Below are 144,179 nucleotides of genomic sequence, written 5' to 3'. Positions count from 1 at the left end.
TTGGCTCCAAGGCCACAGTCCGCAATATGACTGACATTTGTTCTTTATGATATTTATAATTGAATAGTATTTTGCCTGATGAATATTGGACACAATGGTCTTCAGTATTTTGTAACTTATAAGCTGTATCAGCTCATTTTGGATTTGCTGTCCAAGGTAATGTGTGCAAGTGCTTTTGTCCTTGACTCTCGACAGATGATTTTCCATCACAGGATCAAACAGTGCAAGAAGCTCGACTTCCTTGAGAAAGTTGCCATTGTTTGCTTCTTGGAGACAATCTGAGGAGCCCCTAAAAGCAAGATTTCGGGATGCTAAAGATATTGTGATGCTGACTAATCGTGTGAGGACATCATGCCACCTTTTTTTTCTGCCTCTAAGAGAGTTAATTCTTGATGGTCTATTGTCTTCTTGTTCTTTAGACGCATCTCAAGTTCCCTCCATTTCAACATGGATTGTGTGTGGTCTAAGGCAGTGCTGTCCAACTGGCGGCCCGCGGGCCGCATGCGGCCCGCGACCCCCCTCTGTGTGGCCCCCCACCTGTCTGGCTGCTTTGATGGCTTACTCTTGTGTAAGCTTTAAATGGTATCAGTACTGTGATTAACTGCCCCCCTGCATGGTTCTCACCTCAGATTCAGGCTGTAATCAGGCTGTATTGTTTAAATATGTAAAACCTGTGTTTTTCACACCTTTTAGTTTCTGTATTGTTCACCCCCTGCAGTGTTCACACCTCTGGCTCAGGCTGTAATCACCCCCATTGTTCCCCTGTTCACACCTCAGGAGCAGTAGAAACCCACAAATAATCCCTGCACACTGCAAAAAGAACATATACTGAGGTGGTACTTCAATTAAAAAGTTTTTTAATATATAGTTATTTTGCAGACTGTAGGAGCAGTGCCAGCATTGTGTCACTGTAGGCTGCCTGTGTGTGCCATACACACAGGCATCATAGGGCAAGCAGAGTATGGCACACACAGGCAGGGTAGGGAAGGCAGAGTATGGCACACACAGGCAGAGTATGGCACACACAGGCCAAGTATGGCACAAACCAGCCAAGTATGGCAAACACAGTGAGAGTATGGCACACGCAGGCAGGGTAATAAAGGCAGAGTATGGCACACACAGGCAGGGTAGGGCAGGCAGAGTATGGCACACACAGGCCAAGTATGGCACAAACCAGCCAAGAATGGCAAACACAGTGAGAGTATGGCACATGCAGGCAGGGTAATGAAGGCAGAGTATGGCACACACAGGCAGGGTATGGCACACACAGGCAGGGTATGGCACACACAGGCCAAGTATGGCACAAACCAGCCAAGAATGGCACACACAGTGAAAGTATGGCACACAGACAGGGTAGGGAAGGCAGAGTATGGCACACACAGGCAGGGTAGGGAAGGCGAGTATGGCACACACAGGCAGGGTAGGGCAGGCAGAGTATGGCACACACAGGCAGGGTAGGGCAGGCAGAGTATGGCAGGTTTTTGCTGTACTACAACCATTAATATGGGTATGGTCATGTGATAACATGGGTGTGGTTTCAAGTAGGTGCGGTTTCAAAAAGGGGAGTGGTCAAAACGGGCTTCCATTATCGGCCCTCCACCACGTAGGTCGGAAAAATTCCGGCCCTCGGTACAACAGAAGTTGGACAGCACTGGTCTAAGGCATTGTCGTGACTCCTGAGGCTCTTGCTGATGTTGGACCAGTCACTAAAACCCTCCCTTGACAGGTTTGTGTCTTTGGTACTGAAGAGTTTACAAGCAAAACAAAAACACACAGTTTTTCTGCTTTGAATAAATAAGCCAACTTCTTAACAACTTCTCTCCATTTGCGAGTATGCGATAGCATTGCAAACTATTAAAACCTCATCCATCTTTGTCTTTGGGGAAAGAAAAATCAGATTCTACTTTAAATGGTCCTCTCTGTACAATTTCAAGGCGATCAGAATCTGTTAGACGAGACGGCCAGGATCAACTTGCAGAGCACTCACAGAGGACACCACATCAGTTTCTACTTCTTTAATGAGTGACGGTTTCTCTATGATTATAGAACTACTCCCAGACTGTAGGTTGTCACCAGTTGTGACCACTGCATCTGTACCTTCATAGCTGGTTGATGGACTGGCTTCAGTGCTACACCCTGCATCAGTGACTGTGCAGCTGCTAAGTCCCTCTGGATCAGTGCTTGATGGTACCACTTTATCCTCTTTCATAAACAAATTTCAGCATTGACCCTGCATTAAATGAAGCATAAGATATTATTGAAGAATTACTGAGCGCACTTTTAAATAAACAGTTATTTTTGGTCAAAAAAGTAAATAAAGAGCGAAATGGAGCTATTTTCAATTATATAATTATTTAAGTAAAGAGAAGTTGTGCCCAGTAGAGTATTTTAATACTACCTGGGAAAATGTATTGGAGAAGCAGATAGTTAAATTGCTTTCGACAATGTACGGAATACTTTGTAATAATGGCAATGTAACCCTAAAATATTTCGAGGAATGGGAACAGGAGTTGAAAGTGGTTATTGTAATAACCTTTAATAAGACAAAAGATTGTACAAAATATTCATAAAGCATCGAGAGCCTCTAGAGTGAAAGAAATGCAATATAAACTTATTACAAGATGGTACTATGTACCAGAAAAGTTGCACTCAATGTTCCCAGCTTCCTCTAAACTATGTTGGAGATGTAATAGGGACATAGGTTCTTTTACACATCTCTGGTTTACGTGCCAAAATATACAGCATTATTGGTCTGAAATATGTACTACTATTCGTAACATAACCGGGATTAATATTTCTAATGCTGATCCGACACATCTATTATTTTATTATGATAAAAAAAATAACTGTATGGTAACAGATAAGTTAACTTTACATTTGATGAATGCGGCCAAAGCCCTTATTCCTAGAGCTTGGAAAAATGTTAATCCTCCTACTTATACAGAATGGTTGAATTTGGTAGAAGAAACTCGAAAATTAGAGGAAATAACATATTTATTGCAAAATGAGATGGGGCAATATCGAACAGTGTGGTTACCCTGGTTAGAACTAAATAAATTAGACTGTTAACTAGTTTATTAGCTAAGGGTTTAATTGAAGTAAGGTGTCTTTTTTGTAAAGGATTAATAAGCATTTAGAATTAACTTGTTGTAAGCTCTTGACTAATTAAGTTGTTTTTTTTGTGTGTGTCTATTGTTGAATAGTGCGTTGTCCCTTTCCCCTTTATCCCAATTTTTCTTTTTCTTTCTGTATCTTTGCTTTTCTGTAACTATATTGGAAATTAATAAAAAGAGATTTAAAAAAAAAAAAAAAAAAAAAGCGAAATAGCAAGATTGGTGTAATAAAACAGTTTTTGTGTTTTAATATAATGCATTTTAAGTAATTTTGTTTATTTAGATCTGCTTGTATTCATATTAAGAAAGATGCGTTAGTCGTGAAATTATTACCGACATTAACGTCGACAGAATAAAATAAAGTTTCACAGGATTATGAACGTACCTGAAAGTGATGCACAGGCTTTATCTTGGGCTTTTTTTTTTTCTTTCGTTTCTTGGCACCGGACTGTTGATGTCTCTTTCCAGGACCAGGCATATTGTTCAATTATTATCATTTTTGGCCAAATAGTAGGGATGCACCGATTCCACTTTTTTGGGTTCAGCCGAACCCCCGAATCCACCCTGAAGGATTCTGTCGAATCCCGAACCGAATCCTATTGAGTAGATAGTAAAAAAGTGCCTCCATACACAGTGCCCCAATTGCCCCCATAGACAGAAGCCCCACACACAGTGCCCCAATTGCCCTTAGACAGTGCCCCCAATAGAAAGTGCCCCCATACACAGAGCCCCAATTGCCCCCATAAACAGTGCCCCAATAGAAAGTGCCCCCATACACAGTGCCCCAATTGCCCCCATAAACAGTGCCCCCAATAGAAAGTGCCCCCATACACAGTGCCCCAATTGCCCCCATACACAGTGCCCCCCATAGACAGTAGCCCCCACACACAGTGCCCCCATTTGCCTCATACACAGTACCCCCCATAGACAGTAGCCCCCACACACAGTGCCCCCAATTGCCCCCATAGAAAGTACCCCCAATTGCCCCCATAAACAGTGCCCCCAATTGCCCCCATAAACAGTGCCCCAATTGCCCCCATAAACAGTAGCCCCATAGACAGTAGCCCCCACACACAGTGCCCCCAATTGCCCCCATAGACAGTAGCCCCCACACACAGTGCCCCCAATTGCCTCATACACAGTACCCCCCCATAGACAGTAGCCCCCACACACAGTGCACCCAATTGCCTCATTCAAAGTACCCCCCCATAGACAGTAGCCCCCACACAGTGCCCCCAATTGCCCCCATAAACAGTGCCCTCCATAGACAGTAGCCCCCACACACATTGCCCCCATAGAAAGTGCCCCCAATTGCCCCCATAGAAAGTACCCCCAATTGCCCCCATAAACAGTGCCCCCAATTACCCCCATAAACAGTACCCCCCATAGACACTAGCCCCCACACAAAGCCCCCAATTGCCTCATACACAGTACCCCCCATAGACAGTAGACCCCACACACAGTGCCCCCATAGAAAGTACCCCCAATTGCCCCATAAACAGTGCCCCCAATTGCCCCCATAAACAGTACCCCCATAGACAGTAGCCCCCACACACAGTGCCCCCAATTGCCTCATACACAGTACCCCCCATAGACAGTAGCCCCCACACACAGTGCCCCCATACAAAGTACCCCCAATTGCCCCCATAAACAGTGCCCCCAAAAACAAGTACCCCCCATTGCCTCATACACAGTACCCCCCATAGACAGTAGCCAGCCCGCACACACAAAGCCCCCAATTGCCCCCACAGAAAGTACCCCCAACAGACCAGTGATCGTCGGCGGCTCCTTCTCTCTTATGCCGCGGCAACAGGCACTACTATAAGGTTGCGCCTCGTCGCTGACGTGTGACGTCATACGCACGGGCACAACCTTATAAAAGGGCCTGTTGCCGCGGCATTAGAGAGAAGGAGCCGCTGGCGAAGACTTGCTTGGTATGTTGTTGCGCAGAGTGCGCACTCTGCGTAGGGAGCGGCGGTACTGGGTGCCCCCCTGGGAGTTGGTGCCCTACGCAGAGTGCGTACTCTGCGTATAGGGAGCGGCAGTACTGATGGGGATCATTAACTGCTCTCCCATCCCATTCCAGTATTGCAACAGACACGAGAGAGCTTACGTTGGTGGACAGTCAATCACCACTTTAGCGAGGGGCTGCAGTTGGTCCCACCCCCACTGGCAAGTGGTAACAACAGACACCAGCCTGTATGGCTGGGGAGCAGTCCTCAGGGAACGCACAATACAGGGCCCTTGGCCCCAGAAGAGTCGAGACTACCAATCAACATCCTTGAGATTCGGGCCATCACTCTAGTCCTCCAGGCTTGGACCCACCTTCTCCAATCCCAACCGGTCTGGATCCAATCCGACAATGCGATGGCAGTCGCATATGTAAACAAACAAGGTGGAACCCGAAGCATCGGAGCGATGGCAGAAGTGTCACAGATAACTGCTTCAGAGGAACAATATGTACCGGCAATTTCAGCAGTATACATACCAGGCATGCAGAATTGGGGGACCGACTACCTCAGCCGTTAGTCCATAAACCCAGCCGTGTTGTCTCTCCACCCAACCATATTCAACCAGCTTGTAACAAGGTGGGGCCCCCCATATATCGACATGCTGGCATCCAGACGCAATTTCAAAGTACCAACCTACTGTGCCAGGTCGAGGGATCCTGGAGCTGCCTTCACGGATGCCCTAGAAATTCCCTGGAATTTTCACAAAGTTTACGCCTTTCCACCATTGTCTATACTGCCGCGGGTGATCTGGAAGATCAAGTACGAAGGGACCACCACCATCCTCATTGCTCCGGATTGGCCAAACAGGGTTTGGTACATAGACCTCCTAAACATGTCAATCGCCAGACCATGGCGACTCCTGTTACGACCAGACCTTCTCATTCAAGGTCCGACCAGACACCCTAACCTAACCTTACAGAAACCCTGCACCGCCATGGGACCTCACCTTGGTCCTTTTGGCCCTCCAGAATCCACCCTTTGAGCCACTTCCCACAATGCAGCCTCAAGTGGCTCTCTCTCAAGGTGAGGTTTCTCATTGCCATCACCTCAGCAAAGAGAGTGTCCAAAATTGCATCCTTCTCTTCTATGAGCCCATGGCTTACTATGCATCGAGACAAGGTGGTCCTTCGAACCCCACCTGGATTCCTACCAAAAGTAGTTTCTGACTACCACATTAACCAGGAGGTTATCCTTCCTTCCTTCTGCCCGAAGCCTGCAAACGACAAAGAAAAATCACTTCACACTTTGGACGTTGTTCGAGCTATCACAATCTATTTAAAGAGGTCTGCCAGCTTCAGGCGGTTTGAGACCCTCCTAGTTTCCTTTTCCACGGCCAGGAAGGGGCTACTTATAAGCAATGTATCAGTGTTTGCTGATGACACAAAACTCTGCAGACCAGTCAGTTCTATCCAGGATGTGGCATCCTTGCAGCAGGATCTTGAACAACTGGCAATCTGGGCAACAAAATGGCAGATGAGATTTAGGGGCTGATTTACTTACCCACGAACGGGTCGAAATGAGTCCGATTGCGTTTTTTTCGTAATGATCGGTATTTTGCGATTTTTTCGTATGTTTTGCGATTTTTTCGGATTCTTTACGAATTTTTCGTTACCAATACGATTTTTGCGTAAAAACGCGAGTTTTTTGTATCCATTACGAAAGTTGCGTAAAAAGTTGCGCATTTTTCGTAGCGTTAAAACTTACGCGAAAAGTTGCACGTTTTTCGTAGCGTTAAAACTTACGTGAAACTTTGCGCCTTTTAAGTTTTAACGCTACGAAAAATGCGCAACTTTTCGCGTAAGTTTTAACGCTACGAAAAAAGCGCAACTTTTTACGCAACTTTCGTAATGGATACGAAAAACTCGCGTTTTTACGCAAAAATCGTATTGGTAACGAAAAATTCGTAAAGAAGCCGAAAAAATCGCAAAACATACGAAAAAATCGCAAAATGTTCGTTTTCAAGTCGGAACTTTTCCAATTCGGGTCGGATTCGTGGGTTAGTAAATCAGCCCCTTAATGTGGATAAATGTAAAGTCATGCACCTGGGATGTAAAAATATGCAAGCCACTTATACCCTTAATGGGACTGCACTAGGCAAATCCATAATGGAGAAGGACCTTGGAGTCCTTGTAGATAATAAACTTGGCTTTAGCAAGCAATGCCAGGCAGCAGCTGCAAGGGCAAACAAGATTTTGAGCTGTATTAAAAGGGGTATAGATTTACAGGAGGAGGGTGTTATTCTTCATCTTTACAGAGCACTGGCAAGGCCCCATCTAGAATATACTGTTCAGTTTTGGGCTCCAGTGCTTAAACGGGACTTTATTGAATTAGAGAGGGTCCAGAGAGGGGCAACTAAGTTGGTAAAGTGTAAGGAAAGTCTCAGTTATGAAGAAAGATTGGCCAAGTTGGGTCTTTATACACTGGAGAACAGGTGCTTAAGAGGTGACATGATAACTATGTATAAATATATAAGGGGATCATATAATAACCTCTCTAATGCTTTATTTACTAGTAAGTCCTTCCAACGGACACAAGGGCACCTACTCCGTTTCGGAAATGATTTTTTTACTGTGCGAGCTGTGAAGTTGTGGAATTCCCTCCCTGAATCATTTGTGCTGGCTGATACATTATATAGCTTTAAGAAGGGGTTGGATGGCTTCTTAGAAAGTGAGGGAATACAGGGTTATGGAAGATAGCTCTTAGTACAAGTTGATCCAGGGACTGGTCCGATTGCCATCTTGGAGTCAGGAAGGAATTTTTTTCCCCTCTGCAGCAAATTAGAGAGGCTTCAGATAGGGTTTTATTGCCTTCCTCTGGATCAACTAGAAGTTAGGCAGGTTATATATAGGCATTATGGTTGAAGGTGATGGACCTACGTCTTTTCTATAGCCAGATGGCTTGTCTCTAAGATCAATGAAGCCTATGACCAGATGCATCAGCAGAGGCCTTTTTCTGTACGAGCACATGCCACACAAGCTCAGAGCACCTCATGGGCTCTTCATAACTTAGCCTCTTCTGAGCAGATTTGCAGAGCAGCCACCTGGTCCTCATTTCATACGTATATGAATTTTACAATTTACATGTTTTTGCTTCCGCACCTGCAGTTTTTGGTCAGAAGGTTTTGCAAGCAGCTGTTGCATAGTGCCAGATGGCCACTATGGATGACTTCTGTTCCCACCCTACAAAGCGACAGCTTTTGGATGTCCCCAACATCTGCACTGACACGAGGGCCGACTAGAAAAAAGGGGATTTTAGACTTAATGGAAAATGCCTTTCTAGTAGGCCAAACTGTCAGTGCAGTACGTCCCACCCAGGCTGTTTTCAGTATGAGGTTGGGTTTCACTCTTTCTCACTATCCATTTCAACTTTGTCTCTTACTTTTCCTTCTACTCTGCTGTCTCAACCTATCTGAGCTTTACAATGAACTGGGTAGTAGAGGTGGAGCCACCCCATATATATCCGGAAGGAGGAGTCAAGAGCTTTATTCTTCTGTCCTGCCTCCAGAGGTGAAGGATGACTTAACCCTAACGTCTGCACTGACTTTCCAGTAAGTCTAAATTCCCCTTATAATGATGGTAAAGGCATCACCTTAACAGACTGTATAAATAGAACCACTGGCACTCCAGTGGAGCTTGCTCTGGTGTTAGGTGCTCTATAAGTGATTGCTCTTTAAGTGGGTGCTCTGTAAGTGGAGTTATAATCACAGGAGTTACAAACTAAAGGAGTTAAAACAAGGCAAAAAAAAAATTTTTGTATTTATTTTAAAGCCTTTTTAACCAATTTTTGTTTAACTGTTTCTGTAACTGGGAGAATGAGTGGCAGCAACATTGAAGGTATGACACAGTGCACAGCCTGCCGCATGTATGCAGTTGTGGAACAACAGTTCCAAAGTGCATACCTCTGTTGTGGATGTGAGCGAGTTGCCACTTTAGAGGCTCGCGTTAGAGCTCTAGAGGAACAAGTTGCAACACTGCATTCTATTGACAATCTTGAAAGAAGTCTCTTGAACAAGAACTAGCGGGGTCAGATAGTATGGGGGGAAAGGATGATAGGGCAGTAAGCTGGGTGACAGTTAGAAAATCGAGTGTGGGGAAAAGGGAGGCTGCTCCAGGGTTTGCGCATCCCAACAGATTTGCCAGATTGTGTGAAGAAGATGGGAGTGTGAACTCTGGACTGGCGGTTCTAGATGAGGCTGATCTCTCTAACAGCCGGGAGACCAGTTTCTCTAGTAGTGGTGGGGAGGAGAGCAGAGCTAGGCCTAAACAGATGGTGGTTATAGGGGATTCGATCATTAGGAAAGTGGACAGGGTAATCTGTCGAGCGGATCGCTTCAACCGGACAGTTTGCTGTCTTCCTGGTGCCAGGGTTCGGCATGTGGTTGATCGGGTCGACACATTATTGGGAGGGGCTGGGCATGACCCGGCTGTCTTGGTACATATTGGTACTAACGACAAAATGAACGGTAGGTGGGGGACCTTAAAGAGTGAGTTCAGGGATCTAGGCTCTAAAATTAAGCAAAGGTCCTCCAATGTCATTTTTTCGGAAATTTTGCCGGTGCCGCGTGCTAGTTTAGGGAGACAGCGGGAGCTTAGGGAGCTAAATGCGTGGCTAAAGTCTTGGTGTAGGAAGGAAGGGTTTGGGTTCCTAGAGCACTGGGCTGACTTTTCTTTGGGGTACAATCTATACAGCCCTGACAGATTGCACCTCAATGGAAGGGGGTCTACTGTGCTAGGGGAGAGAATGGTTAAGAGGCTGGAGGAGTGTTTAAACTAGACAAGGGGGGTTGGTAAGCTAGATTCTTATGGGAGAGCTAGTGTAGATGGGGCAGTGGGACCAGTAAAGGGTTGTGGGGGAGGAGTGAGGGGGGCATATAGTTTATCAGATAAGGAGCTTCCATTGTTACAAGGGAAACAGACTTATTTTCACCTTAGCTCTAACTGTCCTTTAGCTAATGTAAGCATCAGAGGAAGAAGTAGTAATCTCCGCTGCATGCTGGCTAATGCGCGTAGCTTGTCGGGTAAATTAGGGGAGCTGCAGGCTATTGCATGTATTGAAAATTATGATTTAATTGGTATCACTGAGACCTGGTGGGATGAAAAATGCGACTGGGCTGTGAATTTAAATGGGTATACGCTTTTTAGGAGGGACAGAGTGATTAAAAAGGGTGGAGGGGTTTGTCTTTATGTAAAGTCAGATTTAAAGCCATGTAATAAAGACATTACCAATGAAAATGTTGAATCTCTTTGGGTAGAAATTTTAGTAGGGCTGAAGGTCACAAAGAAAATGATCATTGGTGTATGCTATAAACCACCCCGTATAGATGAGGGGGATGAGTCCCAGCTACTTTTGCAAATGGAGGAGGCTTCAAAATTGGGTCAAGTTGTTATTATGGGGGACTTTAATTATCCGGACATTGACTGGAGTAATGGGGTGGCTAAGTCAGAAAAAGCTAGTAGGTTTGTAAACATGCTAAATGACAACTTTTTATTTCAGGTGGTTCAAGAACCTACTAGGAATGATTCTATTTTGGACCTGGTAATATCTAATAATACTGAACTTATCTCTAACATTTGTGTGGGTGAGCATTTGGGGAACAGTGATCACAACATGGTCTCCTTTGAGATAATGCTGCAGAGACAGCTCTATAAGGGACTTACTAAAATGCTCAATTTTAGATGTGCAGACTTTGCCAGTATAAGGGCATCTCTGCAATGTGTCAACTGGGAAAGGCTTTTCATGGGGTTAGACACAGAAGGAAAATGGAACATCTTTAAAACATTGCTTTGCAGGTATACACAACAGTATATTCCCCTTGTAAGCAAGGAGAGGCATCGCAAAGCAAAACCTTTATGGCTGAATAAAAGAGTTAGGGTCGAGGTTGGTAATAAAAAACGTGCTTTTAAAGCATTCAAGTTAGCTGGGACAGCGGAAACTTTCATCAGGTACAAGGAAGCAAATAAAGCATGCAAAAAAGCTATCAGGCAAGCTAAAATAGAGATGGAAAGGGATATTGCAGCTAGGAGTAAAAAGAATCCAAAATTATTTTTTAATTATGTGAATAGTAAAAAAATGAAGCAAGAAGGGGTGGGAACTTTATTATCACGGGGGGGGGGTACATTGGTTGATGAGAACGGGGAAAAAGCAGAAATTTTGAACTCTTATTTTTCATCTGTCTATACATCTGAGGAGCCACCTAATGAAGGCTTCCCTTTTAATATACCCAGTGCTAGTAATTTAGCTACTGACGCGTGGGTCACTCAGGAGGAAATTCAAAAGAGACTTGAACATGTAAAGGTAAACAAAGGTCCAGGGCTGGATGGGATTTATCCCAGGGTATTAATTGAGCTGAGCGCTGTGATTGCCAAGCCTCTTCACATCATTTTTCAGGATTCGTTGAGGTTTGGCATGGTGCCGAGAGACTGGCAAATTGCCATTATTTAAAAAGGGATCTCGTTCTCAGCCTGAAAACTATAGGCCTGTTAGTCTGACATCAGTAGTAGGAAAGCTTCTGGAAGGGGTAATAACGGATAGGATAGTTGAATACATTGCAGTTCACAATACTATTAGTTTGTGCCAGCATGGTTTTATGCGTAACAGATCTTGCCAGACTAATTTAGTTGCCTTTTATGAGGAGGTGAGCAGGAACCTTGATGCTGGAATGGCAGTTGATGTCATCTACTTAGATTTTGCTAAAGCGTTTGATACTGTACCTCACAGAAGGTTAATGATCAAATTGAGGAATATTGGCCTAGAACATAATATTTGTAATTGGATAGAGAACTGGCTGAAGGATAGAGTACAAAGAGTGGTGGTAAATGGAACATTTTCTAATTGGGCCAGTGTGGTTAGTGGAGTACCGCAGGGGTCAGTCCTTGGTCCTTTGCTTTTTAACTTGTTTATTAATGACCTGGAGGTGGGCATAGAGAGTACTGTTTCTATTTTTGCTGATGACACTAAATTGTGCAAAACTATAAGTTCCATGCAGGATGCTGCCGCTTTGCAGAGCGATTTGAGAAAATTGGAAAACTGGGCAGCAAACTGGAAAATGAGGTTCAATGTTGACAAGTGCAAAGTTATGCACTTTGGTAGAAATAATATAAACGCGAACTATCTACTGAATGGTAGTGTGTTGGGGGCATCCTTAATGGAGAAGGATCTAGAGGTTTTTGTAGATCACAAGTTGTCTAATTCCAGGCAGTGTCATTCTGTGGCTACTACAGCAAATAAAGTGCTGTCTTGTATAAAAAAAGGGCATTGACTCAAGGGATGAGAACATATTTTTGCCGCTTTATAGGTCCCTGGTAAGGCCTCACCTTGAGTATGCGGTGCAGTTTTGGGCTCCAGTCCTTAAGAAGGAAATTAATGAGCTGGAGAGAGTGCAGAGACGTGCAACTAAACTGGTAAAGGGGATGGAAGAGGTTAGACTGTCGAGGTTGGGGTTGTTTTCTCTGGAAAAGAGGCGCTTGTGAGGGGACATGATTACTCTGTACAAGTACATTAGAGGGGATTATAGGCAGTTGGGGGATGTTCTTTTTTCCCATAAAAACAATCAGCGCACCAGAGGTCACCCCTATAGATTAGAGGAACAGAGCTTCCATTTGAAGCAGCGTAGGTGGTTTTTCACGGTGAGGGCAGTGAGGCTGTGGAATGCCCTTCCTAGTGATGTGGTAATGGCAGACTCTCTTAATGCCTTTAAGAGGGGCCTGGATGAGTTTTTGAACAAGCAGAATATCCAAGGCTATTGTGATACTAATATCTACAGTTAGTATTACTGGTTGTATATATAGTTTATGTATGTGAGTGTATAGATTGGTTAGTATAGGTTGTGTGCTGGGTTTACTCGGATGGGTTGAACTTGATGGACAATGGTCTTTTTTCAACCCTATGTAACTATGTAACTATGCTGGGAGCAGTAGCCCAGCAAAATCAGGGTTGTATTCTAAAAGCAATACTGCACAAAATAACTTTTCCTAAACTTTTCTCGAAATCTACAGAGCCAGCAGCTGCAATAAAATGCAAAAATCCTCCAATAAGAAACCCTGCTGATCTGTGTAACTCTGGCTTCCTGTTCTTTGTTCATGCAACTGGAGTTGGGGCTTTAAATACAGTTTCCCAGCATAGAACAAATCTATCCTTTGTCTGATTCCAGTGACATATAATGAAGAAAAAGGGACTAAGTTTTACCTGCAACTTTCTTGCTTTCAAGGTTAAAACCCCCATATGGTTGCCCTTTTATTGGCTCCACTGGGATCACCTGACTGGGTGAGTGCAGAGGATCTCTTGTTGTTGTTTCTATGTATTTTGTGGTCACAACCTCATTGCACCCCCGCCTAATGGTTTAAAATTTAGTGGTTGAGCACAACTTTCCCTTTTTTTGCTATAGCTTATACAGGAGCAGTGGCCAGCTCCTTGTTGTAGCTCCCACCCTTCCCAGCTGCAGTCAGGTGATCCCAGTGGAGTATACAGGGAGGAGCACACCCTATACAAGTCCATATGCCCTTGGTGCAGGTCAAAAACAAAAATATAATAGAAAGAGTGCCGCACACATAGGGACTTGATACAAGTCCCTATGTGTGCGGCCGGCACTCTTCCTATTTATATATATATATATATATATATATATATATATATATATATATATATATATATATATATATATATATATATATATATATATATATATATATATATATATATATATATATATATATATATATATATATATATATATATATATATATATATATTATATATATATATATATATATATATATATATATATATATATATATATATATATATATATATATATATATATATATATATATATATATATATATATATAGGATCTCAAAATAAGGAGTCACTGGCACTCACGTGAAAATTCTCAAAAAGATGCCTGGGTGCAGCAATCAAAACCAGGGGAACATCGATGAAAAGGAAGCCGCTCTCACAGGACTTATATTCAAAAAAGTATGTAGTTTATTCAACTGGTGAACTGACGTTTCGGCTGAACCTCAACCTTTCTCAAAGTTGCCAAACAGAGTGATAGCAAACCATAAATACCCCCAGTGGCGGGAAAATACAAGAACAGAGGATGTGTAAGTGACGTCACACTGACAAATATCCCAAAACTTACATAGATAGAGAAATACTCATAAAATAGCCTAGGCGTTATTAATAAAAACACATAAGTACAATCCATCTCAATAAAAAATAAAAAATAAAAATTTTCACGTGGGTAATTGTAAAACCCGATCCTTGCCGGTGCACTCTGTTCTTTTCCCTGTTTGATTTATTTATGCTTATGTTCGTTTTTTATTTTTTATTTTTTATTGAGATGGATTGTACTTATGTGTTTGGCAACTTTGAGAAAGGCTGAGGTTCAGCCGAAACGTCAGTTCACCAGTTGAATAAACTACATACTTTTTTGAATATAAGTCCTGTGAGAGCGGCTTCCTTTTCATCGATATATATATATATATATAGCAGTAATCAGTGGATTAAGCAGTAATCAGTAGGGCTTTATGAAGGCCATAGGTCATGTCACACAAATTGAATTGATTTTTATGATGATGCCAGTAAGAAGCTGGGCAGTTGGGGTTCAGTAGATGTGATCTATTTGGGTTTTGCCAAAGCGTTTGATACAGTGCCCCAGAAATGACTGCTTTCTAAACTAAGGTTTGTTGGTTTCAGCTAAGTAGTTTACACATGGAGAGAAAACTGGCTACATACAGGATCAGGTACAGATGGTGGTTGTTAATGGTACATTCTCTACTTAGAGTAAGGTTCTTAGTGTTTCTCAAGTTTTTGTGTTGGGTCCACTTTTATTTAACTTGTTCATAAATGACTTAGAGGAAGGTGTTGTAAGTAATTTATCAGTGTTTGCAGATGACACAAAGCTCTGCAGGCCAGTTAATGCAGGATGTGGCATCTTTGAAGCAGGATCTTGACAAACTAGAAATCTGGGCAGCTAAGTGGCAGATGAAATGTAATATTGATAAATGTAAGGTCATGCACCTGGAATGAAAAATATGCAAGCCGCATATCCCCCAATAGGGGCTGCGCTAGGAAAATCCATAATGGAGAAGGACCTTGGAGTCCTTGTAGATAATAAACTTAGCTGTAGCAAGCAATGCCAGGCAGCAGCTGCTAGGACAAACTAGAAAGGGAAGTTTGAAAACAAACTTCATGTTGGGTTGGAAAACGTGAAGTCACTGAATAAAATCTGCACCCACTTTTTCTAACATTGGACCACAGTTATATGTTAAAAACCACTGTGCAAAGTTTGGGGACCCTGGTTTTAATAGTGTCTGAATGGCAGCAATTTAAATTTGCCCACTGAAAGTCAACGAGTGACATCTGATTGGCGGTTGGTGGCTCTGCCCCCTTTTTCTAACCTGGAACTGCAGTTACCCAGTGACTAACTCTGCAAAGTTTAGGGACCCTAGGATTAATAATTAAAGAATGGCAGCAGTTTCAATTTAAACCAACAAAAGTCAATAGGTAAATTGTGGTTGGTGGGTGTGCCCACTTTTTCTAACCTTAAGTCGAAGTCACCCAGTGAGTGGGCACCCTGGCATAAATAGTGTGAGAATGACAGCATTTTAAATTTAAACCAATAAAACTCAATGGATGAAATCTGATTGGCTGTTAGTGGCCCAACCCACTTTTCCTATTTTTTAACTGCAGTCCCCAAGTAACTAACTTTGCAAAGTTTGGGGACTCAGGCATCGTTAGACTGACAGCATTTTACACTTCACCAATGAAAATAAATAGGTGAAATGTGATTGACTCCACCTACTTTTTTCTAACTTTGAACAGCAAATACCCAGTGACTAACTCTGAAAAGTTTAACGACCCTGGAATTAATACTTGAATAATGGCATCAGTTTAAATATAAAACAATGAAATTTAATGTGTGGAAAGGGATTGGCTGTTGGTAGCTCCACCCATTTGTTCTAATCCTGAATATTTAGTCACCCAGTGACTGACTGTGCAAAGTTTGGGAACCCTGACATAAAAAGTGAGAAAGGTAGCATTTTAAATTTAAACCAAAAAAATTCAATAGGTGAAACCTGATTGGCTGTTGGTGGCTCCACCCACTTTTTAAAACCTAAAAATGCAGTCCCCTAGTGACCCTAGTGTTAATACAGTGAGAATGGCAGCAGGCTGAATTTCCCCATTGAAAAGTTAAAATTTGCTGTTGGTGGCTCCACCCACTTATTCTAACTAATTCTAACCACAGTTACCTGGTGACTAGCTCTGAAAAGTTTGGGGACCTTAGTATTAATATTTAAAGAATGGTAGCAGTTTAAATTTAAACATATGAAGTCTATAGGTGAAATCTGATTGGTTGTTGTTGGCCCCACCCACTTTTCTAAACTTGGAACATAGTAACTCAGTGACAAGCTGTGCAAAGTTTGGAGACTCTGATATTAAACGTGAGAATTGCAGCAGTTAAAATTTCCACACCAAAAACAATGAAAGAAATGTGATTGGCTTTTGGCGGCCTGCCCACTTTTTCTAACCTTGAGTATGTAGTCATCCAGTGACTGACTGTGCAAAGTTTGGGAACCCTGGCATCAAACCAATAAATTTCAATAGGTGAAATCTGATTGGCTGTTGGTGGCTCCGCCCACTTTGGGTCATCCAACAAATGTCGTTGTTTCATTCGGGGTGGCCCCATTATTATGTTATTCAAGTTGATCTAGTTGATCCAGAGGAAGGAAAAAAAACCCATCTGAAGCCTCTCAAATTTGCTGCAGAGGGGAAAAGATGGCAATCGACCCAGTCCCTGGATCAACTTGTACTAAGTGCTATCTCCCATAACCCTGTATTCCCTCACTTGCTAAGAATCCATCCTGCCCCTTCTTAAAACTTTAAATATTCGGAAAGGTTTTTTTTTTTACTGTGAGAGCTGTGAAGTTGTGGAATTCCCTCCCTGAGTCGTACTATAGTACGACTCAGGGAGGGAATTCCACAACTTCACAGCTCTCACAGTAAAAAAAAAAACCTTTCCGAATATTTAAACGGAATCTCCCTTCTTCTAAACAGAGTGGGTGCCCTCGTGTCCGTTGGTAAATAAAACATTAGAGAGGTTATTATATTATCCCCTTATATATTTATACATAGTTATCATGTCACCTCATAAGCGCCTCTTCTCCAGTGTAAACAGACCCAACTTGGCCAGTCTTTCTTCATAACTGAGACTTTCCTTACACTTTACCAACTTAGTTGCCCTTCTCTGGACCCTCTCTAATTCAATAATGTTCCGTTTGAGCACTGGAGAGCAAAAGTGAACAGCATATTCTAGATGGAGCCTTACCAGAGCTCTGTAAAGGGGAAGAATAACACCCTCCTCCTGTGAATCTATACCCCTTTTAATACAGCTCAAAACCTTGTTTGCCCTTGTGGCTGCTGCCTGGCATTGCTTGCTACAGCCAAGTTTATTATCTACATGGACTCCAAGGTCCTTCTCCATTATGGATTTGCCTAGTGCAGTCCCATTCAGGGTATAAGTGCAGGGCCGCCATCAGGGGGGCACAAGGGGGACTGTTGTCCCGGGCCTGGACGACATCTTCGCTATAAAGGGGGTCCGGCCGTGATACAGTTTTTTTTAGCTCGGGCCCCCTTTAAAGAACTCCGGGCCCTGTTATTGGTGGCCAGCGGGAAATTTGATTGGTTGCGCCCCTTGCGTTGGTATGCGGAAGAGGAAGTTTTAGTACATCTGCCTTTCCTGTATCCGCTGTAACCATATTGTTACTATAACTCAATGGGGCCACACCCTCAACCTGCATCTTTTTACTATTAATATACTGCTCATTTTCTATCTTCTATCCTCATTTTCTGGTAAGGCCCCATCTAGAATATGCCGTGCAGTTTTGGTCTCCAGTGCTTAATTATTGCGTTAGTGAGGGGCCAGAGAAGGGCAACTAAGATCGTAAAGGGCATGGAAAGTCTCCGTTATGAAGAAAGAGTGGCCAAGTTGGTATTGTTTACACTGGAGAACAGGTGCTTAAGGGGTGATTATGCTAACTATGTTTAAATATACAGTTGTATATTTACAACTGGCTGTTCAAAAATAAAATGCAAGGTCAAACATTTACTGTATAAACTGAAAAATGTTTCAATATTTTGCTTTCCTTTGAATCACTGAGCTAACTACAGCAGTTCTCAGAAACGGTTATACATCTGTGTTGCATGGAGTCGACCAACTTCTGGCACCAGTGAACAGGTATTACAGCCCAATATAATTAGACTATATTCCACAATTCTGCATTTCTTGGTTTTGTCTCAGAAAGAGAATTTGGATCAAGGTCACATATCTTGTTAGTCTGGAATCAAGATGTTGCTCATTTACTGGTGTGATTGGGGTCATTGTCTTGTTGAAACACCCATTTCAAGGGTGTTTCCTCTTTAGCATAAGGCAGTATGACCACTTAAAGTATTTTGATGTATTCAAACTGATCCATGATCCCTGGTATGCGATAAATAGGCCCAATACCATAGTATAAAAAAACATCTGTATATGATGCTTGCACCACCATGCTTCACTGTCTTCACAGTGTACTGTGACTTGAATTCAGTGTTTGAGTTACACTCTTATTCTAAGGTGCACTTTAAGCCTTCTTTTTTCAATTACCGCATTAGTATGTTATGACATGCACATATAATTCCTTGAAAAGCCTCGAAAAGCAGAGCTCTGTAGTAGTAGACCATGCCTCTGCTCCAAACCAGTCACTTCCTGTGTTAGAGCTAAACTGCATGGGAGATTTTGTAGGATGGTGTTGGATTGACAGATTGCATCCTATAAGTCAGATGCAATTGCATCGGCCAAAACATAATGGGACTGATAGAAAAATCCGATATTTAAATTACATGGGAGATTTGCCATCCAAAGCGACAGGCCGGAAAGGAACCCTGCATGACACATTTGCCAAAATAAAAACTATTTACTTTTTTGGCTAATTAAAATACATTTTTGGATGCAAACACAGGAACAAAACACACCAACTTTATATGATTCAACATACATTACAAGCTGGGAGGGGGTCAGATTTTGTAAAATCCCCCAAAATCCTGTGCTGTTGCATGACCCACAAAATCTTATCAAAATTTGTGTAGTTTAGGCTAATGCGACACAACGTGTATGATGTATACTTTCGGCAAAGCGTTTTTCGGCTTGCCTTTTCTTTTAACCCTGATGCTTCCTTTGTTTCTTTGAGTAAACTGTCAAAGCCTTTCTGCTCATGCCATTTACAGAAGCTAAAGCTTTTTCCTGAAGCTAAAGTTCTGTTTTTGTAAGCGATAGTAGTTTGAGGTTTTTATTGTAGACGGCAACATCTGAATTTTGTATAAAAGTTTTGGAAAAACAAATATTTTCACAAAATATATCCGGCCAAGGAAATAAATGTTGATTTTTCCCACTTTTTCATATGTTGCTCAATTGCATCTATTGTTTGACATATATAGTTACATAGGGTTGAAAGAGTCCATCAAATTCAACCCATCCAAGTAAACCCAGCACACACAACCCACACCTACCAATCTATACACTCGCATACATAAACTATATATACAACCACTAATACTAACTGTAGATATTAGTATCACAATAGCCTTGGATATTCTGATTGTTCAAGAACTCATCCAGGCCCCTCTTAACTGTTTTACTGCCAACGACATATGGGATACGTTGTGGCAGTAAAAGGGCTTAAATGCCAACGACGTGTCCCATACGTCGTTGGCATTTAAGGGCTGTGCCGCCGCTGCAGAGAGCTTCTATCCATGACAGCCCCCCATGGTAATGTGCCAGGGGGGCTGTCATGAGGGTCCTGCGAGATGATCGCTCGCAGGACCCTCCAGGAAGCAGCAGACGCGATCGCATTGCACTTACACACACATTTATACACACTTACATACATTTACACACACTTACAGCACACATTTTAGCAGGTTTTTTTTGTTTGTTTGTTTGTTTTTTTCATTTTTCACACTTTTATACACTTATTTACACTCATATACACACTTACAAACTATCACACAACTTTTACACATGTACACACATGTATACACAAACACTTTAGGTTTTTTTTTTTTGTTTTGTTTTTCATTTTACCACTTTTAGTTTCTTTTACCTAAAAACTGTTTTGACAGCGTGACTATTGGATCAGATATTCTGACCACTAATTACACTGTCATGTGACTTATTTTGTTGTTTCACTGATTTGCACAATTTTTGTGGTTTTATCGCATTTTATCCCTGTATAAGTGTTCCTAATCTGTTTTTAGCGTAGCTTTGCCAGGTGTAACTTTGGTGTACAAAAATAACTTTGCCTATTTTGAATTCATCAGAATGTGTACTTTCCACAAATATATGGTTTTCTGGGGGTCTGTGTATAGTTGGGGGGGGGTTACTGCACATAATACGCTGTCAGGGGGCTCTGTGTGCAAAAGCTGAGTTGGCAGGCGAGAAATCCATATGCGCTATTTTTAATTTTGGGTTCAGTACATACCGCAGACTTTGGTATATCTATGCATATTGGGTATCAAACTGTTCAGTAGACCTTAGGTGTTTCTATTTGGGGTGATTTGCCTTTGTACGCAAGAAATTGTGTGAGATAAATGTGGCAAATTGCAACATTTTTAGGCGATTTTCTGAAATGTCATAAAAACCAATAACTTTAGGAAAGCTTTGCAGATTGGTACTTTGGTGTAGAAAGGACTCTTTACCCTTGTTGGATTTGTCAGAATGTGTACTTTCCAAAAATATATGGTTTTGTGGGGGTCTCTGTATAGTTGGGGGAAGTTTCGGCACATAATATACTGACAGGGGGTTCTGTGTGCAAAAGCTGAGCTGGCAGGTGAGAAATCCTTATGCGCTATTTTCATTTTGGGGTCAGTACATACTTGGGTATATCTATGCATATTGGGCATCAAACTGTTCAGTAGACCATAGGTGTTCCTATTTGGGTTGATTTGCCTTTATCTGATCTTTATCAAGAAATTGTGAGAGATAAATGCGGCAAATTGCAACATTTTTATGCGATTTTCTAAATGTCATATAAATCTGCAAACTTAGGAAAGCTTTACAGCTTGGTACTTTGGAGCAAAAAGAAATGTTTACCCATTATAGATTCGGGGGGATGTGTACTTTCCAAAAATATATGGCTTTCTGGAGTGACTGTACTTTTTTTTGTAGCATTATCCCACATAAAGGATGTAAATGTGTTGATTTTGCAGGAGCTGAAATGATACATCATATAGGGGTATGTTCCCATTGGGGCCCCTACATGCCACATACTTAGGTCAACCTATACATATTGGGCATCAAACTGTTCAGTGGACCCTTGGGGTTCAAATTTAGGGTGTTTTATCTTGGTACCTAACACTATGTGGGAGATAAGATGCTGTGAAGTGGAAGCTTTGAGGGGATTTTTGGAAATGTCATCAAAATTGCTAACTTTAGAAAAGCTGTGTGGCTTGGTACTTTGGAGTAGAAAGACATGGGTACCCATTTTAGATTCAGGGGAATGTGTACTTTCCAAAAATATATGACTTTCTGGGGTGAGCATACTTTTTACTAGTTTTATCCCTCATAAATGATGTAAATGTGTTGATTTTGCTGGAGCTGAAATAACAGAAATGATTGATCATATGGGGGTATGTTCACATTGGGGCCTCTACATGCCACATACTTAGGTAAAATATTGGGCATCAAACTGTTCAGTGGACCCCTGGCGTTCATATTTAGGGTGTTTTATTTGGTTACTTTATGACCTGTAGGAGATAAGATACTATAGACTGAAAGCTTTGAAGCAATTTTTAAAAAAAAAAATCACAAATTTTGATAAAAACCAATAACTTTAGGAAAGCATTGCGACTTGATAGTTTGGAGTAGACAGACAGTTGTGCCTATTCTGTATTCCCCAGTATTCTTTCCAAAAATGTACAATTTTCTGGGATAAACCTTCTGTTAGTGGAATTTTTGGCCTTGAAATCTAAAGTATGCTGCTTTCTGGAGCAGTCCTTTGGAAATTTGGTAGTGTACTGCTGGGAGTTTTTGACCAATACAAGTGACAAATCTCCATAAAACTATATATATTTGGTATTGGCACGTTCAGGAGACATGGGACTTTCCAAATCAGGTGTATATTCGTGCATAAAATAATTTTTGTTTCTAGTATGTGTGTTTATATTATGGAAAATTTGATTTTTTTTTTTGCATTTTTAGACATTTAGAAGCCTATATCTTGTTACAGAATTGGAATTACACAAAAATTCTACCATATTTTGAAAGCTTAGGTTGTTCTGAAAAAAACGATATATATTGTTTTCCTGGGTAAACTAAAAGTCCCCCCGAGGAAAGGCCCCTAAAGTAAAACAGTGCAAAATGTTAAAAAACTGTCTGCCAATACAAGTTCCGCTTTGACCAACACAGCTGGCAGTAAAAGGGTTAAAGGCATTAACAGAATCTGCCATTACCACATCTCGACAGTCTAACCTCATAGTTTAACATCCCCTTAACCAGTTTAGTTGCACGTCTCTGCACTCTCTCCAGCTAATTAATATCCTTCTTAAGGATTGGAGCCCAAAACTGCACTGCATATTCAAGGTGAGGCCTTACCAAGGACCTATAAAGGGGCAAAATTATGTTCTCATCCCTTGAGTCAATGCCCTTTTTTATACAAGACAGCACTTTATTTGCTTTAGTAGCCACAGAATGACACTGCCTGGAATTAGACAACTTGTTATCTACGAAAACCCCTAGATCCTTCTCCATTAACGATACCCCCAGCAAACTACCATTCAGTAGATAGTTTGCGTTTATATTATTTCTACCAAAGTGCATAACTTTGCACTTATCAACATTGAACCTCATTTTCCAGTTTGCTGCCCAGTTTTCCAATTTTTTCAAATCGCTCTGCAAAGCGGCAGCATCCTGCATGGAACTTATAATTTTACACAATTTAGTGTCATTAGCAAAAATATAAACAGTACTGTCTATGCCCACCTCCAGGTCATTAATAAACAAGTTAAAAAGCAAAGGACCAAGGACTGACCCCTGCGGTACTCCACTAACCACACTGGTCCAATTAGAAAATGTTCCATTTACCACCACTCTTTGTAATCTATGCTTCAGCCAGTTCTCTATCCAATTACAAATATTATGTTCTAGGCCAATATTCCTCAATTTGATCATTAACCTTCTGTGAGGTACTGTATCAAAAGCTTTAACAAAGTCCAAGTAGATGACATCAACTGCCATTCTAGCATCGAGGTTCCTGCTCACCTCCTCATAAAAGGCGACTAAATTAGTCTGGCAAGATCTGTTACGCATAAAACCATGCTGGCACAAACTTATAGTATTGTGAACTGCAATGTATTCAAGTACCCTATCTGTTATTACCCCTTCCAAAAGTTTTCCTTCTACTGATGTCAGATTAACAGGCCTATAGTTTTCAGGCTAAGAACGGGATCCCTTTTTAAATAACAGCACCACATTAGCAATTCGCCAGTCTCTCGGCACCATGCAAGGCCTCAACGAATCCTGAAAAATTACGTTAAGAGGCTTGGCAATCACAGCGCTTAGCTCATTTAATACCCTGGGATGAATTCCATCCGGTCCTGGACCTTTGTTTACCTTTACATGTTCAAGTCTCTTTTGAATTTCCTCCCGAGTGACCCATGCGTCAGTAGCTAAATTACTAGAACTGGGCATATTAAAAGGGAAGCCTTCATTAGCTGGCTCCTCAGATGTATAGACAGATGAAAAATAATTGTTCAAAATTTCTGCTTTTTCCCCGTTCTCATTAACCAACTTACCGTATATATTCGAGTATAAGCTGATCCGAATATAAGCCGAGGTACCTAATTTTACCTAAGAAAACTGAAAAAACGTATTGACTCGAGTATAAGCATAGGGTGGGAAATGCAGCTGCTACTAAGTTTTTTTTAGCTATCAGGCAAGTTTGGGAAGGCTAAGGAAATCAGGAAATACCTGATGCCCACCACAGTCTGCTTCCCATTGACTTCAGAACTGTTCAACTTGACTTCAGAGCTGTGTAACTAAAACTCCTTGTTAGATTTCTGTCGTGTGCGCTCCCAACTTAGAAAGGCACACATGCGAGCGAGCACACACTTGCATGTGTGAACATAGAAAAGGCACAACTTAGAAAAGGCACAACATAAAAAAGGCAGACATGCAAGCTGTGTAACTAAAACTCCTTGTTAGACTTCTGCCGTGTGCGCTCCCAACTTAGAAAGGCACACATGCGAGCGAGCACACGCACCTGTGGTGGGCATCGGGCATCAGGTGGGCACAAGGCACTTACATCAATTACAGACACATCTAATCCAGGACAGAGCTGTACTTACCAGCATTGGTAGAAACCACCTGTTGGGATAACTCCTTGGAAATAAACACCTGGCTCGCAACCACCCCCACCCGGCGCCGTGCGCTCATAGCTATGCGTGCTCCCTTGTCCGTGTGCATATATATGAGCACACGCCGACGGGGGGAGGGGGGGCGGTGCGAGCGTGCCTGCATTTGGGAGCGCACGACCGTACGCTCACAGGGGTGGGGGGTGGGTTGCAATGAATAAATGACATCGTCAGTACCGTATATACGCGAGTATAAGCAGAGACTGATACTCGGCTTATACTCGAGTATCTACGGTACCCCCCCCATGATAATAAGGTTCCCACCCCTTCTTGCTTCATTTTTTTACTATTCACTTAATTAAAAAATAATTTTGGATTCCTTTTACTCCTAGCTGCAATATCCCTTTCCATCTCTATTTTAGCTTGCCTGATAGCTTTTTTGCTTCCTTGTACCTGATGAAAGTTTCTGCTGTCCCAGAATGCTTTAAAAGCACGTTTTTCTTACCAACCTCAACACTAACACTTTTATTCAGCCATAAAGGTTTTTCTTTGCGATGCCTCTCCTTGCTTACAAGGGGAATATACTGTTGTGTATACCTGCAAAGCAATGTTTTAAAGATGTTCCATTTTCCTTCTGTGTCTAACCCTATGAAAACCCTTTCCCATTTGACACATTGCAGAGATGCCCTTATACTGGCAAAGTCTGCAACGTCTAAAATCGAGCGTTTTAGTTACTCCCTTATAGAGCTGTCTCTGCAGCATTATCTCAAAGGAGACCATGTTGTGATCACTGTTCCTCAAATGCTCACCCACACAAATGTTAGAGATGAGTTCAGTATTATTAGATATTACCAGATCCAAAATAGTCATTCCTAGAAGGTTCTTGAACCGTCTGAAATAAAAAGTTGTTTAGGGAATATATATTTTTATTGTATTTTGATTTTCTTTATTGTAGTTTTATTCCCAGATATGTTATGTTGCTCTATTGAACGGAAATGTTAAGGGCCATGTTCTAGTGTCCACATCATGGAGCCCTAGGGCTTCAGATTTCTTATTGTGTATCTTGTTGTTAACCCAGGGAGACTTGCTTGAGTTATATCTCTATTAAATAGAATATGCGTGTATTTTATATATACATTGTAACTTGTGTATTTAAGGATGTTGAGTAATTTTCATATTAGCTACAATCAGGTTACAACAGATGCAAGCTTCAAACACATCCTATCTAGCACATCCTATCTAGCTGAGTCTCCTCCCCTTTGACCAAGAGTGGTTGGAAATTCAATCCTCTTTGTCTCCAGCTGCATTTTCCCAACTTCCATTGTCCAACCTGCTTCAGGAATCTATGGCCAACTCCCTAAAGTTAACTTAATGGTCATTGACCAATCAGAACTTGCCACATCAACTATGACCAATCTCTAGGTTAATAGCATGGGTTAAGTTTTAGTAGTGTGTTCCTGGAGTGAGGACACAGATGCCTGACTCAATGGAAGGATGAGTATAAGGGAGGCAGTGGGATTCTATGTAACATATACACCTTTAGAATTATCTTTATATCCAGGAATATTCATGTACATGTGTATATAAGAATAAATATACATATTTACATAAATATATCCTTTGGCAACAGAATGACAACCACTAGTGGACATAAGACAGACAAGGGCTGATCCACTAAGGTGCGCTATTTATAGCGTGCGTTAAAAATGTTATCGCGTCTAAATTTTCGCGACTTAATGCACGATTCACTATCAGCATACTTGCGTTAATTTACGCGCGATATTGCATGCGTTATTTAACTCGCGAAGCTGCTTATAAATAGTAACTGCTAGTGATGAGCGAATCTGTTCCATTTATCTTTAGCGAAAAATTAGCAAAGTCGTGTGGCCAAAAAAATTGCTGCCCACGACTATTTATATTTGGCTACAATTGAAGAAATGTTTCGCCAGGCATGGATTCGCGGCAAATTTTTGGACGTGCAGCAAATTTTTCCGCGGCAAATTTTTTCATGCGTTTTGCCATTGGCGGATTGTTTTGCGAAACGCATGGAAAAATTCACCGCACGTCCAAAAATTTGCCGCAAATCCATGCCTGGCGAAACATTTCATCAATTGTAGCCACATATAAATAGTCGTGTGAATAAACGCACACCATGTTAGCCATACATGCCAATATGTTCGTAAAATTACTGTATTAAAAATTACCATTTCCCTGCAAACTGGAGGCTGTGTCACTCTAGGGCAGGGGTAGGGAACCTATGGCTCGGGAGCCATATGTGGCTCTTTTGATGGCTGCATCTGGCTCACTGCCAAATCTTTAATAAAAAGATAGAAGACGTGTTCTAAGCCTTGGAACACGCAGGGGCGCTTCTGCCATTAGGCGAGTTGAGAAACTCGCCTCAGGCGGCAGAAGCGCCCCAGTTACTAGGGGCGGCAAAAAGCCGCTCCTGGTAACTTTAAGAGCCGAATTTCCATTTTTTAAACCGGAAATTCGGCTGTTCTAGTGCAGAGAGTGCAATTGCGCTCTCTGCACTAGCGATCTCACCGCCCCCGGACCCGCTCCTGTGCTCAGAAGGTAAGCGCTGGGGAGCGGGGGGGGCGGCATCCAGGAGCCGCCTCAGGCGGCGATATGTCCAGAATCGCCCGAGAACACATCTTCTATCCACCGAGCGCAGGCCATGCCCTCCTCTGCATCCGGCATCCTTGGCACCCACCCTACCTTGCCATAATCTCAAATTTTACTATATTTTGCCTTGGGTCTGTGCTAAAGAATAGTTATTAGAACATGGATGACTTGTATTGCAGTGAGGATAAACAGTCTTTGAAGACTTTGTTACTTGTAGCAAATAATATTGGTAAATTAAAGCCTGAAGTACATATCACTTTCAATGCAGTTACTGTCCTGCAGAGATGCAAATTGCTTGGAGTTACAAACCCCACTGACCAGGTGAAAGTTTTACTTTTGACAATAGAAATGTCCACATGGCAGTGCTTATCAGACAGTATTAAAGAAGGCAAAGGAAATTATGATGAAACAGTGGATGAATTACTTAAAATATTACATCCATTTGATATAGGCTTTATGGCTGCATACAAAACAAAGCAGAGACAAAATGAGAATCCATTGGGTTTTGCTAACAAGTTACCACATTAGTAAAGGCAGAACTGGAAACAGAGATGACTCTGAATACAAGAATTTGTTAATTTACAATGCTCATCCAAAAATTAAGGCAAAATGTGGATTTTTAATAGACCCCCAAACACATGCTTATGATGAGATTATTGTATTAATGCAACGGTGTTTCAATGTTTTACAGAAACGTAAGCCTTTAAGATCAAGAAATGGAGGTGTAAATAAACTAGGTGTAACTGGAAATTCCTTCCGTGTAAACCCTTGTATCTCTGTTATAAACAAAGAAAGGAGTAATTACAATGACAATACCCAAAGTAAGGTTTCACTTTAGGGGCCTTTCCTCGGGGGGACTTTTAGTTTACCCAGGAAAACAATATATCGTTTTTTTCAGAACAACCTAAGCTTTCAAAATATGGTAGAATTTTTGTGTAATTCCAATTCTGTAACAAGATATAGGCTTCTAAATGTCTAAAAATGCAAAAAAAAAATTTCATTTTCAAATTTTCCATAATATAAACACACATACTAGAAACAAAAATTATTTTATGCGCGAATATACACCTGATTTGGAAAGTCCCATGTCTCCTGAACGTGCCAATACTAAATATATATAGTTTTATGGAGATTTCTCACTTGTATAGGTCAAAAACTCCCAGCAGTACACTACCAAATTTCCAAAGCACTGCTCCAGAAAGCTGCATACTTTAGATTTCAAGGCCAAAAATTCCACTAACAGAAGGTTTATCCCAGAAAAGTGTACATTTTTGGAAAGAACGGATAATGGGGAATACAGAGTATGCACAACTGTCTGTCTACTCCAAACTATCAAGTTGCAATGCTTTCCTAAAGTTATTGGTTTTGATCAAAATTTGTGATTTTTTTTAAAAATCGCTTCAAGCTTACAGTCTATAGTATCTTATCTCATAAGACATAAAGTAACCAAATAAAACACCCTAAATATGAACCCCAGGGGTCCACTGAACAGTTTGATGCCCAATATGTATAGGTTTACTTAAGTATGTGGCATGTAGGGGCCCCAATGTGAACATACCCCCATATGATTAATCATTTCTGTTATTTCAGCTCCAGCAAAATCAACACATTTACATCATTTATGTGGGATAAAGCTACTAAAAAGTACGCTCACCCCAGAAAGTCATATATTTTTGGAAAGTACACATTCCCCCGAATCTAAAATGGGTACCCATGTCTTTCTACTCCAAAGTACCAAGCCACACAGCTTTTATAAAGTTAGCAAAATTTTGATGAATTTCCAAAAATCCCCTCAAAGCTTCCACTTTGCAGCATCTTATCTCCCACATAGTGTTAGGTACCAAGATAAAACACCCTAAATTTGAATGCCAGGGGTCCACTGAACAGTTTGATGCCCAATATGTATAGGTTTAGCTAAGTATGTGGCATGTAGGGGCCCCAATGGGAACATACCCCCATATGATCTATCATTTCAGCTCCTGCAAAATCAACACATTTACATCCTTTATGTGGGATAATGCTACAAAAAAAGTACACTCACCCCAGAAAGCCATATATTTTTGGAAAGTACACATCCCCCCGAATCTATAATGGGTAAACATTTCTTTTTGCTCCAAAGTACCAAGCTGTAAAGCTTTCCTAAGTTTGAAGATTTATATGACATTTAGAAAATCGCATAAAAATGTTGCAATTTGCCGCATTTATATCTCACAATTTCTTGATAAAGATCAGATAAAGGCAAATCACCCCAAATAGGAACACCTAAGGTCTACTCAACAGTTTGACGCCCAATATGCATAGATATACCAAAGTCTGCGGTATGTACTGACCCCAAAATGAAAATAGCGCATAAGGATTTCTCGCCTGCCAACTCAGCTTTTGCACACAGAGACCCCTGACAGAGTATTATGTGCAGTAACCCCCCCTAACTATACACAGACCCCCAGAAAACCATATATTTGTGGAAAGTACACATTCTGATGAATTCAAAATAGGTAAAGTTATTTTTGTACAACAAAGTTACACCTGGCAAAGCTATGCTAAAAACAGATTAGGAACACTTATACAGGGATAAAATGCGATAAAACCACAAAAATTGTGCAAATCAGTGAAACAACAAAATAAGTCACATGACAGTGTAATTAGTGGTCAGAATATCTGATCCAATAGTCACGCTGTCAAAATAAACAGTTTTTAGGTAAAAGAAACTAAAAACAAAGTGGTAAAATGAAAAAAAAAAAAAAAACAAAACAAAAAAACCCCAAATGTTTGTGTATACATGTGTGTACATGTGTAAAAGTTGTGTGACAGTGTGTAAGTGTGTATATGAGTGTAAATAAGTGTATAAAAGTGTGAAAAATGAAGAAGAAAAAAAAAACTGCTAAATTGTGTGCTGTAAGTGTGTGTAAATGTATGTAAGTGTGTATAAATGTATGTAAGTGTGTGTGTAAATGCAAAAGTGTAAGTGTGTAAATGCAAAAAACAAACAAACACCTTACCTGTCCTGAAGACCCGATAGCCTCCTCCTCCAGACTGCAGTGGGCCGGCGCTAGGGGGGGAAGCAGGAAGCAGCAGACGTGATGCGATCGCGTCTGCTGCTTCCTGGAGGGTCCTGCGACACGGTCGTGTTGCAGGACCCACATGACAGCCCCCCTGGCTCGTTGCCCGGGGGGCTGTCATCTCTAGAAACTCTCTGCCGCGGCGGCACATGCCGTATGGAACACGTCATTGGCATTTAAGCCCTTTTACTGCCACGACATATCCCATACGTCGTTGGCAGTAAAAGAGTTAAAAGGTGCGTTCGGAGGGGGGATTGAACAATCATAATTTTTTTATTAGGATTTGAGTAGCTTATATGTAAATAAATAAGATGGCATGTTAAAAAAAAAACTTTTATTCACTGTCAGTGTCACTTTAAGGAAATCTTGTGACCTGAGAGATAGGTTTCTGAGAAGAGGTTATAACATTAAAGATTTGGGGACAGCATTTCAGTCTGCCCTGAAAAAAAGTAGAGCTGAGCTTCTAAAGGACACAGGAAGTAAGAAATCCGGAAAAAAAAGTAAGTTGGATGCACCCAAGTTTATTACTGCATATAGTTGTCAGTTTAATGATATTAAACAGATAATTAAGAAATGTATTCCGGTCCTGTGTGGCGATATCAAGATTAGGGAAATTTAAGAAAACGGTTGTCGCTTTGTGGTTGTCTTTGTCTCTTGGTAATATTCTGGCACTGAGTGAATATAAATCTATAAAACAAAGAAAAACATGGTTAGATTTGGTGGGTTATTATGCATGCGGGTCGCGGCATTGTATGACCTGTACACATATACGAGTGTCCAAGACTTTTCAAAGTAGTAGAACGGAAAAAGAATACAAAATGAAAAAGTTTATAAATAGTAAGGCGTAATTTATCTATTAACTTGTATGCAGTGTGGTGTGCAATATGTGGGCTGCACAATGTGACCCCTAAAGCATCGAATGCACTAACATTTGAATCAAATAATGAATAAAATTGATGCTACAACGGTGTCGAGACACTTTAATATTTGTAGAGCAGGCAATATTTCTAAGTTGCAGATTTAAGGAATCAATAAAGTTGTGGCACAAGTTCGTGGGGGTAATGAGTTGGAAATGTTATTAAAAATGGAAGTTAGGTGGATATATCTACTGGATACTAGGCTGCCGAATGGGCTAAATGTTAAATGGGATGTGAGTTGTTTTGTTTAGAGATTGTAAAAATAATTTAATGATCTTAATTTTTTAAATAATTTCAGTTGGTCTTATTTAATTTATTGAATGAATAAATATATTTATGTGTAATTGTTAACTTATTGTTTTATTAGGTTAATATTTATGAGATTTAGCAATGAACAATATAATTTATAAACTAGACTAGTGAAATTGAAACCGACTAATCAGAAAAGTAAGAGTTAATTTAGAAAAGGGCGGTGACAGACTTTGTAATGTCAGATCCTTCAGTATTTTAAATTGTGTGATTATGTGTTTGGCAATATACCTATGACTGTGTTGAAAGACACAAAACGCATCAGGACAATTGTGAATAAAGCTATTTCTTAAATCACCTTCACCCGTGTCTGGAGTGCGTGCCCATCAAGAAATTGTGCTTGAGAGACCTAAGTGTGCCAGAAGCTGGTGAGCTGGTATCCCAGGATGGGAGAGACAGCAGGGCTGAGCGAGTAGCCCAAAGTGTTCACAAGTGTGAGAGTCACCGTGGATGTGTGAAAGCCATTGGGGATGGTGAAAAGCCCCGGGAAAAAGGTTCCAGTGTAAAAGATACCCTGGAAAATGAGAGCCCTGAAGCAGGGACAATTCATAACCATGTTTAATGAATGGTTTATGAACTGACTTATGTTTATGTTAGGAGCAATTTACCCCAAATAAACTTTTATTTTTAAGGAAAAAACGTGATGTCACATGTCGTGGTGTCTCTGTCTCTTAAGCTAATTCCCCCAAAAATTATGTGTACAGGCAGTCAGCATGTCACATAATATAAATATATTTATTTATATATATATATATATATATATATCCTTGGAGTATCTGCCAAATTTAATTATTCACAGAAAATACTTCATGACTGGCACACCCTGTAAAAGTTATCACAAATTTATTGTGAACACATTGCACAAAAAATAAATGTGTTTTTACAGGGTGTGCCAGTCGTGAAGTATTTTATGTATATAATTTATTCTATACCATATTTTCTTTCTACCCAAAAAGATGTGGGAGACATTGGGTGATTTATGAAAATTTAAACTGGGGTGTTGTGTGAATATGATGGTGAGTTTGAATTGTTAGCTAAGGATAAGTTAATAAAACACTTCTGACCAATAATTAGAAAATGTGGTAACATGTAAAATTGTTCATACATTTAACTCTGTGTGATGAAAATTGAGTGTTAAAAAAATCTTCCCCATGGTTCTGTATATTTAAATTTTCAGATAATGTCAAAGTTTATGATAAAGACATGTTTGGGCAAAAACCTGTTGAAAGATAACTTATCTGTGATAGTAGGATTTAGAACTATAACAAGATACGGTATATGTTTGGCCTTGCAATCTATACATATTGTTGGGGTGGTTTGAAGTCAGAAATCTCCACATATAAAACATGTTTCATTCTTCTAAAATAATCTGAGTACATCATATGCCTAAAAAGTAGTGTTTAAGGCTGATTTATTGAGAAAGGGCCGGTGGAACTCCGCACACTGCACTGCAGTATAGGAACCAATTAGCAGCTTGGCTGACCTGATAGGGAACACTTGTCTTTGCTTGTATGGCTGCAGAGCTGTTATTGGATACCCCTTTCTACTGTGCTTCTGGTAGAAACTGTTAGGATACACCCACCCCTCATTTGAAACACTGACACGGACCTCAGAGGATCTATAGGGAGCTCTAATAAAAGGGGCCATTTTTACAAACAGTATTAATTTTTAGAACGAAGTAAAACCAGTACAATATATTATTCATAATTGCTTACAAGGTTAGAGATTTTTTAGTTTATCCTATATGTCACTCTTAAAGTGATACTGATACCAAAAAATGTCATGACCTATAGGTCATGTAGACTGTTTTTTCCTAAAAGCCCTGTTTCTCTACATAAATCCTACTGAAGATCCTGAACCTGACTGTCTGGCAACCCGACTGTAGCTTCTCAATCTGTCAAAAGGACTACGTCATAAACTGGGAGGATTCAGCTTGCCGTTTGGTTCAAGGAGCTCCCCCTCCCTACCTCGCATAGTATCGCATGGTATTATGAACTAGATAGCAGGCAGGCTTGATCTTTCCACTGCCTGCCTACTTCAAAAGGCTGTGCCCCCTTTCTGCTCTTCCCAAAAAAATTAAATAGCAGGCCAGCTTAAGCTTTCCCGTGCCTGCCTGCTTCTAAGGGCTCTCCCTCCCCATTACACATAGACAATGGAGCTAAGCTTATGTCACACACCGGCTGAAAGCAAAAGGGGCGTTGCAGGTTTGTGATTGGGCATATCTATTCACTTGGGAGGCATTTAAATTAAAACCCGGAAGAGGGGAACAAACATGGCTGCTCTGTGGATCTGTAATTTTTGCTACCATTGCAGATTTAGTTTATAGGGATTTAAAGCTGATACAAATTAAAACACAACAGGAGGTGTAAAGAAATTTTTTAAGTGGCTGTCAGTATCACTTTAATAAATCAATAAGCCATAAAAAAATCATTATTTCAATAAAGGATTGCTGTGATGGTACCTGTACCCTCGCCTTTATTATATACTGTATATACATACATATAACTTACTACTGTGTTAATATTTAAATTTATATGAAGACTGAATTTCACATACATTAAATTTAAACACTAGAGATTGGCAGTTCCAGTCATATAACCGAACATGCAAATTATTAGCCTGTTTAGGTATACAAATGGTAGGCATATTAGCTACTACAGACAGGTTATTGTCAAGGCTCTAAACCTGCAAAATTAAGGTACATTATATTCATTAGAACAATAAATCCAATAAAAAAACATTTTAACTACTATTCGATTTAGATTTTAAAGTCTCTAACTAACATTGTTTTTAAAATTGGTTAAGAACACAAATTAGGATTTTAGAAAGTATATTATTTAAAAATGAAACTGTGTAATACAATCAAATGAATAAGAATGCTTATGAACCATCCCTGCAGTTGGCCTACTTTGGCCTTTTTTTTTCTCAGTTACTTTTTCAATAAAAATTGTGGTTGACATTTTTACCCATTTGAGCTTGAGACCACAGTCTACAGGCAGCTACATGCTTCTGCAGGTGGACAAAAGCAAACAGTATGGCATGTGTGACTATGGCCTAAGACAGGGCTGTCCAACTGGTGGCCCGCGACCCCCCCTCTGTGTGGCCCCCCACCTGTCTGGCTCCTTTGATGGCTTACCTTTGTGTAAGCTTTAAATGGTATCAGTACTGAGATTAACTGGCCCCCTGCATTGCTCACACCTCAGATTCAGGCTGTAATCCCCCTGTATTGTTTAATCATGTAATCCACTGTACTGTTCACACCTTTTAATGCCTTCATTGTTTTCCTCCTCACCCACTTTGTTCACCTGTTCACACCTCAGACATTGCCTCTGACACATCCAGCATTGTGTCTCTGTATGCTTGCTGCCTGTGTGTGCCATAGGGCAGCATAGTGTGACACATAGGCAGGGGAGGGCAGGAATAGTATGACACACATAGGCAGGGGAGGGCAGGAATAGTGTGGCACACACAGGCAGGGTAGGGCAAGCAGTACTCTGCCTGCTCTATGCCTCCCCTATGCTGCCCGTGTGTGCCATACTCTGCCTGCTCTATGCCTCCCCTATGCTGCCTGTGTGTGCCATACTCTGCCTCCCCTATGCTGCCTGTGTGTGCCATACTCTGCCTTCCCTTTGCTGCCTGTGTGTGCCATACTCTGCCTTTTCGTATGTTGCATGTGTGTGCCATACTCTGCCTTCCCTATGCTGCCTGTGTGTGCCATACTCTGTCTTTTGGTATGTTGCCCGTGTGTGCCATACTCTGCCTGCCCTATGCTGCCCGTGTGCCATACTCTGCCTTTTCTTATGTTGCCTGTGTGTGCCTTACTCTCCCTGCCCTATGCTGCCTGTGGGAGGTGAACCTGGCAGGGGTTTGTTCTGGGAGTTTGTTAGCATTTGGAATTAGTCATTATATGGTCCCTAAGGTGTGTAATTATATTCTGGTGGTTGCTGTTGCTGCTGATTTAAGAGTATGTCTTAATATGACATGATATAATTCTTTCACATATGAATGAAGGGTGATATCCCTTCAGTGAGCACCAACCATTGGGTTTTTGCTGTGTTGCCACCATTAATGTGGGGATGGTCTTAAAGTGGACCTGTCACCCAGACATAAAAACTTGTATAATAAAAGTCCTTTTCAAATTAAACATGAAACCCAAATTCATTTTTATATTAACACATCCAAACCATTTATAAAGGCATTTAAAAATTCCAGCTGTCAGTCATATATTGCCTGCCCCGCCCCTATGCCTTAGGCATAGAGGCGGGGCAGACAATAACTTTAGCTTTCTGTTCCGCACTACCTAGATGTCACTGCACTTTCCCCCTCCCTCCTCATCATCTAATTCATTGCTGTCCAACTGGCGGCCCGCGGCCCGCGACCCCCCTCTGTGTGGCCCCCCCACCTGTCTGGCTGCTTTCATAACTTACCTTTGTGTAAGCTTTAAATGGTATCAGTACTGGACCCCTGCATTGTTAACACCTCAGATTCAGGCTGTATTGTTTAAAAATGTAATCTCCTGTGTTGTTCACACCTTTTAATCCCTACATTGTTCATCCCCTGCATTGTTCACACCTCAGGCTGTAATCACCCACATTGTTCACCTGTTCACACCTCAGAGTGTAGGAGCAGTAGAAACCCAAAAATAAACCCTGCACACTATAAAAAGAACATATACTAAGGTGGTACTGCAATTAAAAAGTTTTTTTTAATATATAGCTATTGTGCAGACTGTAGGAGCGGTGGCAGCATTGTGTCACTGTAGGCTGCCTGTGTGTGCCACACTCTGCCTGCCCTATGCTGCCTGTGCGTGCCATACACACAGGCAGGGTAGGGAAGGCAGAGTATGGCACACAAAGGCAGGGTAGGGAAGGAAGAGTATGGCACACAAAGGCAGGGTAGGGAAGGCAGAGTGTGGCGCACACAGGCAGGGTAGGGGAGGCAGAGTGTGGCGCACACAGGCAGGGTAGGGAAGGCAGAGTATGGCAAACACAGGCAGCATAGGGCAGGCAGAGTATGGCACACACAGGCAGGGTAGGGAAGGCAGAGTATGGCACACACAGGCAGGGTAGGGAAGGCAGAGTATGGCACACACAGGCAGGGTAGGGAAGGCAGAGTATGGCAGGTTTTTGCTGTACTACCACCATTAATATGGCTATGGTCATGTGATAACATGGGTGTGGTTTCAAGTGGGTGTGGTTTTAAAAGGGGGAGTGGTCAAAACTAGCTTCCATTATCGGCCCTCCACCACGGAGGCCGGAAAAATTCGGCCCTCAGTGCCACAGAAGTTGGACAGCACTGATCTAATTGTTTAGCCAGTGCATGGGCCTGTACATCTGGTCCTCCATTTAGCATGTACACAAGATTTTGGCAGGATACAAAGCTTGCCTTCATAACAGTGTCCACAAAATGGTGCCTGCCTGCTTGCTTTGATTGAGTGAGTAATTCCAAGACGGTAGGAAACAAGATTTTTATTATTTATATAGCGTAAGTAACATTTATTTTGCTTAACTAACAATATAGAAAATAATTTGGAGTTATGTCTTGGGGTGACAGGTCCCCTTTAAAAGCTCTTGTGGTAACACGGGTGTAGTTTAAAAAAGGGAAGTGGTCAAAAATGGCTTCCATTATCGGCCCTCCACCATGTAAGCCAGAAAAATTCCGGCCCTCGGTACCACAGAAGTTGGAAAGCACTGGCCTAAGAGATGTTTTTGGAGGTTTAGGCACTTCTAGAAATAATCAATAAATCTCTGTAAAGAGATTTGCAGACTGTCAGCAATTTAAAACAATATATAAAAATTATTGAATCTTCACCATGTTTAACAATGCAGAAAGTTTGTAAATAATGTTTTTTCCTTAGGAAAACCTACATCACATATGAAGGGAAATTGTTTTTTTAGCTGTGTTTAGTGTTTCCTTTTACAGCGTCAAGTCATTTTGTTGAAAGAGAATATGAATTTAACAATAGTACAAAATACAATGCCAAGATAAACAAAACTTGAGGAATAAAAGTCATCGTCATAGTTGTGTGAGATCAACAGAAGATTTCAGCCATACTTACATTAAGGAGATCCAGAACATAAAAAAAGCATAATGGTTGATGAAATGTCAACTTACTTTTGAGGTGAACCTCCATAATAAACTTTGGACTTTACTTGTGATATCTGTTCCCAAAAATTACATTTTTCCCAGGTGCTTATTGTATAAGATAAGCTCTCTTTGCTTACCTATTTGTAAATATCAACAGTCAGTATCAGAATTCCAAAATAGGTAATGTAGTCAGAATATTTTTACATATACCCATAATGTTAAAAGGTTCTTTAAAGTGATACTGACACCAAAAAAATTCTTTTAAAAATTCTTTTAAAAAAAAAAATTTAAAAATTAAAAATTAAAAAAGTCCTGTTTCTCTACATAAATCCTACTGAAGATCCTGAACCTGACTGTCTGGCAACCCGACTGTACCTTCCCAATCTGTCAAAAGGACTACGTCATAAACAGGGAGGGATTCAGCTTGCCGTTTGCTTCAAAGAGTTCCTCCTCCCTCCCTTGCATAGCATCGCATGGTGTTGTGAACTAGATAGCAGGCAGGCTTGATCTTTCCATTGCCTGCCTACTTCAAAGGGCTGTGCCCCCTCTCTGCTCTTCCCATGAAGAATAGCAGGCTAGTTTAAGCTCTCCAGTGCCTGTCTGCTCTCCCCCCCCCCCCCCCCCCCCCCCCCCCCAATACACATAGAAAACGGAGCTGAGCTTGTCACACACCAGCAGAAAGCAGAAGGGGAACAAACATGGCTGCTCCGTGTGTCTGTAATTCATGCTACCATAATTATGAAGTGAAAAATCTTTGCAGATTTAGTTTAGAAGGAATTTAAAGCTGATACAAATTAAAACACAACAGCAGATGTAAAAAAAAAATGTTTTAACTGGCTGTCAGTATCACTTTAAAAGAATACTGTCATGGGAAAATATGTATTTTTTTTTTTAGCTTCAGTTAATAGTGTTTCTCCAGAAGAATTCTGCAAACAGATTTTTTTTTTTTAAATTTAATCTTGAAATTTTACATAGGGTTAGCCATAATCTTCATTTCCCAGGGTGCCACAGCCATGTGGCTTGTGGTCTGATAAACTTCTGTCACACTTTACTGCTGAGCTGCAAGTTGGAGTAAAATTACCCCCCTCCCAGCAGCCAATCAGCAGAACAACAGGAAAATAGTAAGATAGCAGCTCCCAGTAGATATCAGAATAGCACACAACAGTAAGAAATCAAAGTCCAGCTTGTGACTCCTATAGTTACATGAGAGTAGAGATGTAGCGAACTGTTCGCCGGAGAACTAATTCGCACAAAAATCGGGTGTTCGCAAGTTCGCGAACTTTTAGCGAAGTTCACAATTTTGGGTTCGCCTTAGCTGGAGCCAAATTATGACCTCTCACCCCAGAGCCAGCAGATACATGGCAGCCAATCAGGCAGCTCTCCCTCCTGGACCACCCCCGGACCACTCCCTTCCATATATAAACCGAAGCCCAGCAGCCATTTTACATTCTGCCTGTGTGTGCTTGATGAGTTAGCATAGGGAGAGAGCTGTGCAGGGGTTTGAGGGACAGTTTAGGTAGCTTTGCTGACTAGTAATCTACTTTCTACTGCTCTGTATGTAGCTGCTGGGGGCAGCTGATCTCATCTGCTGTAACCCAATAGTCCTTGTAAGGACTGCTTTTATTTTCTGATTACTGTTACTCTTCTTTTCATTGTGTACTGCAGCTCCGTCTGTGTGTGTTGGAGACAGGTGTGCTGCTCATAGTAGTGCACTAAGCACCAACCACACATTCACATCATTTTTTTTTATTTGTGTTTTTTTACTTTGCTACTGTAATTTATGTAGATGCCAGACGTTATAAAGCAGTTTATTACACAAGTTTAGAAATGTAGTGTGATTTCTGCCCTTTCCAGCAAAAAACGCAACACTGTGTCAACAACGTATTTTTCAGAGAAATTTTTGCCCTTGATCCCCCTCCTGCATGCACCTGCCCAGGTCGTGGCACCCTTTAAACAACTTTAAAATCAGTTTTCTGGCCAGAAATGGCTTTTCTTGGTTTTAAAGTTCGCCTTCCCATTGAAGTCTATGGGGTTCGCAAAGTTCGCAAAAGTTCGCACTTTTTGGCGGAAGTTCGCAAACGGGTTCGCGAACTTTTTTTGTGAGGTTCGCTACATCTCTACATGAGAGTAGGCTACCTGAAAGCAGTTCTAATGTGTAGCCCTGGCTCTTTCAAAAGCTCAGCCTATACACCAATATTACAACTTATAAAATGCATTTGTTGGTTCAAGAATAAAATTTTGAATGGTAGAGTGAAATTTGCTATGGAAACAGTATAATTTAAAAAAAAAAAAAATTATACCATAAAAGTCACGACAATATCCCTTTAAAGGAGAAGGAAAGGCATTTTGGCATTTTACTGCCAACTGATTAGGCACATTAGTGCAAGCTAGAATGTTATTTTTATTCTGCAGAAAGCTTTACCATACCTGAGTAAAGAGCCCTAGAAGCTCCCTCTGTTTAAGATAGCAGCTGCCATTTTAGCTTGGTCTCTTCCCTACTGCAGCTCTAGCTGTTGGTAGTAGCTCAGATCACACATGGGACAAGGAGGATGGACCCATAATATCAAATAAATCAGACAACAAAGTAAAGAGCTGGAGGTAAAAAAAGGCCGCAGCTTTATTCAAAATAGAAAATAACCTGTTATCAAACATTAAAATCATAGTGATTAACAAAATTAATCTTAAGCTTGAAATGCTTTGAGCTCCCGCCGTAACTGCCAGGAACCAATTAATATATTTTGTTACTTATCATTAAGCAAAAGTCATTTTTCTTTTACTTTCCTCCAAAGCCAAATCTGGAGTCCTCTAATCCAGATTTGGCCCCACTCCACTTCATTAGGGCTGTTTCAATCACATTTTGCCACCCTAAATTAATAATATCATTGCCTATGTCGGATAAATGCAAACGGTCTTCTTTATAAAAAAAGGCTTTTTTTACCCATCTTTTGATCTTGAGATCACAACATGCCTGTATGAAATGATACCTTTCAGTTTACAAAATTTGGAAATTGCTACATTTACCTTCTTGCGTACTCTCTCAAGTGGCTTGCAAATCTCATCTTCAAGCCATATGAGCCTCGGTACAATTTCAGACCACACAAATATGGTCTTTTTGAAATTAAAGCTAAGGTGTACTAAAACAGCGAAAAAACAAATACTGTATATACTCGAGTCGGGTGCCATGGGTCCCTCCAGACAAAAATCTAAACACAGACAATTCATATTGCGAGTAATAAATATTATAGAGGGCCTCAAGTAATTTACCAAAAATACTCATAGTGATGGGTTTTCTTTTATCCTGTCTGTCAACTGGTGATTAAAATCCCTTTAATAGCTGCTTTATTACTGCAAATTTACCAAAATCAACTCCGTTGAATAATTTATTACTAGAAACTAAGAAACTAGTGGCTGCTAAATGCTTTTTAACAGATGAAAAAGAAGAACCTTGTCCAAAACACTCAAAGATGAATAAAATCAATAAATCCAGTTTAGCCCTGAGACCTTGATGATTTGCTTGGAAAGCCTATAAAGCCAAGCTATTGATGTAATATGACCAAGTCTTATGTGCCACTGATTTGGAAATGATAGAAATTGCGCTTAAATTTGATCCCATAATTGCACTGGAAAAGGTTGAGGATATGATTCTGCCTGAGGAGCCAATTGCCTGAAGTGAGAAATCTGCAAACGTGAAAGAGCATCCGCTATATCAGTGCTGTCCAACTTCTGTGGTACCGAGGGCCGATAATGGAAGCCAGTTTTGACCACTCCCCTTTTTAAACCACACCCACTTGAAACCACACCCATGTTATCACATGACCATACACAATGGTACAGCAAAAGCCTGCCATACTCTGCCTTCCCTACCCTGCCTGTGTGTGCCAAACTCTGCGTTCCCTACCCTGCCTGTGTGCCATACTCTGCCTGTGTGTGCCATACTCTGCCTCCCCTACCCTGCCTGTGTGTGCCATACTCTGCCTGCCCTATGCTCCCTGTGTGTGCCATACTCTACCTGCCTCATGCTGCCTGTGTGTGCAATACTCTCTCTGCCCTATATTGCCTGTGTGTGCCATACTCTGCCTGCCCTATGCTGCCTGTGTGTGCCATACTCAGCCTGCCCTACCCTGCCTGTATGTGCCATACTCTGCCTGCCCTTCCCTGCCCAGTGATGGCACACACAGGCAGCATACAGTGACACAATGCGGGCACTGGTCCTACAGTCTGCACAATAACTATATATTAAAAGAAACTTTTTAATTGCAGTACCACCTCAGTATATATTCTTTTTGTAGTGTGCAGGGTTTATTTGTGGGTTTCTACTGCTCTGAAGTGTGAATAGGTGAACAATGTGGGTGATTACAGCCTGAGCCTGAGGTGTGAACAATGCAGTGGTTGAACAATGCAGGGATTAAAAGGTGTAAACATCATAGGGGATTACATTTTTAAACAATACAGGGGGATTAGAGCCTGAATCTGAGGTGTGAACCATGCAAGGGGGGGCAGTTAATCACAGTACTGATACTATTTAAAGCGAGTAAGCCATCAAAGCAGCTAGACAGGTGAGGGGCCACAGAGAGGGGGGTCGTGGGCTGCCAGTTGGACAGCACCGCGCTATAGTATTCATATGACCTGGCAGATGCTTAGCTTTTAACCATATTTTATATTGCAAAGCCTTAAGGACAATTTGACAAAATATACAGATTACAGGAGCATTTTACTGGATGAGTATTTATTACTTGAACTACTCCTAGGTTGTCACATAACAATAAAATTCCTTTTACCAGACAACTGGCTCATATTTCCAAGGCAACAAGTACAGGAAAAATATCCTACAGGACCATGTTTTTGCCAGCCTCTTACTATCTATCAGGCCATTCACCAACACACCATTGACTGCTATAAAAAGCCCCAAAACTTACAGATGAAGCCGCATCAGTTGAGAGCTGCAGAGCTTTATTATCCAAAAATTGGTCCTGAATACAGTTTCTACTACTGAATCCTTCCAAAAACTGATCCCAAGTCAATAAATCCTCTTTCACTTCCCTGGTTATCCTGATATGCCATTTTGGGTTTTTAATGCCAACTGTTAATTTCTTTCTGAATTTTTTCTTGAACTAAATTTGGGTTCTCATAAACAGATTTAGAATTATTACAAACATAAGATATTTCTGGATGGGTTGATGAAGGAATGACAAATCCATTCCTAAAACCTTCAAACAGCAACTGAGCCATCTGTTGTTTTGGATAAATTTTTAGGAAAGGCACCATTTCTTCCAATTTCACTTGTGTTTTCACCCTTTGTACCACTATCTTTTGTGGCAACTTTACTTTCTGTGGGCAGGAAACGCTTGATACATTTAAATGCTGGGTGTTGGCTTGGGCAAATGCTGCATTCATCCTTGTATCTGCAATTCTCACAAAATCAACACATATTTTCATTATATGCCCAACAGCAGTTTTGCTTGCCAGGTGTTTGAGTCTTAGCAGGCCCATTATACTGGGGCTTTGGTACCAACATTTCCAGCCAAAGATCTATATTCTTTCTGCCCCATATTAATGCTTTTGTTACTGACATTTTCTGTCTAAACCTGTCATCATATATGTACCAGGCTATGTCTCCATAACTCCTATATGCTTTTAATTTGATGTCTAGGTGTTTAAACAACTCTCGTGACAAATGTGGGTGTTCTGCTGAAATTATATTTGCGTAAATACAAAAGGCTTGCAGCCAGTTATAAAAATGTGCGAGCTACGGGCCTGCATCTATCCTCCTCATTATCACCTTTTTTTATGATTTTTTAGAAATTCCCTGCTAGAAGGTAAAAGTCATAATAAATCCACATACTCTCCCCTGACTATCTTTTCTTTTACATAGGGTGATAAATGCAGACCCAATGAAGTTGTTTGACACATTAAGGATTCTCTAAATTAAAGTTCACTGACACCTACACTTGAATGCCTTAAAGCTGCATCAGGTGTCACAGGAAATTTTACAGAAATAGAGTCTTTTAAACTAGGCATAAATTGGCATAATTTACCCAGCTCCTTGATAATCTGAGTCCTGCTGACCAGTAGAAGGTCTAGTTGAGGCTGATTGTTGCAGTTCAGCACTGAGTTGTTTCAGTGCCTGAGCAGAAGTCAAAGGAGTCTCGCAGCAATGTACCTGTGAAGAGAGAAGAGACAGAGGAAGAAGCATTTTGAAGTGTTGGAGCAGGATTTCCAGCAGCTGTAGTTTGTGAAGAGGTGCCTGGGAGTCTGTTCAGAAGGAGAAGTGGATGACCACAGGCACTACAGTGCATTCTTCCTATCAGTAGATGGTGCTGTTGCAGCACTACGAGTCCTGGTGCTAGTCTTTACACCCTGTTCCAAATTATTATGCAAATTATTTTTAAGTGTCACAAAGGTTTTCAATTAAACTCATGGATGGCATTGTGTCTCAGGGCTCTTTGGATCACTGAAATCAATTTTAGACACCTGTGCTAATTAGTTTACCAGGTGTGCCCATTTAAAGGATAAACTACTTATGAAGGACATTCCACATTATTAAAGGAACAGTAACACCAAAAAATGAAAGTTTATAAAAGTAATTACAATATAATGTACTGTTGCCCTGCAGTGCTACAACTGGTGTGTTTGCCTCAGAAAGACTACTATAGTTTATATAAGTAAGCTGCTGTGTAGCCATGGGGGCAGCCATTCAAAGGAGAAAAGGCACAGGTTACTTAGCAGATAACAGATAAACCACCATTATATGGGGTTTATCTACTAGTTATCTGCTATGTAACCTGTGCCTTTTCTCCTTTTTTCCAGCTTGAATGGCTGCCCCCATGGCTACACAGCAGCTTATTTATATAGTAGCTTTTCTGTAGCAAAAACACCATTTTTTTGCAGAGCAACAGCACATTATATTTTAATAACTTTAAAAACTTAAATTTTTTGATGTTACTGTTCCTTTAAGCAGACCACAGTTAGCAAACAATATGGGGAAGAAAAAGGATCTCTCTGCTGCCGAAACGAGTGAAATAGTTCAATGCCTTGGTCAAGGTTTGAAAACATTAGATATTTCACGAAAACGTAAGCGTGATCATCGCACTATTAAGATATTTGTAGCCGAAACCCATTAAAGTGATACTGACACGAAAAAACAACTTTTTAAAATATAAATCTACATAAAAAGTTGCCTATAGGTCGTGTTGATAATTTTTTACTGATAGGGCTGCTTTTGTAAGTAATTGTTACTTGAAATCCCAAAACCTGACTGTTTTGCCAGCCTGACTGTCCCTTCTCAGCCTGTCAGTTATAGCTTCTAATGCTAACGGCCTCCTGCTGGACAAATATGGCCGCCCCCTCATAGAAGAACATGGGGGATCAGAAAGGGAATGTAAAAGCTTGGCCAAATACTTTTATGGGCAAATTATAAATAGCATGCAAAGACAATGTTATGACAGATGTAAAAATAATTTCATTTCTGGTGTCAGTATCTCTTTAAAAAAACTTCCATAAAAGAGAAGGGAGGTCCAGTTGAACCGAATCCACCAAAAACACTCTTGGGGGCCACTGCAGGTTTACACGTGTCTAACCACACCACAACGGCCAGCCTTATATATACCTCTATTTCCTTTAATAAGTGACTCACCCATACCAATTTTTACAGCAGGAGATCTGTGTTTCCCAACGACTAGCTGGCTAACTTTATTCACCTGAAAAATAGAGTAGACAATATATAATTGAACCTACAGGAAACAGAGTAAACTGTATTGTTCATTCATACCTCTGGGCATGACACATTGTAGGCGCCTTATCCACCTAGCCTCTCTTTGTAATAGCAGCTTCTTCCAATCCCCGCCCCTTACAGGTTTTTGTACCAGCTCTAAAGGTGGCCACACACGAAAGATCGTCAGATCCGCCACTAACCTTCAGGGCTGAAACAGGCAGATAAGGAGGTAGAAACAATAGGATTTCTACCTCCTTCTGCCGATTCAGCGCTGAAGGCAGATTTTGGTCAGACACCTTCTATGGCACCCGATCAAAATCTTTTAACCGGCCCGATCGGCGAGTCGACCGATATCAGCAGCTTCCTGCGATATCGGTCGACTCGCCGACTTGCCATACACGCACCGAATATCGTACGAAACGAGGTTTCACTTTCCATTTTAACTGACAGGCACTGTGCTTATTAACAATAAAGTGTCATGACACAGATGTATCTGTGTAAGAATCCTTCTTAAAATTCCGAATATAGTTCTTATGTTCTTTTATACGCGTATTAACCGGACGGAAAGTTTTTCCCACATATAGCAATCCACACAGGCATTTAATACATATATCACAAACTTGCTCTTACAAGTGGCATATGCTTTTAAAGGGATTTCCACCCCACTTAGTGGATGGTGTATGTTAGGTCCCTTAATAATGAAACTGCAACAGTTGCATTCCATACATGGAAAAGTGCCTATCTTAGGTTTGCCTTCAAACAATTTCTTTGTACCAAATGATTGTGTTGGACATAAAATGTCCTCAAGAGAAGAATCTCTTTTATAAGCAAACCTAGGGAGCTTGCTGAATAAACTACCATGTTTGGTATCTGATTGCAAAATGGGCCAGTACTTTCTGATAACATTTTCTATTTTCTGGCTTCTCTTTTACGGAACTGGTTTTAATGGGTTTCTAAGGACATTGGATCAACACTTATGGATTTACTATTTGGACTGTATGCTTTATTCACTTTGCATCTGCTTTTGATCATCTTATATATTATTGTTTTAACAAATCTATGCACATTGTGGCATTATCTATGCTTAATCACTGCACTATCACTTTAATGTTAATTTATAATGAAAGATTACCTTGCTTAACTGTAGCACTTTTTCACAAGGTATATTATATAATGACCCATTACTTATGTTTAACTATTGTACTACCACTTTAAGGAGTTTCCTGAAATGCTGTGTGCTTGGTGGGTCATAGGTCAGTTTGGCTTTAAATGAGAACACATGGTTATGGTCTTTGTACACTTGATAAAGGGTATTGACCCGAAACATGTTGTGTTACCACTACCCATAATAAATGTTTTGCTGCTCCTGTTCTTCTCTTCCTCTTGGACCCTTACTGGAGTTTCTTCTGGAGCTTCAGAACTTGCAGCCTCTTCAGATGTGTCTGAACGTTCCTCTCTTTCCTTCTGTATCAAAAGGAAGGCTTTTCTGATGGACTCTGGATTTGCTTGAAGTTGAATCCATTTAAGCGTTTGCTCAGCAGACATCTCTTTTGCAGGGACACCTTTTTCCAGCCGTGACATGTTGCTGCTGAGGTGCCTCAAAGCCAGCTCAGTCCAGGTAATTACTGCACCTGTGCAGCTGTATTTAAACCCTAATACTGCATGACTCATGCTGCACCAAAATCCCACCAATTATATGCCAGTATACATTAAACTTATATACTATAAGTGAACAAATACATTTAATCTTAAACATGCCATCCCCTGTCCGATGTGCAGCTGATGCCAATTTTGTCCCTCAGCTGCCATTCTGATGGGAGGGGGAGCAGGAGAAGGAAGAGAGGAGAGAGCTGCACAGACTCTGGCCCCAGGAATTAAGGATTTTTCTGAGAAAGGAAGTCTTGATACTGAAGAACATATTTACATAAAAGAAGACAAGAAATCCTGTGTTTCTTTTGATAAAGAACAGTGCAGTGTTTCTGTGTGTGCTTATGGCTGTATTTACATAGACCTTTCTGATAAAGCTTAGTTGTTACCTTTCCTTCTCCTTTAATAGATATCTGCTAACTGTATCGACATAATAAGGTGTTCTCAAAAAACATAGGGGAAATGTGGAACTTTATGGACATGTGTTTCCTAACTCAACCACCAAGTAACTGTACTTAGCCCATTTCAAGAAGCATTATTCAAAACATTGTACCACAATAAAATGTTAATTAGAAAATGTCTAAACAAATTAATTTGTGGTTGAGACATCAGCACAAGAAGGTCTTATAAAGGATACAGTCCTCTATATATAATACAAGAAAATTGCTTAGGGTCAATAACCCTTAGCAACCAATAAGACATTTGCTTTTAAAAAAATGACTGATGCTTCCTGTGGATTGGTTACTATAGATCAGTGATCCCCAAACCAGTGGCTTGTGAGTAACATGTTGCTTCCAACCCCTTTGATGTTGTTCCAAGTAGCCTCAAAGTAGGTGCCTATTTCTGGCTTAGAGGCAAGTTTTGGAAGTATAGATACATATTTTTACTCTAAGAAAAGCCTCCTGCAGGCATGTAGTCCACATGGGGCTACCAAATAGCAAATCACAGTCCTTATCTGGCATCTCCGAAGAACTTTTTTCATGCTTGTCTGGCTTACCAACACTTTTTACATCTGAGTGTGGTTCACGAGTAAAAAGGTTGGGGATCCCTGCTATAGATGATCCATGACCACATGGTCATGGATCATCTATAGCAGGGATCCCCAACCTTTTTACTCGTGAACCACACTCAGATGTAAACAACCCCAATAATATCTTAAAACTGGATACTACAATTCATTTTTTTCAATTGATTTCTATTTACCTATTTTAGGCGATTAGACTAGTTATATGTCTGTGTTCTAAACAATTAAATATCTATTTATCCTTAGGGTTTGTTTAAATGTGATCTCGATATAATTCTACATATATTACATGTTTGAGAAGTATGGTTATACCCAAACAAATGATTACATTTTATTCTGTCCGGAATTCTGTATCAGGGAAATACCAGTATAGCATTCCACCTAAATAAAATAAAATTACAGCGATAGTTGAAACTTATGTCTAAAAAAAGTGATGATCTATATCCACTTACAAATAATGATAATTTTTTTTCTGGACAATAAAAACCTATACTAAATATAGATTTGAAAATCTACAATTTTTACACTCTAGATAAAATTCTTTTTATGAGACTTTAGGCAACAATCTTTGCTCATTACACTGACGCAAAGAAATTTGCCAACTACACCTACTGCACCTCACATTAGCTTTATTTTCATTTTGCTTTTACATCACAGCTGCATTAAAAAAAGGAATACAAGTCCTCTTATGACTTCATGTAGCATATTATCCCAAAGCATAATAAATTTTGAATCAAAGTATAATCAGAGACGTATACTGACACGATTTCCTGCACCTGTTAAATCCTTAAATTTAGTGGTGCGATTGTATTAATGTGCATGTATTACAAGGAAAAAAAATGTACAAATCAACCCCCCCCCTCAAAAAAAACATATTTTAGAAAAACAATCACCTTGGAGTTGTGTGACCAATATAAAGGCACTTGGTGTGCAGCCTTGATTTTTACAGTTTCAGAATTTTAGATTTATAAAATCCTTAATTTTCAGCAAAAAGGTATATTATCATAGATTCAATATGAAAGGCAAAGTAACACAGGAAGATAGCAATTTGTAGCAATTTTTATTGCAGGGAAAATAATCTATCAACACCAATAACTTAAAAAGTCTTCTCTAGAAAGCATTTATACTTTCAGCCACCCGTATTGCATTTGGAGGAAATTGCTCAACCTCTTGCCTTAATTAAAATCAAAAGAAACTAAACAATGTTTCAGTTTGTTGCCATAATGACTGTATATACAATCTTTGCAAAGCACTCCTTAAAGGAGAAGGAAAGGTAAAAACTAAGTAAGCTTTATCAGAAAGGTCTATGTAAATACAGACATAGGCACTCAAAGAAGCTAGTCCTCTATCAAAAGAAACACAGATTTCTTGTCTTCTTTTGTGTACACATGTACTTCGATATTGGACTTCCTCTCTGAGAAAAATCCTCCTCTCTCCCATTTCCTGCTCCCCCCTCCCATATGAATTCACTCCCCCACCCATCAGAATGTGTGATCTGAGCTACCAGCCCCTAAAGCTGCAACATAGAAGCTATGGAGACCAAGCTAAAAGAGAGGGAGCTTCGAGAGCTGTTTACTCAGGTATGGTAAACATGGAAAAATGGTGATGAATGAAATTTTTCAGCAGGCATGGATTTGCTGCAAATTTCCGTTCACCACTGGCGGATTGTTTCGTGAAAGAGGTGAAAAAATTTGGCTCTGGAATAATTTGTCACGCATCAAAAAAGTTGTGGTCTCGTCAAAATCAGTGCGGTTGTGTCAAAAAAATATCCGCTGACTTAATGCTGAACCAAAACGGGACAGATTCGCTCATCACTAATGGTAAAGCTTTCTGCAGAATAAATATATCAATCTAGATTGCACTAATGTGACTAATCTATTGGGAATAAAATGCCTTTCCTTCTCCTTTAAGGCCTTTATACAGCTTGTGGAGTATGTACATTTTTGGAGATTAGCCATGTGATCCTCTTCCTTTACAAAATAATGTGGGAGTCCTAGGAGTCTTCAGCAGTGCCATGTGAAGGCAGCCAAGCTTGTAACATTCAGGTTACAACTGAAATCACTGTACGGAACAATTTAATGCAATCCTATAAAAAAAAAATGAAGAGAATCAGGGGCAGATTTTTCAAGAGAAATCTATATTTATATGAACCCATTCAGGAGTTAATTTTTCCTTTGTTTAATTCGTAAACCAACATGTTAGCTTTTGGAAAAAGATGAAAATACTAAAACATAATTGTCTGTAACAGTTGAGGTGACCTACTAAATTACTACGTGGCTAGAGAAGCCAGAAAATATAATCTATGCTTTATTATCAGAATGTTACACCTTTCCACTGCAAACCCAATTTCTAAATCAGTTAATGCTTTATAAATAAGACAAAATGGTTTAGGGCCTTTGGCCTCATATTAAAATAAATACCATAAAATACCTTATAGAGACGTTTCTTATACACTTACCTTTTACCTGAGGATCATGTAAACATTGTTGTGGAAGGGTAAAATAACTGAGCTGTACAAAAGTGGTGTCATTCTACAACAACATTTAAACAATCTCCTGACTGGTGACTTAGTGGTCACTTGACTTGGTGAGTTTCAGTGCTTTTTTAATTACAAATCACACAATTTCTTTTTAAGATTAATAAAGGGATAACGTTTATCCACATATTACCCAACCGATGTACAAAACAAATACATAAAACCCAACATTTGGACTGATATACATAAAAAATAATAATAAAAGTGAACTTGATGTCAGTAAAATAAGTGTTAAAAAAACAAAACTCAGAAAAATTTACAGTTTGTGAGTGTACAGCTTATTTTAACATAAGCAGGACTCTTGCAGAAGAAGGCTGGATGCACATTCATTTTCTTTCTTTAATACTACTAAAGAGCCAAATAACATTGTTACCGATACCAGCTCCTCCAATGTCCCAAAAACATTTTTACCCCAGTTTTCTTTTCAGTTTCTATATGTTCCTACAAAGTAACCATTGCCAGTGTTTGGGCCTACTGACTGTTCAACACATTAGCAGATGTTTATAAAACCTGCTCACAATGAAGTTCTAAGAATTAAACTTTCTTGCCAACATCAGTCAGGGTGAGTTAGGAAAAGGCCTGTTAAATGATGCTACTGGCCACTCCTTGGTGATTGTCTGCAATTTCCTTTCCCAATACATTTTCTTTTTATTCAGGATCTCCATCTTTATCCGATGTTCCTCCTCAGCCATCTCACACTCTCTCTCAATCTGCTGTACCTTTGCCACATGCACTTCATTCATTTGGATCAACTGCAGCTGAAGGATAGACATCTGCTGGTGGTGTTGCTCTTCATGCATCTTTGTAAAAATGCCATTTTGTGATGGCTTGCGGCCATAGGTCCTGTTAGCAGATATTTTGGAGGATGGGAATAAAGGTGTAGAATGAAGAGAGCTTTCAGAACTGTGCATGTTGACTATAGAATTTTGATCTTCATATACATCTCTTTCAGGAACAACAAAGGATTCTTGAAGCAAAAGAAAACAATTTTTTTACAAACAGCAAAACACAAATTATCTACTAATTTTCTATTTTACCATTGTTTAAAATTTAAATAATAAAAACAAAAAAAATCATGCACCCCGCCCCCCCATATCCCAGCACAAACTAATGCTTTATTGTAGACTCCCTAACCTAAGACGCCCTCTACAAGAATGCTTGTTCACAATAGAAAATTAGCCTTACTAAAAACTTATAGTTATATTGTCATTTATGTCATTCAGTAACTACTAAAGCAAATAAAGTGCTCTCTTGCATAAAAAAGGGCATTGACTCACGGGATGAAAACATAAAAGGTGAGGAGACCCTCACCTTGAGTATGCAATGCAGTTTTGGGCTCCAGTCCTTAAAAAGGATATAATAAGCTGGAGAGTGCGGAGACAGGGAACTAAACTGGTAAAGGAGTTGGAAGATTTAAACTATGAGGTCAGACTTTCAAGGTTGGGGTTGCTTTCTCTAGAAAAGGCACTTGCAAGGGGACATGGTTAGTCTTTACAAATACATTAGGTTACAGACATATAGGGGATGTTCTTTTTCCCCATAAAAAGGATTAGCGCAACAGAGGCCACCCCTTTAGATTAGAGCAGTGATACCCAACCAGTGGCTCGTGAGCAACATGTTGCTCACCAACCCCTTGGATGTTGCTCTCAGTGCCCCCACACCAGGTGGTTATTTTTGAATTGCTTTGGTTGAATAAAAACAAGATATACTACCAAACAAAGCCTCCTGTAAGCAGACAGTGTGCATAGAGCAAAGGCGGATTTTCAATAAGGCTAGGGGAGGCTAAGCCTCCCCAAACCTGCTTTGGCACCTTAAAAAAAAAAAAAGACAAAAAAAACCCTGGCTCCGTTTCTGCACTTTCCTGCAAATCTTCTCCGGGTTCTGCAGAAATCAGCTGTGCTCTGATTGGATCTTTCTTCTTGTGGATTCTCCAATCAGAGCACAGCTTTCTTGACAGGCAGTAAAATTGACCAATCAAGGCACAGATGCAGACAGGGATCAGGAGATTTTGCAAACTGGAGGCAGTGCAGAATTGAAGACTAAAAAAAGAAGAATCTGCAGGCTGTAAACTTTACCCAAGAACCAACTTTGAACTTTTGCTGCAGTTTTCATCCCACAGGTACTATACACAAGTACTATATTGTATATGTTCTAAAGACTGACCCACTAGCTGAAATTAAATTGTTTTTTGTCACCTGACATCTATAATATCCCTATCCCCTACCCTAACAGATGGAGGGTAAGTTAACTTTTCCCCCTGACAAAGCTTATTGTGCTTTTATATATTTGTTATGGTTTTTTGCACTTTTTATTTTTCTTTTACTTTTGTCATTGTTTTTTCATTTCTAGTTAGTTACAGTGGAGCCAATGTTGTGTGTCCGTGCCAGTGTTATAGTGCCAGGGCCTGAATATCTGCCATCAGTACCCACTGCTCCTCATGGCATATAATGTGCTGGTTTTGTATATAAAGACTGCGTCTCACTGTATATAACGTGCCTGGGATGTCAGTACCTGCTGCCTCTCTCTCTATAAAGCTAACTTAAACACATCTAAAGGGGTGATTCACTTAGAAGTTAACTTGTAGTATGTTATAGAATGGCCTATTCCTAGCAACTTTGAAATTGGTCTTCCTAGTTAATTTTTTATAGTTTTTGAATAATTTGCCTTTCGCTTCTGCCTCTTTCCAGCTTTCAAATGAGGGTCAGTGACCAAAAAGTATTGCTCTGTGAGGCTACAGTTTTATTTTTCCATGCAGGCCCCTTAACTATTCATATTCCCATCTCTTTTTTAAACCACTACCTGGTAAATAAGACCCTAGCAACAAGATAGCTGCTGAAATTCCAAATGGAGAGCTGCTGAACAATAAGCTAAATAACCGAAAAACCATTAAAAATTAAAGAGGATCAATTGCAAATTGTCTCAGAATATCAATGTCTACATCATATTAAAAGTTAATTTAAAGGTGAACTACCCCTTGAAGCTAACTGATCAAAAAACACAAATGTATAGAGAACCCCTAACAGAAGTGCACGTATGAATGCTTTTACATCCTAAGCATTTTATGGTTAAAAAAAGCAGCCCCGCCCGCACTTTTGCACAGTATCCCTGGGAGTCATTGGGAACAGCAAGAGGTAGTTGGGAGGTTAATTTTTTTTTACACTAGCAGCGAATCCACTAAGTCTCACATTAGCTGTAGGTCAGTCTGTGTATGGTCCATATTTAGCCTCCCCAAACAAAAAAGAGTCACCCTCTGCCTATGGCATAGAGGCTACCTAATAGCCAATCTTAGCCCTTATTTTGCACCTCCATTAACTTTTTTGATGCTTGTGTTGCTCTCCAAGTCTTTTTACACTTTTGACTGTGGCTCACAAGTAAGAAAGGTTGGGGACCCCTGGATTTGAGGAATGGATCTTTCATTTGAAGCAGCTTAGGTGGCTTTTCACAGTGAGCGCAGTGAGGTTGTGAAATGCCCTTCCAAGTAATGTTATGAGGGCAGATTCTGTTTTTGGATGATTTTTTGAACAAAAAATATCCAAGGCTATTGTGATACTAAAATCTACAATTAGTATCAATGTTGGTATATACAGTTTATCTATGTGAGTGTATAGATAGGTCAGTATACGTTTGTGTGTGTGCTGGGTTAATTTGGAAGAATTGAACTTGATGGACTTTTGTCAACCCAATGTAACTATGTAAATAATGCCAACAACAAAAGATATAAAACAACAACTAGTTTTGCTGGTCAATGCTAACGCCAGTGCAAAGAAATAAAAGGCAGTTCTTCATTCTTTCTGCTTCCACCTGCACCCCTGCACTTATTAAAGTTTAATCATTGCTATAATTATTTTGTGGTTACATGCAATGTAATCCATTGCAGGCTTTCCGCTTTCCTGCTGGTGTCACTACATAGGTGAAAAAAGACCTATTCATGTGTTTAACCAGCAGCCTTTTCACGCCATGTAAGTCATCTGGCACCAGATGTCAGATTCTATATTGTGCTCCACGCAGAGCACTTGGAATCTCATAGAAATCACTGCACTGAAACTCGCTGCCTGGGACCTCAAAACTAAAACAATACAGGGATTCAAAACTCTATGGCTATGTGTGTTAGGTGATTTTAAAACTGGTCTGCATAGTTTTTATTAAAAAAAATAAGAAAATTACAACAGAACCATCTCAGATTTTAGATATTTTGAGGCATGCAGACAAAATGGCCCCACCGGATAGAAAGGTAAATATTGCCAACTTATTTTCAGTTTTGTCACTCTTCTCTGTGACATAGCCTCTCCTTTTACCTGTCTTAATGGAGCTTGAAGGCGAGCCCTGTGCACACTGTGAATCCGTGACAGGCACTTTACGAATTGGTTCTGCTTGGATTTTACCTTGTTCATCGATGAGAAGTTCCAGATCTCCATTTGGAAAAGCTGATGAATTTTACATTAAGACATAATTACATTTTTTAAATTGTTCATTTACATATATAATATAGCAATTGCAATGTATGTATAATTACTAGAGACTTTAATATAAAACAAATAAGTGTATGGCAACAGTTTGGTTCAAAGTAACCATTACTTTCCAAAATATTGCCTCCTTTTGTTTGTCTCCGGCCTTACTTCAGCCTTCATGATGGACTAGGCATATCTGTAGCCCAGCATAAAGTCTGTGAGCACATCATCATTTATTACAGAGTGTTAACTACAAGCTATATTAAACCAAGTTTAGAAAAAACATTAAAATATATATTTTGTATTCAATATAATGTGCTTAAAAAAAGGCAAAAGTAAATCATATTTCTTCTGTTCTGACAACAGAATAGGCTGCCTTTACTGCTTCATAAATTCACATACATGCAACAATGGTCATGTCTAATAAGATTAATTTCAGTTAGCCCATCTCCTGTAATTCTGTGTATGTATAATCACCTTAAAGTTAGTGGTTAAAAACACTGATACATTTATAGCCCAGCATAAAGTCTGTGAACACATCACCATTTATTACAAAGTGTTAACTACAAGCTATATTAAACCAAGTTTAAAAAAAATAAAAAATTAAAATATACATTTTGTAGTCAATAGCGTCTTAAAATAGGACCAAAAATTAATTGATGCAAACGTATTCAGGGTGGTCCTTTGGAAAATGTTGCAATTTACATTAATTTAACTAGTGGTTTAGTGGTTTCTGAGCTATTGGCAGTTTTAGACTGCTAATACCATGCTTTGGGGTCAGTGACCCTGTCTATGCACTTCCTGTATTCAGTTAACCCTAGTGCTGCCAATTCTTAGCAAATGCCCCAGAAACCACTAAAAAATGGATGATAATATTAAAGCATACAGCTATAAAATTAGTTGTTAAAAACTCCAGTGGTATATAAGAAATAGTCCCAACTATTCCCAGAAAAGACCAGTGCTCAACAGTTTATCATTCATAATCTAAAAATGTAATACATCCATGAAGTTAAAGTTAATATATCTTAAATGAAAATATCAGGGCTGTGAAAAAAAATAAAGCAAGTTCAAATGTCCCAATTCACAAACAGTCATAATTAATTACTTCTCTGCTATAAGAATAAAGCCCAATGCACGCAGTGCATAAACAAACACGTTGAGTGACCATGAAGCATGCTTTTCATTGACTGTATGCTTCACTAAATGGGACGTAACGCACAGTTAAGGTGCGGCAGCTCCACTGCGTCGTGTTCCTCTGTTACAGGGAACACAATGCCCACTGTAAACCCAGCCTAACTCTCACTGATAACTTCAATGAATGTATAAAATACATTAGCATATTAAAAACAGAGGAGTCGGAAGTATCAGAAACTGAGGAGTCGGAAAATTTATCTACCGACCCCACAGCCCTGGAAAATATTGTATATACAGAGTTGTATCAAAGTTACATTTTTGGGCTTGTGCAACTTTAGCAATCTGCACATGAGGAATGAGTGTTGTATATACAAAAAATATTTGTATATACATTGATAAAATGTTACACTAATTACTACACTATATATGTATATATATATATATATATATATATATATATATATATGTGTGTGTACATATATATATATATATATATATATGTATATGTATATATATATATGTGTGTACATATATATATATATATATATATATATATCTTCAATGTTGCAACAGGCACTCACGAAAAAGCAAACAACTTTGCCTGGGTGCAGACCAAAAATAGCAGTAATGTATACAAAAAATAAACGGTACCGCACTCACAGGACTTAAGTAGATCAAAATTTATTATTACTTACAGGGTTGTATCTAACGTTTCGGCTACCACTGTAGCCTTTCTCAAAGACATAGAACAATTGTGGAGGTGCACCTCATAAACACAAAAATGGCGGGAAATAGTGACGTCATCAAGTGAAAACAAAGTGAAAAAAAAAACCATTGTAAACATTACAACACCATTTGGGGTAAAAACGTCATAAAGAAAAATAAACACATATACAAAGACAAGGGGGAAGTACTCAAGCGTATAGGTTTGGGTAACAATAGGAAAAAATAGACATACTTTGGGGCAGAGGACCGATGTATACTATAGCTCAACTATAACTCACTGCGTATGGGGATAGTGTAGTTTATAGCGGTAGTCAAAAGTGGCAGGTCGTGTTCAGGGAAGAATTACTGCATATGTTCCGGAGAAAGGACTGGAACACCACTTGATTTAGGGCACCGTGGATCAAGAACGAAAGTAAAGGACCGGTACTGGGAGCGCATCGTGTATTCGGTGGGCGTGTCTTAGCTCGAGCAGCCGCTTCGTTCGTTAGGATAGTTAGAAATAATATTTGTGCGGTTCAACTGAAACACATACTGTGCGGGTGAGTGGGGAAGGCAGAATCGCTTACCGGAGATGCTGGATTCGGTACGCAGAGTCCGGACCAGCACTCCAAGGGCTGCGATGGGGGGGCAGATCCGAATTATCCAGCTGTCACACTGTCATCCAATATTTGGATATATTTACATCCCCACTGTCTGGTACTATGTGGATAGCCTGGCGCTGATTTGGTGAATGAGTGACAGCTTCATAACCTGATCCCCACTGTCTGGCACTATGTTGAGAGCCAGGCGCTGATTGGGTGAAAGAGTGACAGCTTCACAATCTGGTCCCGCCCCCTGGGGCGCCTATTGGATGACAGTGTGACAGCTGGATAATTTGGATCTGCCCCCCCATCGCAGCCCTTGGAGTGCTGGTCCGGACTCTGCGTACCGAATCCAGCATCTCCGGTAAGCGAATCTGCCTTTCCCACTCACCCGCACAGTATGTGTTTCAGTTGAACCGCACAAATATTATTTCTAACTATCCTAACGAACGAAGCGGCTGCTCGAGCTAAGACACGCCCACCGAATACACGATGCGCTCCCAGTACCGGTCCTTTACTTTCGTTCTTGATCCACGGTGCCCTAAATCAAGTGGTGTTCCAGTCCTTTCTCCGGAACATATGCAGTAATTCTTCCCTGAACACGACCTGCCACTTTTGACTACCGCTATAAACTACACTATCCCCATACGCAGTGAGTTATAGTTGAGCTATAGTATACATCGGTCCTCTGCCCCAAAGTATGTCTATTTTTTCCTATTGTTACCCAAACCTATACGCTTGAGTACTTCCCCCTTGTCTTTGTATATGTGTTTATTTTTCTTTATGACGTTTTTACCCCAAATGGTGTTGTAATGTTTACAATGGTTTTTTTTCACTTTGTTTTCACTTGATGACGTCACTATTTCCCGCCATTTTTGTGTTTATGAGGTGCACCTCCACAATTGTTCTATGTCTTTGAGAAAGGCTACAGTGGTAGCCGAAACGTTAGATACAACCCTGTAAGTAATAATAAATTTTGATCTACTTAAGTCCTGTGAGTGCGGTACCGTTTATTTTTTGTATTTTTTGTATATATATATATATATATGTGTGTGTATATATGTGTGTATATATATATATATATATGTGTGTATATATGTGTGTATATATGTGTGTATATATATATATGTATATATATATATATATATGTATATGTATATGTGTCTATGTACAGTGGTGTGAAAAACTATTTGCCCCCTTCCTGATTTCTTATTCTTTTGCATGTTTGTCACACTTCAATGTTTCTGCTCATCAAAAACCGTTAGTCAAAGATAACATAATTGAACACAAAATGCAGTTTTTAAATGAAGGTTTATGTTATTAAGGGAGAAAAACTCCAAATCTACATGGCCCTGTGTGAAAAAGTGATTGCCCCCCTTGTTAAAAAAATAACTTAACTGTGGTTTATCACACCTGAGTTCAATTTCTGTAGTCACCCCCCAGGCCTGATTACTGCCACACCTGTTTCAATCAAGAAATCACTTAAATAGGAGCTACCTGACACAGAGAAGTAGACCAAAAGCACCTCAAAAGCTAGACATCATGCCAAGATCCAAAGAAATTCAGGAACAAATGAGAACAAAAGTAATTGAGATCTATCAGTCTGGTAAAGGTTATAAAGCCATTTCTAAAGCTTTGGGACTCCAGCGAACCACAGTGAGAGCCATTATCCACAAATGGCAAAAACATGGAACAGTGGTGAACCTTCCCAGGAGTGGCCGGCCGACCAAAATTACCCCAAGAGCGCAGAGACAACTCATCCGAGAGGCCACAAAAGACCCCAGGACAACATCTAAAGAACTGCAGGCCTCACTTGCCTCAATTAAGGTCAGTGTTCATGACTCCACCATAAGAAAGAGACTGGGCAAAAACGGCCTGCATGGCAGATTTCCAAGGCGCAAACTACTTTTAAGCAAAAAGAACATTAAGGCTCGTCTCAATTTTGCTAAAAAACATCTCAATGATTGCCAAGACTTTTGGGAAAATACCTTGTGGAACGACGAGACAAAAGTTGAACTTTTTGGAAGGTGCGTGTCCCGTTACATCTGGCGTAAAAGTAACACAGCATTTCAGAAAAAGAACATCATACCAACAGTAAAATATGGTGGTGGTAGTGTGATGGTCTGGGGTTGTTTTGCTGCTTCAGGACCTGGAAGGCTTGCTGTGATAGATGGAACCATGAATTCTACTGTCTACCAAAAAATCCTGAAGGAGAATGTCCGGCCATCTGTTCGTCAACTCAAGCTGAAGCGATCTTGGGTGCTGCAGCAGGACAATGACCCAAAACACACCAGCAAATCCACCTCTGAATGGCTGAAGAAAAACAAAATGAAGACTTTGAAGTGGCCTAGTCAAAGTCCTGACCTGAATCCTATTGAGATGTTGTGGCATGACCTTAAAAAGGCGGTTCATGCTAGAAAACCCTCAAATAAAGCTGAATTACAACAATTCTGCAAAGATGAGTGGGCCAAAATTCCTCCAGAGCGCTGTAAAAGACTTGTTGCAAGTTATCGCAAACGCTTGATTGCAGTTATTGCTGCTAAGGGTGGCCCAACCAGTTATTAGGTTCAGGGGGCAAATACTTTTTCACACAGGGCCATGTAGGTTTGGATTTTTTTTCTCCCTAAATAATAAAAACCCTCATTTAAAAACTGCATTTTGTGTTTACTTGTGTTATCTTTGACTAATAGTTAAATGTGTTTGATGATCAGAAACATTTTGTGTGACAAACATGCAAAAGAATAAGAAATCAGGAAGGGGGCAAATAGTTTTTCACACCACTGTATGTATGTATGTATGTATGTATGTATGTATGTATATATATATATATATATATATATATATATATATATATATATATATATATATATATATATATATATATATATATATATATATATATATATAAGCTTCTGAGCACTGGTCTTTTTATGCTAACATTAGCCATGTTTATAATGTAATGTCTAGGTATTAAGCAGTTTACATTTCCTTTAATTTAGGCAAGGGATAAAACACAGCAAAAAACTGGTCAATTTGTAATTATTCAACTAGTCAACCTTGGGTCATTGTCTGATTTGACCATCCACATGCCAGTATTAAAAACAGTGGACCTAGACAGAAATCAAGAGTGAGCTAGGGAAAATCTCACCTCTGCGCAGCCCAAAGCTTATAATGTGCTGAAAAAAGTCAAAAGTAAATCAGATTTCTTCTGTTCTGACACACCAACTGAGACAACAGGATAGGCTGCCTTTACTGCTTCATAAATTCATATACATGCAGCAATGGTTATGTCTAATAAGATTAATTTCAGTTAGCCCGTCTCTTGTAATCCTGTGTATGTATAAACCTTAAAGTTAGTGGTTAAAAACACTTAACATTTAAGGCAAAAAAAATTGTTTTGCCTTTACACCAGGGCTGTGGAGTCAGAGTCGGAGTTGAGGAGTCGGAGGCAATTTTGGGTACCTGGAGTCGGAGTCGGCAAAAAATTAACCGACTTCGACTCCGACTCCTACTAAATTTAAATGGGAATTAAAAAAAAAAAAATAAAGCAAGTTTAAATGTCCCAATTCACAAACAGTCATAATTAATTACTTCTCTGCTATAAGAATAAAGCCCAATGCACGCAGTGCAGTTGAGTGACCATGAAGCATGCTTTTCATTGACTGTATGCTTCACTAAATGGGACGTAACGCACAGTTAAGGTGCGGCAGCTCCACCGCGTCGTGTTCCTCTGTTACAGGGAACACAATGCCCACTGTGAACCTAGCCTAACTCTCACTGATAACTAATTGAGTAAAAAAAATTTGCAGGACTAGAAATAATTGTATACGTGAAGGGAATGGATAGTCAATAGTTTAAGACTGAAGCTTTACAACATTTGAAAAACTGCTGTAATTCAGCTATAATGTTAGCTTAAACTTTAAACATGACTATGGGATTCTAGGGAAATCATTAGAAGTAGGAGTATAGATAAAATTGTCTATCAGTTTATTATCAGTTCAGTTGTGTTTTAAGTGCCCCTTCCCCCTGCCCCTTCCTGGATGTATAAAATACATTAGCATATTAAAAACAAAGGAGTCGTAGTCGTGGAGTCGTAGTCGGAAGTATCAGAAACTGAGGAGTCGGAGTCTGAGAATTTATCTACCGACTCCACAGCCCTGCTTTACACTTACTATCTTAATTCATTTATTAGCCAAGTTAGTTTTGCTGCAAATGTTTTGGCTTAGGAAATAAGACGAAAAAAAAGAAAGTAAATAATTATGCAGGAGGATTATCCGTGCACCAGTAATGGAATTATCTACTTTGCCACAACTAAACACACCATAGCTTTTATTTAGCTTAGCTCAATACATACAGTAAAACTCTGATTTTAGGGTCCCGTTTTTCATGGTTTCCTAAAATAATGCTGTTTTGTCAAGGTCCCATACAGGCAGTTGCATTTTTTCTTTCCAGAATTTAAGCTGTATTGAAAGGGTCCCCTGGGAAATGTAAAATCTGTTTTCTACAATTGATTTCTGGATTAGAACAAAAGTAAAAAGAATATTCAGTACAATAACATGAAAGGGGTTATAAATGTTCATTTTTTTCTAGACCTGGTGTTGCCCATTAAATATTAATGTCAATTAATGTCAAAGGTTCTTTGTCCATGAGTTTTCAATCAGCAGTTTCTTAACTTTTACAGTTTTACACTCCTTTAATGCCATTAATACCAACGTACATTACATCTATTTTATAGCGTTATAGTGTTCAGGCAATCTCTTAATGAATGTTTAGAATTACCTTTATCTATGGACTGGGGAGGTGAGCCATCATCACATAACGAATTTGTTTCAGGCACTTTCCTGAAAGGTTTGGTCTGAATTTTTCCTTGTTCATCAATAAGAACCTCCAGATCCAACAGACTGACTCTCTTGCAGTCCATTTCTAAGGTAGAAAAAGACACACATCAAATAAATTATATATTATGTCCAACTTCTCTGGTACCGAGGACCAGAATTTTTCTGGCCTACATGGTGGAGGGCTGATAATGGAAGCCAGTTTTGACCACCCCTCTGTTTTTTAAACTGCAGCCACTTCAAACCACATCCAAATGGTTGGTGCTCACTGTAGGGATTTCACCCTTCATATGTGAAAGAAAGAAGTCCCAGCACATAATTACATACCTTAGGGACCATTATAATGACTATTTCCAAATGCTAAGAAACTCCCAGAACAAATCCCTGCTAGGTTAACCTCTGTTAACCACTGTTGTGTCCCATATAGCATGCCCTCAAGTCACCTCAAGGCTACTGACTTTTATCAGGTTAGAGAACTGCAAAGGAGGAAGTTGAGTTCTGGCTAGTATGTTAGGCATCTGTTCCGTCCGCCTTTATATATTACATTTTTTTTAATGAAAAAAAATTTTTGCACCACCTGTTTACTTAGTTTCAGGTTTTCACTGAACAATTTCTTTTAAAATTAAACTAGAGCATCCCAGAGCCTGAGAAAAGCATTTATTATTATTATTTTATTATTAACATTTATTTATAAAGCGCCGACATATTCCGCAGGACAATAAGTGGGTTTCATACAATGGACATACAGAATAACATATAAAGCAATCAATAACCAAGAGGTGAAGAGAGCCCTGCCCAAAAGATCTTACAATCTACAAGGAGAAAGGGTTGAGACACAAGGTGTGGGAATGGGCATTAAACTAGATTAGGGTAAGCTTCTCTAAATAAATGCGTTTTTAGAGATCTCTTGAAGATCCCACAAACGGGGGCAGCCCTTGCAAAGTCTTCAATGCGAGTGTGTGAGGTGGGAAAGAGAGAGGAGTTGAGGAGCAGATCAGTAGAGGAGCAGATCAGTAGAGGAGCGTAACAAGCGGGTTGAATGGTACCTAGAGATAAGTTCAGAGATGTAGGGTAGGGCAGAGTTATGAACTGCTTTGAATGTGAGAGTCATTAGTTTGTCAATCTCTGCACTGGCTTCCCCTACCATCCAGGATAAAATTCAGAGTGGCATGGCAGAGGGGGAGCGGTTGGAGAGGTGTATAAGCCTGGCAGCAGTATTCATTATGGACTGGAGAGGGGACAGTCTTTGGAGGGGAAGGCCAATTAATAGGGAATTTGGCAATATGTGTACTACATTACCAGAAAGAATTCAATTAAAACCCACTCTAATAATCGGGGGAACAGTGCTTCAGCTACAGTACTAATAAGCATTACATGCAACTTGTCTAAAAAAAAATATAATTAATATAATTAAACTACGTGTAAGCATTAAACCAATGGCGCACATCATTATTTCATGTTTTGCCACCCATGTATAACATATGTATAATGAAAAGAAAAAAAAGAAGAACAAATGCTGCACTCCTCTAAAAAAAAAACAGTATTTTGTTTCTTATGTTAAAAACATGAGTTGCTCCTTTAAAAACAGACAGCCTGACATGTTTCGGGAAAGACCCTTAAAGGGCACATATACCATAAATTTTTACAATCACTAAACTAAAAGAAGTGCTTTTATTTTAATACCTTTGGGTTCAAATATGTCCATAACTGCTTGAAAATTGTGCTCTACTCAGCCCTTTTGCAAGCTTCCGGTTAAAGTCTTCAGTATGTGGCTGGGGACGCTGGCCCTGATAGACTTCAGTAACAGAACTGCAGCTAGTTAAAGTGCAGTTAATATGCATAGGGTGGGCGGGCTTTATGATGTCACAGGCAGTCCGTTCCTGCTCTGCTCCCCCTACCCTGGCAGCAGCACAAGCAGAGAGACACAGAAGGACGACATTGGGAGGTGTTTTTTTCCTGCTACTGTTGAGTAAAGTCTGTCAGTCAGTGCTGTGACCACTTCCTGTGGGAGAGTGAAGCGACACTCCCATGTTTAATTTTGCTCTGGCTTCTGATTATAGAGGTTGTGTATGCAGATCTCATATGACGACAGTTTTAGGAGGTAAAATGCTTTCAAAACATTTTTCTTTCTGCATCATTCCAAATTTTGAGGGAGGATGAATATTATAACTGAATATGAACTTTATTTAAAATGTCTCCTTAAATCATAGGCTAATAGATAACATGTGCATTCCTTTTAAACATTAGTAGGCCGTGCCATCTACTGGTCAAAATGAAAAATATCAATTAAATTAAAAGCAGTAAATGAAATAAGATAAATTTCACCAGACCAAAATGAACAATAAATGAATGAAGGAATACATAACAATATTGCTGAATAACATTATTCTTTAAGGAGAAAGAAAGGTAAAAACTAAGTAAGCTTTATCAGAAAGGTCTATGTAAATACAGCCATAAGCACTCACAGAAACTCTGCACTGACTTCTCTGAAAAAAGATTTGTTGTGCCTGTAATTCCTGTGCCACAGACACGCAGCTTTCTCTTCTCTGCTCTTTCCTGCTGCCCCCTCCCTCAAGAATGCTAAGAACTCATTCCCCCCCTTAGGAATGTGGATCTGAGCCAATCAGCAGGAAGCTGACTCATAGTCTTACTAACTGAGCATGTTCACTTGGTCTGTATGTCTGTGCAGGAGTGAGGCATTATGGGAACTTTCTTTACACAGCTCAGCGTTTTTCTTCCTGTTTGGCTTCAGATCTTCTGAACAGGTGAAATATGGGGAGACTTAAGGGCACTATTGAGACAACTGAAGGTATGCCTGCAGCTTGAGTTTAACTCTTTAACTAGCCTTTCCTTCTCCTTTAAATCTGAGCTTTGAATTCCAGACGGGACTACGTCCACACTAGGTGAACCAAATAACTAAATACAAACAAAAAAAAAAAACAAGGTATAAATCAGATTATCAAACAAGATATGTAATATCCCATCTGGAATTCAAGCCCAGGGGAATACAGGTACAGGTATGGGATCCCTTATCTGGAAACCCATTATCCAGAAAGTTACGAATTACTGGAAGGTAATCTCCCACAGACTCAATTTTAATAAAATAATTCAGATTTTTAAAAATGATTTGCTTTTTCTCTATAATAATAATAATAATAAAACAGTACCTTGCACTTAACTCTTTTACTGCCAAGCACGTATGGCATACGTGCTGGCAGTAAAAGGGCTTAAACGCCAACGACGTGTCTCATACGTCGTTGGCGTTTAAGCACTGCCCTCTGCAGCGGCGGCATGTGCCGCCGCTGCAGAGGGCTTCTAACAATGACAGCCCCCCTGGGCAATGTGCCAGGGGGGCTGTCATCAGGGTCCTGCGAGCCGATCGCTCGCAGGACCCTCCAGGAAGCAGCAGATGCGATCGCATCGCATCTGCTGCTTCCTGCTTCCTCCCTCTCCCCCAGCGCCGGCCCAAATGAGGAAGGAGGCGATCGGTCTTCAGGAACAGGTAAGGACTTTTTTTTTATTGCATTTACACACTTTTACACACTTATACACACATTTACATACATTTATACACACTTACATACATTTACACACACTTACAGCACACATTTTAGCATTTTTTTTATTTTTTTTTTTTCATTTTTCACACTTTTATACACTTATTTACACTCATATACACACTTACACACTATCACACAACTTTTACACATGTACACACATGTATACACAAACACTTTGGTTTTTTTTTGTTTTGCTTTTTTTTTTTTTTTTTTTCATTTTACCACTTTGTTTTTATTTTCTTTTACCTAAAAACTGTTTATTTTGACAGCGTAACTATTGGATCAGATATTCTGGCCACTAATTACACTGTCATGTAACTTATTTTGTTGTTTCACTGATTTGCACAATTTTTGTGGTTTTATCACATTTTATCCCTGTATAAGTGTTCCTGATCTGTTTTTAGCGTAGCTTTGCCAGGTGTAACTTTGGTGTACAAAAATAACTTTACCTATTTTGAATTCATCAGAATGTGTACTTTCCAAAAATATATGGTTTTCTGGGGGTCACTGTATAGTTAGGGGGGGGTTACTGCACATAATACACTGACAGGGGGCTCTGTGTGCAAAAGCTGAGCTGGCAGGCGAGAAATCCTTATGCGCTATTTTCATTTTGGGTTCAGTACATACCGCAGACTTTGGTATATCTATGCATATTGGGCATCAATCTGTTCAGTAGGCCTCTGGTGTTCCTATTTGGGGTGACTTGCCTTTGTACACAAGAAATTGTGTGAGATAAATGCGACAAATTGCAACATTTTTAGGCAATTTTCTGAAATGTCATAAAAACCAATAACTTTAGGAAAGCTCTGCAGATTGGTACTTTGGTGTAGAAAGGACTCTTTACCCTTGTTGGATTTGTCAGAATGTGTACTTTCCAAAAATATATGGTTTTGTGGGGGATCTGTATAGTTAGGGGAAGTTTTGGCACATAATACACTGACAGGGGGCTCTGTGTGCAAAAGCTGAGCTGGCAGGCGAGAAATCCTTATGCGCTATTTTCATTTAGGGTTCAGTACATACCGCAGACTTTGGTATATCTATGCATATTGGGCATCAAACTGTTCAGTAGGCCTCTGGTGTTCCTATTGGGGGTGATTTGCCTTTGTACGCAAGAAATTGTGTGAGATAAATGTGACAAATTGCAACATTTTTAGGCAATTTTCTGAAATGTCATAAAAACCAATAACTTTAGGAAAGCTCTGCAGATTGGTACTTTGGTGTAGAAAGGACTCTTTACCCTTGTTGGATTTGTCAGAATGTGTACTTTCCAAAAATATATGGTTTTGTGGGGGATCTGTATAGTTAGGGGAAGTTTTGGCACATAATACACTGACAGGGGGCTCTGTGTGCAAAAGCTGAGCTGGCAGGCGAGAAATCCTTATGCGCTATTTTCATTTAGGGTTCAGTACATACCGCAGACTTTGGTATATCTATGCATATTGGGCATCAAACTGTTCAGTAGGCCTCTGGTGTTCCTATTTGGGGTGACTTGCCTTTGTACGCAAGAAATTGTGTGAGATAAATGCGGCAAATTGCAACATTTTTAGGCGATTTTCTGAAATGTCATAAAAACCGATAACTTTAGGAAAGCTTTGCGGCTTGGTACTTTGGTGTAGAAAGGACTCTTTACCTTTGTTGGATTTGTCAGAATGTGTACTTTCCAAAAATATATGGTTTTGTGGGGGTCTCTGTATAGTTAGGGGAAGTTTTGGCACATAATACACTGACAGGGGGCTCTGTGTGCAAAAGCTGAGCTGGCAGGCGAGAAATCCTTATGCGCTATTTTCATTTAGGGTTCAGTACATACTGCAGACTTTGGTATATCTATGCATATTGGGCATCAAACTGTTCAGTAGGCCTCTGGTGTTCCTATTTGGGGTGACTTGCCTTTGTACGCAAGAAATTGTGTGAGATAAATGCGACAAATTGCAACATTTTTAGGCGATTTTCTGAAATGTCATAAAAACCAATAACTTTAGGAAAGCTCTGCAGATTGGTACTTTGGTGTAGAAAGGACTCTTTACCCTTGTTGGATTTGTCAGAATGTGTACTTTCCAAAAATATATGGTTTTGTGGGGGATCTGTATAGTTAGGGGAAGTTTTGGCACATAATACACTGACAGGGGGCTCTGTGTGCAAAAGCTGAGCTGGCAGGCGAGAAATCCTTATGCGCTATTTTCATTTTGGGTTCAGTACATACCACAGACTTTGGTATATCTATGCATATTGGGCATCAAACTGTTCAGTAGACCTCTGGTGTTCCTTTTTGGGGTGATTTGTCTTTATCTGATCTTTATCAAGAAATTGTGAGAGATAAATGCGGCAAATTGCAACATTTTTATGCGATTTTCGAAAATGTCATATAAATCTGCAAACTTAGGAAAGCTTTACAGCTTGGTACTTTGTAGCAATAAGAAATATTTACCCATTATAGATTCGGGGGGATGTGTATTTTCCAAAAATATATGGCTTTCTGGGGTGAATGTACTTTTTTTGTAGCATTATCCCACATAAAGGATGTAAATGTGTTGATTTTGCAGGAGCTGAAATGATAGATCATATGGGGGTATGTTCCCATTGGGGCCCCTACATGCCACATACTTAGGTAAACCTATACATATTGGGCATCAAACTGTTCAGTGGACCCCTGGTGTTCAAATTCAGGGTGTTTTATCTTGGTACCTAATGCTATGTGGGAGATAAGATGCTTCAAAGTGGAAGCTTTGAGGGGATTTTTGGAAATGTCATCAAAATTGCTAACTTTAGAAAAGCTGTGCGGCTTGGTACTTTGGAGTAGAAAGACATGGGTACCCATTTTAGATTCAGGGGAATGTGTACTTTCCAAAAATATATGACTTTCTGGGGTGAGATTACTTTTTACTAGCTTTATCCCACATATAATGATGTAAATGTGTTGATTTTGCAGAAGCTGAAATGACAGAAATGACAGTATATATGGGGGTATGTTCACATTCGGGCCCCTACATGACACATACTTGGGTAAACCTATACATATTGGGCATCAAACTGTTCAGTGGACCCCTGGTGTTCAAATTCAGGGTGTTTTATCTTGGTACCTAATGCTATGTGGGAGATAAGATGCTTCAAATTGGAAGCTTTGAGGGGATTTTTGGAAATGTCATCAAAATTGCTAACTTTAGAAAAGCTGTGCGGCTTGGTACTTTGGAGTAGAAAGACATGGGTACCCATTTTAGATTCGGGGGAATGTGTACTTTCCAAAAATATATGACTTTCTGGGGTGAGCGTACTTTTTTGTAGCTTTATCCCACATATAATAATGTAAATGTGTTGATTTTGCAGGAGCTGAAATGACAGAAATGACAGTTCATATGGGGGTATGTTCACATTGGGGCCCCTACATGCCACATACTTAGGTAAACCTATACATATTGGGCATCAAACTGTTCAGTGGACCCCTGGTGTTCAAATTCAGGGTGTTTTATCTTGGTACCTAATGCTATGTGGGAGATAAGATGCTTCAAATTGGAAGCTTTGAGGGGATTTTTGGAAATGTCATCAAAATTGCTAACTTTAGAAAAGCTGTGCGGCTTGGTACTTTGGAGTAGAAAGACATGGGTACCCATTTTAGATTCGGGGGAATGTGTACTTTCCAAAAATATATGACTTTCTGGGGTGAGCGTACTTTTTACTAGCTTCATCCCACATATAATGATGTAAATGTGTTGATTTTGCAGAAGCTGAAATGACAGAAATGACAGTTCATATGGGGTATGTTCACATTGGGGCCCCTACATGCCACATACTTAGGTAAACCTATACATATTGGGCATCAAACTGTTCAGTGGACCCCAGGCATTCATATTTAGGGTGTTTTATTTGGTTACTTTATGACCTGTAGGAGATAAGATACTATAGACTAGAAGCTTTGAAGCGATCTTTAAAAAAAATCACAAATTTTGATAAAAACCAATAACTTTAGGAAAGCATTGCGACTTGATAGTTTGGAGTAGACAGACAGTTGTGCCTATTCTGTATTCCCCAGAATCTGTTCTTTCCAAAAATGTACAATTTTCTGGGATAAACCTTCTGTTAGTGGAATTTTGGCCTTGAAATCCAAAGTATGCAGTTTTTTTGGAGCAGTGCTTTGGGAATTTGGTAGTGTACTGCTGGGAGTTTTTGACCTATACAAGTGAGAAATCTCCATAAAACTATATATATTTGGTATTGGCACGTTCAGGAGACATGGGACTTTCCAAATCAGTTGTATATTCGTGCATAAAATAATTTTTGTTTCTAGTATGTGTGATTATATTATGGAAAATTTGATTTTTTTTGCATTTTTAGACATTTAGAAGCCTATATCTTGTTACAGAATTGGAATTACACAAAAATTCTACCATATTTTGAAAGCTTAGGTTGTTCTGAAAAAAACGATATATTGTTTTCCTTGGTAAACTAAAAGTCCCCCCGAGGAAAGGCCCCTAAAGTGAAACAGTGCAAAATGTTCAAAAACTGTCTGGCAATACAAGTTCCGCTTTGACCAAAATGGCTGGCAGTAAAAGGGTTAATCCTAATTAAGATATAATTAAACCTTACTGGAGGCAAAACAATCTCATTGGGTTTATTTAATGTTTAATTATTAAGAGTAATCACTTAACCCTTTAAGTGCCAGCCGAATTTGTCATTTCAGTTCCCCCCAGTGCCAGACGTTTTTTAAGCATTTTGTACTCATTCACTTTAACAATGTTTTTTGGTAGGAAAACCTCCATGAAACTAGGGAAATTATATATTGTTTTTTTCGTCACTAATTGGGCTTCGACATACACACTGAATTTTATAACTTTTCTAGAGATTTAATGTGTATTTTGGGTGAAATATGTAAAAAAAAAAAAAAAAAATTATGAAAAATTTGTGAATATTTTTGAGTTTTTTTTCCATAGAAAAGTTGATTTTACACACTTTGTTTTGTTGTTTGTAAAAGCCCTGATACTCCCAAGTCCAACAATACCAAATATGTGGTGGTAACCCACAGTTCCTGTCCAGAAGTAACCCCCAAACTAAAGCAGTACTTTGTACAATATCACACCAGAACAAAGTGGAAAAGCGCTTGTAACAGTTGATGCCGCATAACTTATATGTAAATCTAAAATATCCCCTCATGTTTGGTATTTTTAGAAACTGCAGACCTTCCGGTTTCTAGGTGCAATCTAGTTTTCGTTCAAAAGCCAAATACTTTTTGTCAGTGCATCGTGAAATTTTGAGGTTTTTTTTTGCATTTTTGTTTTTTTTCTAAAAACTTAAAAACTTGGACGCAAGATCAAATGTGGATTTGGCACAAAAAAAAAAATCTCAGAAAGATTTTCGAACCAAGGCAAATTTGAAAGACAAACTTCTCCCGAATAAAATGATGCCCCATATGTATGGGTGCACATAAAGAGGTGGCTACCAAACACCCCAAATGCATAAGAGCAATTACAAAAAAAAATTGGGGGGCTGCGCTCTATGTGCACTACCTGCAGTTATTTAGTCTAAACACCCCCAATACCTGTGAAATAACCCCCGCAAACTATATATTTCCAAAAAGTGCACACCTTCAGCTATTCAGAGATACCATTCTAAATTGTGGCCGCAGTCCCTTGCAGAAGTCAGCGCTTTGGTCAGAAATCAAGGAAAAACCAGATCCAAACCTAGATTTCTCCCCAAAATCACCATGGCAACTACCAAAATCTTATTAAACATCAATCTGCAAGTTTTCCTGAATAAAACGGTACCCCATACAGTGGAGGAAATAATTATTTGACCCCTCACTGATTTTGTAAGTTTGTCCAATGACAAAGAAATGAAAAGTCTCAGAACAGTATCATTTCAATGGTAGGTTTATTTTAACAGTGGCAGATAGCACATCAAAAGGAAAATCGAAAAAATAACTTTAAATAAAAGATAGCCACTGATTTGCATTTCATTGAGTGAAATAAGTTTTTGAACCCTCTAACAAAAAAAGACTTAATACTTAGTGGAAAAACCCTTGTTTGCAAGCACAGAGGCCAAACGTTTCTTGTAATTGATGACCAAGTTTGCGCACATTTTAGGAGGAATGTTGGTCCCACTCCTCTTTGCAGATCATCTCTAAATCCCTAAGGTTTCGAGGTGTCTCTGTGCAACTCTGAGCTTGAGCTCCCTCCATAGGTTTTCTATTGGATTAAGGTCCGGAGACTGACTAGGCCACTCCATGACCTTAATGTGCTTCTTCTTGAGCCACTCCTTTGTTGCCTTTGCTGTATGTTTTGGGTCATTGTCGTGCTGGAACACCCATCCACGACCCATTTTCAGTTTCCTGGCAGAGGGAAGGAGGTTGTCGTTCAGGATTTCACGATACATGGCTCCGTCCATTTTCCCGTTAATGCGAATAAGTTGTCCTGTGCCCTTAGCAGAAAAACACCCCCAAAGCAAATTGTTTCCACCCCCATGCTTGATGGTGGGGACGGTGTTTTGGGGGTCATAGGCAGCATTTTTCTTCCTCCAAACACAGCGAGTTGAGTTAATGCCAAAGAGCTCTATTTTGGTCTCATCAGACCACAGCACCTTCTCCCAGTCACTCACAGAATCATTCAGGTGTTCATTGGCAAACTTCAGACGGGCCTGCACATGTGCCTTCTTGAGCAGGGGGACCTTGCGAGCCCAGCAGGATTTTAATCCATTGCGGTGTAATGTGTTTCCAATGGTTTTCTTGGTGACTGTGGTCCCTGCTAATTTGAGGTCATTAACTAACTCCTCCCGTGTAGTTCTAGGATGCTTTTTCACCTTTCTCAGAATCATTGACACCCCAGGAGGTGAGATCTTGCGTGGAGCCCCAGAGCGAGGTCGATTGATGGTCATTTTGTGCTCCTTCCATTTTCGAACAATCGCACCAACAGTTGTCACCTTCTCTCCCAGCTTCTTGCTAATGGTTTTGTAGCCCATTCCAGCCTTGTGCAGGTCTACAATTTTGTCTCTGACATCCTTGGACAGCTCTTTGGTCTTTCCCATGTTGGAGAGTTTGGAGTCTGCTTGATTGATTGATTCTGTGGACAGGTGTCTTTTATACAGGTGACTAGTTAGGACAGGTGTCCTTAATGAGGTTGACTAATTGAGTAGAAGTGTCTAACCACTCTGTGGGAGCCAGAACTCTTAATGGTTGGTAGGGGTTCAAAAACTTATTTCACTCAATGAAACGCAAATCAGTTGCTATCTTTTATTTAAAGTTATTTTTTCGATTTTCCTTTTGATGTGCTATCTGCCACAGTTAAACTAAACCTACCATTGAAATGATACTGTTCTGAGACTTTTCATTTCTTTGTCATTGGACAAACTTACAAAATCAGTGAGGGGTCAAATAATTATTTCCTCCACTGTATGTATGGGTGCACATAAAGACGTGACCAAATCAAATCACGAAAATGCAATAAAACCACTAAAAGCAATGAAAGAACAATAATTGCAATGAAATCAGTGGTCAGAGCCCTGGATCCACCAATGTCACTGAAAAACCAACCTTTTTTGGGGCACTAAACATGCAATAAAGAACAATGCAAAGAAAACACAATAAAATCAGTAAAATCACCTAAACAAACAGAAGATCTACCAATGACACTGCAGAAGCAACCTTTTTTGGGGCACTAAACACGCAATAAAGAACAATGCAAATGTAATAAAATCAAATCACGAAAATGCAATAAAACCACTAAAAGCAATGAAAGAACAATAATTGCAATGAAATCGGTGGTCAGAGCCCTGGATCCACCAACGTCACCGCAAATTCAGCATCTAATAGCAATAGAAAAGTTAAAATGCAATAAAATAATTAAAAAACAGAAATCAATTATGAAAACGCCAAAAAAACACAAAAATGCAACCAAATAAATAAAAAAATCATAGAACAAGATCAGAAATAAAGTTTTAGTTAAAAAAAGACTGCCAAAGAAAGCAAAGAAAGAAAGAAAAAAAAGTATAACTGAAAGTGTGTGTTTAAGTGTGTGTGTGTGTGTGCTTGGCAAAGTTGTATATAAGTGTGTATGTGTGCAAAAGTGTAATAATGAGAAAGATAGAAGAAGAAATGAAAAAAAAATTTTTTTTAGACAGTTTAGATAGAAATAAGCAAAATAAACAGTGGTGTAGAGTTGTAGTCCAGCTCACACATGGCAGGCAGGCAGGTAATCAGGGGCGACCAATCCAGCAAGAAGGCAGCAGGAGGGCTCCAGCAGTCACATGTGGCAGGCAGAGAGGAGGAGGAGACGGTAGGGGGGGGGGGCGCTATTTAAAGGGACAGCAGTGGACACATCATTATCGCGTGCCCACTGCTGTCATTGGCTGGGGACCCGATCAGCGTGGCTGGGGGACCGGTGAGTATGTCTATCTTTGCTCGTTGCCTAGAGGATTGTGGGGGGTTTACAAGCGCTGCGCTGCTTTAAAAGCGAGCACAGCGCTTGTAAACCCGAAAGTGCTGCAGGATGTAGATTCTACGTCCTGTGGCACTTAGGTACTTTGGTACCCAGGACGTAGAATCTACGTCCTGTGGCACATAAAGGGTTAAATTGAGTTTATTTAATGTTTAAGAGATTAAGAGTAAAAAAAATAAAATCCAAAAGTCCAAATTACAAGACAGCAATCAAAATTATGAAAAGACCCCTTATACGGAAAACAGGTTAAGAGTATTCTGCATAACAGGTCCCATACCTGTTATCCAGAAGGCTTCTCTCAGATTAAGGATACATAAAAAGTCACCATCTCTCTGGGGTTTCACTTATTTGAAAGTCGTGGGAACCCCTCAGAGTGAAGCTCCTAAAATGTTTACCTATATTCTAGAGTTGGAATTGACATCCTCAATAGAGGATATATGTTCTCTTATTCGACTTTTTAAGGAGCGATTAGTATGGCCGACATATTGTTTATGGCAGTTTAAACACTAATAGGTATACAACTCATTTAGTATTACAATTGACATAGTTTCTTATTTTATACATGTTACATTAGATCTAAAATTTGCTTCTGTTGAAACAACAAGTTTTACACATTCTGGATCCGCAGGGAAAAGTTCCCACACTACATAACCAATAGATTTGTCATATTGGGATACTGAATTCACCAGCATGTAGATTCTACGTGTCTGGCTTTTTCTGTTCTCTCCCTCCCTTCCTGTGCCGCCCACTCACGATCCTTCACTGCAGCTGCTGTCCCTGCGTCTCCTGTCTCCCTCCTGCGATCTCCAGCTCTTTGACCCCAGGTAAGTGCCACATACACACACATATTACACACACACACATACATTTTGAGGGGGGGTTTCACACATTCACACCACTTAGAGCACTCACACTTACTTGCAGACTCACACACATGCACACAAAACACATTTTGCCATGTGTACACACACACTTATGTAATTTAGTAATAAATTTTTTTTTATTGCATCGTTTTTATTCTTGCCTGAAAAAAATGTTTTATTGTCATTGCGGATAGTGTATTCACTAACCGCACTGTGCAATACCTTTTGTGTATTATTTTGGTGTTTTTATTACATTTTCTGTGATTTTGGTGCATTTTTAGTCATTTTATTGCATTTTCAGTTATGCATATGTTTTTTTTTTCTCCAATATAAATTTTTTATTGATTTTAGTAACAAGTAGGGAGACAGAAAAAAGAAGAGGGGTACATGTCTACTTCTTACAAATTGGGTTCGTTTGAGTTACACAATATTTGTAATCATGAGGAGGGGGAATGGAGAGGGAGGCAAGGAGGGGGGGAGGAGGCGAGGAGGGAGAAGGGGTATCCTTCTGGCGGGCTAGATTGTAGATTGTTTGTAGAAGTCCGATTCTTTAAAGGTTAGCCAGTGGAACAAGGTTGTGCTATAGGCATTGTAATGCTCCGGAGATGGGAGAGACATTTCTTTGAATTTATGTATTTCTTCCACTTTCTTGTACCAATCCTGTAGTGTTGGAATATCGGTTCGTTTCCATCTTTGTGGTATCAGTAATTTAGCTGCGTTTAGTAGATGCGGTTCAAGTGAATTTTTAAAGGTAGACAATGGTTTATCAATGTGGAATAGTAGGATATATTCAGGGGTGTTGGGTATGTCAATATTTATGATATGGTATATTGCTTTTCTGATGTTTTCCCAATAAGTTTGGATAAGTGGACACGTCCAGAATATGTGTAGCAGTGAGCCTTTTTCTTTGTTGCATCTCCAGCAGATATCGCTGGTATGCTTATAGATTATTTTTAGTTTAGATGGGGTATAGTACCATCTTGTGGCAATTTTGTAATTTGTTTCTTGAATTTTACTGCATCTGGAGCTTTTAACTAATTTGTTCATTAAATTGCTGAATTGTTTTTCCTGGAACTGTATGCCAGTATCTTTAGACCAGGATTCAAGAAACCCAGGTTTTGCGTATATATAGGCTTGTCTGAGAGTTTTATATAGTTGGGAGATGGTATGTGTGGGTGGTAATGTCGTGGCAGTTAATGTTTCAAAGGAGGATAGAGGTCTACTCAGTGTAGGTGTACCTCCCAGGCTTTGATAGTAATGTTTTATCTGTGCGTATTTCAGATGGTCTATAGTTGAAAATGGTTTGGTTGCTTGTAATTTCTGTTTATCTATGAATTCTCCCTTGTCCATAAAGTGGATCAGTTGCAAGTTTTCTTCTATCAGCCAGTGGGCAAAGTAATTTGGTTGTTGACCTGCGGGAAAGGCTGGGTTATTGATAAGTGGCAGGAGGGGAGATGGATATTGCGTAAGTTTATATTTTAGGCGGCATTTATCCCAGATTGCAAGAGTATTCATTAGTAAAGGATGGTCTGTATATCTGATTTTTCTGTATCTTTTATCTAGCCAAGGAAGATGTATTAAGTAGCTATGTGTTGATTGTTGCTCTATAGCAATCCACAGCTTGGTGTCTACATGGTGTGACCAGTCAATGATACGTCCCAGTACAGAGGCTAAGTAGTATGTTTTACAGTCGGGTAGCGATACTCCTCCTTGTATTTTGTCTTTTGTTAATGTTTTGTAGCGAAGTCTGGGTTTTTTGCCCTGCCATATAAATTTAGTGAGAGTAGCTTGGATTGAGTCTAATATAGATTCTGGGATGTGTAGGGGGAGGGTTTGAAACATGTATAGTATCCTAGGTATTATGTTCATTTTGATAACATTCATCCGTCCAAACCATGAAAGGGGTTTGTTTAGCCAGTTGTCTAGGTCTTTTTTAATGGATGTTAGGAGGCTTTTTAGGTTGTTCAGTGCCCAATTTTCGTAGTCTTTAGAGATTTTTATGCCTAAATATGTTAAGGTGTGGGAGGCCCATTTGTATGGGAAGTTTTGAGATAGGGCCTGTATAGTCTGTGGTGTGAGTGATATATTTAAGGCCATGGATTTTGTGAAGTTTATTTTGAAGTTGCTAAGGTATCCGAAATTTATTAGTAGTTGGTTAAGCACCGGGATGGATATGATGGGTTGGGTGATGAAGAATAGCAGGTCGTCTGCGTATGCTGCTATTTTGCGGTGACGGTTGGCTATGGTTACCCCTCGTATATCAGGGTTTAAGCGGGTATGACATAGAAGTGGTTCTAATGCTATAATAAATAATGTTGGGGATAACGGGCATCCTTGTCGCGTGCCGTTTTGGATCTTTATATAATTAGACAGAGTTCCATTTACTCGTATTCGGGCGGATGGGTTATTGTATAATGCTTGTATCCATTTTATTATTTTAGGGCCAAGTCCAATGTGATGTAGGCATGCGAACATGTATGTCCAATTTACCCTATCAAAAGCTTTTTCTGCGTCTGTTGATAGCAGCATTAGTTTGGTGTTTTGTTTTTTAGCCATATGTAGGAGGTTTATTAATCTATTGGTATTGTCTCTCCCTTCTCTTCCTGGTGTGAAACCCACTTGTTCAGGATCTATTATTCCATGTAGTATATTTTTTAGTCTATTGGAGAGGATTTTTGCGAGTAGTTTGACGTCTCCATTTCTTAAGGAAATGGGTCTGTAGTTTCGGGGGTCTTGGGGATTTTTCCCAGGTTTTAGTATTAGGCTAATATGGGCTTCTAGTGACTGACTGTTGAACTGGGATCCTTTTTGTATGTCTTGAAAGGCTTTGAGCATGTGTGGGAGTAATTTATCTTTGAATGTTTTGTAGTAGAGGGTGGTGTATCCATCCGGTCCTGGTGATTTGCCTGTAGGGGTTGTTTTTAAAGCTGTTTCAAGTCCTTCCAGGGTTATATTGGATTCTAGTGCTTCTATGTCTATTGTTTGTATATGTTTAAGGTGGGATGATTGGAGAAATTCTGTGAGACGTTTCTTATAATCGGAGCGGGTATTGGTGGATTCATCTGGTAGCTGATTTAAGTTGCTATAGAATGTTTCAAAAGTTTTGGTAATTTGTTCTGTGATATGGGCAGTTGTTCCATTTTTTAGTTTTATGGAAGGTATATAGTTTTGATTTTGTTTTTGTTTTAGGACTCGGGCGAGTAGTCTGCCACATTTGTCTCCGTGCTCATATAGTTTATGACGGAAGACTGTAATGGCTTTTTGTGTGAAATAGTTCAAGCTATTGGCTAATAGTTTCCTTGCTTCTGTTAGTTGTTGGAGTGTGTGGTCGGAGTGGGTGCTTTTGTGTATGTTTTCTAGTTGTTGGATCTGTTTTATAAGGTCCAATCTTACTTTTTCTTTTTTACGTCTAGCTCCATGTTTAATGAGGTGTCCTCTTATTACACATTTATGGGCCTCCCAGCATGTTAGGGGGGTTGTATCTAGGTTCGAATTTTCTTTGAAATAGTTTTCAATCTGGTTTGTTAAGTCTTTCCTAATATCTTCCTCTTTTAGGAGGGTAAGGGGTTTGTAGTTCCAGGACGATCATTGAGTGGTCTGACCATGTTCTAGTTAGTATTTTGCTATTTGTCACTTCATGTAAGTAGTTATGCGATATGAGGATGTAGTCGATCCTTGAGTATAGATTGTGTCTATTTGAGTAAAATGAATAGTCTTTCTCTCTGGGGTAAAGTATATGCCAGGGATCTATTAGTTGTATAGAGTGGAGGAGTTGTTTACATTGTATCAATTGTTTAGAAGGGATGCTGGAGTGGCCGGTAGAGCAATCTAGTTTTGGGTCTAGGGGTAGGTTAAAATCCCCTCCTGCCACTAACGTGCCTTCTGTGAATGTTTGTAAAGAATCAATAATTTTGGTAAGCTCTAGTGCTTGTTCAGAGTTAGGTAGATAAATATTAGCGAAAGTGTATGTGCGCCCCATGTATGTGCCTTTTATAAAAATGTATCTCCCAAGGGTATCACTTTTTTTATCTGTTAGTGTGAATCCAAAGTTTCGGGATAGGACAATTGCTACCCCGCGGACTTTGGAAGGTTGTGGTTTACTGTAATATATATCTGGGAAGTATCTATTGTTCCATCTGGGGGTTGAACCATCTTTAAAGTGTGTTTCTTGAATAAAGGCCACATTGGCTTTTTGTTTCTGTAGGTCAGATGAGAGGAGAATGCGTTTTTGCGGGGAATTGAGACCATTTGCGTTAATGCTTACAATTCTGAACGTGTCCACTTTGTTCCTAGATTTCGTTGTAGACGACATTTCAATTGTTTTGATAGGTTGTATGGATAGCCCGACCAGAGGGGGTGAGGGTTGGGCTGGTTGAGGGGGTGTTTTTGGGGGGGGGTGGGTGGGTGAGGTAGAGGTAGGTTGGGGGTTAGGTAAGGGTTACAAATACGTCACTACTTAGTGTAGGCCGCAAGCACTACACTGGTAGAACCTGCTCCGGCGTTCCAATATGGGGGGGGTCTGGTGCTAGGTCCAAGGTTTCAAGTGCTCCAGGGGGGCTCCTGCTCCCGGGGGCGGTGAGTATTTTACTTGATTCATTCTTGGGGTGGTGTATCTAGGCATATGCATTGCCGACTATCGTAAGGTTAGTGAGGGCGGTCCTGTTATGAGGAATTAGACTATGGTAGATTACTGGGATTGAGTGAAACCTTGTACCGCTGACCATAGCCATACGCATAACAATCAGTAACATTTTTCGGTAATTGTACATATTCTTATTATATTGCACATTTATTTAAACAGTTATATACGTTTGTTTCTCTTAGAGCTTTTGTACATATATATATTTATATAATAATAAGGAAATAATAAAGAAAAAAAAAAAAAAAAAGGGAGGGGGGGAGGGGGCCAAGGGGAGGGTGTTCAGTTGGGTAAGCATCATACTTCTGTGGTTTATGCTAAGGTTATCTATACTCTTATCTTTACAGGGTTTAGCTTTTTCAGTACTTTTCTCTTTTCCCATTGCCTCTCTCCTCTCTTTCTATAGGGCAGTAGTATGCATGGAGGCATTATAGATAGCGTTCAGTGGGCCTGTTTAGGGACAGTTATATCTTGTTAGGTACTATTTGCGTTTGTATCTTTATATAGGTGAGGGGGGGGATAAGTATAGAACTATTTCTAGTACTATCATCATTTAGTTTGATGTTTCTGTATATATAGGGGGGGAGCATAGAGATACTTCTAGTGCTTTTCCCTTTCCTATTTCTTCTTTTCTCATCTTTTGTTGGTTAATAGTAAACATGCAGTATTGTAATAACATTCAGTAAACCATTTAAAACGTTAGTAACTTGTTTAACATTAGTCACATATAAATCTTTACATATACGGGGGGGGGGGGCTTATAAACATTTCTGGTATATTTCCGTTGTTCTATTTCCTCTTGCCTCTCCTTTGATTGACCTGTTAGTGTACCTGGAGAGTTGTAAGTAACATTCAATAGGCCTGAAGTTAATAGTAAACATGCAGTGTTGGAAATAGCATTCATTAAACCATTGAGAGCATCGGTAACTTATCTAACGTTAGTCACATATAGGTCTTTACATATATGGGGGGGAGCATTTAAACATTTCTGGCATATGTCTATTATTCTATTCCTCCCGCCTCCCCTTTTAGTGTACCTGGAGCGTTTCAAGTAATGTTCGGTAGGCCTGAGGAGGCTGGCAGGCATTTTGGTAGAGAGAAGAGAAAGTAGGTGAGAGAAATGAAAGGAAAAAAAAAAAAAAGGGGGGTGGGGATAGTTTATGCTGTGGGTAAGTTTTCTTTCTGCTTGGTATTATTTTGTAACTTTTGTAACTTTAAAACATAAGTGGAACTCTGTAAAAGTAAAAACTTTGTAATGCGACAACATGTCGGTGAACCTTTGTGTCCGCGGGCGGGTGTCTTTTCTGAAGTAGTTTCTCTGGTAGTAGGTGAGTCACTTTGGTCGTATTTGTTGTCGGTCTTCTGGCCTATTTCGGGCCCATGTCAATCTTTCACTAGCGAAGCTATTGCTTGGTAGTATTTCAGACCGGGTCTGTAGTTTCGGGTACTGGAGAGGTTGGTTCCGTTCTCGGGATCTGTAGTCTAGGTGTGAAGTCCATGCTGGGATCGTCTAAGTACACAAATTTGCTCCAGTCTTGGATGTCCAAGGGTGGGAGGTCAAGGCCGCGGGAGAAGAGTATGGCATCCGATGGTTCTTTAAGGGCGTATGTTCTCCCTGCTTTGTGTGCCAGCAAAGCGAAGGGGAAGCCCCATTTATAGGGGATGTTTCTTTCTCGTAGAAGCTGTAGTACATTGCGAAGCATTCGCCGCTGTAGTACTGTGGTATATGATAGGTCTTGATAGATTTCAATTCTTTCTCCATTTATGTGTAGTTCTTTAGTTTCCCGTGCTTTTTGTAGTACCGTTTCTTTAGTTGTAAAGCTGTGAAATGCGCATAGAACATCTTTGGGTTTGTTTGGGCGCCCAGCAGCTACTCTGTGTACTCTATCTATCGGAATATCAGTCCCAGTATCTCGCCCCATTAGTTGGTTAAACGTTTCTGTTAAAGTTTGTCGCAAGTCAGTATTTGCGACATCTATTGGAACACCTCTGATGCGGAGATTGCAGCGGCGACTCCTGTTTTCTGCGTCTTCCAAGAGACGGCGTAGGTTAAATATATGTCGCCCTTGTGTGGTAAGTCTATGTGAGTTTTCAGTTACCGTCTGGGTAAGGTTGATGTGGCGTTCCTCGAGGTCAGCCACTTTTGTATTTAGTGTTTGTATTTCGGCTTGAATTACCTGGGTTTCGTGCTGCTGGCTTTGTTGAATGTCAGACAGCAATTTCGCCAGGTCTGATTTCTGTGGCAGTGCGGTGATCAAGCTCAGTAGGTCTGCGCTGTTTATGGAGGTGGTGGCGGGAACATCCACTGAGTCTAGAGAGTGTTCTGCCTCCGGGATCTCGTCCGCCATTTTGGATCCTTCGTCTGTTTCAGGTGACGGAGGGTTTTTATTGAAAAAGTGACCTATTTCTTTGTCCTTTTTCGTGTTGCTTGTTTTTGAGGGTGCAGAAGAGCCAGAGGATTTATGCGTTTTCCCCATTGTGCGAAAAGGAAGTCAATGTATCGGCGATACAAACCCCGAGAACAGGAGCCCGTTCAGAACACGTCTGTCTCAGGCAGCCATCAAACCACGCCCCAGTTATGCATATGTTGATCGCTTGACTTTGTCTGTAAAACTACAGTGGCTTGCAAAAGTATTCAGCCCCCTTGAACTTTTCCACATTTTGTCACATTACAGCCACAAACATGAATCAATTTTATTGGAATTCCACGTGAAAGACCAATACAAAGTGGTGTACACGTGAGAAGTGGAACGAAACTCATACATGATTCCAAACATTTTTTTACAAATAAATAACTGCAAAGTGGGGTGTGCGTAATTATTCAGCCCCCTGAGTCAATACTTTGTAGAACCACCTTTTGCTGCATGGACAGCGTTTGTGAACAGCAGTTTTCAGATCTTGCCACAGATTCTCGATTGGATTTAGATCTGGACTGTGACTGGGCCATTCTAACACATGGATATGTTTTGTTTTAAACCATTCCATTGTTGCCCTGGCTTTATGTTTAAGGACGTTGTCCTGCTGGAAGGTGAACCTCCGCCCCAGTCTCAAGTCTTTTGCAGACTCCAAGAGGTTTTCTTCCAAGATTGCCCTGTATTTGGCTCCATCCATCTTCCCATCAACTCTGACCAGCTTCCCTGTCCCTGCTGAAGAGAAGCACCCCCAGAGCATGATACTGCCACCACCATATTTGACAGTGGGGATGGTGTGTTCAGAGTGATGTGCAGTGCTAGTTTTCCTCCACAAATAGCGTTTTGCATTTTGGCCAAAAAGTTTAATTTTGGTCTCATCTGACCAGAGCACCTTCTTCCACATGTTTGCTGTGTCCCCCACATGGCTTGTGGCAAACTGCAAACGGGACTTCTTATGGTTTTCTGTTAACAATGGCTTTCTTCTTGCCACTCTTCCATAAAGGCCAACTTTGTGCAGTGCACGACTAATAGTTGTCCTATGGACAGATTCCCCCACCTGAGCTGTAGATCTCTGCAGCTCGTCCTGAGTCACCATGGGCCTCTTGGCTGCATTTCTGGTCAGCGCTCTCCTTGTTCGGCCTGTGAGTTTAGGTGGACGGCCTTGTCTTGGTAGGTTTACAGTTGTGCCATACTCCTTCCATTTCTGAATGATCGCTTGAACAGTGCTCCGTGGGATGTTCAAGGCTTTGGAAATCTTTTTGTAGCCTAAGCCTGCTCTAAATTCTCAATAACTTTATCCCTGACCTGTCTGGTGTGTTCTTTGGACTTCATGGTGTTGTTGTTCCCAATATTCTTTTAGACAACCTCTGAGGCCGTCACAGAGCAGCTGTATTTGTACTGACATTAGATTACACACAGGGGCACTCTATTTAGTCATTAGCACTCATCAGGCAATGTCTATGGGCAACTGACTGCACTCAGACCAAAGGGGGATGAATAATTACGCACACCCCACTTTGCAGTTATTTATTTGTAAAAAATGTTTGGAATCATGTATGATTTCCGTTCCACTTCTCACTTGTACACCACTTTGTATTGGTCTTTCACGTGGAATTCCAATAAAATTGATTCAGGTTTGTGGCTGTAATGTGACAAAATGTGGAAAAGTTCAAGGGGGCCGAATACTTTTGCAAGCCACTGTAACCTGCCCAAGCCAGAATACTCAAACTGTGATTCTGACTGCAGATATAACTAGGAAAAAAATCCCCATTGATTTTAGTTTTTTTTTTTTTTTTTTTTATTTTAGCAATTTTATTGCATTTCATATTGTTCTTTGTTACTTGTCTTGCACATGGACATTTTTGTCTGCTGTATTTCAATTTGGCTTCCTCTGTACCCCACATAGTTTGGTAAATCTATGCATATTGTGCATCAAACTGTTAAGTAGACCCCTAGCGTTCATATTTAGAGTGTTTTATGTTGATACGTTACAAATTGTGGGGGGTACATAATGAGGTAAAATGCAAGCTTTGTGATTTTCAGAAATGTCATAAAAACCGTTCTGTTTAGCATAGCTTTGTAGTTAGGTAGTTTGCAGTAGAAAGATGTATTTACCCATTTTTGTTTTGTCAGAATGTGTACTTTCAGAAAATGTATGGTTTTCTAGGGCCTCCGTACTGTTAGGGGGTCTTATGGCAAATAATACACATACCGGGTGCAAAAATTACTAGCCGGAGCTTCATATGTGAAAATTCATATGCCCTATTTTTATTTGGGTACCCCTGTACTCTGCATAGTTTAGTAAATCTATGCATATAGGGCATCAAACTGTTCAGTAGACCTCTGGTGTTCCTATTTGGGGCGATTTCCCTTTGTATGCAAGAAATTTTGTGAGATAAATGTGGCAAATTGCAACATTTTTAGTAGATTTTCTGAAATGTCATAGAAACCACTAACTTTAGGAAAGCTTTGCAGATTGGTACTTTGGTGTAGAAAGGACTCCTTACCCATGTTGGATTTGTCAGAACGTGTACTTTCCAAAAATATATGGTTTTCAGGGGTCACCCTACATTTCTGCAGTTTCTATCCCACATAAAACTGCCATGTGTTTATGAATTAGGTAAAGGTAAGCCATGAAATTAGTGTGCACAAGGTATATTTTGGGGTCTCTAAGTGCCATGTGCTTTGATAAACCTATTTACAGTGGGCATCAAACTGTTCAGTAGATCTCTATGGTTCATTCATATTTAGGGTGTTTTATCTTGGTACCTAATGACCTATAGAAATAAGATGCTGCATATTGGAAGTTTTGAGGTGATTTTTGGAAATGTCATAAAAATCAGCAAACTTAGGAAACCTTTGCGGCTTGGTACTGTGGAGTAGAAAGACATGGGTACCCATTTTAGATTTCGGGAAATGTGTACTTTCCAACAATATGACTTTCTGGGGTGAGTGTACTTTTTACTAGCTTTATCCCACATATAATGATGTAAATGTGTTGATTTTGCAGGGGCTGAAATGACAGAAATGGCAGATCACATGGGGTATGTTCACATTGGGGCCCCTACATGCCACGTACTTAGGTAAACCTATACATATTGGGCATAAAACTGTTCAGTAGACCCCTTGCGTTCAAATCCAGGGTGTTTTCTCTTGGTACCTAATGATATGTGGGAGATAAGATGCTGCAAACTGGAAGCTTTGAGAGGATTTTTGGAAATGTTATCAAAAATGCCAACTTTAGGAAAGCTTTGCGGCCTGATACTTTGAAATAGAAAGACATGTGTACCCATTTTGAATTCAGAGGAATGTGTACTTTTCAAAAATATATGGCTTTCTGGGGTGAGTGTACTTTTTGTAGCTTTATCCTACATAAAATGATGTAAATGTGTTGATTTTGCAGAAGCTGGAATGACAGAAATGATAGATCATATGGGGGTATGTTCACATTGGGGCTCCTACAAGCCACATACGTAGGTACACCTATGCATATTGGGCATCAAACTGTTCAATGGACCCTGGCGTTCATATTTAAGGTGTTTTATTTGGTTACTTTATGTCCTGTAGACAGGAAGCTCTGAAGCGATGTTTAAGAAATTTCACAAATTTTGATAAAAACCAATAACTTTATGAAAGCATTGCAACTTGGTAGTTTGGAGTAGACAGGCAGTTCTACCTATTCTGGATTCCACAGAACCTGTTCTCAATAATCAAATCATAATGCATCATGGTACTGTAAATTATTATTGATAAACTAAAAAAATGCTGTAATGATTCTGTAGTGCCCTGCCAAAATCATGATCAGGTCGTCTATGTAGCGACCATACCAAATTATATTCTTCTTATAGGGATAACTGTCAGCAAAAACGTAGGACCGCTCCTACCAACTCATGTAGAGATTGGCAAAGGAGAGGGCAAACGAGGCCCCCATAGCAGTCCCACATTTTTGGAGACTACCCATCAAACAAGGAAAAATTGCGATTCAATAAGAATTATGAATTTTGGCTAGATGATGGAAGATGGGAACAATCGGGCTCTCAGGTAATTATCCCGATCTTTCATCCACAACTCCCAAACTAATCCCAAAAGATTACCTAGCTGTTCACGATATAAATTTTGTGAATTAGAGCTAAGGGAAAGATAAGTTTCTGTATCCATAAATGGGTGTTTAGCTTCCTCTAAATATTGGCTGGTATTTAAAACAATGACACTCCCTACTTTATCAGCTTGCCGAACAGTAATATTAGAATTTTAAGTTCATAAAGAGCCTGAAGATGACAATTTGTTTTACTTTGTTCACCATAGGTTTTAGCTCTAATTCAACTAAGTCTTGAAGAATATACATTTCTATACAACATGACTGAGTAGGATTAAAATGAGGAACAGATTTCTTCTGGAAATTAAACTTATTAATCAAGTCTCCTTCAGTCACGTAATCCTGTTCTTTAGGGCCAATTTGTCTTTAAAATAATGAAGATAATAATGGCAGAACCAGTGTTTAATTCAGAGCTTGCTACATTACTGTCAACATTAATGAAATTCTGTGTAGAATTATCAATAGTAGAAGCTATCAGAGGTCACCAGAATCATATGTAGGGACAAAATCAGTACCGGCTCCTGCACTAAAAAAAAAGAGATGTGTTTCTTCATATTTGCTATATCCAAATGTAATAATATTAAATCATTAGTAAATCGTCTTCCGCATTTTAAGGGGAAGAAATATCCTTAAAAATAGAATTATAATTAGATTATCCCAATTTGGTAAGAACTGCTTGGGTTGGGGTTATGGAGTAGCACTTGGCTACGAGCAACATGAAAGCCCTTTTGTCTGCCTAATAAAAAAAACAAAACAAAAAAAACACACAATACAATACTTCTACTTAGCAATAGAACACCTTTGTCAGATAACTTTCCAGTGTCTTTCTATTTATTTAAAATGTATATGTTAATGTTGTCAACTTATCATCTATTCATTTGAACCCCATGCAAATTAAGGTTTTAACCCTTTAACTGCCAGCCGATTTGGTCAAAGCGGAACTTGTATTGCCAGACCATTTTTGAACATTTTGTGCTCTTCAATTTAGTGGCCTTTCCTAAAGGGTACTTTTAATTTACCTGGAAAAATATATTTTTTTTTTCGGGACAACCTAAGCTTTCAAAATATGCCAGAATTTTTGTGTAATTCCACTTGTGTAACAAAATGTAGGTTTCTAAATGTCTAAAAAAAATGAAGAAAAAGAATATTTTCCATAATATAAACACATATATCAGAAACATGAGTTATTTGATGCACAAAAATACAACTGATTTGGAAAGTTTAATGTCTCTTGAACGCTTCAATACCAAATATGTATAGTATTATGGAGATTTCTCACTTGTATAGGTCAAAAACTCCCAGCAGTACACTACTAACTTTCCACAGCACTGCTCCAGAAAACTGCATTCTTTAGATTTCAAGGCCAAATATTCCGCTATACATTTTTGGAAAGAACAGATTCTGATGAATCCAGAATAGTTAAAACTGTCTTTATACTCCAAATTACCAAGTTGCAATGCTTTCCCTAAATGTACCAGTTTTTATAAAAAAAAATGTTAAATTTATGAAAATCATTTCAAAGCTTCCACTCTACAGCTTGTTATCTCTCACGTATCATTAATTACCAAGATACAACACCCTAAATATGAATGCCAGGGGTCCACTAAACAGTTTGATACCCAATGTGCAAAGGTTTACCTAAGTATGTGGCATGTAGGGGCCCCAAAATAAAAATACCTCCATATGGTGTATCATTTCTGTCATTTCAGTTACTGCAAAATAAACGCATTTACTGCATTTTATGGGGGTAAAGCTATAAAAAAAAAGTTTACCCCAGAAAACCATATATTTTTGGAAAGTACACATTCCTCCGAATCTAAAATAGGTACCCCTGTCTTTCTACTCCAAAGTACCAAGCCGCAAAGCTTTTCTAAAATTGGTGGTTTTGAGGACATTTCCAAAATTCGCCTCAAAGCTTTCACTTTGCAGCATCTTTTATCCCACATACTATTAGGTACCAAGATAAAATATCTTTATTATGTACCCCAGGGGTCCATTGAACAGTTTGATACCCAATGTACATAGGTTTACCTAAGTATGTGGCATTAGGGGCCCCAAAGTGAAGATACCCCATAGCATCTTTCATTTCTGTCATTTTAGCTATTGCAAAATGACATTTACTGCATTTTATGTGGGGTAAAGCTATAAAAAAGTACATTCACCCCAGAAAACCATATATTTTTGGAAAGTACACATTCCTCCGAATCTAAAATAGGTACCCCTGTCTTTCTACTCCAAAGTACCAAGCCGCAAAGCTTTTCTAAAATTGGTGGTTTTGAGGACATTTCCAAAATTCGCCTCAAAGCTTTCACTTTGCAGCATCTTTTATCCCACATACTATTAGGTACCAAGATAAAATATCTTTATTATGTACCCCAGGGGTCCATTGAACAGTTTGATACCCAATGTACATAGGTTTACCTAAGTATGTGGCATTAGGGGCCCCAAAGTGAAGATACCCCATAGCATCTTTCATTTCTGTCATTTTAGCTATTGCAAAATGACATTTACTGCATTTTATGTGGGGTAAAGCTATAAAAAAGTACATTCACCCCAGAAAACCATATATTTTTGGAAAGTACACATTCCCCCAAATATAAAATGGGTACCCATGTCTTTCTACTCCAAAGTACCAAGCCGCAAAGCTTTCCTAAAATTGGTGATTTTGAACTTCTGAAAATCACCTCAAAACTTCCACTCTGCACCATCTTTTCTTTCACAGGTCATTAGGTAACCATATAACACACCCTAAATATGAACACCATTATGTCCATTATACATAGGTTAATCAAAGTACATGGGCTCTTACAGACCCCAAAACATACATTGTGCACACTATTTTCATGGCTTAAATTTACCTAATTCATAAACACATGGGCAGTTGTGTGTGTGGTAAAAGAGGCAAAAACATAGGGTGCCCCCCAAAAACCATATTTTTTTGAAAACTACACATTCAGACAAATCAAACTTGGGTAAAGACGCCTTTCTACACCAAAGTACCAAACTGCAGTTTTCCTAAAGTTAGCATTTTTAGTCATTTCTGAAAGACATTGCAATTTGTCATTTTTATCTCACACAAGTTTTTACATACAATGGCAAATCTCCCCAAATATCAATGCTAGAGGTCTACAGAACAGTTTGATGTCCAATATGCATAGATATACCAAAGTATGTGGTTATGTACAGACCCCAAATACAAGTAGTGCATATGAATTTTTTCATCTGCCCCCTAACTGTACAGATACCCCCAGGAAACCATATATTTTTGAAAAGTACACATTCTGACAAATCAAACATGTGTGAGGACATATTTCTACACCAAACTACCAAAGCACAAAGCTTTCCTAAACTTTACGGTTTTGATGACATTTCTAAAAATCACATAAAAATGCTGCAGTTTGCTGCATTTATCTCACACAATTTTTCACATACAATGGCAAATCACCCCAAATATCAATGCCAGAGGTCTACTGAACAGTCTGATGCCCAATATGCATAGATATACCAAAGTATGTGGTTATATACAGACCCCAAATAAAAGTAGTGCATATGAATTTTTTCACCTGTCAAATCTGCTTCTTCAAACAAATCCCCCAACTGCATATTATGTGCCCCCCCAACTGCATATTAAGACCCCCTAACTGTACAGAGACCCCCAGAAAACCATATATTTTTGGAAAGTACATATTTTGGCAAATCGAATATGGGTAAGGACATCTTTCTACACCAAACTACCAAACGGCAAAGCTACGCTAAAGAGATGCAACAATGCAAGTCGAAAACTGCAATAAAATGACAAAAATGAAATACAATTAGGCAAATCAATGAAATAACAAAATTAATTATTTTACAGTGTGGTTAGTCAGAATACCTGTTCCAATCGTTACACTGTGAAGTAAATAGAAATAAAACAAAAAGACAAAATGATAAAATAACAAAAAAAAAAAAGCAAGAAAAAGTACGTGTGTCTGTTTGTGTATACTTGTGTGTACACCTCTAAAACAAATGTTAATGTGTGTAAGTGTGTAGATATGTAGAAAAGCAAGAAAAAACAAAAAAAAAACCAACCAGAAAAGCAACAAAAGGCAGAAAAGCAGAACAAAAGCTACATTTGGTAAAATGAGAGTTGTGTGTGTTGTACTGTAAATGCATGTGTGTAAATGTGTGTATATAGTTTAAAAAAAAAAAAGGTTACTTTTTTTTGTGAGCTGGAGAGTCCTTGGCTGTAAACAGTGTCCCATGATCGATCTCAGGCTCTGCAGCAGGAAGTGTGTGGGCGGGATCAGCAGGGCTGGGGAAGGAAGCTCTTAATAGCAGACACGATGCGATCTGCCATCGTGTCTGCTGTTAAAAGTCAGTCCTGTGACAATCGAGTCACAGTACTGACTTGCCAGCCCCCTTGGCTTGTTGCCTAGGGGGTTTGGGGTGAGCTGGACTCTCTGCACAGGCAACAAAAGCCAACAGTGCAGAGAGAGATGCTTAATTTCTAAAGCATGTATGTCACACGTGCTTGGCACTCAGAGCCTTTCCTGAGAAGCACGTATGACATACGTGCTTGGCAGAAAAAGAGTTAAGCAAAGGACTTTCCTTTGCACCTACTTGTCATTTTAATTTGTTTAAAAAACTCTTCTAGAATTTACGAATCAGTTTGTTGACTTTACATGGATATTTTTTTCAGTTCAAGAGCTGGTACTGATTTTGTCCACATATGAATCTGATGACCTCTGATACAGCTTCTATTATTTTATTTTTTTTTTTTTTTTTAAAAGGTTTTATTTTCATAACAACATAAACAACAATACAGTGACGTATATAGTGCTATAACCATAGAGAAGAGGTAGTACATGACAGCTTGGGAGAGTTAGCGATATCTGCATCAATATAACAGGTAGGTAAACTTCAATAAAGCATAATATAGACATTCTCAAACAGGGTATTACGGCAGTTAGGGGGTCCTAACTGAGCCTTGTGACTATATCAAAGGGTTTGCCTAAGGTAGAGCTGCTAGCCAGGATTCCCATAGGTTATCAAATTAATTTGGGGCAACCCTTAGTGAGATGGTGTTGACTAATTGCACCCATGTATGTATGTATGTATATCTTTATTTATAAAGCGCTACTTATGTACGCAGCGCTGTACAGTAGAATACATTAATACAAACAGGGGATTATTAAGATAATAGATAAATACAAAGTACAACAATAAATACAGATAGATACAAGATAAATACAGTTGCAATAAGTTGAGTCAAAGACACAAGAGGATGGAGGTCCCTGCCCCGTAGAGATTACAATCTATATGGGAGGGTAACTTACAGACACAAATAGGCAAATATAAGTGCTGTAGGTCACAGTGGGAGACACTACAATATAAGTGCCGATTCCCAGATTAGGTGCTGGGTGAGTGCTCCAAAATGTAGTCTGTCTTACCAACTGCAGGGCGCAACTGGAAACATTTTCATGGGGCCCTCTTAGTACATTGCGAATTATGCTGCCATAGTTTTATAGTTTTTCAGGCTGTTCCTGCTGAATTGTGATTAATACAGGAATACCTCCCAACATTTAAAAAATGTAAAAAGGGACAAAAAACCATGCCCACTTTTGTGGCCACACCCCCAAATACCACACCCATATACTAAAAATACTAATGTTTGTAACAAGCTAGGAGGGCAGTAACTGCTGGCTGCTGCTGCGGCTAATCAGAGGTGCTTGGGAGAAGAGCTGGAAAGAATGCAATTTGCCCTGCAGTGTACTCCCATTCCCAGACTCACAGAACAGAACAGAGCAGCACTGATCAGTGTTCATGTTACCATCATATGGAGCAAACTTTGGTTGGCTGTTCTTGCTGAATTGTGCTTAGTACAGGGGAATTCCTGTGCTACTATAGTTTTATGATATCTCTCTGTACAGACTATTAGCAAACTTAGGGGGCTGTTCCTGCTGAATTGTGCTTAGTACATGGGAATCCATATGCTGTCAAAGTTTTAAGGTATCTCTCTGTACAGGCTATGAGCAAACTTGGGGGGCTGATTCTGCTGAATTGTGCTTAGTACAGCGGAAACCCTATGCTGCCATAGTTTTATGGTATCTCTCTGTACTGGCTATGAGCAAACTTAGGGGCCTGTTCCTGCTGAATTGTGCTGCTTTCTAACTGGCAAGGGGAAGTACTGGGACATTTAAACTTCTGTCACTGCTCCCCTTTCCCTACTGCTGGATAGTCAGCAGAGCTTTGTGAAATTATACCAGTGATTCCTAATTTTCAGGGGCAACATGTTGGTCCCAGTGGCCTCAGAGTAGGTTGCCATTTTTATATTTCTGGTTTGGAAGCACAGAGACAGTCTAACTCATATCAGAGCCTCCCGCAAGCCAGCAGTCCGCATGGGGCTACCCAATAGCCAACCACAGTCCATTTTTGGCATCCCCAAAAAACCTTTTCATGCTTCTGTAGCTCCCCAACATTTTTTACATCTGAGTTTGGCTCATGAGTAAAAAAGGTTGCGGACCCCTAGATTATAAAATAATGTACAGTTCAACCAGTGCAGCAATGCCGCACCACAACCAGGGCACAGGCCTACAGCTATAAATAATACAGATAAAACAGCTGCAGCTTACTTTTTTTTTTCGTAGTCTCATGCTCATCTTTTTCCTCCATTATTCCACAGGGGTCTTTTATTAATGAGGTGCTAAACTGCAGTTGGTTCATTCTGCTCTTTTTTCCCTTTCTAACTCAAATTATCTGTTATCTATATATTTCCTGTTTTTAATCTCCATTTTCTCTGCATTCTGTGCTTTTATTTTCTTTTCTCTCAGCATTTTTTTCCTGCTTTCTTTCCTCCTTTATATTTCTTTCTCCCATTAACTCCTTTTCTCTGAATTCTGTGCTTTTATTTTCTTTCCTCTCAATAACTTTTTCCTGCTCTCCTCCTCCCTTTATGGTTCTTTCATCCATTAACTTGCAGTTAAAAAAAAAAAAACCCTTGTGCACAGACTGCTACTTGCAAATACAGCTTATCCTATCTACACAAAAGGAAAACTCCTTCACGGGGCTGTGCGCTGCTCTGCCTTAGGACAGTGAGTGCAGAGGGTCAAAGTTAATACTGTGTGCAAACTTGTCCAATCGCATTGCGCACACAGCCCCCTGTGAAGTAGTTTTCCTTTCGTTTGGATAAGATAAGCTGTATATGTAAGTAGCAGTCCGTGCACAGGGTTTTTTTTTGTCTGTGGGTGGAGGGGAGGGCAGGAGGGGAGGGCCGGGGGGAAGAAAAAGCTCCTGTTTTTTTCAATGCTCCCATTGGCGCGGGGCCCTATTGGGCGCAACAGGTCCAATTGGCCTAGGACCGGCCCTGCCCATTGTTGGATAGTGGGTGGGTGGGGGCTCATCCATTTCATTGCTAACACCTTTTTGGTTTCATTCAAAGTCATTGATTAAAATCAATGGTAAGGGAATTTGATCACTTAAGTACTTAGTCGCACTCACCCAGTAATCAAGTATTATAGGACAGGGCCATATAAAGTGAAAGAATCCTACATCCGATATTTGGCATTTGGGGCAAGAAGCATTTTGTTTTTTCCCTATCACCTTTAGCCTCAGGAGTAATGTTTGTCCTATGAATTATTTTGAACTGAATCATGCTATCTTTGGTAAAGATCAGGAAGCTATGCAAATCATTTGTTATATCTGCCCATTTATCATCATATAATTGTGAAATATCACAATATTCAAACTGGGCCCCAACAGCTGTTATAAGTATCTTATATAGATCAGATACCAGCTTTTTAGGATTTGTGGTGGTTATTATCCGAGTGCCGAATTGCAATACAACCACGGGCAAAGTTAAAAGGTATCTACAGAACACAATAGCTGTCTGTTTTAATTTCTCTTTTTATCAGTAAAGGGTTGTGAACCCAAGCTTAGGCCAGTAGTGAAAGTCTGGGAGGTGCAGCAGGCGCTTAAAGTTTGAGTTTCTCCATAGTGGAGAGAGGGCAATGGTAAGGGGGCTGACTTTGAAATTATAGTCTTGGCAATCGACCATAGAGAAAAGGATTTGAATAACACGTTATTAACACGGATTTGTGCCACTGAAAAAGAGATAGAGGAGCTTTATCCAGGAAATAAAAGTGGAGCCTATGCCAAATTTGCTTACTGTTTTGCACAAATATGGTCATTTAACAGAATCGAAGGCCTTGGTGGCATCCAGTAACATAAAAGTTCTAGAGCCAGTGTTCAGGTGCTCAATTTGAAGGTGAGTATGTAGGCACCGTAAATTGACCGCAGTGCTTTTATTAGGTATAAACCCAGTGTGGTCTGGCTGCATGATGGATGGATGTTATTACTTTGCTTAAGCATCCTGCCAATATTTAGGCTAGTATTTTCACTTCAGTATTAATAAGGGAGATAGGTCTGTATAAGTCACATAATTCTGAGTCCTTCCCTTCTTTAAGAATGAGTACAATCATTGCAGAGTAGAAGGAGGGGGGAGAGTACAAGTTGTTTTGGCATCTAGTAGAGTGGAGCCTTGGTGTTAATTCTTTACTCAACAGGCTGTACCAGGTACCAGGAAGTTTGTGCAAATTCTAACTCCCTTTGGGCATAAATTAGTGATTGATGATTACAGTCATTATGATTATCACAGTATGTCTTTTCAGCTGTAAGAACTGCAGCTTCAGCAATTGTATATTTATTCACATTCCTCACTTTTGCAATTGCTGATATTAGGGACCCATGGGCTGCTGCTTTTGATGCCTCCCAAACCGTATTGCTTGTGACAGGGGAAGTAGGGGACGCAAGGGTAGGGGGGCTGGTTCACAGCTTCTACAAACCAACAGATTTGCCGTTTTAGGTGAAGATGCTGGCGAAGACAGCTCGGAGCTAGAATGTTTGGAGCAGGCTGACTCTCGGAGCACCCTGGGAGCCGGCACCTCTAATACAGGTGGGGGGAGTAGTGCTAGGAAGGGAAGGCAGGCTATAGTTGTAGGGGATTCAATTATTAGAAAGGTGGATAGGGTAATTTGTCGCAAAGACCCTACATGCCGAACTGTGTGTTGCTTGCCTGGTGCTAGGGTTCGGCATGTGGTGGAACGAGTAGACAAATTGTTGGGAGGGGCTGGGGAAGACCCCGCGGTCTTGGTACACATAGGTACCAATGACAAAGTTAGAGGAGGGGGGGAAGTCCCCAAGAACGATTTTGAAGTTGAGGGCGAGGACTTCCAAGGTAATTTTCTCAGAGATATTACCTGTGCCATGAGCAACGTTATGAAGGCAGCGGGAGCTTAGGGAGATTAATGCGTGGCTGAGAGATTGGTGCAGGGAGGAGGGCTTTGGGTTTCTTGAGAACTGGGCTGATTTCTCAATAGGCTACAGGCTCTTTGCCAGGGATGGGCTGCACCTCAATGATGATGGGGCAGCTGCTTTGGGGGATAAGATCGCTAGAGGGTTGGAGGAGATTTTAAACTAGAAGTGGGGGGGCGGAGGGGGCGGAAGGTGCAGAGGGTAATTCTGTGGTAGACAGGATAGATGAGGTAGTGGGCAAAGTAAGGGAAAATGGGGGAGGAGACTTGCTTCAGGGTACTGATAATGGCAGGGAGGCCCATAAGTTGTTTACGTGACATTCTCACGCTGGTACCAGTATTAAATGTATGTTTACTAATGCAAGGAGCCTGACTGGTAAAATGGGAGAGCTGAAGGTACAAGCATTGGAGTGGGAATATGATGTGATTGGCATTGCTGAAACTTGGTTGAATGAGTCGCATGACTGGGTAGTTAATATTGGGGGTTACACATTGTTTCGAAGGGACAGGGGCAATAGAAAAGGAGGAGGAGTGTGTCTGTTCATTAAGCACGACTTAAAAGCAAATATTAAGGAGGAAGCAATGGGGGTAACAGAGGGTTACTTATGGGTTGAGCTTCTCACAGATAGTAAAGAATCTACCAAATTAATGGTAGGGGTATGTTATAGACCCCCTAATATAAGCGAAATAGAAAAGGCTGCTAGTTTGGGGCAAGTGATAATAATGGGGGATTTTAATTATCCTGATATTGAATGGAGCCATAGTACTGCCAGGACAGTAAATGGGAACAAGTTTATAAACTTGCTGCATGACAACTTTATGTCACAGGTTAAGGAGCCAACCAGGAACCATGCTATATTGGATCTAGTGTTCTCTAATGACCCAGAACGTATAGCAAATGTGCAAGTGGTTGAACCCCTGGGTAACAGTGACCATAATGTTATTTCATTTGATGTTACATAGTTACATAGTTACATAGTTACATAGGGTTGAAAAAAGACCATTGTCCATCAAGTTCAACCCATCCGAGTAAACCCAGCACACAACCTATACTAACCAATCTATACACTCACATACATAAACTATATATATACAACCAGTAATACTAACTGTTTGGTGCAGGAAACAAATTTACACTGGGGCAACAAAGACACAGGCAAATTTTACCCCCATAAGGGCAGCGCTTCAGGGCATAGATTGGGGCATTATGTTTTCTGATAAAAACACAGAGCAGAAATAGTTGCCATTTAAAATGATATTAAATCATTACTGTTCTCAATTTATTCCATTAATAAGAAAAAGTAGAAGTGTTATAAATAACTCTATGTGGCTTAACTCTGAGGTAAAAAAGTTAATTGGGAAAAAAAGGAAAGTTTTTTTTAAGTATATTAATAGTAAAAAGATGCAGGTTGAGGGTGTGGCACCACTGAGTTATAGTAAAAATATGTTTACAGCGGATACAGAAAAGGCAGATGTGTTCTTTTCTTCTGTGTATACAGTAGAGGAGCCAGAGTGCAAAGTCCCACCCAATAGCTGCAGTGTTGCCTCAGTTGCAACTACGCAGTTGTTGACACAGGATGGTGCTTAAAGGGTTACACAAGATAAATGAACAAGGCACCTGGGCCAGATGAAATACAACCCCGGGTACTGAGAGAGCTAGGGTCAGATTTACAGTGGCCTTTGTTTCTGATATTCTTAGACTTCTCTTTCATTAGGTATGGTGCAGTACCTAGGGATTGGAAGAAGGCGAATGTCATTCCTATATTTAAAAAGGGAGTAAGATCTCAGCCTGGCAATTATAGGCCTGTAAGTCTGACATCCGTGGTAGGCAAGATATTTGAAGGCTTGTTGAGGGATCACATACAAAATTATGTACTGGAAAATGGAATTATGAGCAGTAATTAGCATGGCTTTATGAAGGACAGGTCATGTCAGACCAAATTAATTGCTTTTTATGATGAGGTAAGTAAGAAGCTCGACAGTGGGGATGCAGTAGATTTAATCTATTTGGATTTTTCCAAAGCATTTGATACCGTTCCCCACAAACGGCTGCTTTCTAAACTAAGGTCTATTGTTCTTAGTGAAGTCGTTTGCACATGGATAGTAAACTGGCTACAGGATCGGGTACAGAGGGTGGTTGTTAATGGTACATTCTCTACTTGGAGTAAGGTTCTCAGTGGGGTCCCTCAGGGTTTTGTACTGGGTCCACTTTTGTTTAACTTGTTCATAAATGACTTAGGGGAGGGTATTATAAGCAATGTATCAGTGTTTGCAGATGACACAAAACTCTGCAGACCAGTCAATGCTATCCAGGATGTGGCATCCTTGCAGTAGGATCTTGACCAACTGGCAATCTGGGCAGCTAAATGGCAGATGAGATTTAATGTGGATAAATGTAAGGTCATGCACCTGGGATGTAAAAATATGCAAGCCACTTATACCCTTAATGGGACTGCACTAGGCAAATCCATAATGGAGAAGGACCTTGGAGTCCTTGTAGATAATAAACTTAGCTATAGCAAGCAATGCCAGGCAGCAGCTGCAAGGGCAAACAAGGTTTTGAGCTCTATTAAAAGGGGTATAGATTCACGGGAGGAAGGGGTTATTCTTCCCCTTTACAGAGCGCTGGTAAGGCCCCATCTAGAATATGCTGTTCAGTTTTGGTCTCCAGTGCTTAAACGGGATATTATTGAATTAGAAAGGGTCCAGAGAAGGGCAACTAAGCTGGTTAAGGGTATGAAAAGTCTCAGTTATGAAGAAAGACTGGCCAAGTTGGGTCTGTTGACACTGAAGAAGAGGCGCTTAAGAGGTGACATGATAACTATGTATAAATATATAAGGGGATCATATAATAACCTCTCTAATGCTTTACCAGTAGGTTCTTCCAACGGACACGAGGGCACCCACTCCGTTTAGAAGAAGGGAGGTTCTGTTTAAATATTCGGAAAGGATTTTTTGCTGGCTGATATATTATATAGCTTTAAGAAGGGGTTGGATGGCTTCTTAGCAAGTGAGGTAATACAAGGTTATGGGAGATAGCTCTTAGTACAAGTTAATCCAGGAACTCGTCCGATTGCCATCTTGGAGTCAGGAAGGAATTTTTTTCCCCCTCTGCAGCAAATTAGAGAGGCTTCAGATGGGGTTTTTTGCCTTCCTCTGGATCAGTGCTGTCCAACTGGCGGCCCGCGGGCCGCATGCGGCCCGCGACCCCCCTCTGTGTGGCCCCCCACCTGTCTGGCTGCTTTGATGGCTTACTCTTGTGTAAGCTTTAAATGGTATCAGTACTGTGATTAACTGCCCCCCTGCATGGTTCTCACCTCAGATTCAGGCTGTAATCAGGCTGTATTGTTTAAATATGTAAAACCTGTGTTTTTCACACCTTTTAGTTTCTGTATTGTTCACCCCCTGCAGTGTTCACACCTCTGGCTCAGGCTGTAATCACCCCCATTGTTCCCCTGTTCACACCTCAGGAGCAGTAGAAACCCACAAATAATCCCTGCACACTGCAAAAAGAACATATACTGAGGTGGTACTTCAATTAAAAAGTTTTTTAATATATAGTTATTTTGCAGACTGTAGGAGCAGTGCCAGCATTGTGTCACTGTAGGCTGCCTGTGTGTGCCATACACACAGGCATCATAGGGCAAGCAGAGTATGGCACACACAGGCAGGGTAGGGAAGGCAGAGTATGGCACACACAGGCAGAGTATGGCACACACAGGCCAAGTATGGCACAAACCAGCCAAGTATGGCAAACACAGTGAGAGTATGGCACACGCAGGCAGGGTAATAAAGGCAGAGTATGGCACACACAGGCAGGGTAGGGCAGGCAGAGTATGGCACACACAGGCCAAGTATGGCACAAACCAGCCAAGAATGGCAAACACAGTGAGAGTATGGCACATGCAGGCAGGGTAATGAAGGCAGAGTATGGCACACACAGGCAGGGTATGGCACACACAGGCAGGGTATGGCACACACAGGCCAAGTATGGCACAAACCAGCCAAGAATGGCACACACAGTGAAAGTATGGCACACAGACAGGGTAGGGAAGGCAGAGTATGGCACACACAGGCAGGGTAGGGAAGGCGAGTATGGCACACACAGGCAGGGTAGGGCAGGCAGAGTATGGCACACACAGGCAGGGTAGGGCAGGCAGAGTATGGCAGGTTTTTGCTGTACTACAACCATTAATATGGGTATGGTCATGTGATAACATGGGTGTGGTTTCAAGTAGGTGCGGTTTCAAAAAGGGGAGTGGTCAAAACGGGCTTCCATTATCGGCCCTCCACCACGTAGGTCGGAAAAATTCCGGCCCTCGGTACAACAGAAGTTGGACAGCACTGCTCTGGATCAACTAGCAGTTAGGAAGGTTATATATAGGCATTATGGTTGAACGTGATGGACGTACGTTTTTAAACCTAACTTACTATGTACTATGTTACTAGTGCACAGGCTTCTGCCATCAGTATTATTGAGCCATTGAGGGGAGAGTCTCCACAGATAATGTGGGGATGGGGCTTAGTGTATATTTTAAGGTACAGTGGTGCATGGTCCGATAGGGCCCTGGGAAGACTGGAGATATCCTGCACCCACTGTGTGAAATCTGACAAGCCCAGGGCCATATCTATGTGGGAACCTTTTCCTGTGAAGTGACAAGAATATTGCTTTTCAGGTGTTTATATCTCAACGTACAGCTTATGTTATGGATAATTTTACACAGAATTTCATTAATCTTGACAATAATGTAGCAAGCTCTGAATTAAACACTGGATCTGATATTAATCTTCATTATTTTAAAGATAAATCGGACCTACAGGACATGTGTAATCTTTTAAAATAACAGAATAACGTGACTGAAGGAGACATGATTAATAAGTTTAAACTTTAGAAGAAATCTGTTTCTAATTTTTATCCTATTCAGTCGCGTGTATAGAAATGGATATTTTACAAGACTTAGTCAAATTAGAGCTAAAAGAGCTGGATAAACCTTAAGCGAACAAAGTAAAACAAAATATGGCATCTTTAAAAAAACAGGCTATTGATGAACTTAAAATTGCTGATAAGGGCAGTGCTGGATTTCTGATGAGGGTGCCTGTAGGCCACACCCCAAGGGATTGCGCACATGCTTACTGTAAGGGTACCTGGTGGTCTAGTGGGGCGGCAGGGACGCCCGCCGCCTCCTCCTCCGTTGCGGGGATGCCCGCCGGCTCTTCCTAGGGGTGCGCGCGCATGGCGCATAGCCCTTTAAACGCACAGCCCTTTAAACGCCTATGCGCGCTCGTGTCCGGCGCCTTGCGCATGCGCACTCGCGTTTCGGTTCGGCGCACGCGCATGACGTCACTATGGCGCCAAATTCAAATATTTAAGGCGATTTTAGCTTGTAATCCCTGCCCAACGTAGGTCTACCTCCTGTTAGTTCCTGGGTGTGTTATACTTGTGCTTCTGATCTGTTTTGACCCTTGCCTGTTCTTGACCTGTCCTGTACTGCCGCCTGAACCGACCTTTGCCTGAATTTGACTACTCTTCCGGATTCTGTTTGGTACCGCGGTGCCGGATTGTTGTTGACCACGGCCTGACCTCTGACTACTCATTTGGACTCCGATTAGGAACTGCACTCTCTGAACGTTGCTGACCTCGGCTTGACCTCTGACTGCGAATTCTTGTACCCCTTCTCCCTGCAACACGGTTCTGGTTCCCTTGCCTGCTCAGTACATTAAAGAAAACCTAGAAAGAGGGTTTATAAGACCCTCCTCTTCTCCTGCTGGCGCAGGCTTCTTCTTCGTGGAGAAGAAAGATGGGGGACTTAGACCATGTATCAATTATAGGGGTCTAAACAAAATCACTGTCAAAAATCGTTATCGCCTTCCCCTGATTTCTGAACTCTTTGACAGGGTGAAAGGAGCCACTATTTTTTCTAAGCTCGATCTTAGAGGAGCTTACAATTTAATACGAATCCGGGAGGGGGACGAGTGGAAAACAGCCTTTTAATACCCGTGATGGGCACTACGAATATTTAGTAATGCCCTTTGGTTTATGCAACGCCCCCGCAGTCTTCCAGGAATTAGTAAATGACATTTTCCGTGATCTCTTAGGCCGATCTGTGGTAGTTTACCTGGACGATATTCTGATTTATTCTAACAATTTGTCTGATCATCGTGCCCATGTCCAGGAAGTTTTATTGAGATTAAGGCAAAATCACCTGTATGCTAAAATTGAAAAGTGTATTTTTGAAGTCTCGTCAGTTCATTTTCTGGGGTATATTATTTCCCAAAGGGACCTGGAAATGGATCCTGCTAAGGTTCAGGCTATTCTAGATTGGGTGCAACCTTTATCTTTGCGTGCCATACAAAGGTTGTTGGGTTTTGCCAATTACTACAGGCAATTTATTAAAAATTATTCTTCTCTCATGGCTCCAATCACTGCCCTTACTAAGAGAGGTACTGATCTGACTATGTGGTCTGAGGAGGCCTTGCTTGCCTTCAAAGAACTAAAGGAAGCTTTCATTTCTGCTCCTGTACTTCAGCATCCAGCTACTACTCTTCCTTTTTTGGTAGAGGTAGATGCTTCTGAGATTGGGGCAGGAGCAGTTCTGTCCCAGCGTCACCCAGTCACCAATAAGGTCCATCCTTGCGGTTACTTTTCCAAAACATTCTCTTCTACTGAGATGAATTATGATATTGGTAATAGGGAGTTATTGGCCATAAAATTGGCATTTGAAGAGTGGAGGCACCTTTTGGAGGGGGCTAAACATGTGGTTACAGTGTTTACAGACCATAAGAATCTCCTATATATCGAGTCTGCTAAGCGCTTAAATCCTAGACAGGCCAGATGGGCTCTATTCTTTTCTCGTTTTAATTTTATCATAACTTATAGACCGGGGGACAAAAATGTTAAAGCAGATGCCCTGTCCAGGAGCTTTGACTCCAACCCACGGGAAGAGGGGAACCCTGGTCCTATTATCTCTAAAACTATGATTATAGCAAGCTTGAGTCCGGATTTACATTCTTCCTTGTCTAAAGCTCAGGGTAATCCACCTCCAGGAAAATTATTTGTTCCTGAAAACCTTCGTGAGGCGGTTTTGTTGGAAACCCATGATTCTAGGGTAGCCGGGCACCCTGGTCGCAACAAAACCTGTTCTCTCCTATCCCGCATCCTCTGGTGGCCTACTTTAAGACAAGACGTTGGTAATTATGTTGATTCCTGTCCAGTTTGTCAACGCTCCAAACCATCCAGGTCCTTGCCTCAGGGCCTGCTACAGTCGCTTCCTATCCCTGAAAGGCCATGGACTCACATCTCCATGGATTTTATTGTAGATTTACCCCCTTCCAATGGGAATACTGTCATATGGGTGGTAGTAGACCGGTTTAGTAAAATGTCGCATTTTATTCCCCTTCTTGCCCTCCCATCTGCCAAGTCTCTTGCTGAGCGGTTCTTGTCTGATATTTTTAGGCTCCATGGTGCTCCGCAGAATATAGTCTCTGATAGAGGGGTTCAGTTTGTTTCCAGGTTTTGGCGGGCCTTCTGCTCTTTGATGGGTACAGATTTGTCCTTCTCCTCAGCCTATCATCCAAAGACGAACGGGCAGACGGAAAGGACAAATCAGTCGCTGGAGCAGTACCTCAGATGTTATGTTTCCAGTAATCAATCCCTTTGGGCTGACTTCCTTCCATGGGCTGAATTTGCATTCGATAATTCCACTCACTCATCCACTGGGGAATCTCCATTTTTTGTTGTTTTTGGGTACCATCCCAGAGTTTTCTCCTTTTCTACCGCATCGTCTGATGTGCCTGCTGTTAATTCTTTAGTCGTCAGTTCTCCAACATTTGGCAAAAAGTTCAAAAGTCATTATCTACCGCAATAGCTGTTCAAAAGAAAGCCTTTGATAAGCGTCATAAAGCATCGCCTGAATATCAGGTGGGTAATAGAGTTTGGCTTTCCTCTAAAAATGTTCCTTTAAAAGTTTCATCCACCAAATTTGGTCCCAAATTTATTGGCCCTTTTTCAGTTTCTGAAGTTATAAACCCCAACACGGTTCGATTAGAGCTTCCTCCTGAACTCAAAATCTCAAACTCTTTTCATGTTTCTTTGTTAAAGCTGCTAGAGTAGTTCGCCAGAGGATTCCTCCTCCTCCCATTTCGGTGGAAGGTCAGTCGGAGTATGTAGTGCAAAGAATTGTGGACTCTAGCTTCTCCAGGGGGAAAACTTCAATACTTGGTACATTGGAAGGGGTATGGCCCGGAGGAGAGGTCTTGGGTACCAGCATCTGATGTTCGGGCAGATTGTCTTGTACGACAATTTCATACCAGGTTTCCTGATAAACCTAGGGGTCCGGTGGCCCCCTCTGGAGGGGGGGGGTAATGTAAGGGTACCTGGTGGTCTAGTGGGGAGGCAGGGACGCCCGCTGGCTCTTCCTAGGGCTGCGCGCGCACGGCGCACAGCCCTTTAAACACTGGCGCCTATGCGCGCTCGTGTCCAGCGCCTTGCGCATGCGCACTCGCGTTTCGGTTCGGCGCACGCGCATGACGTCACTATGGCGCCAAATTCAAATATTTAAGGCGATTTTAGCTTGTAATCCCTGCCCAACGTAGGTCTACCTCCTGTTAGTTCCTGGGTGTGTTATTCTTGTGCTTCTGATCTGTTTTGACCCTTGCCTGTTCTTGACCTGTCCTGTACTGCCGCCTGAACCGACCTATGCCTGAATTTGACTACTCTTCCGGATTCTGTTTGGTACCGCGGTGCCTGATAGTTGTTGACCCCGGCCTGACCTCTGACTACTCCTTTGGACTCCGATTAGGTACATTAGGTACTGCACTCTCTGAACGTTGCGGACCTCGGCTTGACCTCTGACTGCGAATTCTTGTACCCCTTCTCCCTGCAACACGGTTCTGGTTCCCTTGCCTGCTCAGAACTCTCTCCTTGGGTCTCTCACTGTAAGACCTGGTGGCATCCGAGTAGCGAAGGGCTCCTCCCGGCGTGAAAGGCGGCGGTTATAGGCGGAAGCGTGAGCCGAGACCGGGCCCTTGGAGACTGCTCTGAGTTTTGGGATACCAGCCGTGACACTTACATACGGAGCACTGGGAACAGAGCGCTTTGAAGTTTTTCTGCACGTCCCGTCCCCAGTATTCTGTATGTGAGCACCGAGCAACATTTACATGAGGCTGGACGGCATGACGCCCCTAAATTTATGCCGTTCTAGGCCCAGGCCTTTGTGGCCTCATCACAAATCCTGTCCTGAATAAGGGAGGGAGTGTAGTTGTTTTAAATACCAGCCAATATTTAGCAGAAGCTAAACACCAACTTATGGATACGGAAACTTAAAGAAACCCTTAGCTCTAATCAACAAAATTTATATCGTAACCAGCTAGGTAATTTGCTTCCTTTTGCGATTAGTTTGGGAGCTGTGGATGAAAAAGATCAGGATAATTACCTGAGAACCAGATTGTTCCCATCTTCCATCATCTACCCAAAATTCATAAGTCAATGGAGAATCCGGAAGGCAGACCCATAGTAGCTTCTATCGGGTCTCTTAAAGGAAAGCTATACCCCCCAAACAATGTAGGTCTTTATAAAAATATATTGCATAAACAAGCTCATATGTAAAACCCTGCTTCATCTAAATAAACCATTTTTATAAAAATATACTTTTTTAGTAGTATGTGCTATTGGGTAATCCTAAATAGAAAATTTTAAGAATTAAGGGCCGCCTCCTGGGATTATAGGATTCACAGTAAAAGGGTATTATATTATATATATATATATATATATATATATATATATATTTATTTTCTAGTGTGGTGAGATTCTTTAATAGGTCAATTAACATGATATAAACTGTATATATAAATCTAGATATAAATCTGTTGGTTAAGTATTCACATTGGGGGTACAGTTTTCCTTTAATAGTGGATTATCTGATTGGGTTGATGCCATTCAACAAATTTCCTACCTTAGAGATACAAGACATTTATTGAGCATGTTATGTTACAAAATATCTTTAGATCAAAGTTACCTTTGGGTGACCCTAGATGTTAAATCTCTAAACATCTATACCAAGTAGTAAAGGTATACATTCAAATTTGACAATGCTTAAAACTGCTCAGATTTATACTAGTGATCTTTTTGTATTGGCACTTGCATTCTTATTGGAATAATAATTTCTCCTTGTTTGACGGGCAATCCTTTTTTAGATATTACTCTCTTTGAAGATGTTCTCTTGCACACAATAGCAACTAAAGCAGCGGTTCTCAACCTGGGGGTCGCGACCCCTTTGGGGGTCGAATGACCCTTTCTCAGGGGTCGCGACAGTCCCGGTTTTTACAGCGTGTCCCGCTGTCCCGGATTAAACAATCCAGGCCAGCGGGACGCGCTGGCTGCAGCCGACCGCTCCGGCACCGTCTGTTCTTGGGCTCCTGCTTGTTATTCGGCTCCTCGTACGGCGGCGACAGTTCCTTTTATAAGGTTGCGCCCGTGCGTACGTGTGACGTCACACGTACGCACGGGCGCAACCTTATAAAAGGTCCTGTCGCCGCCGTACGAGGAGCCGAATAAGGAGCAGGAGCCGCAAGAAGTCTGTGGAGGAATTTTCTATTGCAGGTACTCTCTATGGGGGCAATTGGGGGGCTCTGTGTATGGGGGGGTACTGTGTATGGGGGCACTGTATGGGGGGACACTGTAAGGGGGGACACTGTGTATGGGGGGGCTTTGTGTATGGGGGGTACTGTGTATGGGGGGGCACTGTGTAAGGAGGGCTACTGTGTAAGGAGGGCTACTGTGTATGGGGGGCACTGTGTATGGGGGGCACTGTGTATGGAGGGTACTTTCTATGGGGGCTACTGTCTGTGGGGCAATTGAGGGCATAGTCTATGGGGTCAATTGGGGGCACTGTCTATGGGGGGGTACTGTTTATGGGGGCAAATGAGGCACTGTGTATGGGGGGCACTGTATGGGGGTGCTGTCTATTGGGCCATCGTGGGTACTATTTTAAAAATGGGGTGTGGCAATTGGGGCGTGGCTGCGCGCACCAGGTCTTTTTGTGGGGGTCACCACAACATGAGGAAATGTATTAAAGGGTCGCGGCATTAGGAAGGTTGAGAACCACTGAACTAAAGTTTTTATAAAACCTTCAGCATGCAGTACTATACTCAAAGCTAACAGTATGTAACAGTAATTAGACACTTGTAGATTGTAAGTTCTTTTGGGCAGGTCTCTCTTCACCTCTTGTATCGGTTATTGATTGCTTTATATGTTACTCTGTATGTCCAATGTATGAAACCCACTTATTGAACAGCGCTACGGAATATGTTGGTGCTTTAAAAATAAATGTTAATATTAATAGACACCCTGTCTTTGGGATATTGGATTTATTTGGTATGTCCATCACCTAACAGTTTTATTTGAATTCAGTTATTAAGAAATGTTTACTAGTAATTCTCGACTGAAACTGAATATTACAGTCCCATCCAATTAAATGTGTATCATGTAAGGCTACAACCCTTGGTAGTATACTTGCACCTAGTGTGGTGAATTAAGTATCCCTACATGACAAATCTAATTGGTTATGTAGTGTGGGAAATTTTCCTGCGGAAGAGTGTGCAAAACTTGTTCTTTTAACAGAGGCATATTTTAGATCTAATGTAACACATAAAAATGTATAAATTAAAAATAATTGAAATACTGAAGGAGTTGTAAACCTATTAGAGTGTTTTAAACTGCCATAGACAGATCCTTGAAAAGTCAAATAAGAGAACATATATCCTCTAATGAGGATGTCAATTCCACCTCTCCTATAGGTAAACATTTTAGAAGCTGCACTGAGGGGTTCCCGTGACTTAAAATAATTGAAACAGTCCGGAACCCCTCGTTAGGTGATGAGCGAATCTGTCCCATTTCGCATTGGCGGAAAATTTGTTAAGCTTTACAAAAATTCTCAAAAAAATGAAAAATTCACTAAGTGTGACTTTTTTTTTTTTTTTTTTTTTCCATTTCCTGGGTGTGCATTTAGTGGAGGATCTCACATGGTCAGTTCACACGGACAAAACAGTGAAGAAAGCGCAGCAGCGCCTCTTCTTAGTCAGGGGGCTGAAGAAATTCGGCATGAGCCCCTGCATCCTCAGGACCTTCTACCGCTGTGCCATTGAGAGTGTCCTCAATGGATGCATCACTACCTGGTACGGCAACAGCACTGCCTACAACCGCAAAGCTTTGCAGAGAGTGGTGCGGTGTTCTGAAAGGATAATTGGAGGCGAGCTTCCCTCCAGGACATCTATAGGAAGCGGTGCCTGAGGAAAGCGAAGAGGATCATCAAAGACTCCAGTCACCCTAGCCACGAACTGTTCAAACTACTTCCGTCAGGCAGGAGATATAGTAGCATCCGGTCCCGAACCAGCAGGCTGAGGGACAGCTTTTTCCAGCAGGCCATCAGACTGCTGAACACTGACCACTAACACTTCATAGAAAATTCAGCAACACTACGACACTATTCATGTGCACTCATTCTTATATTTTGTACATACATTATACATGCCTACTCATGTGCATGTTTATTGTATATTTTGTACTCCACTGCTGCTTGTGAACAAGAATTTCACTCACATGTACTGTACCAGTAATATGAAGTGACAATAAAAGTGATTTGATTTACAGTGTGATTGAAGTTTATCAGAGCACAGGTCACATGGCTGTGGCACCCTGGGGAAATGGAGACTATAGCTAGCCCTATGTGATATTTCAAAAATTAAATTGAAAAATATCTGATTTTGTTTTTGAAAAACGGATTTTAATGAAGGATTCAGCTGGAGAAGCTCTATTATCTGGTGAATTTTAAAAAAAAATATGTTTTCCCATGATTGTACATTTGCTATCTAAAAGCCTGACGTGTTTTGGGAAAGACCCTTAATCATAGGCTGTCTATTTCACAGTAGCCACTTAAGAAATAAAGGACTGTTTTTTAGAGAAGAAGTGCGGCTTTTCTTCTTTTTATGATGTTATAGCAGTGTGGAGCACTGCATTGATTTGGCCAGCACCCATCTCTAGTTTTCCCTTGGCTAACTAAAAGCAATTAAGAAGGGGTGAGTCTGAGATTTATATTTTATTATTGTTCTTCTTATAACATAAGTATAAGGCTAAGCAACAAAACACCAGTAAACTCTCCCTATTGATTTCAATGCAAATGATTTACCTGCTGCTCTTCTGAGCGTGAATGCTAAGCCCACCCACAAAGAGTGCCATTGTCTTAAGATTCAATAGGGTTACAGGGAACATTTTACAGAACAGATACAGATACAATAGGGGACAGCCCTAGGACTGAAATTCCACAGTGGTGTACTCACTTGTATAAGATTTTAAAGGAGCCATATTGTATAAATTAAATAAAAACAACTAATCTTGTAGGCAATTATGAATAATACATGGCGCTGGTTTTACTTTGAGCTAAAAATTAATACTCTCTCTAAAAATGGCCCCAATATCGGAGCTCCCAATAGATCTGCTATGGTCTCTGTTTCAAGTGAGGGGTGGGCATGTCCTAACTGTCCCTGCCAAAAGCGCAGTAGGAGGGAGATAGCCAATCACAGCCACACAGTCACACAATCAAAAGACAAATTTTTTAGTTCCCTATCATGTCAGCCTAGATGCTGATTGGCCCCCTTGCACAGCCTGGGAAATGAAGCAGTAGGAAGTGGAACAGATGGGCGGGACTAGTGCACTATCCTATGCACAATCCTTCTATATTTAGAGGAGTATAATGCATGGGACCCTTTATTTTCATATGATAAGTGCATATTTGTACAGTATTCTATATAAGTAAGTGAGTAAAGAGGTGTGAAGTTTCCCCCTGGCTTGGCAGCTCTATTTTCATCCTTTTATGAATATGTCCTTTAGTTGTGAAATGACCGTAAGCGAGGGTTAAATGTAACTCATGGCTCTGTCCACACCTACAGGATGAAAACCTCTGAAAAATATGATTTTTTTTTTTTTCAAATGCTGAACAACAGATATAATATATATAATCTTTTTAATATCTGGTATTTTAACAAGGACTAAAATTTAATTAGATAAAAACAGATATTAGCCTTTGACTCAACAGGAACTATTACATTCATTAATATTTTAAATATGTTACCTAGCTATCAGGAACTACATATGCTACTAAATTAAAATGGATTTGGAATGAAAGTGATTCTCCTGGCTATAAGCACAGAGCCTTATGGGCCAACTAACACCAACAAATGAGTTTTTTTTTTTTTATTCATTTAAGAGTAATGTTACATGTCACATCACAATCTCTCCTTCTAAACAAAACGTTTAATATGGCCCACTACCTTAGTGTGTCTAGTGACAGACATAAAAGTGTGTGTAATGATGGGCAGACATGGGCCAGTATGTAGGCCATATCGGCATTTTCTCAACGGGTGCACAAACCTACTTGTGACATTAGCCTGGAAAAAAACTGTGCTTGTACTGTTACAAAGTACTAATACGGTTTATATGGACCCATATTTACATAGGAAATAGCAGATAACTTGCATAGAATACAATGGTTTTAGTTCTTTATACTGTAAAAAAAAGAATCACTCTTGGCTCAAGAGTTACAGAGAATTACAGATTTGTTTAATATAGAAAAATCAATGGTTTTGCTATATTTTTTTTTTTTTAGAAAACAAGGTAGTTAATTAGATCACCGGTGAACAGATCAACCCCCTGCATAATGCACTTATGCTTATCTGTAAGTTAAAAATGTGAATGGAGGGGGTTGCTTATATACAAAGCTCTTTATGTCTAGTAAAACTAAAAATGTTGGTTTATCATTCAGTTATTGTTTGTCTAGGACAGCAAATACAGTACACATTTAAATACACATTTAACTGAAATCTCCCCCTAACTGACCTTTAAGTTGGGCTTTCTGGTGTATGCAGGAGAGCAAATCTTTCTCACATTTTCACCATTACTGCCCTTTGAGCTTAGCCCCCATCACTGCTCTACTATGGATCTATCTCATATCATTAGTGAGTTTTATTACCTTGGTTGGAAGTATCATGATTGTATCCTCTTTCATCATCGGGCTGGTTTTGTACAAAATAGAGCTGCTCAGGAATCATACTTGCAACCTTTTCTTTCAGTGCTTGATGACTATTAGACTCTGGGCCAAAAAGTTTTCCCTTTTCCCTCCTTTCATGGGCCATAATCTTTTTGGTCCTAGCTTTGATGTTTTCCCAGCATTTCTTCAGCTGCTTAAAATCCCTAAGCGACACACTGGGCTGGGAGTTATATTCGTGGGCTAAAGCCTGCCATGTGCGCTGCTTTAGGGCAATAGTTCGAGCATCACTTTTCTTACATTCTAGGACATACTTATACTTTTCCACCAGAGCTAGTAAAACACTCTTTTCCAACTCCGAGAAGTACTTGGCAGGCTTTAGAATTTCGTTGTTTTGCATTTTTAACTGTAAGGCAGACTTCCTAAAAAAACAAAAAAAAAATCAAATTAGAGCGAATTGTTAATATTTCAGGTTTAAAGTTTTAAACAAAACATTTTTCTTAAATCACATCTATAGTTATGGGTATTGAAACTCCAGTTTGTGTCATGAAACATGACTGTTAAAACACATGGAACCTTGAGTGATTTAGTAAATAAACAATATAAATAGGTCTTAAAAATAAAAAAAACCAAAAACTACTCTATACTAAATTTAATCAAAAATTAAGAGAGTAAAATAAAAGCCATAATCTACTACAGTATAGCTACTACAACAAATAACCATGCAGATTTAAAATGTATATTTAAAGGAGAAAGAAAGGTAAAAAACTAAGTAAGCTTTATCAGAAAGGTCTATGTAAATACAGCCATAAGCACTTACAGAAATGCTGCACAAGTTCTCAGTTCAAAAGATTAGTTGTGTCTGGAATTCATGTGCCAGAGACACGCAGCTCTCTGCTCTCTCCTGCTTCCCCCTCCCTCAAGAATGCTAAGAACTCACTCCCCCCTCTTAGGAATGTGGATCTGAGCCAATCAGCAGGAAGCTTCCTCATAGTCTTACAAACTGAGCATGTACACTTGGTCTCAGTCTCTGTGCAGGAGTGAGGCTTTATGGGAACTTTCTTTACACAGCTCAGCGTTTTTTTTTCCTGTTTGGCTTCTGATCATCTGAACGGGAGAAATATGGGGAGACTTAAGGGCACTATTGAGACAACTAAAGGTATGCCTGCAGCTTGAGATTAACTCCTTTATTAGCCTTTCCTTCTCCTTTAACATTTGCATGACCTACAATAGTTTTTTAATTCTGATTTTTTACTTTAAAGGAGAACTAAACCCTAAAAATGAATATAGCTAAAAAAAAAAAAAAAAAGCCATATTTTATATTATAACATTTATATATACAGACATTTTTCTAAAACTTTTTAATATTAGAGTTTTAACCACATGCTGTGGTAGCAATTTGGGGTAATAGTAGGAGTCTGTGTGTGTTATGACCTTTTAACTGGCTAATTTGCCTTTTTCTAATTGATTAAAATCTAAAATCTAGTCTTACTTATCTGTAAGGTACCAGAGTTTGTGGGTTTAAGGGCTCTGGCACACGGGGATATTAGTCGCCCGCGGCAAAACTCCCTGTTCGCGGGCGACTAATCTCCCCGAGTTGCCTTCCCCCTGCCATCCCACCGGCGAACATGTAAGTTGCCGGCGGAATGGCAGACACGGCGGCACGATTTCGCGCAAATCGCCCCGCCGCGAACAGGGAGTTTTGCCGCGGGCGACTAATCTCCCCGTGTGCCAGAGCCCTTATAGGTTAAATTAGCCTCTACAATTGAGATACAGGGTAGGTACATTTGAGACCACAGCCCTGGGTGTCCTGGGTGTGACTTCTCCAGCTTTGGTGGTATCCCTAGGGATAAGTAAGCAAAAACTGAGATTTTCTCAATCGCCATTTTCTCTTGGATATCTCTGTCTTTCTATAGTTACATAGTAACATAGTTACATAGGATTGAAAAAAAGACCATTGTCCATCAAGTTCAACCCATCCGAGTAAACCCAGCACACAACCTATAATTACCAATCTATACACTCACATACATAAACTATATATACAACCAGTAATACTAACTGTAGATATTAGTATCACAATAGCCTTGGATATTCTGCTTGTTCAAAAACTCATCCAGGCCCCTCTTAAAGGCATTAACAGAGTCTGCCATTACCACATCACTAGGAAGGGAATTCCACAGCCTCACTGCCCTCACCGTGAAAAACCACCTACGCTGCTTCAAATGGAAGCTCTGTTCCTCTAATCTATAGGGGTGGCCTCTGGTGTGTTGATTGTTTTTATGGGAAAAAAGAACATCCCCCATCTGCCTATAATCCCCTCTAATGTACTTGTACAGAGTAATCATGTCCCCTTGCAAGCGCCTCTTTTCCAGAGAAAACAACCCCAACCTCGACAGTCTAACCTCATAGCTTAAATCTTCCATCCCCGTTACCAGTTTAGTTGCACGTCTCTGCACTCTCTCCAGCTCATTAATATCCTTCTTAAGGACTGGAGCCCAAAACTGCACCGCATACTCAAGGTGAGGCCTTACCAGGGACCTATAAAGAGGCAAAAATATGTTTTCATCCCTAGAGTCAATGCCCTTTTTTATACAAGACAGCACTTTATTTGCTTTAGTAGCCACAGAATGACACTGCCTGGAATTAAACAACTTGTGATCTACAAAAACCCCTAGATCCTTCTCCATTAAGGAAACCCCCAACACACTACCATTCAGTAGATAGTTTGCGTTTATATTATTTCTACCAAAGTGCATAACTTTGCACTTGTCAACATTGAACCTCATTTTCCAGTTTGCTGCCCAGTTTTCCAATTTTGTCAAATCGCTCTGCAAAGCGGCAGCATCCTGCATGGAACTTATAGTTTTGCACAATTTAGTGTCATCAGCAAAAATAGAAACAGTACTCTCTATGCCCACCTCCAGGTCATTAATAAACAAGTTAAAAAGCAAAGGACCAAGGACTGAACCCTGCGGTACGCCACTAACCACACTGGTCCAATTAGAAAATGTTCCATTTACCAACACTCTTTGTAATCTATCCTTCAGCCAGTTCTCTATCCAATTACAAATATTATGTTCTAGGCCAATATTCCTCAATTTGATCATTAACCTTCTGTGAGGTACTGTATCAAACGCTTTAGCAAAATCTAAGTAGATGACATCAACTGCCATTCCAGCATCAAGGTTCCTGCTCACCTCCTCATAAAAGGCGACTAAATTAGTCTGGCAAGATCATGCTGGCACAAACTAATAGTATTAAAAACTGCAATGTATTCAACTATCCTATCCCTTATTACCCCTTCCAGAAGCTTTCCTACTACTGATGTCAGACTAACAGGCCTATAGTTTTCAGGCTGAGAACGAGATCCCTTTTTAAATAACGGCACCACATTAGCAATTCGCCAGTCTCTCGGCACCATGCCAAACCTCAACAAATCCTGAAAAATTATGTGAAGAGGCTTGGCAATCACAGCGCTCAGCTCATTTAATACCCTGGGATGAATCCCATCCGGTCCTGGACCTTTGTTTACCTTTACATGTTCAAGTCTCTTTTGAATTTCCTCCTGAGTGACCCACGCGTCAGTAGCTAAATTACTAGAACTGGGTATATTAAAAGGAAAGCCTTCATTATCTGGCTCCTATTAATTTCTTTTTTTGAGTGCTTATTAGTTTTCCAATTTAGCTTTAAAGGAGAAGGAAAGTCATTTTGACATTTTACTTTTACTGCCAAAAGATTAGCCACAATAGTGCAAGCTAGAACGCTAAAAACGCAGAAAACCTTTACCATACCTGAGAAAACAGCCCTAGAAGTTCCCTCCATTTGTTTAAGATAGCAGCTGCCATTTTAGCTTGGTCTCCATAGCTTCCTGCTGCAGCTCTAGCTGCTGGTAGCTCAGATCACACATTCTGATGGGAGAGAGAGTGAATTCTTATGGGAGGGGGGAGCAGGAGAAGGGAGAGAGCCAGCCCTGGGGAATGAAGGATTTTTCTAAGAAGTCCGATACCAAAGTACTGTACATGTGTACACAAAAGAAGATAGAGGACTTAGTGCAGCTTTTCTGCGAGTACTTATAGCTGTATTTACATAGACCTTTCTGATGAAGCTTACTTAGTTTTTACCTTTCCTTCTCCTTTAAGGATTATTTAATATTTTCTCAACAGTAGAAAGCACTCACACAGCTATAGCATCAATCATTTCAGTGATTTATTTCAGCATACCATCTATGCGTTTCGATCACCACAGGATCGTCATCAGGATGATAGACAGGAAGTGAAGTGTCAGGTTAAAAACCCGCAGTATCCAATCAGTGTTTATACAACATTAACCCATTCAATAGCATGTGCAAAGTGTAATCAAATATCAGGCACTTAAAAATCCCCATATGATCAAAAATAGAATAATTATCAAACATCTAGACTCATGATAATACATAAACTAGGACATATCCCATATATATATCAATGTAGTAAGCCACATGGCAAAGCTCATAGTGAAATATAATTTTAAAACACATATAAGTCAATCTATCAAGACACATGACAAAGTCACGTCATATCTAAAAATTGAGTTTGTAAATATCACCATTAACTTCAATACTCATCTAGACTCATGCTAATACATAAACTAAGAAATATCCCATATATATCAGTGTAGTAAGCCACATGGCAAGACTCAAAGTGAAATATAATTTTAAAACACATATAAGTCAATCGATCAAGACACATGACAAAGTCACATGTCATGTCTAAAAATTGAATTTATAAATATCACCATTAACTTCAATACTTATCTAAACTCATGATAGTGCATAAACTAGGACATATCCCATATATATTAATGTAGTAAGCCACATGGCAAAGCTCATAGTGAAATATAATTTTAAAACACATATGAGTCAATCTATCAAGACACATGACAAAGTCACATGTCATGTCTAAAAATTGAGATGATAAATATCACCATTAACTTTAATACGCATAAAGATTAACTATTACATACTAATAGGGAAAATAAGTAACCCACCCACAATTATAATGTGATAAAAACTAACGTGTTGTAAAAAATAATTTAAATTTCATAGTGAGATTTAGGAAATGTGAACAAATAAATAGACGAAAATTGTCCAATACTAGTAAAAAACATTTCTTATTTTTGTCAGCACCCAGCTGTTGCTCCGATACATATACATATACATATATAGTATACAGGGAGGAGCACACCCTATACAAGTCCAAATGCCCTTGGTGCAGGTCAAAAACAAAAATATAATAGAAAGAGTGCCGCACACATAGGGACTTGATACAAAAGAAAAAGTGGTTTTATTGAAAAAATTCCAACGTTTCAAGTCCCTATGTGTGCAGCACTCTTTCTATTATATATATATATATATATATATATATATATATATACACATATACATATATAAAAAAAAAGTCCACATGGAAGCACATCACTTACACCTTGTATGTATTTGTACCTTGAAAAAGGGGACAGAAACGTCGATTGTACATGCATTTATAATACACCAATATTTATTTGAACCACAAGACCCTTGGTGCTGGCTGTATTTTATTCGGTAAGAACAAAAAATCTTTATTAATCCAACGTTGCGAACACTAGTTGTAAGTGTAAGTGTTCTTCTAAAGCAGTGGTTCTCAACCTTCCTAATGCCACGACCCTTTAATACAGTTCCTCATGTTGTGGTGACCCCCAACCATAAAATTATTCCTAAGACCATCGGAAATATGTGTTTTCTGATGGTCTTAGGCCATCCCCTGTGAAAGGGTTGTTCGACCCCCAAAGGGGTCCCGACCCACAGGTTGAGAAGCGCTGTTCTAAAGGGACAAACCAAAAGACTGTGCACAAACACCCCTTAAATAGCCCACTACAAAAAAGGAGCCAAAACCTAGCGACCATAACCATGGAAACCACATATACAAAAGGAAAGGAGAAGCATAATAAAATGGTAGATCAAACATGAAAAGAGAGTGTAACAAATCCTCTAGACACTTATTGCTGATGTAAAGTGAAACATAAGTAAAGCACACAAATGTAGCAGTGGCAAAAAATACAAGAACATTTCAGGCACAAATTGTATCAAGTCAGGATATGGCCAGAGAAGAACAGAATCAGTAGAAAAAAACCAAAAGAAAAAAACCTACCCGATCCATGCTACCAAACAGAGTTGAATAAGCCAGGAGCCCACGGTAACCACCGGTACCAGTAAGTAAAAACGTCATCATTTGGAGGCAAAGAGTACTGCCGTTGCCATGGTGATGACCGCAGAAGGATCAGAATAGGGTAGAATAGGGATTGGGTATACATGTGGACCCACAATGTATATAAAGGTCAACTGGCAGGCAAGGGACATAAGTAGCAGGCATGGTAGATGTGTCAACCTGTGACAGTTTATTTGGATCACTTTTTACAGCCATTAGTGAGGACCATGGATTCATATATACAAGACAGTACACACTTAATTTCCATGTTGCGCGATCTGTCCATTCCGACCAATGCCCTACTAGTCTCCATGGATGCCTCTAGCCTTTATACCAGCGCTTCTCAACCTGTGGGTCGGGACCCCTTTGGGGGTCGAACAACCCTTTCACAGGGGTCGCCTAAGACCATCAGAAAACACATATTTCCGATGGTCTTAGGAATAATTTTATGGTTGGGGGTCACCACAACATGAGGAACTGTATTAAAGGGTCGCGGCATTAGGAAGGTTGAGAACCACTGCTTTATACTATCATCCCCCACGAGGCTGGTATAGATGTGGTTCGCTCAGCACTTTCTGCTTTTGGCCATGTAAAACCTCCAATTGACTTTTTGCGTGCCCTCCTTGATTTTGTCTCGACTCACAATTACTTTTTGTTTGGGAATAAATTCTATCTGCAGACCTCTGGCACCGCCATGGGGTCTAATGTCGCTCCCTCATTTGCCAATTTATTTATGCAGCATTATGAGTGCCTGCATATTTTCCCCAATACAGGAGAGTCTATCCTATTTTACAAACGGTACATCGATGACTGCTTTCTAATCTGGCAGGGCTCTGAGACTGACTTGTCTGATTTTGTCAGCTACCTTAACCATCTACCTAGTCCTGTTAGATTTACAGCTGAGTGGAGTTTGTGACTCCATACGCTTTCTGGATCTAGAAATCTATAAGGTTGGGGACAGGCTGGGCACCAAAACACCATTCTGAATGCATATTCACACCATCCGAGTTCCACCACAAGGGGGTCCTATTCTCTCAGTTCCTATGTGTCATCAAAAATAACTCTGATCGTGATAAAGCTCAAGTGGCCCAAGTGGACCAGATGGCAGCGTAGCTACAGTCGGAAGCTGATTGGGTAACAGAAAGTAAAAGCTCTAAGGATTTACCCAGGACGATTTACTACTACCCAAGACTAAGTCTAGACCTTCTGACAAACAGCCTCCGCCCATTTCTACCAACACTTTTTCGGTGGAGAGCAGAACCCTACAGCAAGCTTTTCTCAACAGATGGGACATCATCACTTCTGATACTTCATTGCCTTTCACTGGTACTTCCTCAATTCAGGCATGTGCTGATTGACCACGTTCCTGTCCAAAAGAGAGGTGGCAATAGACACTTGGATTTACTTAAATTGGAAGCCAGATGGATTTTTAAGCTTGATTCTGTTACCCCATGTGGACTTCATGAACCGCTTCCTCTCTCTATTTTTATATGACTTAAGCTTTACTAATTGAGAAGTTCCTTTGAGTTTCTGTACCTTATTTATCATCTATTGACTACTAGCTTATTCGCATTTTTTCCTCAATATGCACTGACAAGTTGTACACTGTACATATATTCTTGCTTTTCATTTGTTTTATTTTACTTTATTTTTGAAAGTATACTTTTTCACGTTTTGTACAAATCCTCATTTGATGGTGTTTCGGTGTTCACCTAGCTGCCTTTTAAGCCTTCAGGCATTTTTTTGTACTTACCTGTGCTCCGATCCGGTGTACCTAGTTCAGGGTCTACTTGCTGTATGCCCTTAACTATTTGTCTAATGGAGCTGTACCCCTTGGCCTGACTGTGCGAGCGTGCAGTAGCAATCACCAATAATAATTTCATCCTCTCATTTTTGTATACTGGTCTATTCTTATGGCCTTGAATGTGATAACCCAATATTCCCTTATGGTACAGGAATGTTAATAATGAGTGCTGGGGCTCATATATGGCTTATTCTCAATTCTAGCTGTCGTTACAATAGGCTGCACTTGGGACTGCTATGTATCCTAATATGCTGCATTTGCAACTGTCATACCTTTGCAAATGCAGTGAGAGTATTACTGCTTCAGGGGTAGATGTGCCTACAGTGGCATCCAAATTGATGTGCAGCTAACACTAATCTCCCATGCCTGCTACTTATGTCCCTTGCCTGCCAGTTGACCTTTATATATCCACATGTATACCCAATCACTATTCTACCTGTGATGGTGGGCTGTGATTTTATCTGTGGACTTAACTGTTCTGGAGGTCTATTTAAGCAGGTAATTTCTACTATTGAAACTGAACAACAACAACCCCCAATGCGCCCCCAGCACCGCTTCGCTCTATGCCCTATGTTGGGCTGTGTATTCACCTATGGGCTTTGAACTGATCTGCTCTGTCTAAGTGGCTCGTTCTTACTTTTAATAATAACGTGCTGCCACCTATTCCCCTGACGCGCCTCTGCTGCGCTCCTGCCACCACTCCGTTCCTTCTCTGGTCATTACCATGGCAACAGCGGTACTCTGTGAAAAGATTTCTTGTGTCTGTAATTCATGTGCCAGAGACACGCAGCTCTATGCAGTCTCCTCTCTCCTGCTCCCCCCTCCCTCAAGAATGCTAAGAACGCACTCCCCACCTTAGAAATGTGGATATGAGCCAATCAGCAGGAAGCTGATTCATAGTCTAACTCAGTGGTTCTCAACCTTCCTAATGCCGCGACCCTTTAATACATTTCCTCATGTTGTGGTGAGGGTACGGGGACAGTTGGGAGGTATGCTAAGACCATCGGAAATAAGTGTTTTCCGATGGTCTTAGGCGACCCCTGTGAAAGGGTCATTCGACCCCCAGGTTGAGAACCGCTGGTCTAACTAACTGAGCATGTTCACTTGGTCTGGGTGTCTGTGCAGGAGCGAGGCATTATGGGAACTTTCTTTACACAGCTCAGCGTTTTTATCTTCCTGTCTGGCTTCTGATCATCTGAACAGGTGAAATATGGGGAGACTTAAGGGCACTGTTGACACAACGGAAGGTATGCCTGCAGCTTGAGATTAACTCTTTATTAGCCTTTCCTTCTCCTTTAATATCCTTCTTAAATGAGAAGGAATGGTAAAAACTAAGTAAGCTTTTTCAGAAAGGTCTATGTAAATACAGCCATAAGGACTCACAGAAAGCTGTTTTCGTAAACATGTTCTGAGGGTATCCGACGTCCTTTCTCAGAAAAATCCTTCAATCCAGTTCTCTCCTCTCTCCCCTCCCATAAGAATTCATAAAACTCACTCCCCCCAACCCTTAGGAATGTGTAATCTGAGCTATAACAGCTAGACTGCAAGCAGGAAGCTATGAAGACCAAGCTACAAATGGCAGCTGCAATCGCACACAAACAGAGAAAGCTTCTAGGGCTCTTTACTCAGATATGATTAAGTTTTCTGCAGAATAAATATAGCATTCTAGGTGGCACTAATGTGGCAAATCTATTGGCAGTAAAATGCCAAAATGACTTTCCTTCTCCTTTAAGGACTGCACTGCATATTTAAGGTGAGGCCTTACCAGGGACCTATAAAGAGGCAAAATTATGTTTTCATCCCTTGAGTTAATGCCCTTTTTTATACAAGACAGCACTTTATTTGCTTAAGTAGCCACAGAATGACACTGCCTGGAATTAGACAACTTGTTATCTACAAAAACCCCCACATCCTTCTCTATTAAGGAAACCCCAACACACTTCCATTTAGCAGATAGCTCACGTTTATATTATTTCTACCAAAGTGCATAACTTTGCACTTGTCAACATTGAACCTCATTTTCCACTTTGCTGCCCAGTTGAGCAGTTTAATCAAATCACTCTGCAAAGTGGCAGCATCCTGCATGGAATTCATAGTTTTGCACAATTTAGTATCATCAGCAAAAATAAACAGTACTTTCTATGCCCGCCTCCAGGTCATTAATAAACAAATTAAAAAGCAAAGGATCAAGGACTTACCCCTGCAGTACTCCACTAACAGCACTGGCCCAATTAGAAAATGTTCCATTTACCACCACTCTTTTCTATCCAAGTACAAATATTATGTTCCAGGCCAATATTCCTGAAGTTTTTTTATTAAATCAAACGCTTTAGCAAAGTCCAAGTAGATGACCAACTGCCATTCCAGCATCAAACTTCCTTAGACTATGAGGAAGCTTTGTGCTGATTGGCTCAGATCCACATTCCTAAGGGGGAAGGGTGGGTGCTTAGCATTCTTGAGGGGGGGTGCAGGAGAGGGGAAAGGAAAACAGACACTACAAATCTTTTGACGGAGAACTCAGTGCAGTGTTTCTGTGAGTAAGCATAAAACCATGCAGGCACAAACTTATAGTATTGTGATTTGTAAAGTATCTATCCCTATCCCTTTTTACCCCTTCCAAAAGCTTTCCTACTACTGATGTCAGACTAACAGGCCTATAGTTTTCAGGCTGAGAACAAGATCCCTTTTTAAATAACAGCACTACATTAGCAATTTGCAGTCTCTGTGCACCATGCCAGACCTCAATGAATCCTGAAAAATTAAGTGAAGAGGTTTGGCAATCACAGCGCTGAGCTTGTTTAATAACCTGGGACGAATACCATCCGGTCCTGGACCTTTGTTTGCCTTTACATGTTCAAGTCTCTTTTGAATTTCCTCCTGAGTGACCCATGCGTCAGTAGTTATATTACTAGAATTGGGTATATTAAAAGGGAAGCCTTCATTAGCTGGCTCTTCATTTGAATAGACAGATAAAAAATAAGAGTTCAAAATGTCTGCCTTTTCCCTATTTGCATCAAACATCTGACACCCCCCCCCCCCCCCGCGATAACAAGGGTCCCTCCACTTCTTGCTTCATTTTTTACTATTTACATATTTAAAAAATTGTGGATTCCTTTTACTCCCAACTTGCCTGATTTTTTGCATGCTTCCTTGTACCTGATGAAAGTTTCTGCTGTCCCAGCTAACTTGATCTTGTTTTTTCTTACCAAACTCAACACTAACACTTTTATTCAGCCATAAAGGTTTTGCTTTTCAAATTACCCTTACAAGGGTAATTTACTGATGCCTATACTTGCTAAGCAATGTTTTAAAGATATTCCATTTTCCTTCTGTGTCTAACCCTGTGAAAAGCCTTTCCCAGTTGACACAGTGCAGAAATGTACTTGCACTGTACTGGCAAAGTCTGCACGTCTAAAATTGTGTGTTTTAGTTACTCCCTTAAAGAGCTGTCTCTGCAGCATTATCTCAAAGGAGACCATGTTGTGATCATTGTTCCCAAGTTGTCATTTAGCATATTTACAAACATACTACCTTTTTCTGACTTAGCCACCCCATTACTCCAGTCCTGTCCGGATAATTAAAGTTCCCCATAATAACAACTTGACCTAGTTGTGAAGCATTCTCCATTTGCAATAGTAGCTGTGCCTCATCCTCACTTATACGGGGTGGTTTATAACATACACCAATGATAATTTTCTTTGTAGCCTTTAGCCCTGCTGAAATGTGGCTTAAAACTGACTTAAAGGACAATGAAAGGTTAATATAAATTAAAAGAAAGTCTAAAGGCATTCTTTTTAAGTACTTACTGCATATCTAAATTCCCAGATCCCTGCTTGCTTCTCTGAGATATGGTGCTGGCAGCCTACAGCAGTGTGAAGACTACAGTGACATCACTGAAATCTCTCTGTCCTTCCTGTAGGCTGCCAGCGGCAGCCTTCCTATTCTCTGAGCATGTGTGTAACTTGATCCTGTCTCCTGTTCTGAGCTACACATGCCCACCAGCCAATCAGAAGCGGCTCTGGCAGAGGGGAGGGGGGAGGGAATGCAACACATGTGCAGTATGAAGCAAGGAGGGAAAGGAAGGGAGAATACCTTTTTAGAGATGGGTGCCTGTTCTAGAAAATGTGAAATAAGTGTGACTGAGTAAATATTTGATTAGGTGAGCCAAAAGTGTGGCGTTTTTACTAAACAATAGGAGGACTATTGGGCAGTATGATTTTTAAATTTTGACTTGCATTCTCCTTTAATATAAAGACAAACCCCTACACCCTTAGAGTTAGATCTAAGATTAACCCTTGGAAGGGTTGTATTCACTTTGCTCTTAATTTGTTTCAAGTTAGGGGCCTTTCCTGAAGGCAACTTTAAATTTACCCAGGAAAATAATATATATATTTTTTTCCAGGACAAAGCAATGCATGTTGCCAGTCCAAATATGGCTAATTTCTGATGTCACAAGTGACCTCAGCAGGTGAGCCAGCCACAGTTCAGGAAATCTGTATGAAGGAGCTGTTAAAGGGGAACTATCGTGAAAATCAAATTGTCCAGATGGAAAGATATGATGAAAATAATAATTTACTCAAATATATTTGTTGACCAATTATGCTTACTTTTTAAATAATATTACAGACTGTTAGGATCCTTTCTCTAAGAGCCAGTTCAAGTCATTGCTGAATGGGAGTGGCAACACCTTGCTGTGATGTCACAAAACCAGTAGCAATGTCCCGCCCTCCCCTATACGGAATGCAAAGCATTCTCCCACCAACTGTATACCCTTCTGGTACTTATATTAACAGGCAATCTTTGAACATTTGTACTCTTTTACTTCAGGGATATTTCCTAAGGAGAAATTTTAGTTTACCCAGGAAAACAATATATAGTTTTTTTCAGGACAACCTAAGTCTTCAAAATATGCTAGAATTTTTGTATAATTCCACTTCTGTAAAAAGATATAGGTTTCTAAATGTCTAAAAAAGGAAGAAAAATAATATTTTCCATAATATAAACACACCCATATCAGAAACATGATTTTATGCACAAAAATACAACTTATTTGGAAAGTTCAATGTCTCTTGAAAATGCCAATACCAAATATGTATAGTTTTATGGCAATTTCTCACTTGTATAGGTCAAAAACTCCATGCAGTACCCTACTAACTTCCCAAAGCACTGCCAGAAAGTTGCATACTTCAGATTTCAAGGCCATATATTCCACTTACAGAATAGTTCTTACTTACAGTGACTTAGGGGGGCTGGAGGAGGAAGCTCTAACAGCAGACATGAGTGTGATACGAACTGTTCTTCTGTCGCAGGACCGACTTGCCAGCCCCCATGGCTTATTGCCTATTGCAGGGATACCCAACCATTTATACCTGTGAGCCGCATTCAAATGGAAAATGTTTTGGAGAGCAACACAAGTATGAAAAAAGTTCCTGGAGGTGCCAATGAGAGCTATTATTGGCTATTTGATAGCCCCTATGTTGACTGGAAGCCTACAGGGGGTTCTGTTTGGAAATTACACTGGGTTTTTATGCAACTAAAACTTGCCTCCTAACCAGAAATTCAGACATAAGCACCTGCTTTGAGGCCACCGAGAGCAACATCCAAAGGGTTGGGGAGCAACATGTTGCTCCTGAGCCACTGGTTGAGGAACACTTGTCTAGGGGGTTGGGGGCACACCAGAGACTTTCTGTGCTGGCAGCAAAAGCTGCCAGTGCAGAGAGAGGACAATGAAATGCGAAGCACATATGTGATATGTGCTTGGCAGACAGAGCTTTTTCTTCAAGCACGTATCACATACGTGCTAGGCAGTAAAAGCTGCATTTCCACCCGGAAGTGTTGCAGAACGTAGAATCTGCTATCTGTGGCACTTCAGTCCTTTTACTCACAGAACATAGGTTCTACATTCGGTGGCACGTCAAGGGTTAAAGTTTTGTAGTGTATTATTTTTACTTGCAAAGCCAGCAAAAGGTAGTACAATGGCTTCCTTCTTTTTAAATAATTGCTATAGTGTGCAAAGAGAGAATCATGGTGCTTGCCACCTCAACATTACCAATATCCACAGAATATAGTTTGGTGCGCTTAAAACTTTAATATATACAATTTAAAATTAAAATATAATGTGGACAACCAAAATAAAAATGAATATAAAAATATATTACCCTTCTCAGACCCACTCACAAAACTCCTGCTCTCCCCTGACTCCGCCCCCCCAACACAAAACTTCCGCTCTCCCTGCCCTGACCCAGCCACCTCCACCCTAAAAGGCGAGCACTGGTTCATTCCTTGTTCCCTGCCTGACTGATAACACTCCCTGAGAAACAGACCCAGCCCCCTCTTTTAAATTATGTGTTCAGCCTGCATCGGTGGTTCCATTCTCTGTCAAATTTACACACAGCTCCTCTCCTTCCTCAACATCCCCCCCCCCCCCCAGAAGTATTCTTCTGCAGGAACCTTATTTTATTTGTTGAATTAACCTTCATTTTGTAAAATGTTTTATTTATTTGGGAAAAAATTAACTGCGATTAATGTGTTTCATAAAAGTAAAAAAAAAAAAATCAAAACAAATCATTCAAAGAACAACACCTTGTCTGAATTTCTAATACCAACACACCCTTGGCACACAACATGCATACTTCAGATTTGAAACTATACATTTTTGGAAAGAACAGATTCAGGTGAATCCTAAATAAATAGGTATATATGTCCAGGGCTGTGGAGTCGGAGTTGGAGGCAATTCTGGGTACCTGGAGTTGGAGTCGGAAAAAAATGAACCGACTCCTACTAAATTTAAATGGGAATTAAAAAAAATAAATAAAGCAAGTTTAAATGTCCCAATTCACAGTCATAATTAATTACTTCTCTGCTATAAGAATAAAGTCCAATGCACGCAGTGCATAAACAAACACGTTGAGTGACCATGGAGTATGCTTTTCATTGACTTGTCTGCTTCACTAAATGGGACGTAACGCACAGTTAAGGTGCAGCAGCTCCACTGCGTCGTATTCCTCTGTTACAGGGAACACAATGCCCACTGTGAACCTAGCCTAACTCTCGCTGATAACTAATTACCGTATATACTCGAGTATAAGCCGATCCGAATATAAGCCGAGGTACCTAATTTTACCTAAGAAAACTGGAAAAACTTATTGACTCCAGTATAAGCCGACCCCAGTTACATGGGAGTAGGAGAAACAATCGGTTACCTCAAAGCAGTTCTAATGTGTAGCACTTGCTCCTTCTGAAAGCTCAGACCCAAGCACAATACCCTGAGAAAGAAGTGAGAAGTGACAGGTGTAGGAGAGCACAGTAGCTGGTGGATCCAGGCGAGGTGTGCCTAATATCAATGCAAGAGGGCTAAGCAAAATAACATCTCCTGAATATGAGTTCTGTATAGTAATTCATAAAATATGAGTTCTGTATAGTAACAACAACTAATAAAGCTGTACAAACTAAATTCCAAATTGGGAAATATATCCTCCTTCTATATTATATATAATTGGACATTCACTAGAAGTCAGTGTACTGTTTTCATAATTCCTCAAGGGGGCCCTCTTGTGCTGTTAGCCAAGAAACATGCCCTCTCTGCTGTACTATAGAACCAGCCCTTTATTTTCCACTAAAATAAAATATAGTTTCATCATGCTCCACTTTTGCCCTTTAACCTGCCGTTATTAATGCTCAGTATTGTTACTATGAAGTATCATTTCATAGTTAGATTCACTGAAATCATTGTAATTGCAGTTTACTATAGGGATTAATGATTCTGCAAAACGTTGGGGCCCAGAGCTGCCCATGAGGGCTAAGGCTAGTGCCACACGGGGCAGATTCACAGCCTGCAGATAAACGCAGGCCCAGAATCTGCCCCTACACTTGAAGAATCTGGCCAGGGACAGGCACAGGCAGTGTATAGCTTCCGTGCATCCCTTAATGGCGCAGCGATGTGTCTCGCTTTCAAAGTAGATTCCGCAAGTGCAGTTGTGTGAGAGTGGCTGTCTTAGCCCCCGGATCTTTTCCACCAAGTTCGGCACTTACCCCTAGCTTCCGCGCATCCCTTAACTTAACGGCGGCGTCGCTTACGATGCTGGCAGCACGCACGTCATCCAATCGCACGCAACAATTTACCGTATATCTCCTAGTATATGCGCGAGTATAAGCCGAGGCTTACTTTTTGAGCACATTTTTAGTGCTAAAAAACTCGGCTTATACTCAAGTATATACGGTAAGTAAAAAAAATTTGCAGGACTAGAAATACTTGTATACGTGCTTTAATTGGGCAATACAGTAGAGTGTTGGCTTCCTAGCCAGTAGTTCTGTGGTTAAATGACATGTATGTCTCCTTCCTTTCTTTCAATGAATGTATAAAATACATTAGAGGAGTTGGAGCTGTGGAGTCGTAAGTATCAGAAACTGAGGAGTCGGAGAATTTATCTACCGACTCCACAGCCCTGTATATGTCTCCAGTCTACAGCATCTTATCTAGATAGATAAAACACCCTAAATATGAATTATTTGATGCCCAAAGTTCATAGGTTTTACACCTGGAGTCGGAGTCAGCAAAAAATGAACCGCCTCCTACTAAATGTAAATGGGAATAAAAAAAAAAAAAAAAAAAGCAAGTTTAAATGTCTCAATTCACAAACAGTCATAATTAATTACTTCTCTGCTATATAAGAATAAAGCCCAATGCACGCAGTGCATGAACGAACACGTTGAGTGACCATGAAGCATGCTTTTCATTGACTGTATGCTTCACTAAATATATTAGCATATTAAAAACAGAGGAGTCGGAGTCGGAAGTATCAGAAACTGAGGAGTCAGAGAATTTATCTACCGACTCCACAGCCCTGCATACAAATTGCCCTGGAGATCACTTAAAGGAACAGTAACACCAAAAAATGAAAGAGCTTTAAAGTAATAAAAATATAATGCACTGTTGCCCTGCACTGGTAAAACTAGTGTTTGCTACAGTAACACTACTATAATTTATATGATAAGCTGCTGTGTAGCCACGGGGGGCAGCCATTCAAGCTGGAAAAAAGGAGAAAAGGCACAGGTTACATTGCAGATAACAGATAAGTTCTGTAGAATACAATAGTGTTTTATCTGTTATCTGCTATGTGCCTGTGCCTTTTCTCCTTTGAATGGCTGCCCCCATGGCTACAAAGCAGCTTATTTATATAAATTATAGTAGACTTTCTGAAGTAAACGCACAACTTTTACCAGTGCAGGGCAGCAGCACATTATATTTTAGTTACTTTTATACACTTTCATTTTTTGGTGTTACTGTTCCTTTAAGCTACTGAAAATTCAACACAAAAAAAAAATAAACAAAAAAAAAAAAACCATGTTGACCCACCAAAACCATATATTTTTGAAAAGTACTAATTCGGATGAATTCAAAATGGGCACCCATGTATTTCTACTGCAAATTACGGAGTCGCAATGGTTTCCCAAATATGGCGGTTTTGATGAAGTCTCTAAAAATCGCACCTTATGTTTTACATAGCATTAGGTACCAAGAAAAGACATCCCTAAATATGAAAGCTAAGGGTCCACTGAACAGTTTGATGCAAATCATGCATAGGATTACCAAAGTATCTGGCATTTAGAGACTCCAAAAGAAGTTAGTGCATACATATTTCATGGCATATGAATCAGGTGGTGTATTTTCTGGTAGTAGAAATAAGCGGTATACAGGTCCTTCTCAAAAAATTAGCATATTGTGATAAAGTTCATTATTTTCTGTAATGTACTGATAAACATTAGACTTTCATATATTTTAGATTCATTACACACAACTGAAGTAGTTCAAACCTTTTATTGTTTTAATATTGATGATTGTGGCATACAGCTCATGAAAACCCAAAATTCCTATCTCAAAAAATTAGCATATCATGAAAAGGTTCTCTAAATGAGCTATTAACCTAATTATCTGAATCAACTAATTAACTCTAAACACCTGCAAAAGATTCCTGAGGCTTTTAAAAACTCCCAGCCTGGTTCATTACTCAAAACCGCAATCATGGGTAAGACTGCCGACCTGACTGCTGTCCAGAAGGCCATGATTGACACCCTCAAGCAAGAGGGTAAGACACAGAAAGAAATTTCTAAACGAATAGGCTGTTCCCAGAGTGCTGTATCAAGGCACCTCAGTGGGAAACTGTGGGAAGGAAAAAGTGTGGCAGAAAACGCTGCACAACGAGAAGAGGTGACCGGGCCCTGAGGAAGATTGTGGAGAAGGACCGATTCCAGACCTTGGGGGACCTGCGGAAGCAGTGGACTGAGTCTGGAGTAGAAACATCCAGAGCCACCGTGTACAGGCGTGTGCAGGAAATGGGCTACAGGTGCCGCATTCCCCAGGTCAAGCCACTTTTGAACCAGAAACAGCGGCAGAAGCGCCTGACCTGGGCTACAGAGAAGCAGCACTGGACTGTTGCTCAGTGGTCCAAAGTACTTTTTTCGGATGAAAGCAAATTTTGCATGTCATTCGGAAATCAAGGTGCCAGAGGAAGACTGGGGAGAGAGAAATGCCAAAATGCCTGAAGTCCAGTGCCAAGTACCCACAGTCAGTGATGGTCTGGGGTGCCATGTCAGCTGCTGGTGTTGGTCCACTGTGTTTTATCAAGGGCAGGGTCAATGCAGCTAGCTATTAGGAGATTTTGGAGCACTTCATGCTTCCATCTGCTGAAAAGCTTTATGGAGATGAAGATTTCATTTTTCAGCACGACCTGGCACCTGCTCACAGTGCCAAAACCACTGGTAAATGGTTTACTGACCATGGTATTACTGTGCTCAATTGGCCTGCCAACTCTCCTGACCTGAACCCATAGAGAATCTGTGGGATATTGTGAAGAGAAAGTTGAGAGACACAAGACCCAACACTCTGGATGAGCTTAAGGCCGCTATCGAAGCATCCTGGGCCTCCATAACACCTCAGCAGTGCCACAGGCTGATTGCCTCCATGCCACGCCGCATTGAAGCAGTCATTTCTGCAAAAGGATTCCCGACCAAGTAGTGAGTGCATAACTGAACATAATTATTTGAAGGTTGATTTTTTTTGTATTAAAAACACTTTTCTTTTATTGGTCGATGAAATATGCTAATTTTTTGAGATAGGAATTTTGGGTTTCATGAGCTGTATGCCACAATCATCAATATTAAAACAATAAAAGGCTTGAACTACTTCAGTTGTGTGTAATGAATCTAAAATATATGAAAGTCTAATGTTTATCAGTACATTACAGAAAATAATGAACTTTATCACAATATGCTAATTTTTTGAGAAGGACCTGTATATAAAGTAAGTTGATCAAGAAAACTATATTTTCAGAAAATACAAATGGGTAAATATAGCTTTGTATGAAAAAGCACCAAAAACCAAAGCTAAGCTAAATATAGCAGTTTTTACAAAATTTCTTAAAAACATCACAAAGCTTGCATTTTACCGCATTATATACACCACATTTAGTAACATATCAACATAAACCATTCTAAATATAAATGTCAGGGCTCTACTGAACAGTTTGATGCCTAATATGCATAGATTTACCAAACTATGTGGGGTACAGAGGCAACCAAATGAAAATAGTGCATATGAATTTTCACATCTGATGTTCTGGCCACTGCAATATAAGCATCTGGTATGTGAATAATGTGCCATAAGACCCCCTAACAGTATTGAAATCCTAGAAAACCATATATTTTCTGAAAAGTACACATTCTGACGAAACAAAAATGGTTCAATAAACTACTCCAAAGTGTCCTCTTCTGCTTTAAACTTAGCGATGAGGTCTTCTTTTCCTCATAAGACCTCATCGCTAAGTCTAAAGCAGAAGAGGGCACTTTGGAGTAATTTATTGAACTTTATTTCACCTGGGACACGAGGTATCTGAAGTGAGGAGCATACACTGAAACAAAAATGGGTAAATACATATTTCTGTACTCTGTTTTGGCCAGGAGTAATTGTTGTAGTTCTGTTTTATGAGTTTGTATGGTTTTTTCATGTTCTTTTATGAGATGTTGTTAATAGTTAAAGTTCCACCTCTGATTTTTTGCTGCAGTATATTTGATTTGTAATCTACATTTACCTATATCCATGCCAAGTGCGGCATGATCAGACCAGGATTGTATACCTATCCGTGCTCTTGTTGCTTGTGATGTAATTTGGGGATCTGCTAAAATAATGTCAATTCTGCAATCCATGTAATGTCTAGGGTGGCTTATCTTTGTGTTCTAAATCAGGGGTCCCCAACCACCGGGCCGGGGACCAGTGCCGGGCCGTGGGCTGTGCTGAACTGGGCCACCTCTGGTCCTAAATACCTGATATTTCAATTCTCCAATGTGTTACACAGCCATGACAACAGCAATGTGAAGCCCTGGAAGCTTTCTACTGATTGCAACAAGTTCCATACTAAGCATCAGAGGATGTCAACCCTTCGGTGGGAGTAAGAAAAGCAAGGGTGCTGGGCGCATCTAGTTGCAGGGAAACAAGCTCAGGTCCCCCACTGAGTTTGCATTATGATGAGCTGTATTATATTTTATAATATAATAAAATAAAGTGCAATAATAATTACATTTACATTATATATGTAATAACCCCCCAACCACAACCCCGGTCCTTGGAAAAATTGCCTTGCTTGAAACTGGTCCGTGGTGCAAAAAAGGTTGGGGACCACTGTTCTAAATCGTATACAAAGATAAGCCATCAAAGAAGCCAGAGAGGTGGGGAGCCACACGCAGAGATTGAGATTAACTGGCCCCCTGCATTGTTCTATTGAGATTAACTGGCGCCCTGCATTGTTCACACCTCAGATTCAGGCGGTTGGTAAAAGGGTATGTCAGCTTTTGCTTTGTAAGCTTCATTAAGGGCTAAGTTTCTTTTCTGAGGGTGTAGACTGATTTGAGTAAGAAAAGCATAGAGGGTAGGTGCTCCATAAGGGCTCTGGCACACAAGGAGATTTGTCGCCTGCGTTTTTTTCCCCCTGGCGCTTTGGCGACAAGTCGCCACGACTATACACACAAAGAGATTTCATGCGAGTTGAGCTCCAGGCGATCTGCTACCCATGGTACACTCAACAGTTAACCCCCCCTCATGTTTACTCAAGTCGCTCAGAAAATGGTCTGTGTGCGATTTGAAACAGCAGGCGACTTGAAGTAGCCTCGTATGTTTTGACGCTGGCGATTTCCATTGGTTTAGCATTGGCGTCTTGTCGCCAAATTGCTCTTTTTAAAATCGCCGGCGACAAATCTCCTCGTGTGCCAGAGCCCTTAAGGATGAGCCTCGTCGGTAAAGTGGGAGATCTGTGAGGGATGTTTAATCTTCTCCCTGGTAGCTAAATTGTTGATTTAGAGATTACATTGTACTATGCTGTATGCCATTCTTTGATCATTTTTTTAGGTGATTTTCTCGAGGGAGAATGTGGTGGAGAGTTGGAGGTTTGTGGGAGGTTCCAGTGCAGCAGGGCTTTCTTAACTTCTGGTGAAATAAAAGAAATCTGTGCGCCCTGTTGGGCAATAATGAACCCCCAGTGCTACTGAATGTTGTTAGCGCATAGTATTTTGGTGACCCCATATATGTTCTTCTTTTAGCCAGCATAACTTGCGATAAATCGGTGTATATTTGGAGTATGCATATTTTGTAGGCCAGCAATCTTTGTGGTGGCGGCAGCCTTTACAAGTTTTCCTTGATATGAAAAAAAAAATGCTTCATGACCACATCTCTGGGGCCCAAGTAAGGTGCATTTCTCGGTTTTGAAACTCTGTGGATCCTAACTATAGTTAGTTCAATGTGCAGTGTATTAGGCATAATTACCTTAAGCAGTTCTGTGAAGTACTCCTCCAGATCCTGTGTTTGCACTGACTCTGGTATCCCCCATATTTTTAGGTTGTTTCAGCATGACCTGTATTTCAGGTCCACCACTTTATTTGCTAGGTGTTCCATTTTCATCTTTGCCTGGTTGTCTGCCAGCTCATTATGGGTCTCCACAAACTCTTCCATCTTGGCTATGTGTTCTCCCAGCTCCTGTAACTCATTGCAGATGTCTGTGGACATTTGTTTTATATCCGCTTGTAGCGTTTGCTTTATATCTATTACACTGACTTTAGTTCCTCTGTTGAGGTTCTGCTTTCTGCATCATGTGTCTGTCTGTTGCCGGTTTCCAGTTGCTCAGTGCTTGTGTGCGGAGTAAAGTATGCTGTCACTGGGGCAGTTGAATTTTTAGCTTGGTTTTTGGGTCCCATAATGTTAGGGATCTTGTCGTTGCGCTGAACTTTTAATTTGGCAGTAATATCCTTGCTGGTTGTAGCATATTGGCTCTGTATCTTACGAAGCTCAAGTTTTATGCGTCCATACTCTAGGCTTACTCCGCCCCCCGGTAAATACATCTTTCTACTGCAAACTAACACACTACAAAGCTATTCTACACATAACGTTTTTTATGAAATTTCTAAAAATCACCACAAAGCTACCATTATATTATTTACCCCATTATATATCCCACATTTCGTAAAGTATCTGCACAAGTGCTGAGCAGATGCTTCTAATAATTTTCCTGAGGATTACATAATTTAATAACAACATTTTAGCACTGCGTAAACCACAGTATTGTTGTCTTTGTTGACTGATTTTTTACAACCAAACCATGGTCTCAGGGGTGCTGTGGCCTACTTTATATATTTATGCTTTGAACACAGGCCTGGATTTGTGGCAAGGCCACAAAGGCACGGGCCTAGGGCGGCAGAAATTTAGGGCGGAATGCTGCCAAGCCACACCATAATATTTTGCCTGCATACGGAGCAATGGGGAGAAGACCCGCAGAAATGTCCTCTCCTCACTGCTCCGTATGAGTTAAATAGTGATTTGGAAGATAGACAAACCTGTCTGCAGATTAAAATATATAACTTTATTAATTATTAATGTTAAAATCAAATAGAGTTAAAATTAAAGCAAAGGAAAAGAAGGAAAGTTAAAATATGTACAAGCCTTGATACCTTAAGGGACGTTATACTTGTCTTATAAGTTGCAAACAATATTTTGGTTTGGTCTTCAGCTGTCTACTTAATTGCCGACAGTGTTTCCAGAAAGTCCAAATACAATGTAACTCTTCCAGAGAGATGTATCATTCTTATCTACATTGAAATTGTTTCAAATAGAATCCTTCTGTTGTTCTGTGTGTTGGACTTTTATTTCACTGTTCTTCTTACATTATTGAATTCACTTCATAGTGCTAGAACGGGATTGAGTAAGAATTATGCAAGCTCCAATTATAATTGGCTATTCAACCCTATAGATGAAACCAATATCTATCTCTCGGGCATATAAGCTAAATTGCATACACCTGATGAAAATAGTAATCAGGGTTGGTGAGTATTGGTAAGTATTTTCTGTTGGATTTAGAATTTTTTGAATTCAATGGAGACTAGCCTTTGTGGTAAGTATAAAGGTTTGGTTCTGGTGCTTGTAAAAGTCTCCCCCTCCCCACACAGCCTATTTACTTTGATCCCTGATTGATTAATTAGTCAATCAGGTTCTGGCTTTCCCCAATCAACTGCATATAAATTCAGATGCAGCCATGGGGATGGCACTAGTGTCAGGGGCAGGCACTGGTGCTACCATTTCCTAAGTGCCAACATTTCACAAGTGCTAGGAAGAAGGAAAATGGCAGTTAAACAAGTGCCAATATTTCACAAGTGCTAGGAAGAAGGAAAATGGCAGTTAAACAAGTGCCAACATTTCACAAGTGCTAGGAAGAAGGAAAATGGCAGTTAAACAAGGCAGTTGGACAAGGCATTGACAAGGCTCCGAACTATCTCCAATTAACGCTGAACAACGTGGAATCGCAAGACAACAACTTTGCTTGTTCCTGGTAGTTTGTTATTTCCTACCCCAAAATGTTTTATCCTGCTTTCCTCTCCTCTTTGCACTTTCATGTTTCTTAAAACATCTCCAGCCACATCCTCCATCCAATCAGAAAGGTATAACAATCACTGCCTCTCTACGCTCCTCTCCTTCCCTCTCAGCACATGAAGTCTTGAAATTGCTCTGCTCCATAACCCCAGTTAACTCTTTCTCCTCGCATAAAACAAAAACATACAAATCCCCCTCTCACCTTGCATTCCTCTCCTTCCTATTACTTGCTGCTGGTGACATTTCCCCAAACCCTGGTCCTTACCCCATCCCTGTTCTGTTAGGGACACGTTCACCAAAGCCTTACCCCTATACCCAAAGCCTCTATTCAAATTTCCTGTGCCCTCTGGAATTCCCGCTCCGTCTGCAACAAACTCACCTCCATCCATGACCTTTTCATCGCTAAATCGCTTAACTTATTTGCAATAACTGAGACCTGGCTTTACCCTACTGACACTGCCTCACCTGCTGCTCTGTCCTTTGGGGGGCTACACCTTACTCACACTCCCAGACCTGGAAACAGGGCAGGGGGGTGGGGTAGGACTCCTTCTCTCCCCCCGCTATTCATTTAAAGTCCTTCCACGTCCTCCTTCTCTTTCATTTTCCTCATTTGTGGTTCACTCTATTAGGCTCTTCTTCCCTGCTTCGCTTCGCATTGCGGTCATATACCGACCTCCTGGACCGACCTCACAATTCTTTGACAACTTTTCTGCCTGGCTTCCTTACTTCCTTTCCTCTGACTCCCCATCCATTGTACTAGGTGACTTTAACATACCTGTTAACAATCCGAATGCCCCTGCTGCCTCTAAACTTCTTTCACTAACATCCTCCTTTGGGTTATCTCTGTGCTCTGACTTCCCCTCTCTCTCTAATGGAAACTCCCTTATATTTACAAAATTTTGTTCTACCTCTAACTTCACTAACTCCCCTTTCCCCCTCTCTGATCACAATCTGCTCACATTTCAACTCTCGCTAACTCCATCTACACCCTCTGCTGTCCCCCAAACATACACATACCGAGACCTGCAATCCCTAAACACATCACACCTCTCTTCTTCCTTTGAATCTCTTCATTCTAACATTCTGTCTCTTGTCCTAATCAGGCTACCTCTGTCTACTACAGCACACTCGCCACTGCCCTTAATGAGCTTGCTCCTGCCAAGACAAAACGCATGAAGCCCAAACCGCTCCAACCCTGGCACACTGCTCACACCAAATCCCTCCAAAAACAGTCACGTACACTTGAGCGCCACTGGCGCAAATCAAGGTCAGAGTCAGATTTCTGCAGCTACAAATCTGCTCTGCTCTCTTATAATACCACCCTCCGCCAAGCTAAACAAACCTACTTCACTGCACTTATTAACTCCCTCTCTAAAAAACCTGCACAACCCTTCTCTACCTTTAACTCTCTGCTGTCTCCTCCTCCACCCCCTCCGTGTGCTTCAGTCACTGCTCAAGCTATTGCAGAGCACTTTAAAAATAAAATTGACACCATCCGAAGTGACAATGCACAGCTTAATCCCAATAACCATTCACCTCCCTCCCTACACGTCACCCAGTCTCTTCTTGGCTCCTTCTCCCCAGTGACTGAAGAGGAAGTCTCAAATCTGTTGTCATCCTCTCACCTTACTACCTGCCCACTTGATCCCATTCCTACCAAACTTCTACATAATGCCAACCCCTGTCTTATCAAAGCCTTAACTCATCTATTCAATGTATCGTCTCTATTGGAATCTTTCCCTCCCAACTGAAACATGCACTTGTTACCCCTATTCTGAAAAAACCCTCCCTTGATCCCTCCAATCCTACTAACCTCCGACCTATCTCTCTGCTCCCATTCATCTCCAAACTGCTTGAGCGCCTAGTTTACAACCGACTGACGCTATTCCTCTCTGACAATAACCTCCTGGATCCCCTACAATCTGGTTTTAGACAACAACACTCCACCGAAACTGCTCTAACCCGACTAACAAATGACCTCCTTTCGGCTAAAGCCAAAAAAACACTACTCCCTACTAATACTTCTCGATCTCTCTGCTACTTTTGACACTGTGGATCACCCTCTTCTCCAGACTCTCCGCTCTCTTGGCCTTCATGACACTGCCTTATCCTGTTTTTCATCTTATCTCTCAGATCGATCCTTCAATATCTCTTACAATGGGGAATCATCTTCTCCCCTGCCTCTTTCTGTTGGGGTTCCTCAAGGCTCTGTCCTGGGCCCCTTACTATTCAATCAATTCTTTCGGCTTTCAGTACTACCTCTATGCTGACAATACTCAGATCTATCTTTCCTCTCCTGATCTCAACCCAGAGCTTCTAACTCGCGTCTCTTCCTGCCTGTCCGCTATCTCCACTTGGATGTCCCAACGTTACCTTAAACTAAACCTCTCTAAGACTGAACTGGTTCTCTTTCCCCCATCCAACGCCCACATTGTTCCCGAGGTATCTATAACGGTTAACAATTCTACCATCACCCCATCTTCCCAGGCCCGGTGCCTTGGGGTTATCCTTGATTCTGCCCTGTCCTTCACTCCTCATATCCAATCACTTATCAAATCATGTCACTTTTACCTAAGAAATATCTCCAAAATACGATCATTTATCACCCAAGATGCTGCCAAAATTCTTATTCACTCTCTTATAATATCTCGCCTGGACTACTGTAACTCCCTATTAATTGGCCTTCCCCTCCAAAGACTGTCCCCACTCCAGTCCATAATGAATACTGCTGCCAGGCTCATACACCTCTCCAACCGCTCCTCCTCCTGCCGTGCCACTCTGCCAGTCCCTGCACTGGCTTCCCCTACCATCCAGGATAAAATTCAAACTAATGACTCTCACATTTAAAGCAGTTCATAACTCTGCCCCACCCTACATCTCTGAACTCATTCTCTAGGTACCATCCAACCCGCTTGTTACGCTCCTCATTCCCTCCTCACACGCTCGCATTCAAGACTTTGCAAGGGCTGCCCCCCTTCTCTGGAATTCGCTCCCACAAACAATCAGACTTTCACCCAATCTCTCTGCCTTCAAGGAGATCTCTAAAAACACATTTATTTAGAGAAGCTTACCCTAATCTAGTTTAGCAATACCCTGTGCCACACCTCTCACAACACCTCTTCACCTCTTGCATCGGTTATTGATTGCTTTATATGTTACTCTGTATGTCCAATGTATGAAACCCACTTATTGTACAGCGCTGCAGAATATGTTGGCGCTTTATAAATAAATGTTAATAATAATAAATAATAATAAAATCACAAAAATAGCCGTATGTACTCAGTATATTTTATTTGTGCATATCTTATATCATATTTGTGCATGTATTATACAGAGCTATTGGTCCCTTCCACAACAATAGGATATATACATCGGAATTATTACTCCTTTCCACAACAATGAGATATATTCGTTTTCCTAGGGTTCAGTTATAAATGCACAGGCAGATCAAAACACCTTCTATTGCTTTAACTGATGACAGCCTAGGTTGGGGTTTTATGTCAAACAAGTGCCCACTCTTATTGCAGGGTCATCTTAGGAAGGCACTTATACCACCAAGAGCCCCGCAATTGTAGTGTATCTTCCAAATCACTATTGTACATATAAATTACACATTGTAAACCCTATGGGGCTGATTTACTAATCCACGAATCCGAATCCCTAATGGGAAAAAATCGGATTGGAAACTAACATTTTGCGACTTTTTCGTATTTTTTGCGATTTTTTCATCACCGTCGCAACATTTCGTAGCCGTTACGACTTGCGCAAATTGTCGCAACTTTTTCATAGCCATTATGACTTTCATGAATTGTCGCGACTTTTGCATAGCGATTACGACTTTCGCGAATTGTCGCGACTTTTTCGTATTGAGCGCTCGAAAAATTCGCGACAATTCGCAGAAAAGTCACAAAATAACGATCATTAAGAAAAAAACGCATTCGGACGCTTTTCGGACGTTCGTGGATTAGTAAATGTGCCCCATAGTGTATCTTCCAAATGACTACTGTACATATAAATTACACATTGTGCACCCTGAAAACTATAGTGCGAGGTTTCTCATCTATTACCGTATGAGTTAAATGGCATGCATGCATGCACGAGGGGGGCAGCCTCAGGGTGCCCCATTCAGAAATCCGGCCCTGTTTGTATTATGTATTAAAAATCATCCTTAGAGTTTACTCTACTGCGCATGCAGTAGACAACTGGGATGCCAGTAGGAAGGTAAGTAAAATGCAGCCCGGTGCAGTTTTGTCCTAACAGAAGCACCAGCCTAATATTTTGGCACCCTCCAGTAAAATAGACTTTATATGTCCTTTAAGCCAGAATAAACCCTACCCAACATGGGTACCCAATTAATATGTGGTCAGTGCTCTGTACTGTAATGTTCCTGATTAAGGAATTAGAATAAAGATAAAAATCAGTAATATTTATCATAAACTTGTTTTATCTTATTGTATATACCTTTAAAATTATATATTCATGGGCGATAAAGTACCGAAGTTAGGGCACTTGTACTTAATACAGAAAACTTTTTAGATTGATGTATCTTTACATTCACACAGTAAAACCTCATTTTTACATACCCCGATTTTATGTTTTCCCAAATTTTTCTCATTAACAATTTTTTGATGGTCCTCCCAATATATATTGCATTTCCCTGATTTTATATTTTCCAGAATATTTTCTGCTCCCCTAAAAAAGGTAAAATGGAGGTTGTACTTTAACATACTAGATAGACTATTAGATAGTAGTAGAAGAGTTATTTCTACTTATCTGCATTAACTGAGGGAAACAAAATACAGAAGAATCCCGATTTTACATTTCCCTTGGGATGTACAAGATATGGGAAAATGTACAAAACTCAAAACCCTAAACACGTTTGACAAAGGCAGAACCTTGTTGAGTCTAAACTGGTGTGGCACAACCAGGAAAACCAAGTATTTGCAAAACTACAGCCAAGCATTAATCCACAATCTATAATGATACAGCAGTAGGATTGTGAAAACCAAATACTGTCCTTCTTACCTCTGACACTGACATTAAGTATCATATTTACCAAATGACCCAGTAGCCAGATGACAAGTATATATTTGGCAACCCAATTTTAATCTTTTATTCAGGACCCTCAACTTGTAGCAATCCAAATGTTCTTGCACTGTAAATCCCAACACTTAGCGAAAGCTTGAGGTCTTTATGTTGGACATCACTGTTTTAGAGTGTTACTGTTTGCTTGGTTAGCACCAAGCAAACACTGATGCAGCATTAATTACATGCACATACAGACCAGTTGCCTCTCAGAGCATCAGGTAATACCTGTGGAATCGAATGTAAAAACTGCGAGCAAGTACAAAGAGGAAAAAAAAATGGGTGGGGGGTGGTATAGTGCAGTGCCCCGAGACGACGGGTGGGAGGGGATTTAGTAGGTATAAACAATTCAATAGATAATCACTAACATACCGCCCAACAGCCCCTCTGTTCGACAGACAGTCCAGATTTTCTTAACAAAACCCGCAGTCCCGGATTCCTGCTTAACCGTCCCGCAACGCCATTAATTTCCAGATCCCTTGCTCCTTGGCTTCTTACTGACAGCTAATCCCGATGTCACAAGTCTCATCTCGCGAGACGATGGCGTCACGACTATACGTGTATAAGAGCAGTGACGGTGCACGTGGCGGGGAGTGAATGAAGAGCATGGATAGATTATTTTAGTTTAGCACAGTTTGGTAGTCTCTGGTGGGCATGGCTGTTTATTTATTTATTTTTTTTTTTAACTTTGCTGACAGCTAATTTTGTTAGAGGGCAAAAAAAGACTTTATGGTTGCCTGGCTTGCAGGCTGCAACAGCATACTCGGTTCTCAATATCTCTCCTGAGGAATCTTTTGCTAGAACTAATACTTGTAAAAACCCGTTTTCCTTCTCTGCTGTCATTAAAGGGATTCTGTCATGATTTTTTACCATGTATGTTTTATTTCTAAATTACACTGTTTACATAGCAAATAATTCAATTTTTGTAGTTGTATTATTGATGTGTAGGCATTGTGCTTGATGTTCAAAAGGAGCCAGCACTACACATAACAGCTTTAAGATAACCTATTGTTTCTCCTACTCCCCTGTACTGTAAGTGGAGGAGTCCCAACCTGGACTTGGATTTGTTACTGTTGAGTGCTGTTATATCTACTGGGAGCTGCTACCTTCCCATTGTTCTGCTTATTGGCTGGGGTGGGGATGGGGGGTGATATCACTCCAACTTCCTGCTCAGCAGCAGCTTGTGATTGAAGTTTATTCCATACGAAATTCCAAAATTAAATTGTGAAAAATGGATTTCAATGCAAGATTCTGCTGCAGAAGCTCTATTAACTGCTGCATTTAATAAAAATATGTTTTCTCGTGACAATATTTCTTTAGCAGCCCTACAGTCATTTCCCTCTTAATTATTTGGAGTTTTGTTTATCATTCGCTGAGCTTTCAATGTAGTAACTTCCTTTTAATATATAGCATGCCTTATGAAAACAGTAGTATTTTAGCAGTGACAAAGTTTATTGGATTTACAAAAAATATGCAGTATGCATCATAACAAAATTAGACAGGTGCATAAATTTGGGCACCCAAACAGAGATATTACATCAATATTTAGTTGAGCTTCCTTTTGCAAATGTAACAGCCTCTAGATGCCTCCTATAGCCTTTGATGAGTGTCTGGATTCTGGATGGTGGTATTTCTGACCAATTATCCGTACAAAATCTCTCCAGTTCTGTTAAATTTGATGGCTGCCGAGCATAGACAGCCTGCTTCAAATCATCCCATAGATTTTTGATGATATTCAAGTCAGGGGACTGTGATGGCCATTCCAGAATTTTGTACTTCTCCCTCTGCATAAATGCCTTTGTAGATTTCTAACTGTGTTTAGGGTCATTGTCTTGTTGGAATATCCAACCGCTGCGTAACTTCAACTTTGTGACTAATGCTTGAACATTATCCTGAAGAACTTACATAGTAACATAGTAAGTTGGGTTGAAAAAAGACATACGTCCATCACGTTCAACAATGATGCCTATATATAACCTGCCTAACTACAAGTTGATCCAGAGGAAGGCAAAAAACCCCATCTGAAGCCTCTCTAATTTGCCGCAGAGGGGAAAAAATTCCTTCCTGACTCCAAGATGGCAATCGGACTAGTCCCTGGATCAACTTGTACTAAGAGCTATCCGCCATACCCCTGTATTCCCTCACTTGTACTGAGAGCTATCTCCCATAACCCTGTATTCCCTCACTTGCTAAGAATCCATCCAGCCCCTTCTTAAAGCTATATAATGTATCAGCCAGTACAACTGATTCGGGGAGGGAATTCCACAACTTCACAGCTCTCACAGTAAAAAATCCTTTCCGAATATTTAAATGGAACCTCCCTTCTTCTAAACGGAGTGGGTGCCCTCGTGTCCGTTGGAAGGACCTACTGGTAAATAAAACATTAGAAAGGTTATTATATGATCCCCTTATATATTTATACATAGTTATCATGTCGCCTCTTAAGCGCCTCTTCTCCAGTGTAAACAGACCCAACTTGGCCAGTCTTTCTTCATAACTGAGACTTTCCATACCCTTTACCAGCTTTGTTGCCCTTCTCTGGACCCTCTCTAACTCAATAATGTCCCGTTTGAGCACTGGAGACCAAAACTGAACAGCATATTCTAGATGGGGACTTACCAGCGCTCTGTAAAGGGGAAGAATAACCCCCTCCTCCCGTGAATCTATACCCCTTTTAATACAGCTCAAAACCTTGTTTGCCCTTGCAGCTGCTGCCTGGCATTGCTTGCTACAGCCAAGTTTATTATCTACAAGGACTCCAAGGTCCTTCTCCATTATGGATTTGCCTAGTGCAGTCCCATTAAGGGCATACGGGGCAAGCATATTTTTACATCCCAGGTGCATGACCTTACATTTATCCACATTAAATCTCATCTGCCACTTAGCTGCCCAGATTGCCAGTTGGTCAAGATCCTGCTGCAGGGATGTCACATCTTGGATAGAATTGACTGGTCTGCAGAGTTTTGTGTCATCTGCAAACACTGATACATTACTCATAATACCCTCCCCCAAGTCATTTATGAACAAATTAAACAAAAGTGGACCCAATACAGAACCCTGAGGGACCCCACTGAGAACCTTATTCCAAGTAGAGAATGTACCATTAACAACCACCCTCTGTACCCGATCCTGTAGCCAGTTTTCTATCCATGTGCAAACGACTTCACTAAGACCAATAGACCTTAGTTTAGAAAGCAGTCATTTGTGGGGAACGGTATCAAATGCTTTGGCAAAATCCAAATAGATTATATCTACTGCATCCCCACTGTCCAGCTTCTTACTTACCTCATCATAAAAAGCAATTAAATTGGTCTGACATGACCTGTCCTTCATAAAGCCATGCTGATTACTGCTCATAATGGCATCCTCCACTACATAATTATGTATGTGATCCCTTAACAAGCTTTCAAATAACTTGCCCACCACGGATGTCAAACTTACAGGCCTATAATTGCCAGGCTGAGATCTTACTCCCTTTTTAAATATAGGAATGACATTCGCCTTCTTCCAATCCCTAGGTACCATACCTGATGAAAGAGAGTCTGAGAATATCAGAAACAAGGGCCACTGTAATTCTGCCCCTAGCTCTCTCAGTACCCGAGGGTGTATTCCATCTGGCCCAGGTGCCTTGTTTACATTTATCGTGTGTAACCCTTTAAGCACCATATCCTGTGCCAACCACTGTGCAGTTGGAGCTGAGGCAACAATGCAGCTATTGGGTGGGACTTGGCCCACTGGCTCCTCTACTGTATACACAGAAGAAAAGAACTGGTTAAGCACATCTGCCTTTTCTGTATCTGCTGTAACCATATTGCTACTATAACTCAATGGGGCCACACCCTCAACCTGCATCTTTTTACTATTAATATACTTAAAAAACTTTTTGGGGTTAGTCTTGGCCTCAGCCGCGATGCGCTCCTCATTTTCTATCTTTGCCTTCCGGATTGCTGTTTTACAACACTTGTTACAGTGTTTATATTCATTAAACGCAGCTACCTACTCGGAATGATTCTATTTTGGACCTGGTAATATCTAATAATACTGAACTTATCTCTAACTTTTGTGTGGGTGAGCATTTGGGGAACAGTGATCACAACATGGTCTCCTTTGAGATAATGCTGCAGAGACAGCGCTATAAGGGAGTAACTAAACTTAAGGGCATCTCTGCAATGTGTCAACTGGGAAAGGCTTTTCATGGGGTTAGACACAGAAGGAAAATGGAACATCTTTAAAACATTGCTTTGCAAGTATACACAACAGTATATTCCCCTTGTAAGCAAGGAGAGGCATCGCAAAGCAAAACCTTTATGGCTGAATAAAAGAGTTAAGGTTGAGGTTGGTAATAAAAAACGTGCTTTTAAAGCATTCAAGTTAGCTGGGACAGCGGAAACTTTCATCAGGTACAAGGAAGCAAATAAAGCATGCAAAAAAGCTATCAAGCAAGCTAAAATAGAGATGGAAAGGGATATTGCAGCAGGGAGTAAAAAGAATCCAAAATTATTTTTTAATTATGTGAATAGTAAAAAAATGAAGCAAGAAGGGGTGGGAACTTTATTATCACGGGGGGGTACGTTGGTTGATGAGAACGGGGAAAAAGCAGAAATTTTGAACTCTTATTTTTCATCTGTCTATACATCTGAGGAGCCAGATAATGAAGGCTTCCCTTTTAATATACCCAGTGCTAGTAATTTAGCTACTGACGCG

At 40.4% G+C, this 144,179-nt stretch overlaps 1 protein-coding gene and 1 long non-coding RNA gene across 4 annotated transcripts; both read right to left on the bottom strand.

Annotated features, from left to right (window-relative positions):
- Nucleotides 1–30,696: 30,696 nt before the first annotated feature.
- Nucleotides 30,697–44,115, bottom strand: LOC116411684. The gene is made up of 2 exons (XR_004223283.1): nt 43,544–44,115; nt 30,697–30,882 (listed from the first exon to the last, which is right to left on the bottom strand). It is a non-coding gene; the product is annotated as an uncharacterized LOC116411684 (long non-coding RNA).
- Nucleotides 44,116–48,933: 4,818 nt separating this feature from the next.
- msantd3 (Myb/SANT DNA binding domain containing 3) lies at nt 48,934–140,015 on the bottom strand. 3 transcript variants are annotated; one of them, NM_001016739.3, is given in 6 exon segments: nt 48,934–50,482; nt 50,698–51,393; nt 54,722–54,850; nt 62,095–62,238; nt 110,444–110,880; nt 139,848–139,988. In NM_001016739.3, coding segments are annotated over 4 exon segments (1,098 nt in total). In that variant the 5' UTR covers nt 110,859–110,880; nt 139,848–139,988; the 3' UTR covers nt 48,934–50,482; nt 50,698–50,983.
- Between the last annotated feature and the right edge of the window lie 4,164 nt (nt 140,016–144,179).

This window comes from Xenopus tropicalis, chromosome 6 (genome assembly GCF_000004195.4).
Source record: "Xenopus tropicalis strain Nigerian chromosome 6, UCB_Xtro_10.0, whole genome shotgun sequence".
Classification (NCBI taxonomy): domain Eukaryota; kingdom Metazoa; phylum Chordata; class Amphibia; order Anura; family Pipidae; genus Xenopus; species Xenopus tropicalis.
Note: the sequence above shows the minus strand (reverse complement) of the source record. Positions and strands in the feature narration are given on the sequence as shown.

Excerpts from the sequence above, each read along its gene's own strand:
- msantd3 (XM_012964722.3), bottom strand. The coding sequence starts at position 110,858 with ATGCAAAACAACGAAATTCTAAAGCCTGCCAAGTACTTCTCGGAGTTG. Across the intron at positions 62,239-110,443 it reads TCATGATACTTCCAACCAAG|AAATGGACTGCAAGAGAGTC; the intron begins GTAATAAAACTC and ends TTTCTACCTTAG. Across the intron at positions 54,851-62,094 it reads TCCCCAGTCCATAGATAAAG|CTTTTCCAAATGGAGATCTG; the intron begins GTAATTCTAAAC and ends AAAATTCATCAG.